Below are 106,742 nucleotides of genomic sequence, written 5' to 3'. Positions count from 1 at the left end.
TGCTGCAGGGGGAGACAGCGGGCTGAGAAGGTACATGATCTGCTGGCCGCTGTTTTCTCTTGGGCCCTCTTGTCGACCAGCTGAGCTTTATGGGCAGAACTTGTAGGTTGGCGTGCGGGCATTTTTATCATGTAAACGCTCAGGCGACTGATTGTGATGCTTGGACCTTTTCATTCCTGATTTTACAAACTTTGTTTAACTGTTTTCACGTCTTCAGCTCCCTGAGTCAGCTCTCTGCCTCCAGGGAGCTTTCGTTCAGCGCTCCCACCACGCTAACGCCATTGCCTGTCCTACTCCCGCCCCCACCACCCCACCCCAGCAGCGCTGAGCGTTTCAGCGCGCCTTTCACACTAGCTGCCCGTTAATTGGCCAACCAGCGTGAAATCGCAGTCGGGGGCCAATCACAGGTCAGCGGTCCACTCCTGGCCCGATCCCAGACCCGCCGATCACCCGCGTCCGCCCACCTAAAAATTCTGCTTTTTGTTTCTGTTCACCCCTTCCAACGTCCTTTCAGACAGTCAGCCTCCAGAGGCCACAGCCGTCAGTGACTGTGTCCCGGCCGTCAGCGTCAATGTCCGCCATCTTCATACCTCGCTCGCAGGTGTCCTTGTAGAGGAGCCACGGACGCCCAGGAGGTCGTGACCCAGTGACCAGTTCACCGTACAGAAGGTCTTTGGGTATGCGGCCATCATCTGTCTGATGAACATGGCTGAACCTGCGCAGACGCTGTTGGCCAAGCAATGAGTGAATGCTGATGGAATTGGCGCCCACCAGGGCCTCCGAGTTGGTGACCTCGGCACACAAAAGCGGAAAGCACGCTGGGTCTCTTCCTCCACACGCTGGACACATCACATCGACCTGTTGGGGCACATTTGCTAATTAAATCTCATTACAGATCGGTGCGTGTGGCAGTAAAAGCTGTGGGGAGTGGCTGACTGAAACAGGGAAGCATGCCAGGTACATTGTGTCTGCTCACTTTAACCCCTAAGCAACATCATCTGCCAAACTGTCCCCCCCGCCACACACCCCCGCCCCCATCATTGCCCCACACAAATTCAGGCTAATTGTTACCGACTCACAGCAGATTACTTTAACCCTTTCCCTCCCTCTTCGTCATCGCAGCGCTTCTGTCCAAAAAGTAACAGGTCAGGTCTCCTTAGCCTCCTCCTCCTCCTCCTCAGGTCTCCATTTCTCCTGAGCTCCCACCCTGTCCCTGACCTTCTATTTTGCTCCACCCCCTCTTAAACAGTATAAAACCCATCACATTTCTCCTTTTCTTTAGCTCTGAAGAAGCATCATACGGACTCGAAACGTTAACCCTGTTTCTCTCTCCACGGACCCTGCCAGACGTGCTGAGTTTTTCCAGCATTTTCTGTTTTTATTTGGATCGGGTGCCCTGGTGCTGCACTTAAAGGGGCACCTGGTTGCAGAATGTAACTCTTTCGAGTCAGAACCAAATAAACAAAATTAACAAAATCAGGGATAAAGTAAAAAACAGCCCCTTAAAGGGAAACTGCAAAAACAAAGACAAAATTCAAAGGAATCTTACCAACACTGGGTCAAAATGTGATCAAAGGGGCCTATGAAACACCCCAGTCTCCGCGGTGCCCACCGGGCAGGGAAGGCCTTGATGGTGCCGGCAGACACCACGTGCTCCCTCTCCAGGGACACCCGGCCGCGAACATAGCCGCGGAAGAGGGGCAGACGACCCCCTCGATCGCCCGCTGCCTGGACCTGTTAGTGGCCAACTTGGCCAGGCCCAGGAACAGGTTCACCAGGAGGTCCTACTCTCCTGCCCCCTCCACCTCCCTCCGCACCGGGTAATGGATGCAGAATGCAGAGGAAACGCCCTCCAAGGGGACGCACACGTGTAACAGAACCTGCCTGACTTTTGCTCCGTCACTTAGTTTAAGTCCTCTTGCCTTGAATCAGAAGGTTGTGGGTTCAAATCCCTCCCCAGAGACTCGTGCACATAACCCAGGCTGACTCTCCCCGGTGCCAGTACTGAGGGAGTTCTGCACTGTCAGATGAGCCATTAAACTGAGGCGCCATCTGCCCTCTCAGGTGGACATAAACGATCCCACAGCACTATCTGAAGAAGAGCAGGGGAGCTCTCCCCACTGTGGTCAATATTTATCCCTCAACTAACATCATTATATTTATTTAGTGTGTGCATGGTCACAGGGCAATAGCCTCGTCAGGGGCTAGATGGAGTTCTTTAAGCCGACCTTCAAGTTTAGTCAGTAGACACTCTTTGACAATGAGAGTCATAGTTTGGACTGCACCGCATCTGCAGCCTGGATGGTCCCGTTGACCTCACCGATCTTGGGTGGCCTTGGCCGGAAGCGGTTTCTAAAGGCTCACTGTCGCCGTGGGAAATCAAAACCGGGTGGACGAGCAATCAGGCCTGTGATGAGAATGGTTTTCTGGTCATTGTCACATTGTTTTTTTTTGTGGGAGCTTGCTGTGCACAAATTGGCTGCTGCTTTTCTTACATTACCACAGCGACTGCTCTTCCATAAGTGCAAAATTAACTGCAAAACGCTTTGGGACATCCTGAGGTTGCGAAAGGCGCAATAGAAATGCAGGTCTGACTGCGTTTAAACGGTGCCCGGCATAGAAAGGATGCAGAAGTGTCACCCGCTGACCTTGCTTCAGCTGATGTCCTTTGTCGCTTGGTCTGACCAGGGTAGATGTGGGTCCCAGGTAAGATGGAAGAGAACCTGTGAATGGCTGTTCCTCGAGGAGGCAGTGGTGAGCCACCTTCACACCACCCTCCACCTCCTACCACCCTCACCTCCATTGCCTGTGCCTTACAGCAGCTCTCGCAAAGCCTAGAACTCCACTACTCGCACCCCAGGAGCCCCAATGCTTGACCACCTCTGATGTCTCCCCATCCCCAGTGCATTGTTATCAAGACTGTCACATACACAAATCCCCCGGCGGCCTCCATTAACCCTGAGGCCCCTTCCAGCACTAGCTCCCAGTTCAAAGTCTCTGTTCCATTGAATTTGGCCTCCCATAATTTCATCAGTGCCTGAGCCTCGGCCTACAATCACTAAAATTCCCTAAAACCATCTCACCCCACCTTCAGAAATCCACCACTCTCTACCTCACTTTCTATCATTCTTTTTATTCGTTTACAGGATGTGGGCTTCACTGGCTGGACCAGCATTTATTGCCCATCCCTAATTGCCCTTGAGAAGGTGATGGTGAGCTGCCTTGGTGAACCGCTGCAGTCCATGTGGTGTAGGTACACCCACAGTGCTGTTAGGGAGGGAGTTCCAGGGTTTTGACCCAGCGACAGTGAAGTAACGGCAAAATATTTCCAAGTCAGGATGGTGAGTGACTTGGAGGGGAACTTCCAGGTGGTGGTGTTCCCATCTATCTGCTGCCCTTGACCTTCTAGATAGTGGTCATGAGTTTGGAAGGTGCTGTTGAAGGAGCCTTGGTGAGTTCCTGCAGTGCATCTTGTAGATGGTAATCACACTGCTGCTACTGTGCGTCGGTGGCAGAGGAAGTGAATGTTTGTGGATGTGGTGTCAATCAAGTGGACTGCTCTGTCCTGATGGTGTCGAGCTTCTTGAGTGTTGTAGGAGCTGCACTCACCCAGGCAAGTGGAGAGTATTCCATCACACTCCTGACTTGCGTCTTGTAGATGGTGGACAGGTTTTGGGGAGTCAGGACGTGAGTTACTCATCACAGGATTCCCAGCCTCTGACCTGCTCTTGTAGCCACTGTATTTATATGGCTGGTCCAGTTCAGTTTCTGGTCAATGGTAACCCCCAGGATGTTGATAGTGGGGGATTCAGTGATAGTAATATCATTGAATGTCAAGGGGTGATGGTTAGGTTTGCTCTTGTTGGAGATGGTCATTGCCTGGCACTTGTGTGGCGTACATGTTACTTGCCACATGTCAGCCCAAGCCTGGATATTGTCCAGGTCTTGCTGCATTTGGACATGGACTGCTTCAGTATCTGAGGAGTCGTGAATGGTGCTGAACATTGTGCAATCATCAGCAAACATCCCCACTTCTGACCTTATGATGGAAGGAAGGTCATTGATGAAGCAGTTGAAGATGGTTGGGCCGAGGACACTACCCTGAGGAACTCCTGCAGTGATGTCCTGGAGCTGAGATGATTGACCTCCAACAACTACAACCATCTTCCTTTGTGCTAGGTATGACTCCAACCAGTGGAGAGTTTTCCCTGGATTCCCATTGACCCCAGTTTTGTTAGGGCTCCTTGATGCCACACTTAGTTAAATGCAGCCTTGATGTAAAGGGCAGTCACTCTCACCTCACCTCGGGAGTTCAGCTCTTTTGTCCATGTTTGAACCAAGGCTGTAATGAGGTCAGGAGCTGAGTGTCCCTGGCGGAACCCAAACTAGGAGTCAGTGAACAGGTTATTGCTAAGCAGGTGCCGCTTGATAACACTGTTGATGACCCCTTCCATTACTTTACTGATGATCAAGAGTAGACTGATGGGGCGGTAATTAGCCGGGTTGGATTCCTGCTGCTTTTTGTGGGTACAGAACATACCTGGGCAATTTTCCACATAGCTGTGTAGATGCCAGTGTTGTAGCTGTACTGGAACAGCTTGGCTAGGGGTGCAGCAAGTTCTGGAGCACAAGTCTTCAGGACTATTGCCGAAATATTGTAAGGACCCATAGCCTTTGCAGTATCCAGTGCCTTCAACCGTTTCTTGATATCATGTGGAGTGAATCGAATTGGCTGAAGACTGGCATCTGTGATGCTGGTGACCTCCTGAGGAGGCCGAGATGGATCATCCACTTGGCACTTCTGGCTGAAGATTGTTGCAAATGCTTCAGCCTTATCTTTTGCACTGATGTGCTGGGTTCCTCCATCATTGAGGATGGGGATATTTGTGGAGCCTCCTCATCCAGTGAGTTGTTTAATTGTCCACCACCATTCATGATTGGATGTGGCAGGACTGCAGAGCTTAGATCTGATCTGTTGGTTGTGGAATCGCTTAGCTCTGTCTATCACTTGCCTCTTATGCTGTTTGGCACACAAATAGTCCTGTGTTGTAGCTTCACCAGGTTGACATCTCATTTTTAGGTATTCTGGTGCTGCTCCTGGCATGCCCTCCTGCACTCTTCATTGAACCAGGGCTTGATGGAAATGGTAGAGTGGGGGATATGCCGGGCCATGAGGTTACGGATTGTGTTCGAGCACAATTCTGCTGCTGCTGATGGCCCACAGCGCTGTCCAGTCTTGAGTTGCTAGATCTGTTCGAAATCTATTAAATCCATTTAGCACGGTGGTAGTGCCCCACAACACAATGGAGGGTATCCTCAATATGAAGACGGGACCTCGTCTCCACAAGGACTGTGTGGTGGCCACTCCTACCGTTACTGTCATGGACAGATGCATCTGCGGCAGGCAGGTTGGTGAGGTTGAGGTTATGTATGTTCTTCCCTCTTGTTGGTTCCCTCACCGCCTGCCGCAGACCCAGTCTAGCAGCTATGTCCTTTAGGACTCGGCCAGCTCGGTCAGTCATGGTGCTACTGAGCCACTCTTGGTGATGGACATTGAAGTCCCCCACCCAGAGGAGATTCTGTGCCCTTGCCACCCTCAGTGCTTCCTCCAAGTGGCGTTCAACATGGAGGAGCACTGATTCACCAGCTGAGGGAGGGTGGTATGTGGTAACCAGCAGGAGGTTTCCTTGCCCATGTTTGACCTGATGCCATGAGACTTCATGGGGTCCGGAGTCGATGTTGAGGATTCCCAGGGTAACTCCCTCCTGACTGTATACCACTGTGCCACCACCTCTACTGGGACTATCCTGCCAGTGGGACAGGACATACCCAGGGATGGTGATGGTGGTGTCTGGGACATTGTCTGTAAATTATGATTCCGCAGGTATGACTATGTCAGGCTGTTGCTTGACTAGTCTGTGAGACAGCTCTCCCAATTTTGGCACAAGCCTCCAGATGTTAGTAAGGAGGACTCTGCAGGGTCGACAGGGCTGAAATTGCCGTTGTCGTTTCCGGTGCCTAATTCGATGCTGGATGGTCCACCAAGTTTTATTGCTTGTAGACGTCGTAATGGTTTGATACAACTGAGTGGTTTACTCGGGCCATTTCAGGGGCATTTTTAAGAGTCAACCAGATTGCTGTGGGTCTGGAGTCACATGTAGGTCAGACCGGGTAAGGACGGCAGATTTCCTTCCCTAAAGGGCATTAGTGACAGTCGACATGGTCATCATTAGACTTTTAATTCTAGATTTTTATTGAATTGAAATTCCACCATGGCAGATGCATTGCTCTGGGTCTCTGGATCACTAATGGCAATACCACAGCACCACTGCCTCCTTGTTCCTGCTGTTAGCTGTCCAATCTGCCCATGAGGCTTTGGGGGATGTAACATTAAATTGTCCACTTGTCATACTCTCCTTCTGACACCAGGTGTCAGCCTTGGCTCAGTGATCACACACACACGCCTCAGACAGGAATATAAAAGCCAAAAACTGCGGATGCTGGAAATCTAAAACAAAAACAAAAATAAAAATACCTGGAAAAACTCAGCAGGCCTGGCAGCATCTGCGGAGAGAGACACAGTTAACGTTTCGAGTCCCTGTGACTCTTCAACGAAACTGGGTTTAAGCCACACTCCAGGGACCTGGGTGAACACTTCAGCTCAGTCCTGGGGGACAGGGAGAAGCATAGAGTTATTACACCACAGAAGGAGGCCATTCAGCCCATCAAGTCTATGCCGGCTCTCAAAGCAATCCAGTCAGTCCCATTTCTCCCGCTTTATCCCTGTATCCCTGCAAGTTTATTTCCCTCAAGTGCCCAACCAATTTCCCTTTGGAATCATTGCTTGTCTCCACCTCCACCCACCTCATGGGCAGTACAATTGCTCTGTAGAAAAGTTCCTCCCCACCTGCCGCACCCCCCACCGACCCCCACCCGAACCCACCATATCTCTTGCCCAAAACCTTAAATCTGCACCCTCCCCCCCACCACCCCCACCCCCACCAGTCCTTGTGCCATCAGCCAATGGGAACCTCCCTACCTTATTTAAACTTGTACACCCCAATCAAACCTCTCTTCAATCTCCTTTTCTCCAAGGAGAAACTGAGCAGAATGGCCGAGTATTCGCAGAAAGGTGCAGACGGGCGTCGAGTGGAGGGGCGTCGAGTGGAGGGGCGTCGAGTGGAGGGGCGTCGAGTGGAGGGGCGTCGAGTGGAGGGGCGTCGAGTGGAGGGGTGTCGAGCGGAGGGGCATTGAGTGCAGGGGCATTGAGTGGAGGGGCATCGAGTGGAGGGGCATCGGGCGGAGGGGCATTGAGTGCAGGGGCATTGAGTGGAGGGGCATTGGGCGGAGGGGTGTTGAGCAGAGGGGCATTGAATGGAGGGGCATCGAGTGGAGGGGCATTGAGTGGAGGGGCATCGAGTGGAGGGGCATCGAACGGAGGGGTGTTGAGCAGAGGGGCATTGAATGGAGGGGCATCGAGTGGAGGGGCATTGAGTGGAGGGGCATCAAGTAGAGGGGCATCGAGTGGAGGGGCATCAAGTGGAGGGGCATCGAGTGGAGGGATGTCGGGCGGAGGGATGTCGGGCAGAGGGGTGTTGAGCAGAGGGGTTTTCAGGCACAATAGGACATAGGTTGTGTGGAAATAGGACACGCACACACACACACACACACCTCAGAGGTATCAGTCCTCTAAACAAATTGTATCTTTAAACAAGAGACAATTTACAACAAATATACTTATTCTTTATTGCTTTGTACAATTATAAACTAGAAGAGAGCAAATGTGGATCCAGCCACTCACAGCCCAATAGAGCGGGATGCGGTTAATGTGGAGTTTCAGACTATAAAAGATACAGTCACCCGTGTGAAACTACACCTCTCATCTTCCAAATGCATTTCAGTCAATAAAATATCAGAATAATACAAAAGGTTTACAATTATTACATGCAACACGTGGAACATTGGCACGTGTCAGGTGGGTGTCGTTCTGGTGAAATGGTTGGAATTCACAGGTGTGACGATGAATTGGTTGGAACTTATCCAGGGCCCCGGGAGGAGTCTCTTGGTCAGGAGGCCTTTTATGAAAGGGAATTGTTCACACTATCGGAATTATTTGTAAAAATCCAAACGGTAAGAGGTACAGCAACTGGGATTTCGGGCAGCGCGTGAGGGGCAGTGAACATTCTAACTCACTCCCTAACTCAGGTAGGCACCTCCCATTGCCCCAGGTGATAAGGTTTCCGTTTCCCACTCTAGACACCACGGCCCTTCTCCGAGCCAGACTTACAGCATCAGTTTAAAAGCAGAAACCTGACCCGGGGTTAGAACCCAGTGAAGGAACCCGGAGTGGGGGGGTCGGTCGGGGGTTGGGTGGTAATTTTCACCATAGGCTTGCACTGCGAAACAGCGAATCAGGAGCCAGTTTTACAACGTGCCCAATTTTGTAGGCACTGAACTCAGAGGGTGGCAGAGTCATTACAGCACAGGAGGCCATTCAGCCCATCGATTCCATGCCTACTCCCTGTAGAGCAACCCAGTCAGTCCCGTTCTATCTCTGAAGCCTCCTGCGGGTTAATTTCCCTCATGTGCCCATCGACTTTACTCGTGAAATCAGTGGTGGTCTCCGCTTTCACTGCCCTGGGTACTCAGTGAGGTCCAGGTCATTACCATTCACTATGTAAACAAATTCTTCCTCACCTTCCCCCTGCCCCCCTGCCTGCACATCACCCCCCTCCCTCCCTCCCTCCTCTCACCCATTATCTCCTGCCCAACCTGTGTTGGGGTTGGGGGGAGGTATAAAGTTTGTGGCTTATTTGCTAACATCCATTTGCTATACCAAGACAAATTTCACCCCCCCACCCCCCCCACTCCCCCCCCCACCCCCGCCAAGTGCTACTAAAGCCTCTGTTGCATTATTCATTTTAGTTTCCTAATATTAAGGTCATCCTCGCCTCGAGGGGGTTCTCAGGGTAATGCCCTTTGTTTATTTAACTTCTAAACCCCCTCCCTCCAATCCATCACACCTTCCTACACTCCACTCGGTCCAACACTGACCCTTCCCCTTTTACCGCTCTCTCTCCAACCAGGGGGCCTGGCTTCCTCACTGAGGATGAAGAAGAATGGTTTGGGGGTGAAGAAGAATGGTTTGGGGATGAAGAAGAATGGTTTGGGGATGAAGAAGAATGGTTTGGGGGTGAAGAAGAATGGTTTGGGGGTGAAGAAGAATGGTTTGGGGGTGAAGAAGAATGGTTTGGGGGTGAAGAAGAATGGTTTGGGGATGAAGAAGAATGGTTTGGGGGTGAAGAAGAATGGTTTGGGGGTGAAGAAGAATGGTTTGGGGGTGAAGAAGAATGGTTTGGGGGTGATGAAGAATGGTTTGGGGGTGAAGAAGAATGGTTTGGGGATGAAGAAAAATGGTTTGGGGGTGAAGAAGAATGGTTTGGGGGTGAAGAAGAATGGTTTGGGGGTGAAGAAGAATGGTTTGGGGGTGAAGAAGAATGGTTTGGGGGTGATGAAGAATGGTTTGGGGGTGAAGAAGAATGGTTTGGGGGGGGAAGAAGAATGGTTTGGGGATGAAGAAGAATGGTTTGGGGGTGATGAAGAATGGTTTGGGGGTGAAGAAGAATGGTTTGGGGGTGAAGAAGAATGGTTTGGGGGTGAAGAAGAATGGTTTGGGGGTGATGAAGAATGGTTTGGGGGTGAAGAAGAATGGTTTGGGGGGGAAGAAGAATGGTTTGGGGATGAAGAAGAATGGTTTGGGGGTGAAGAAGAATGGTTTGGGGGTGATGAAGAGTGGTTTGGGGGTGATGAAGAATGGTTTGGGGATGAAGAAGAATGGTTTGGGGATGAAGAAGAATGGTTTGGGGGTGAAGAAGAATGGTTTGGGGGTGAAGAAGAATGGTTTGGGGATGAAGAAGAATGGTTTGGGGATGAAGAAGAATGGTTTGGGGATGAAGAAGAATGGTTTGGGGTGAAGAAGAATGGTTTGGGGGTGATGAAGAATGGTTTGGGGGTGAAGAAGAATGGTTTGGGGGTGACGAAGAATGGTTTGGGGGTGATGAAGAATGGTTTGGGGGTGAAGAAGAATGGTTTGGGGGTGATGAAGAATGGTTTGGGGGTGATGAAGAGTGGTTTGGGGGTGATGAAGAATGGTTTGGGGATGAAGAAGAATGGTTTGGGGATGAAGAAGAATGGTTTGGGGGTGAAGAAGAATGGTTTGGGGGTGAAGAAGAATGGTTTGGGGGTGATGAAGAATGGTTTGGGGGTGATGAAGAGTGGTTTGGGGGTGATGAAGAATGGTTTGGGGATGAAGAAGAATGGTTTGGGGATGAAGAAGAATGGTTTGGGGGTGAAGAAGAATGGTTTGGGGGTGAAGAAGAATGGTTTGGGGATGAAGAAGAATGGTTTGGGGGTGAAGAAGAATGGTTTGGGGATGAAGAAGAATGGTTTGGGGGTGAAGAAGAATGGTTTGGGGGGGAAGAAGAATGGTTTGGGGATGAAGAAGAATGGTTTGGGGGTGAAGAAGAATGGTTTGGGGGTGATGAAGAATGGTTTGGGGGTGATGAAGAATGGTTTGGGGGTGATGAAGAATGGTTTGGGGATGAAGAAGAATGGTTTGAGGATGAAGAAGAATGGTTTGGGGGTGATGAAGAATGGTTTGGGGGTGATGAAGAATGGTTTGGGGGTGATTCTGTGCCTGGAGCCTCTGGAGTGAATCTCAGGGCCGTTCACAAAGACTCTGTCATCCCGGTGAAGCGATGTGAAGTGCAATCGTGAAACTCGGGAGGCTGCTCCTCGGTGGGAGGCTGGAGCTGGAGTCCCTCCGGCAGAACCTCTTCACAAAAGGAAACCTTTTGGAAGGTGTGGAAGAGAAATGTGGATCAGCGGGCACAGCGGGAGCACTGAGAGGCAGTGGGACATGCGGAGTCAGGGCGGGACACACAGGGAGACTGTTGGACGCACGGGGAGACTTTCGGACGCACGAGGAGACTGTCGGACTCACGGGGAGACTGTGGGACACACAGGGAGACTGTGGGACGCACGGGGAGACTGTTGGACGCACGGGGAGACTGTCGGACTCACGGGGAGACTGTCGGACTCACGGGGAGACTGTTGGACTCACGGGGAGACTGTCGGACACACGGGGAGACTGTCGGACACAGGCAGAATTCACGTACGGTGAGATGGAGACATTTTGACATAAAGACATAAATAGTGACAGGGACTGATGAAGCCTCAGTGACCACAGGAGCTTCCACAGGAGATGATGCTGACACTGGATTCAGCTTTTGACAGACCGAGTGTGTGGGGTGCAGAATAAAGGCACACATACAGTTAGAGACATATTCCATCTCAGGACTATTGCAACACAGCAAGGAACGGTACTGGAACTAACTAACGGCAATGTCTCTCAGCAGCATTGATGGCACTAATGTTCTCATAGATAAGATCCTGCTGCTTCTGGAGATCCTGTTGATTCTGGTAGATGGCCTCTTGGGGCTGCTTCGATTGGACTGTATCCAACATGCACTGATGCAGGAAGACATATTGAGGCTAGAAAGCAGTAAATGGAAAACAGAAATGGTAAAATGACAAATATCCTTATGGAAAGCAATCTCGTGGTTATTTAAATAAGGAATTGTTTGGCACCATTGTCAACAAACACTCCCAGGACAGGTACAGCACGGGGTTAGATACAGAGTAAAGCTCCCTCTACACTGTCCCCATCAAACACTCCCAGGACAGGGACAGCACGGGGTTAGATACAGAGTAAAGCTCCCTCTACACTGTCCCCATCAAACACTCCCAGGGCAGGTACAGCATGCGGTTAGATACAGAGTAAAGCTCCCTCTACACTGTCCCCATCAAACACTCCCAGGGCAGGTACAGCATGGGGTTAGATACAGAGTAAAGCTCCCTCTACACTGTCCCCATCAAACACTCCCAGGGCAGGTACGGCACGGGGTTAGATACAGAGTAAAGCTCCCTCTACACTGTCCCCATCAAACACTCCCAGGACAGGTACAGCATGCGGTTAGATACAGAGTAAAGCTCCCTCTACACTGTCCCCATCAAACACTCCCAGGGCAGGTACAGCATGCGGTTAGATACAGAGTAAAGCTCCCTCTACACTGTCCCCATCAAACACTCCCAGGGCAGGTACAGCACGGGGTTAGATACAGAGTAAAGCTCCCTCTACACTGTCCTCATCAAACACTCCCAGGACAGGTACAGCATGGGGTTAGATACAGAGTAAAGCTCCCTCTACACTGTCCCCATCAAACACTCCCAGGACAGGTACAGCATGGGGTTAGATACAGAGTAAAGCTCCCTCTACACTGTCCCCATCAAACACTCCCAGGACAGGTACAGCATGGGGTTAGATACAGAGTAAAGCTCCCTCTACACTGTCCTCATCAAACACTCCCAGGACAGGTACAGCATGGGGTTAGATACAGAGTAAAGCTCCCTCTACACTATCCCCATCAAACTCTCCCAGGGCAGGTACAGCACGGGGTTAGATACAGAGTAAAGCTCCCTCTACACTGTCCCCATCAAACACTCCCAGGACAGGTACAGCACGGGGTTAGATACAGAGTAAAGCTCCCTCTACACTGTCCCCATCAAACACTCCCAGGACAGGCACAGCACGGGGTTAGATACAGATTAAAGCTCCCTCTACACTGTCCTCATCAAACACTCCCAGGTCAGGTACAGCACGGGGTTAGATACAGATTAAAGCTCCCTCTACACTGTCCTCATCAAACACTCCCAGGACAGGTACAGCACGGGGTTAGATACAGAGTAAAGCTTTCTCTAACCTCAGAATGCCTCAGAATGTTTGCTAATACACCATGAAATTTCTATTTTCCACACTACCTAAGCCTCCAGATATCTATGATAATTTAATGCTGCATTCTCTGCCTGTGTGCATTCGGGACTAAAAGGTCAACAGGAACTAAGCTGAGATATCCAACCTCATTTCATACAGGGATTGTTAGAGGCAGCAGAGAGGAGAGGCGCACTGCATCAGTCAGCGCTGGGTCTGAATCCAACCCTAAAGGTGAAAGCTCCATGCCTGGAATGTCTCTATTCACATTGCTTTGTACATCTGACTTTGAGCAGTCAATTTTGTGATGGGAGTACTTTCCAATTGCCCATGGTACTTGAACAAATGAGGAAGAATGATGGATGTGTGGCTGGGTTCTTCTCCATTCTTCTAGAGAAGCTCAAAGCCAATGAAAAAGACTTCCTCATGGACTAGCCTACTTCCCTCTCTAAGACAGCTCAAGCTCTGGCACCTATGTCTGTGGCACCTGCCTCCTGACACCATGGCTGATCCTCTAACTCAACGCCGTACTCCCGCTCTCTCCCCTTATCCCTTGAAGCCTTTAGAGTCCAGAAATCTATCCATTTCCTTCTTAAATATATTCAGTGACTTGGCCTCCACAGCCTCTGTGGTAAAGAATTCCACAGGCTCACTAACCTCTGAGTGAAGTTTCTCCTCATCTCAGTCCTAAAAGGTCTACCCCGTATCCTGAGACTTTGACCCCTTGTCCTAGACACCCCCCAAGCCAGGGGAAATATCATCCCTGCATCCAGTCTGTCCACCCCTGTCAGAATTTTATATGTTTCAATGAGATCCCCTCTCATTCTTCTAAACTCCAGTGATTACAGGCCTAGTCGGCACAATCTCTCCTCATATGACAATCCTGCCATCCCAGGAATCAGTCTGGTGAACCTTCGCTGCACTCCCTCAATGGCAAGTGTATCCTTTCTTAAATAAGGAGACCAAAACTGCACACAATACTCCAGCTGTGGTCTCGTCAAAGCTCTGTACAGCTGCAGTAAGACATCCTTGCTCTCACAATGAAGGCCAACATACCACTTGCCGTCGTAACTGCTTGCTGCACCTGCGCAATGATTGATGTTCAAGGACACCCAGGTCCCTTTGTACATCAACATTTCCCAATCTATCACCATTTAAATAATACTCTGCCATTCTGTTTTTCCTACTAAAGTGAATAACTTTATCCACTTATCCACATTATACTGCATCTGCCATGTATTTGCCCACTCACTCAACCTGTCTAAATCACCTTGAAGCCTCTTAACACTCTCCTCATTGCTCACATTCCCACCAAGTTTCGTGTCGTCAGCAAACTTGGAAATATTACACTTGGTTCCTTCATCCAAATCATTGATATGTATTGTGAATAGCTGGGGCCCAAGCACTGATCCTGCTGTACCCCACTAGTCACCACCTGCCACTCAGAAAAAGACCTCATTATTCCTTCTCTCTGTTTATAGAGAATCATAGAGATTTATAGCACAGAAAGAGGCCCTTTGGCCCATCATGTCCTCACCGGCCATCAAGCCCCTATATATTTTAATCCCATTTTCCAGCACTTGGCCCGTGGCTCTGTATGCGATGGTGTTTCAAGTGTTCATCTAAATACTTCTTAAATGTTGTGAGGGTTCCCGCCTCAACCACCCTTTCAGGCAGTGAGTTCCAGATACCCCCTTACCCTCTGGCTGAAAATATTTTCCCTCAAATCCCCCCTAAATCTCCTGCCCCTTATCTTATATCCATGTCCCCTGGCTAATGATCCCTCCACTAAGGGGAAAAGTTCCTTCCTATCTACCCTATATGTGCCCCTCATAATTTTGTACACCTCAATCAGGTCCCCCCTCAGCCTTCTCTGCTCTAAGGAAAACAATCCCACCTTTCTAGTCTCATTTCATAGCTGAAATTCTCCAGCCCAGGCAACATCCTGGTGAATCTCCTCTGCACCCTCTCCAGTGCAATCACATCCTTCCTATAATGTGGCGACCAGAACTGCACACAGTACTCCAGCTGTGGCCTAACTAATGTTTTATACAGCTCCATCATAACCACCCTGCTCTTGTATTCAATGCCTCGACTAACAAAGGCAAGTATCCCATATGCCTTCTTAACCACCTTATCTATCTGTGCTGCTGCCTTCAAGGATCTATGGACATGCACACCAAGGTCCCTCTGATCCTCTGTACTTCCTAGGGTCCTACCATTCATCATGTACTCCCTTGTCTTGTTAGTCCTCCCAAAATGCATCACCTCACACTTTTCAATATTAAATTCCATTTGCCACTGTTCTGCTCATCTGACCAGCCCGTCTATATCATCCTGTAGGCTAAGGCTTTCCTCCTCCCTATTTACCACACCACCAATTTTCATGTCATCTGCAAACTTACTGATCATACCTCCTACATTCATGTCTAGATCATTAATGTACAGTACAAACAGCATGGGACCCAGCACCAAACCCTACGGTACACCACTGGACACAGGCTTCCAGTCACAAAAACAACCTTCAACCATCACCCTCTGCCTCCTGACACTAAGCCAATTTTGGATCCAATTTGCCAAATTCTCCTGGATCCCATGGGCTCTTACCTTCTTGACCAGTCTCCCATGCGGGACCTTGTCAAAAGCCTTACTGAACTCCATGTAGACTACATCAACTGCACTACCCTCATCTACACACCTAGACACTTCCTCAAAAAATTCAATCAAATTTGTTAGACATGATCTCACCCTGACAAAGCCTTGACTAACCCTTGCCTCTCCAAGTGGAGATTAATTCTGTCCCTCAGAATTTTTTCCAAAAATTTCCCTACCACTGATGTTAGACTCACTGGCCTGTTGTTCCCTGGTTTATTCCTACCACCCTTCTTGAATAATGGTACCACATTAGCTGCCCTCCAGTCCCCTGGCACCTCTCCTGTGGCCAGGGAGGATTTGAAAATAAATGTCAGGGCCCCTGCAGTCTCCTCCCTTGCCTCCCACAGATACATCTCATCTGGGCCTGGGGATTTATCCTCTTTTAAGCCCGTTAAAACCATTAATACCTCCTCCCTCTCATTGCTAATTTGTTCAAGTATATCACAGTCCCCATCACTGAATTCTATACCTACATCATCCTTCTCTATAGTAAATACAGATGCAAAGTACTCATTCCAAACCTCACCTACGTCTTCTGGTTCCTCACATAGATTGCTACTTTGGTCCCTAATGGGCCCTACTCTTTCCTTGATTATCCTCTTGTCCCTAACATACTTATAAAATGCCTTTGGATTTTCCTTTATTTTACCCACCAGTGCTTTTTCATGCCCCCTCTTCACTCTCCTCATTTCTTTTTTAAGTAACCCTCTGCACTTTCTATACTCCATTAGGGCTTCTGCTGTTTTGAGCCCTTGGTATCTACCATAAGCTTCTCTTTTTTTCCTTTCCAATCCTGTACATTCCTTGACATCCAGGGTTCTCTGGACTTGTTGGTTCCTCCCTCCCCCTGTGCAGGGACATGCTGGGCCTGATCTCTCACTATTTCCTTTTTGAATGATTTCCATTGCTCTGATGTAGATTTTCCTACAAGTAGCTGCTCCTAGTCCACTTTGGCCAGATCCTGTCTTATCATATTAAAATCGGCCTTCCCCCAATTCAGACCCTTTACTTCTGGTCCATCCTTGTCCTTTTCCATAACTACCTTAAATCTTACTGAGTTATGGTCACTATCACTGAAATGTTTCCCCACTGACACTTCTACCACTTGCCTGGCTTCGTTCCCTGAAACTAGGTCCAGCACCGACCCCTCTCTTGTAGGACTTTCTATGTGCTGGCTTATAAAGCTCCCCTGGATACATTTTAAGAATTCTGTCCCCTCTAAACCTTTCACACTTTGTCTATCCCAGTTAATATTGGGGAAGTTGAAATCTCCTACTATTATTTTTATACTTCTCTGAGATTTGTCTACATATCTGCCCTTCTATCTTTCCCTGACTGTTCGGGGGTCTATGGTACACTGCCAGCAATGTGATTGCCCCCTTTTTGTTTTTAAGTTCTACCCATATGGCTTCATTTGAGGAACCTTCTAAGATATCATCACTCCTTATTGCAGTAATTGGCTCCTTGATCAATATTGCAACACCACCTCCTCTTTTACACCCCCCCACCTGTCTCACCAGAATATTGAGCTGCCAGCCCTGCCCCTCGCTCAACCAGGTCTCTATGATAGCAATGTTATCATATCCCCATTTGTAATCAATGCCCTCAACTCGTCTGCCCTACACGCAAGACTCCTTGCATTAAAATAAATGTCATCCAGCCTTGCCATGCTCCCTTGTGCCTTAAATATACTATATACGCTCTGCCTTCCAGGCTGACTTGGTTTTTCTTCTATAGTTGGCTGCACATCACCCCCTACTATACTTCCTCTCGTATCTCATCCCCTTGCCAAATTAGTTTAAACTCCCACCAACATCACTAGCAATCTTCCCACAAGGATGTTGGTCCCGTTTCGGTTCAGGTTCAACCCTTCGGACTTATACAGGTCCCACCTTCCCCAGAAACAGACCCAGTGATCCAGGAATCTAAAGCCCTCCCTCCCGCACCAACTCTTCAGCCACACATTCATCTGCTCTATCCGCCTATTCCTATATTCGCTATCATGTGGCACTGGGAGTAATCCAGAGATTACAACCTTTGAGGTCCTACTTTTCAATTTGCTACCTAGCTCCCTAAATTCTTGTTGTAGGACCTCATCCCTCTTTTTACCTCCTGTTTCCTGTCTGCTAACCAATTCTCAATCAATGCCAATATATTACCCCCAATCCCATGTCCTTTAATTTTACACACTAACTTCTTATGTGGGACTTTATCAAAATCTTTCTGAAAATCTAACTACACCACATCCACTGGTTCTCCCTTATCTATTCTGTTAGTTATGTCCTCAAGGAACTCCAGTAGGTTTGTCAAACATGATTTCCTTTTCATAAACCCATGTTGACTTTGTCTAATCCCGTTGATATTTTTTAAGTGTCCTGTTATCCCATCCTTTATAATAGACTCTAGCATTTTCTACCAATGAGGTTAGGTTAACCGATCTGAAATTTGCTGCTTTCTCCCTCCCTCCTTTTTTAAATAGTGGGGTTACATTTGCCGCCCTCCAATCTGCCGGGACTGTTCCAGAATCTACAGAATCTTGGAAGATGATTCCCAACGCATCCACTATTTCCATGGTCACCTCCTTTTGTACCCTGGGATGTAGATTATCGGGCCCTGGGGTTTTATCGGCTTTCAGTCCCATTAATTTCTTCAGCACCTTTGTTTTAGTAATACTAATTTCCTTCAATCCCTCCTTCTCACTAGACCCTTGGTTCTCTAGTATTTCTGAGAAGTTATTTGTTCCTTCCTCCGTGAAGACAGAACTAAAGTCGTTGTTTAATTTCTCTGCCATTTGCTTGTTTTCTATTATAAATTCTCCTGTTTCAGACTGTAAGGGACCTGCATTTATCTTCACTAATCTTTTTCTTTTTACATACTTATAGAAGCTTTTACAGCCTGCTTTTATGTTCCTTGCAAGTTAATTTATACTCTATTTTTCCCCTCTTAATCAACCTCTTGGCCCTCCTTTGCTGAATTCTAAACTGCTCCCAATCTCCAGGCTTGCTATTTTTTCTAGCGACTCCTCTTTGGATCTAATACTATACTTAATTTCTTTTGTTAAACATGGTTGGGCTGCTTTTCCTGTTGTGGTTCTGCCCCAGAAAGGAGTGTATAACTGTTGCAATGCAATACATTCGTTCCTTAAATATTAACCATTGGATTGTGGTGGATTGGGGTGCTAATCAAACGGGCTGTTTTGACTTGATGGGTCAAGCTTCTTGAGTGTTGTGGGAGCTGCACTCATCCAGGCAAGTAGAGGGTATTCCATCACACTCCTGACTTGTGCCTTGTAGATGGCGGACAGGCTTTGGGGAGTCAGGAGGTGAGTTACTCCCTGCAGGATTCCCAGCCTCTGACCTGCTCTTGTAGCCACTGTATTTATAAGGCTGGTCCAGTTCAGTTTCTGGTCAATGGTAACGCCCAGGATACCCTACGTTTGACATAAATCATTCAATCTTTGCTGTCAGTCCCATGTCAGCTCAGTGAATAGGAATGAAATTGTTTTTCTATAGCATCTTTTGAGGCCTCAGGATGTATCAAGGCATCTGCACAGCCATTGAAATACAGTCACTATTGGAAGTGTGATCACAGTTGCAATGTAGGAACAGTAACATATTTACACATGATAAGCTTCCACAAAGTGCAATTGATTGTGGTCAGGTAGTTTGTTTTTAGCGATGCTGGTTGAGAGATATACATCGATCAGGACACCAGGAAGAACTCCCATGCTCTTCAAATAGCGATGTGGCACCTTTTGCGGTCACCTGAGAGAGCAGATGGAGCCATGACTTGACATGACATCCAAAAGACATAATTCACCTCTGAGACAGCAGCACTTTCTCAACACTGTACTGAGAATGTCAGCTGGTGTTGTGGGCTCAAATCTCTGGAGTGGGACTTGAACCCATGACCTTCTGACTCCCGAGGCCAGAGTGTTAGCCACTGAGGAATGGTTGACAGCCCGAACTGTTCAGGCACGTGTTGAAATAAAGGAACTGTCTTTAGAGAATGGTTTTTCCCAGGATTTGGGAAGATATAGTGCTGGAAATTTCAGTTGTAGGAGGTTAGAGCCAAGTAGTGAAGAGCAGGAACAGGGCTTGGGAGTTGATTATAGAGACACCTTCCTGAAATGGATCAGAGACTGAAGGGTTCTGACCAGGAGACAAAGTCACTCACAGACAAAACTCCTCACCTCAGTCTGGACCATCAGTGGCCGGTTCAGTCTCATTTTATGGACAATCCCATAAACATCGATTACACCTTCCTCTTCTATCTGTTGCAGTAGGTAATCCAAGGCTATTAAAGTACCCGTCCGTCCTACTCCGGCACTGCGATTAAAACAGAGGGTGAGGGTCTTTAAACAGATTGCACAGGAATTTTCCTCTCACCTTCCCCACAACACAGATTGTTACAAAGAATTTTGATCAAAGTCTTCTGGGTCTTTATACTAATCAGCTCCCTCACACTGTCCCTCAGTAACCCTCTCCCTCCAGCGTCCAGTGATACTGACTGTATCTTTATTGATGTTAATCCAGCTCCCTCACACTATCATTCAGTAACCCCCCTCCCCCTAGCACCCTGTGTTACTGACTGTATCTCTACTGATCTTAATCCAGCTCCCTCACACCTTCACTCAGTAACTCTCTCTCTCCCCAGAGCCCTGTGTTGCTGACTTTACCTGTATTGATGTTAATCCAGCTCCATCACATTGTCACTCAGTAACCCCTCTCCCCCTAGCACCCTACATTACAGACTGTATCTCTACTGTTGTTAATCCAGCTCCCTCACACTATCAATCAGTAACTCTCTCCCCCAGCGCCCTGTGTTACTGACTGTATCTTCTACTGATGTGGACCTAATGGGTTGCATCCTAGGATATTAAAGGAAGTAGCTACAGAGATAGTAGCTGCACTGGTAGTAATCTTCCAAGAATCGTTAGATTTTGGGAAAGTCCCAGAGGATTGGAGACAGCCAATGTAACACCCTTATTCAAAAAGGGAGGGAGACAAAAAACAGGTAACTATAGGCCAGTTAGCTTAACATCTGTCATTGGGAAAATTCTGGAGTCTATTATAAAGGAATGATAATAATAGCAGAGCACTTAGAAATACTCAATCTGATCAAGCAGCATTAGCATGGCTTCATGAAGGGGAAATCATGCCAAACAAATTTATTAGAAGTCTTTGAGGAGGTGACAAACAGGATAGATAAAGGGGAACCAGTGATGTAATATATTTGGATTTCCAAAAGGTGTTTGATAAGCTACCGCCGATAAGGCTACTTAATAAGATAAGAGCCCAAGGTGGATAGAGGATTGGCTAACTAGTAGAAGACAGAGAGTTGGGATAAGGGGGGCACTTTCAGTGCGGCAACCTATAATTAGTGGAGTGCCACAGGGATCAGTGCTGAGGCCACAATTATTTACAATATATATTAATGGCTTAGATGAGGGAAGTGAATGTACTATTGTCAAGTTTGCAGGTGACACAAAAATAGGTGGGAAGGCAAGTGGTGAGGATGACACAAAGAGTCTACAGAGGGATATAGTCAGGTTAAGTGAGAGGGCAAAAACTTGGCAGATTGAATGTAATGTGGGAAAATGTGAGGTTATGCACTTTGGCAGGAAGATTAGAGGAGCTGAATATTATTTAAATGAAGAAAGACTGCAGAAAGCTGCAGCACAGAGGGATTTGGGGGTCCTCGTGCATGAATCCCAAAAACCTGACATACAAGTTCAACAGGTAATAGGGAAGGCAAATAGAATGTTGGCCTTTATTTCAAAGGGACTGGAATATAAAAATAAGGAAGTCTTGCTAAAACTATACACGGTACTAGTTTGACCACACGTAGAATACTGTGAACAATTCTGGTCCCCTTACCTAATGAAAGATATATTGATATTGGAGGCAGTCCAGAGAAGATTCACTAAGTTGATCCTGGGTATGGAGAGATTTTCTTATGAGGAGAGGTTGAGTCGGTTGGACCTGTACTCATTGGAGTGTAGAAGAATGAGAGGCGACCTTATTGTAACATATAAGGTTTTTAGGGGGCTTGACAGGGTAGATGCTGAGAGGTTGTTTCCCCTTGTGGGAGAGTCTAGGACCAGAGGGCATAATCTCAGAGTAAGGGGTGCCCATTTAAAACAGAGGTGAGGAGGAATTTCTTCCCTTTGAGGGTAGTCAACCTGTGGAATTATTTACCGCAGAGGACTGTAGAGGCTGGGTCGTTAAGTATATTCAAGGCTGAGACAGACAGGTTTTTAATCAGTAAGGGAACCAAGGGTTATGGAGGAAAGACAGGAAAGTGGAGTTGAGGATTATCAGATCAGCCATGATCTCACTGAATGGCGGAGCAGACTCGATGGGCCGAATGGCCTACTTCTGCTTCTACGTCTTATGGTCTTCCTCACACTGTCACTCAGTAACCTCTCTCCTCACAGCTCCCTGTGTTACTGACTGTATCTCTACTGATGTTAATCCAGCTCCCTCACACTGTCAGTCAGTAACCGTCTCTCCCCAGCAGCATGTGTTACTGACTGTATCTCTATTGATGTTAATCCAGCTCCATCACACTGTCACTCAGTAACCCCTCTCCCCCCAGTACCCTGTATTACTGACTGTATCTCTGTTGATGTTAATCCAGCTCCCTCCCACTGTCACTCAGTAACTCTCTACCCCCAGCGCCCTGTGTTACTGACTGTATCTCTATTGACGTTAATCCAGCTCCCTCATGCTGTCACTCAGTAACTCTCTCCCCAGCATTCCTTGTGTTTTTAAGAAGTTGGGAGCTTACAGTCACATGATGAACCAGAGCAGACAGGCGCAGTCACAATGGGTCCTTACCTGCAGTGTATGACAGCTGGGCAATGCTGACTCCTGTTCAGGTGTTGCTGAATTAGTTTGTGGAATGCTATCAGTTTCTCTGTGTTGTTGGGTACGCCATGATCTGGCCAGGCAGTGAATTGAAAGTGTGAGATTGAACGTTTCTCCGAGGACCCATCCTATCCAGAGAAGGCAGAGGTTTAGTCTCCTTTCCCTTTAATTCTCATCCTTCCTCTCCGGAAGGCACTCCCCCCACAATGTAACAAGCTCCACCGGGACTCCCTTACCTCGCTCAAACACCCATCTCACACGTGTACCCAGACTAGGAAAGTCTGATGGGATTTTCCATCACAGGTGGGGCCCGGCAAGGCCCAATCTCAATCCCTGTTCCAACATTCAATGATATCATGGCCTGACCTGTGACCTAACTCCATATATCCCTCCTCTTTTCCCCATATACTTTCATACCATCTCTCAATCTGAGATTTTGGTTAAGAATTTACAACTGACCTAGCATCAATTGTTATTTGCGGAAGAGAGTCCCAAACTTCTCCCAACCCTTGTGTGGAGAAGTGTTTCTGAATTTCACTCCTGAAAGATTGGAGTCTAATTTATCCCACTACCCCTACACTCCCCAGACAGGGCAAATAGCTCCTCTCTGTACTCTTACAAACTTCAGTCAAATCACTTAATCTTCTAAATTCTAGGGAATAAGACCTTAGTTTCAGAAGTCTCCGCTGGTAATTTGACCCTTGGAGATCATGTGTCATTTTAGTAAATCTATGCTTCTGTTAGGGAGGGAGTTCCAGGATTTTGACCCAGCGACAGTGAAGGAACGGCGATATAATTCCAAGTCAGGATGGCAAGTGGCTTGGAGGGGGACTTCCAGGTGGTGGTGTTCCCATGTATCAGCTGCCCTTGTCCTTCTAGACATTGTGGGGCTGGAATGTGCAGTCAAAGGAGCCTTGGTAAGTTCCTACAGTGCATCTTGTAGATGGTACACACTGCTGCTACTGTGCATCAGTGGTGGAGGGAGTGAATGTTGAAGGTGATGGGGTGTCAATCAAGTGGGTTGCTTTGTTCTGGATGGTGTTGAGCTTCTTCAGTCTTGTTGGAGCTGCACTCATCCAGGCAAGTGGAGAGTATCCCATCACACTCCTGATTTGAGCCTTGTAGATGGTTGTCAGGCTTTGGGGAGTCAGGAGGTGAGTTACTCTCTGTAGAATTCCCAGCACTTTCCCTGCTCTTGTAGCCACAGTATTTATATGGCTGGTTCAGTTAAGTCTCTGGTCAATGGAAATCCCCAGGATGTTGATGGTGGGTAATTCAGTGATGATAATATCATTGAATGTCAAGGGGAGATGGTTAGATTCTCTCCTGTTCCTATTTCTTATGTTCTTATAGACAAGGGAATCAAAGGTTATCGGGGTTAGATGGGAATGTGGAAATCGAAACACAAGAAGATCAGCCATGATCTTATTGAATGGCAGGGCAGGTTCAAGGGTCTGAATGGTCTACTCCTGTTCCTATTTCTTATGTTCTTATGGTCTCTTTTTTGGAGATGGCTATTGTCTGGCACTTGTATGCTGTGCCTGGTGCTATTGCACAAGCATAAGTCAACAACATTATCATATTATGCAACCACCTGGATGGTGGTACTGGATGGATCATGATCTTTCTAGCACATCCTAAGACCTCCCACCTTTTTGATACTGAATTTTCGGACGGTCCACTCGCTTTGGATGGTTTCTGATGTGACTGTCACTGTGATGTCTCCATAGGTACAGGGCGTGTAATCCAGCGGCCAATAGTGTTCGCATTTGACCTGGAACCAGAATATGTTTAAGAGGGCTTCATCCAAAATAATCACATAAGGTTACATAAGATATACGGCACAGAAACAGGCCATTCGGCCCAACCAGTCCCTGCTGGTGTTTAAGCTCCACTCGAGCCTCCTCCCATCTTTCCTCATCCAACTCTATCATCGTAACCCTCTATTCCCTTCTCCCTCATTTTCTTGTCTAGCTACCCCTTAAATATATCTATACTATTCACTTCAAACACTCCCTAGCCAGGATTTTCCGGTCCCGCAAACCTTTTGCTGATCCGTCAAATTTTTCATCCCAACTGCAACAATTCCCGCTGAAGGTGGGACCAGAAAACCCCGGCTCATGTGGCAGCGAGTTCCACTCTCTGGGTAAAGAAGTTTCTTCTGAATTCCCCATTGGATTTCTTGCTGACTACCCTATATTTACGGCCTCTAGCTTTGCTCTTCCCCACAAGGGGGAAACATTCTCTCTGTATCCACTCGATCAAAACCCTTCATAATCTTAATTTTTAAATATTATTTTAATTTAAGCCTTTTTTTCCCCCAAGAGTAGAGAGACCCGGCCCTGTCAACCCTTTCCTGATATGTATACCCATGCATTTTCAATGGTATCCATATAAATTTCTTTGTAAATGCTGTAATAGTGTGACACACAAGGCTTCTGGAACATAAGGACAAGGTGTCATCTTTGGGATCCTCCACTCAGCAAATCCCTGATAGTAACTGCGACCTGAGTGGTACACTTCTTGTCCCTGAGTCAGAAGGTACAGTGTTTGACTTCTACTCCAGGTGTCCGAGTGGGTGGAGACATAAGGCTCCGCCTCTGAACTCTGGGTTGACATCCAATGGGATCCTCAAACCTGGTGGGTCTGGTTTAATCCCCGCCTCACTGTAGGGATTGTAGGAGCCCATAAATTCCTCCTACCTGTAGTGCTCAATGGTTCAATTGCTTTGTGTTTGATTGTGTGATCCTGGCAACAGATCTATGCTCCCTGCATTTGATTGGTTAAGCCTGGGTGGGGACTCAGAGCAAAGTAGACAGACACCACAGAAGTTACTAGAAGCCAGAGCTGGGATAAGCATGACATTTTGTGATTGCAGAGATATTTTAAAACTCTTGTAAATAAACCTGTTGCACACTTAGAAACTAGTGCCAACTGTGTATTTCTCTGAGATATTTAAAATATAAAACACTGCTCTCTTGGACTAATGCTCCTCTTGACTGGTATGATGTAGGGTCGCCAACTGTGATTAAATGTATTCCTAGAGGTTTCATTGCATGACTCGCCTCCACGCTCCAGCCATTAGTCGGCCAACACAACTATCCTTGTGGCGTACGGCCTTCCTACGCCAATTGGAAAGTAAAAAGACTCATTACCCAATCGGATGATGCTTGACTGTCAGCCGAACAGCCCTTTTTCTCCCCCATTTTCAATATTTTTATATCTGATAAAGTAAAATATTCAAAGAAAATGGCTAAGGACAATCTTTTTTCATATCCCGATGATTTTTCTCCAGGATTGCGCACAGCCGAGGCCTGGAGATTGATCTTCAATTCCTGGAGACTCCAGGCCAATCTCGTTTGAAGATGGTTGTGACCATGGGAGGAATATTCATTTTGTGTTCTGTCAGACTGTTAGTCAGATTAGGAATCCCTCGAGTACTTAACACAATTTTTGCTAGACAAAGTGCGAAGATACGAAGCAGCAACTGAGAGAGGCCTGGAGCTTCTCAGAGAAGGGTGGATGATTCACTCCATCCCCTTGCCCTCAGCATATGAGTCAGGGTTTTGTACACTTGGAGAGACCTGGGAGATGGGAAGACGGAGAGGATACCTTAAAAATTGAGAGTCCCTCCCTGTTTTGCGGGCTTGCTCCTCACAACGGGCACATTGAGAGTGTCTTCATTCAGTGTGCAGGCTCAAATCTCAGCTGAACTCCACGCCATTTACAACAACAACGGCTCTCAAGTGCAACCCCGGTTTAAGACCAGTGACTTCGCTGTTCAAGACCGAGCTATGTGCAACTGACATAGCAACCCTGGCCAATGACCCTGGCTGTTTAATACCTCTTGCCCATGCAAACAGACAGAGACAGGATGGTTATTCTCACGAGCTGGAATGGACTCTACGAGCAGGTGAAAAACCAGAGTTCCGATCCCTGCGCTGGCTAGACAGCTGGTTTCAGTTTGTGACTAGACCGGTTCAAACTGAGAATCGGGGACTCACCCGAGTTACTTCCACACAGTTTGTCAGCATCACAATGACCTTCGAACGCTGCTCCCAAATCATTCGCCAGAAATCGGCCACTGTGTTCGGCAGGGGTCCCTGGGCAGCGATGAACTCCTTGTTGGACCAGTAACCCTACAAATAACCCACGGGAAAGAGAATTATAAACAGGAACCTTTGGAACAAAACAAAAAATCACTGAGGGCCAGGGTATCATCCTGGCTGGAATCTGGCGGGATGGATATTTAGAAAGGGAGGGGAAGAGGGGAGAGGGTAGGGAGTACCCATAATGTTCACCCACCATACCCATACACACCAGTGCCCATTATGTCCCATCCAAAAACTCTGCAAAACCAACACCAGCTACCCTGGGTAAGGCAGTAAACAGAGCTGAGTCAATGGTGGAAATTGTCATTGCTCTCTAATGCCAACTAATATGTGACTGGCAGAGACCAACTGGTGTGTGACGAATAATGCTCTTGGATGAGCAAGAAAGTGCATTCAATGCATGGGAATTAAGCAAAATAAGGACATCAAAATAGAGACCCCTAAATAATAGCCTCTAAAATTCAGTTTCTGTTTCACTAAGGCTAGGATGATTCTTTTGAATGCATCCTTAGGGTGTGGCCCTCACTGGCAAAGCTGGCATTTATTGCCCATTCTGATTTACAGCTAAGGTGGTGGTAGATTGTCTTCTTGAACCGTTGAATTCCATGTGGTTTAGGTACACCCACAGTGCTGCTAGGGAAGGAGTTCCAGGATTTTGACCCAGCGACAGTGAAGGAACGGCGATATAGTTCCAAGTCAAGATGGTGTGTGGCTTGGAGGGGAACTTGTATGTGGGTGTTCCCATGCATGTTGCCTTTGTCCTTCTAGGTGGCAGCGGTCACAGGTTGGAGAGGAACCTTGGCTAGTTACTGCAGTGCATCTTGCACATGGAACACACTGCTGCCACTGTGTGATGGAGGGAGTTGATGTTTAAGGTAGTGGATGGGGTGCCAATCAAGCGGGCTGCTTTGCCCTGTATGATGTCAAGCTTCTTGGGTGTTGTGGGAGCTGCACTCATCTAAGTAAATGGGGAGTATTCCATCACACTCCTGACTTGTGCCTTGTAGATGGTGGACAGGCTTTGGGGAGTCAGGAAGTGAGTTATTCAATGCAGAATTCCCAGCCTCTGACTTGTTCTTGTAACCACAGTATTTATATGGCTGGTCCAGTTCAGATTCTGGTCAATGGTAACCTCCAGGAAGTTGATAGTGTGGGATTCAGTGATGGTAATGCCATTGAATGACAAGGAGAGATGGTTAGATTCTAGTTAAATTTGTGCGCTCAATGAAAGACCTGATATCTTTCCTCATTCTGGCGTCCATTAGGTTTAGTAACAAGCCCTTTAAATTCACAGTAAGTTCTCCGATATCTTCCTTATGTGACTGTTTGGGGTCAGGGTTGCCATGGCTACAGAAGCAGATCCCTTCTTAATCTTTAGTATGCAACACTTACAGGCATGTAATTTGCATTGATGTAATCGGATGTGCTGCTCTCTAGCTGAGGAATGAGTTTAATTCTGGATGCATCATCTGAAAGAACCAAGGCGGGGAAAATAATGTCAATGAAATGATTGTCTATCCGCATGACAGCAGGAAACTCCGTCTGTAACATAGCAACAAAATTCAGGCCCAGGCTGCCTCTCGCTCATATTCATCTGTTGTGTTTTATTAACATATGAAAATGTTGGACAGAGAGAGAAAGAGCCACAAAGACCTTCCCATTCAGCCATCATGCAACTAAGTAGCCTGACCTTCCCCCCGCAGTATTCCCCATCCACATGTTTCTGAGGAGGGGGCAAAAAAAACCCAGAATTTTAAGTTGGCTATTGAGTTGGATGATCAGCCATGATCATGATGAATGGCGGAGCAGGCTTGAAGGGCTGAATGGCCTACTCCTGCTCCTATTTTCTATGCTTCTCTGTTTAAAAAGCCTAAGAATGAAAAGTTCAGGGAAATTCCTCTCCGACCCCAAAAGTGAATAAAAACATGATCCAGGAGGTAAGCATGACCACAATGGTACATTACCCAACATCCCATGGACCACCTGTACAGAGTAATATCAGCTTAGAGTCACAGAGCCATTATGGCACAGAAGGAGGCCATTCAGTCCATCAACTCCATACCAGGTCTCTGTAGAGCAACCCAGTCAGTCCCATTTCCCTGCTCTATCCCTGTAGCCCTGCAAGTTTGTTTCCCTCAAGTGTCCATCCAATTTCCTTTTGAAATCATTGATCATTTCCACCTCCACCTCCCTCCTGGGCAGCGAGTACCAGGTCATTACCACTCGCTCTGTGAAAAAGTTGTTCCTCACATCCCCCCTGCACCTCTTAGCCAAAATCTTAAACCTGTGTCCTTTGTATCATCAGCCAACAGGAACAGCTTTTCTTTGTCCAACTTATCCAAACCTGTCATAATCTTCTACGCCTCGATCAAATCTCCCCTCAATCTCCTTTGGCCCAAGGAGAACAATTCCAGCTTCCCCAACCTAAACGTGTAGCTAAAATCCCTCATCCCTGGAACCATTCTGGCACATCTCCCCTGCACTCTCCCAAGGACCTTCAGATCCTTCTGGAGTGTATGTACCCATTTCATGAGCCACAGACCAGTTCCAAAGGTCAAAAACCCAGAAAAGTTAACTCTGTTTCTCTCTCCACAGATGCTGCCTGACCTGCTGAGTATTTCCAGCAGTTTTGGTTTTTATTTCTGGTTTCTAACATCCATGCATGCCTTGGTTACTTACATGGTAGGACATTAGTGTATCGATTCTTTCCTTTGTTGTCCACAAGCAGGGCAGCTTCCACCGACTGTTTTGCCCCCACCATACTCAGATTCTGTGGTTCATGAATAGGAGAGCGGTTATTGATCAGTCTCTGGCTGAAGGATCTACATGTACTGCACTCCAATTCTAATTCTACACCGCACTCACCAGGGCCTCACTTTACTGGGAGGGCGAACCCAGCAGTATGTTCTTCACACACCATTGGTACATCAAACTCATCAAGATGGAGAACTGATTGTAACACAGGGGACACAGCACATTTTCCAGTGCCAAGATTGAACATTCCAATATAAAGTACAAACCCAGTCCTCTGGCTCTCTCCGTACCTGGTATTCCTCGGCAAAGCCAAAATCTGTGTCAGCGTGCTTTCTCTGAAAGTAATCCTCATATTCACTAACTGGAACAGGCCTGGTGAACAAAACAAAGTGAGGGTGAAAACTGCTTAATAGAGACACTACAGAAGTCATTTGGTAGTACAGAACTTGTGTAGCGCTGAAAAATATGTTGAAGCTTTTCATTTTGCACTCATCAGGACACTCGCAAGAATACCAAACGTAAAGGGAACAACAATTTATACTTCATGAGAAGAGAGTGCTGATCGGTTGGCAAGTGGACTTGTAGAGGTGCTGCCAAGGGGGATGCACCAGTTGACTGATGGCTCACTGTCAACTATAATGTTTTGTTTAAATTCAAACCAGGCAGGCTGGCTGATTGGTTTGACATGTGTCTTTTTTCAGCGATACAGAGACGGTCTTAATGGGGAGCTTTACTGGTGAGGGACACCTGCTACCAAGTGGCTCAGGTGGAGTATTGTATGCACAAGGTTTGATCCCTGCTCTGGGCCAAGTTCAACTGATGTCAACCAGTGAGGCAATTGATTAGCCTTAGCTTCCCTGGGCTATTAAGGGGAGCCAGTGAATTCACCTGGTATAGACACGCGCCGAGGTCACAGAACAGGTTTGGAGTTGGCTGCAATGTCAACCACATTGACATTCCCTGATGACATTTGGGGCAGGATTTTCCCACAGGCTTCAGCATTAATGGTATGTTAACTATGCTGTCATGATACACAGGTGAAGGGCATTGTTTAACTCAGTGCTTAGAGCACTTACAAAGAGTGACTGCTGGCACCCTGTGTAACAGGGTAGGAAGCAGACTTATGTGACGCTGCATTCTGTGAATAAACCTATTATCGCGAAAAGTATTAGTGTCTACATTCATACGTTGCCAACTGGCTTGGAATCGAAATAACATTCGGGACCCCAACATCCAGACAGGGGGGGGGTCCCAAGTCTGCACTTGGCAGCAGTGGGACCAGCTCAGTGATTTCACTATTTAAGAATGGAGGTTTGTGGGTGGGGGGGGGCGGGAGGGGAAGGGGGATGTCGATGCTGCTGGCTCAATCACTGGGATGGCAGCGCTGAAGCCATGGCCACGAGGTAGGTGCTGCTGAGGCAGTGCAGGAATCGATAGGGCACTTCCATTTTGCGGTGGCCTGGAACAGGTAAATCGAAAATGAAAAACCAGAGGGGCCCGGATGGCTCATTGGTGGAATGCGGGGGGGGTGACCTTCCCTATCCCTCAGGCTGCAGTGGCCTCCTGCCCCATCGGATGACGTAGAGGGGCCACCTTGGTGAAGCTGGTGGCCTGCCCCCTGGTAGGGGTGGGGGTGGGGGCGCGGGTGCTGCTCTGCTCCCTGTGAAATTCCAGCCGCCCGGAAAGATCGCCTCTGTGTTTCAGCCTGCCGCTGGCAAATTTCCTGACACTTTCCCAGCCTCTCCCACTTCCCATCTCAGCCTCCTGGGCCCCGGATAATCTTGCCTTTTACTCTCTGGGTGGACACAGATGCAGGAGATTCATTTAGAGGGGGTGGATGGCAAGTTTCGTGAAACCAGACTGTAGGGTAGGAGTGTGAAAAGGAGGACAAGGGAGAGATTCCCCAACCTCTACACGTGATGGCATTATAGCTTGTATACTGGCTTGTGTTTGCATCTGGCTGTCTGCCTACTGGATGGATGGGTTGGGTCAGATTCCTGGATTTGTTTTATGTCAGGACCAGTGGATATGCTTTGAGGGAAGCGTCAGAGCGTTCAATCTCAGTTTGTATATTGGGAGCGGCAGGGGCTGCATTGAGGAAACGTGTCCGGGCACTGGTTGTGGGGAGTGCTGTAACTCTTAATATCCCCAGTTGGCACAATATACCTCCCTAACAGCACTGTGGGTGCACCTATAACCACAGGGACTGCAGCGGTACAAGAAGGCAGCTCACCGCCACCTTCTCAAGGGGCAATTAGGGATGGGCAATAAATGCTGGGCCCAGCCAGCGACACCCACATCCCGTGAAAGAATAATAAAAAGAGAGCATTTCATCAATATCATATTCTCAGAAACAGAATCCGTTAATGGGCTCACGGCACTTTGGTGAGTCACCTAAATCAATAAACAGAAACCAGGGTCTGACCGGGACATTTTTTTAACTTATTGATGGGGGGCAAGAGCCTCCTTCACCAAGAGCAACAGCACAAGGAAGGAACTTTCACCAGTCACTCGCTGGAACTTGGCTCCTTTGAAACGGCCTCAGATTTGGTTGAGACTAGGCTGCATTTGCTGTGGAGAGGAAATGCTGATGGGCCTTCTCTTGCAACTCACTGCCTCCAGAGAGGGCTGTAAGAACCAAATAGGGGTTGGGCAGACCTGAAGGAACCACTGGAGCAAAATGTCAGGTCACTAAGGTGGGATTTGAACTCATGATCTTTGCGTTACTAGTCCGGTACACAATGAACGCTTGCTGAGGTAGCTACACCCTTAGCAAAAAGCTGTATGAGTTTTCGATTTCTCAGTAGAACAATGGCAAAACCCACACTGACGACACGCCACACTGTAGAACAGCAGGTGAGAGACTGAAGAGCCTCGTCTCACCTCCCTGCCCCCTTCACAAAAACTAAAACGGGGAGGATTCCTCCTTTGAATGAATCCAGCCATCGACCTGGACATAATATGTCCAGCTGAGACTGAAGGCATTTGGACGTTACTTACACTGGTTTTGGAGAAGCAGCGTTTTGCCACTTTGTGAGATTGCTCAGGCTGCGATCCATTCTCTCCCTGGGTGATTGAGAATCCATGTGGGTGTTTTTTTTTCTCTCTGCGAGAGGTAAAGCTGCCTGAAAGCAGTCGGTGTCAGGGTGGAGGGGGGTTGATATCAGCTGCAGTTTTACACATTTGAAATAGCTTAATGAGAGCACGGGGAGGGGGGTGGTGGTCTGGGGTGGAGGGAAGGGAAGCTGTGAGCTGGGGAGGGGGACGGGTAATAGTCCGAACCATCAGGAATTAATTCCACTTACTTGATATCTCTAGGAATTATGGTCATTGGTGAAAAGTCTGAATCTTGTTGTTTCCTGGAACAAAATAAAAGCATTTACTAATAAAAGATAACCGCTGAACTTAACTGCTAGCATCTGATGGAATTCAAGCTTCACCTTTCAAAGATCTGCCTGTCAATATGAATATCTCCCACATCGAGGGGCTGAATGGCCTACTCCTGCTCCTGCTCTTCATTACTCATTATTCCCAGGCCCGACAAGCCTTAATCCACCCATGACAATATTGTATGGAATGTAAAGCTCCCTCTACTCTGTTCCATCAAATACTCCCAGGACAGGTACAGCACGGGGTTAGATACAGAGTAAAGCTCCCTCTACACTGTCCCCATCAAACACTCCCAGGACAGGTACAGCATGGGGTTAGATACAGAGTAAAGCTCCCTCTACACTGTCCCCATCAAACACTCCCCGGACAGGTACAGCACGGGGTTAGATACAGAGTAAAGCTCCCTCTACACTGTCCCCATCAAACACTCCCAGGGCAGGTACAGCACGGGGTTAGATACAGAGTAAAGCTCCCTCTACACTGTCCCCATCAAACACTCCCTGGACAGGTACAGCATGGGGTTAGATTCAGAGTAAAGCTCCCTCTACACTGTCCCCATCAAACACTCCCAGGACAGGTACAGCACGGGGTTAGATACAGAGTAAAGCTCCCTCTACACTGTCCCCATCAAACACTCCCCGGACAGGTACAGCACTCTCCTGGTGTTTGACAAGGTGTTTACCAAAACTCACTTTCATAGCCATATTTCCTCTTTCTAACCTTAATGTCACGATTAGCACATTCCTTAGCTAATATCACCACCGTCAACACCCCTTTGTCCTTTTGTCTATGATATCTTTGGCAATCTCTTCGTTGCCTCTGCCTATCACTGGCCCTCTATCCAGCTCTACCTGTCCCACCCCCCTTAACCAGCTTATGTTTCACCTCTCTTCTATATTTCCTCAGTTCTGATGAAGAGTCATATGGACTCGAAACGTTATCTGTATTCGTCTCTGCAGATGCTGTCAGACCTGCTGAGTTTTTCCAGCTATTTTTATTTTGGTACAGCACAGGTTGGGTACAGAGTAAAGCTCCCTACACATTGTCCAGCAATTAATCCTAAATCCATTTTAAAACAGCACCTCCTCCTCTACCAACAGGATATCATTCAGTGACCCTGCAGCATCACTTTTGAACTCAGTTGACAACTTATTTCAATTTGGAAGGGATTTTGGATAGTATTGCACTATAATAGTTCTACACCCACTAAAAACTGGATGGAAAATGCTCCAAACTCCCATTTCGCTCAAGAATGATCCAATCAGCTGAGAGAGGAGACCTTCAGTCATCAGCCTGGAATCCAAGATCCGGAGGCCAATCAATTGCATGACCCAGTCTGCTCAATGTTATTAATCAGTGGAAGGATGGATGAGTTTGGCTCTGATTCTGTGTCTTCTATCCTCACATCACTAAGTCCTTAGTCAGTGTCCATTAAACAGAAACACCTACCTCCATGGCACTCTTTTGGTGATGATGAAAAACAACAACAAACCAATAAGAATCAGACACAGCAGAGAGCCTATGACCGCTCCGATGATAATGGCTGCACAGAACAAAAGATGGACAGTTAGCCTAAGGAACATACCCAGCAATTGCTTATCAGATAAACATAGGTGAAGAATGCCAATGGTGACTAAATATTGGTTAGGACACAGGGGAAAACTCCCCTTCTCATCTTTGAAGTAGTGCCCGTGGGATCTTCTAAGTCCACCTGAGAGATACTGGTCGAAATTCTCGTCCGAAAGATAGCACCAGCAACAACGGCAGGAATACAGTGCGACAGTCAAGTGAGTGAGCTGGGGCGACCTGGATTGAATATAAATTCTTTTTATTTTTATTTTTTTTTTATATTAGTTCACGGGATGTGGGCATCGCTGGCTAGACCAGCATTTATTGGCCATCCCTAATTGCCCTTGAGAACTGAGTGACTTGCTAGAACATTTCAGAGGGTAGTTGAGAGTCAACCACATTGCTGTGAATCTGGAGTCACATGTAGGGCAGACCAGGCCAGGATGGCAGATTTCCTTCCCTAAAGGGCATTAGAGAGGCAGGTAGGTTTTTATGACAATTGTCATGCTCTAGATTGTCCTTAGATTTTTATTTTAACTAATTAATTTTTTTTTTTAATTGAATTTAAATTCCATCAATGACCCCATATCCCCAGAGCATTAGCCTGGACCACTAGATGCCTAATCCAGTGACATTACTGCTGCACCATCATCTCCCCTTGCAAAAGTGAATGAAATTCTTGCCCCTGTTACAGTTAGATCTGTGGCCCCATTGGTCTAAAGAGAAACCCTGCAGCCCACTGGTTCTCCTTTTCCTCTTCAATTTACTCTTCACCTTCCCCGGAGATGTTGTCTCTTCTTGGGATACGCGGACAGTCACCACCTGGCTGGGCCACTCGGCAAGAACAGGCTACCAGGACCCAGTAAAGAGACACACGTCTGTAACGGGGGAGAAACGTTTAGATCCAGAATACTCACGTGATGCTTCAGTCCGACATTGCAAATGCACCATCTCGCTGTAAGCCTGGCCAGCTTGTGTGTAGATGTGGACTGTGTATCTACGCGCAGGCTGCAAGTTTCCAATTGGCAGGGAAGTCTTGTTCCTACCGACGGTCTGAGCTTTCAGCAGCTGGTCTCCATCGTACAAAGAGATGTTAAATCCGGTGTAGTTGCCCACTGGTTTGATCCATCGCACTGTAATCATGTAGCCCGTGGACCAATCACAGTGACTTTTGGTGACGCTCGCAGGAACTGTAAAAGGGACAGAGAGAGATGATGCTGAGTGAGGTCCTCCCTTCAGTGATATGGGTTAAATATTACAAGCGAGGTACAGTGAGGCTGTGTCAGAGACAATGGGAGCAATGAAAAACAGATCATTAAAATCAAATCGAGGAAGAAAGAATAAAATTTGTACAATAGACAGAAGAGAGCACAGAGGGAAAGAGAGAGCGGGACGGCGAGAGATGGGGACGGTGAGAGGGTAGGGGTGGTGGGAGATGGGGGCGGTGAGAGATGCGGACAGCAAGGGGGGTGTGGTGAGAGGGGGGCACAAGAGAGGGGGGCAGCGAGAGAAGGGGGGCAGTGAGAGAGAGGGAGGCTGTGAGAGAAGGGGCGGCAAGGGGGGTCACAAGAGAGGGGCGGGGGGGGCAACAAGAGAAGGGGCAGTGAGAGAGGGGGCAGGGGGGCGGCGAGAGAGGAGACGGCGAGAGAGGGGTCGGTGAGAGAGGTGGTGGTGAGAGAGGGGCGGTGAGAGGGGTGGTGAGAGAGGGGGTGGTGAGAGAGGTGGTGGTGAGAGAGGGGGCGGTGAGAGAGGGGGCAGTGAGAGAGGGGGATGAGAGAAGGGGGAAGGGGGGCGGCGAGAGAGGAGACAGGGAGAGAAGGGGGCAGTGAGAGAAGGGGGCGGCGAGAGAGGGGGCAGTGAGAGAGGGGGTGGTGAGAGAGGGGGTGGTGAGAGAGGTGGTGGTGAGAGAGAGGGCGGTGAGAGAGGGGGCAGTGAGAGAGGGGGATGAGAGAAGGGGGAAGGGGGGCGGCGAGAGAGGAGACAGGGAGAGAAGGGGGCAGTGAGAGAAGGGGGCGGCGAGAGAGGGGGCGGTGAGAGAGGGGGTGGTGAGAGAGGGGGTGGTGAGAGAGGGGGCGGTGAGAGAGGTGGTGGTGAGAGAGGTGGTGGTGAGAGAGGGGGCGGTGAGAGAGGGGGATAAGAGAAGGGGAGTGAGGGGGATTGACAGAGGGGGGGGGTCACAGGTGGGGGAGATGTCGGGAGGCGATGGGGGGGCAGGGGAGGCAGAGGGCGGGTGGAGAGAGGGAGAGATGGCTTGGTCTCTATCAGTCTCTGCCTAATAGGGTGGTAGAAGCTAATTCAATATTAACTTTCAAAAAGGAATTAAATACATAAATGAAAATAAAAAATCTTCAGGGCAGTGGAGAAGGAGTTGGCGATCGGGAATAATCGGATAGTTCTTTCAGGGAGCTGACAAACTGATGGGATAATTGGTCGTCTTCTGTGTTATATGATTGCAATAATTAAACACTCTCCTTGCAGACCACTGGGCAAACCCATGGACTGTTTCTGTTCTAATCTCTATGTAATTTACTGTATCCCGGGAGAGTATCGATACGCTGTCCAAGATACTGTCCCTTTAAGGAATGTCTTGGGTAACATTCTCAGGTACACTCAGCGCCCTCTCAGTCATCACCGATACCAGTCCCGTGTTAAATCGTGCCCTAGATTATTCGCATATAGAAGGCCGCTAACCCTCCAGGATTGGACTGGGGTCTCCAGGAATTGGAGATCCATCTCCAGGACACTGCTGTATGCCACACTGGAGAGAAATCATCGGGACGTTAAGAAAGATTTTTATTTTCATTTTCTTTCAACATTTCACTTTACCAGCTATAAAAATATTGAAAACGGGTTATAAAAAGGCCATTTGGCTTATAGTCAAGCTTCATCCAATTGGGTAATGAGTCTTTTTGCTTTCCAATTGGTGTAGGAAGGCCGCACGTCACAAGGATGGACGTGTTGGCCGACTAATGGCTGGAGCATGGGGGCAAGTCATGTCATGAGGACTCCGGGAACACATTTAATCACAGTTAACAACTCCAGGCCTATCACTGGGAACACAGTCACTCCTAGCTCTGTGAGGGAGAGAGAATGAGGGGGACTTGCATTTATATAGTGACCTCAGGATATCCCAGAGCACTTCTCAGCACTGTCCGGTGACTGTTGCGAGAACGTGCGTGTCCTTGGGTGTTAGTTGAGAACAGAATTAAATACTGTGCTTCCCCACCCCCGCCCCACCCCCCGCCCCACCATAGTTGGCTAGTCCACTGATATACCATGCCCAGAAAGGATTCCCCAAGCTGGGTGTGAAACAGTATACCCAACGAGAGTCAGCGCCTTCAGGATAGGAAGGATGAAAACTAGTGGGTGGGAGGTTTAAGAACGCAACAACACCAAATGATTAAATAAGCACCTGAACTGTTGCCACCCCATGGCCGTAGTCACTTTAAGAGTTGCAGTGTGTTACTTACTTGTGGCGTCCCTCAAACTCACGGCTGTGCTGTTTGTGTTCTCGGGAGTGACGGACTGCACGCTCAGCTTATATTGCACCCCAGGTTGGAGGTGTTCCACTTGGTATTCAGTCGTACCCGGTAACGTGTGATAGGTTTTACTGGAGTTCGAGGACTCAGCTTTGACCCTGTATGTGTAGTTCGAGGCTCTCATATCACTGGATGCGTTCCACTGCAATGCCAGAGAGTTTGTTGTCCTGTTAGTCACAGACAAAACAGTGACTGGAGAAGGGTCTGTCAACAGATAGGTAGAGGCGGAGAGTTAATTAGTGTAAAGTCACCTCCGCACTGGAGATTTCATGGGAGACTTTCATTGCTGCAATGAATGATGGGACAATACAGTCTCCATAGCATCATCTTGGTCTCCAACTTGACAGTAAGAACACAGCATGCAAATCTCTAGCTGAATGTGGGAGATAAGAAGCCGGCCAATAATTGGTCAGTTTTTTAAAAAAAATATTCTTTCGCGAGATGTGGGCACCAGCATTTGTTGCCCATTCCTAATTATCCTTGAACTGAGTGGCCGGCTAGGCTATTTCAGAGGACAGTTAAGAGTCAGCTGCATTGCTGCGGGTCTGGAGTCACGTGTAGGCCAGACAGGGTAAGGATGGCAGATTTCCCATCCCTAAATGCACATTAGTGAACCAGATGGGGTTTTACAACAATTAATGATAGTTGTGTCATGAAACTATAATATTTTTCACAATATTATCGTCGGCTTATGGGTATAATTGTGGATGGTTGAATTAAATTCAAACTGATTTAATTGAATTGGAGTCAGATAGACTGAAAGGTTGAAATTATCAAAAGAGTTAGGTGTAAAGCAGACTTTTGAAATGGAGATGGATAAGCTAGGATGAAGGTTCCACAGATAAGGTGTGAATGAAATTTGCATTTTTAGGTAAGTGAAGGGATTGTTTGATTTTCAACGGGATGGTAGGATGCTTACAACTAACAATAACCTTACCCCATTGATCTTATGCTTATTTTTCCCAAAAGGAAAGAGGCCATATTGACAACATGAAAGATTTTTATATGACGGGAAAAGTAAACTTCCGAAGACATGTAGAACAATGGGATTTTACACATTAAAGAGAGAGAATCGTATATTAAGAAGGATGGAAGGTTATGTGGGGTGTGGCCGTGTAACATCTTGAAAGGTACACCAGCCTTGGGGAAAAGCCTCTCGCCACTTTTGTAGAAGTTTGCTTTGTCCAATAACTAAAGTTGTCTTAAAAATCCTTTAGGATTCCACTGTCGAGTGGGTGCATATGGTAACCTTGCTGGGTTGGCTTTTTAAATTTAAAATCTGACCCTTGTTCTGCTATTAATACATTATGCTAACTGACCTTTATGCCACTATTAACATCTGCCTTAGTCTTTAACACTATCATTGCCACTCCCTTTGTCTTTTGTCCATGACACCTTTGTCAAATCTTTCCTGAGCTCCCACCTATCCCTGGCCTTCTAGTTTGCTCCACCTGCTCCACCCCCTCTTCAACAGTATTAAATCCATCACATTTCTACCTCTCTTCAGCTCTGAAAAAGAGTCAGACGGACTCGAAACGTTAACTCTGTTCCTCTCTCCACAGACACTGCCAGGCCTGCTGAGCTTTTCCAGCATCTTCTGTTCTTATTCCAATTCTCTCCTCACTTGGCACCCACATTCGCACCTTCCAGTGACGGTCATTGGACAGTCAACAAGTGCAGGCACTCTGCCTCATTTTCTCCTCCATTTCACTACCGAGGCACTGAGGCTTATCACAACTAGTGTTCTGGCTGAGATGGGGCAGAGTCAACATGGGCCAGTTTGAGGCTGGTCCCTTCAGGTTTGCCTGACTCAGCCTGATACAGGCTTCACTCACTGTGTCACAGGGGGAGCGACTGACCCATTAAGAGATGGAGCGCAACTTACTTGTGGTGCCATTGACATTCGCAGGACATTGTGTTCACAGGAGTGACTGACTTCAGCGTCAGGTTATATTTGACCCCAGGTTTCAGGTCTGTTACTTGGAACATGTTCTCTCCTCTCCCTGTGGAGTTGGTCCTAAAGCAAGCTCCAGTGTCAATTGTGACTGTAATATCATATGTGTAATCTAAGGCTCTTATATCAGTAGGCGCTGTCCATTTTATTACCAGTGACTCTGTTGTCCTGTTCAGCACAGACAGACCAGTGTCCAGAGAAGGATCAGTGAACAGAAAGGCAAAGAAAGAGTTAATTATTGGGAGACACCTTCTGCTCTGTGTGTCCTGTGACCAAGACAAAGTGTGTGCCATTCTTTGGCTTCTGCCTGTGGGGTTCACAATGGAGATTCCCCAGGTGTGAGATTTTCTGTAAAAAGTCATGACTGAGGCACAAGGTCACATGCCTATCACATGGGGTAATGCCCCTATCTCAGGGCCGTACCAAGGGAGGGCTGCACTGCAGGTATGATGTGGTGGGCATTGTGGAGACATGGTTGCAGGGGCATCAGGACTGGGAGCTAAATATCCAAGGATATACATCCTATCGAAAAGATAGGCAGGTTGGCAGAGGGGGTGGGGTTGCTTTGTTAGTAAGAAATGAAATTAAATCGATAGCAAGAAATGATGTAGGGTCAGATGACGTAGGGTCAGATGATGTAGAATCTGTGTAGGTAGAGTTGAGGAACCGCAAAGGTAAAAAAACCATTATGGGAGTTATGTACAGGCCTCCGAACAGTAGTCAGGATGTGGGGCACAAGATACACCAGGAGATAGAAAAGGCGTGCAGGAAAGGCAAGGTTACAGTGATCATGGGGGATTTCAATATGCAGGTAGACTGGGAAAATCAGGTTGGTAGTGGATCCCAAGAAAAGAAATTTGTGGAATGTCTACGAGATGACTTTTTGGAGCAGCTTGTGGTGGAACCCACTAGGGAACAGGCAATTCTAGATTTAGTGATGTGTAATGAGGCAGATTTGATAAGGGAGCTTAAGGTGAAGGAACCCTTAGGAGGAAGTGACCATAATATGATAGCATTTACCCTGCAATTTGAGAGGAAAAAGCTGGAATCAGATGTAACGGTATTACAGTTGAATAAAGGCAACTACAGAGGCATGAGGGAGGAGCTGGCCAGAATTGACTGGGAGATGAGCCTAGCAGGAAAGATAGTGGAACAGCAATGGCAGGAGTTTCTGGGAGTAATTTGGGAGACACAGCAAAAATTCATCCCTAGGAAGAAGAAGCATACTAAAGGGAGGACGAGGCAACCATGGCTGACAAGGGAAGTCAGGGACAGCATAAAAGCTAAAGAGAAAGCATACAATGCGGCGAAGAGCAGTGGGAAGCCAGGGGATTGGGAAGCCTACAAAGACCAACAGAGGACAACTAAAAAAGAAATAAGAAGATTAAATATGAGGGTAAACTAGCCAGTAATATAAAAGAAGATTGCAAGAGTTTTTTTAGATATATAAAGGGTAAGAGAGAAGCAAAAGTGGACATTGGGCCACTGGAAAATGACGCTGGAGAAGTAGTAGTGGGGAACAAAGAAATGGCGGAGGAACTGAATAGGTACTTTGCGTCAGTCTTCACGGTGGAAGACATGAGTAACATCCCCAAAATTCAAGAGAGTCGGGGGGCAGAGGTGAGTATGGTGGCCATTACCAAGGACAAGGTGCTAGGAAAACTGAAAGGTCTGAAGGTGGATAAATCACCTGGACCAGATGGATTACACCCCAGAGTTCTGAAGGAGATAGCTGAAGAGATAGTGGAGGCATTAGTGGTGATCTTTCAGGAATCTCTGGAGTCAGGGAGGGACCCAGAGGACTGGAAAATCGCTAATGTAACCCCCATGTTTAAGAAGGGAGTGAGGCAAAAGACGGCAAATTACAGGCTGATTGGCCTGACCTCGGTCGTTGGTAAGATTTTAGAGTCCATTATTAAGGATGAGATTTCAGAATACTTGGAAGTGCATGGTAAAATAGGGCAAAGTCAGCATGGTTTCATCAAGGGGAGGTCATGCCTGACAAATCTGTTAGAATTCTTTGAGGAGGTAACGAGCAGGTTAGACATAGGGGAGCCAATGAATGTTATCTACTTGGACTTCCAGAAGGCCTTTGACAAAGTGACGCACAGGAGGCTGCTCAGTAAGATAAGAGCCCATGGTATTAGAGGCAAGGTACTAGCATGGATAGAAGATTGACTGTCTGGCAGGAGGCAGAGAGTGGGGATAAGGGGGTCCTTCTCAGGATGGTGGCCGGTGACTAGTGGAGTTCCGCAAGGGTCAGTGTTGGGACCACAACATTTCACTTTATACATTAATGATCTAGATGAAGGAACTGAGGGAATTCTGGCTAAGTTTGCAGATGATACAAAGATAGGTGGAGGGACAGGTAGTATTGAGGAGGCGGGGAGGCTGCAGAAGGATTTAGACAGGCTAGGAGAATGGGCAAAGAAGTGGCAGATGGAATACAACATGGGGAAGTGTGAGGTCATGCACTTTGGTAGGAAGAATAGAGGCATAGTCTATTTTCTAAATGGGGAGAGAATTCAGAAATCTGGAGTGCAAAGGGACTTGGGAGTCCTAGTCCAGGATTCTCTTAAGGTTAACTTGCAGGTTGACGCGGTAGTTAGGAAGGCAAATGCAACGTTGGCATTTATTTCAAGAGGACTAGAATATAAAAGTAGGGATGTGCTGCTGAGGCTTTATAAGGCTCTGGTCAGACCACATTTAGAATATTGTGAGCAATTTTGGGCCCTGTATCTCAGGAAGGATGTGCTGGCACTGGAGAGGGTCCAGAGGAGGTTCACGAGAATGATCGCAGGAATGAAAGGCTTAACATATGAGGAACGTTTGAGGACTCTGGGTCTATACTCGATGGAGTTTAGAAGGATGAGGGAGGATCTGATTGAAACTTACAGAATACTGAAAGGCCTGGATAGAGTGGACATGGGGAAGATGTTTCCATTAGTAGGAGAGACTAGGACTCGAGGGCACAGAGATGAGGAGATGAGGAGAAACTTCTTTAGCTAGAGAGTGGTGAATCTATGGAATTCAATGCCACAGAAGGCTTTGGAGGCCAGGTCATTGAGTGTATTTAAGACCGAGATAGATAGGTTCTTGATTGGTAAGGGGATCAAAGGTTACAGGGAGAAGGTGGGAGAATGGGGCTGAGAAACTTATCAGCCATGATTGAATGGTGGAGCAGACTCCATGGGCCGAATGGCCTAATTTCTGCTCCTATGTCTTATGGTTTTATGGTCAGGTGAAACATTAACCCAAGACATAGTTCAAAGATTCAAGTGCACATAAAAGATCGTGTGTCCCTTTCAAATCCGCTGTACAACATTACCTCTAAGATTTCACTTTTAATAAACACTTCCAAGTTCATTCCAGTCATTTCTGTTGGTGGGATCTTACTGTGTCCAGTGGCTGTTGCGTTTAGCTATATTAGAGCAGCAATTACCTTCTGAGTGTAATTCATTAGCTATGAAGTTCTTTAGGAAACCCTAACGAGATGAAACACACCTTCTACACACAAGATTCTGTCCTTCCCCAGATACTGTAGATTTAACAGATTGTCACAATGGCCACCCACTCAGTCCAGCAATCTAACTCATTAACTTGCGGTATTTACCGGGGATTAACCGCAAAATCCATCCACATGGGAGGTGATGATAATCGCACGCAGATCTCCCACTGAGTGTAAGACAGGTCATGAGCTAGCCCATAATATATCAGATATAGAAAAAAGGGCTTCCATGAGTTGTACTGTCAATTTCTCTCCAAACCCTCACCTACTTTCTCATGTGTGACAGCGGACAGTGGTGGGCTATGTGGCTTTGAGGGGCCACACAACCCACTTCTGCATTCACTTGGCATCCACACTTGCGTTTCCAGCCACAGTCACTGGAGAGTTGACCTGTGCAGGGAGCCGGGCTGACGCTTTCCCTCCTTTCCATTAAGCAGTGGCACTGAGGCCAACTTCACGGGCCCAATGGATGCCTGGCTGACATCAGCAATCTCGGCACAAGCCCAGTGTTTGAGTCCAGTGCCTTCATGGCTTGCACGATTCTGAGCCTTCAATGGAGTGACTGTCCCTTTAAGAGATGGAGGGTAACTTACTTGTGGTGCCTTTCACAATCTCAGGAGTACTCAGTGTGTTCTCAGGAGTGACTGACTTCACCGTCAGGTTATATTGGACCCCAGGTTTCAGGCCTGTCACATTAAACGTGCTCCCTCCTTTCTCTGTGGAGTGGGTCTGAGTGAAACTTCCAGCATTACTACTGACTGTGATGTTGTACGTGTATTCTGAGACTCTTGTATCACTGGGAACTGTCCATTTTATTTTCAATGATTCTGTTGTTCTGCTTACCACAGACAGACCAGTGACCGGAGATGGATCTGTGAACAGAAAGGCAAAGAGAGAGTTAGTGCGAGAGGTTCATCACCCTGTGTGTCCCTTGACACTATGACCCGCTATAGGACAGCACTATGGCTGCTGCCTGTGGTTTTGCAGTGCCCCTTTGAGGGGACAATGAATGGACTCACATCTGAGACACGTTCACATTAGAGGTGGAAACATTCTTCAAACAGCGCAGTATTTCCCATGTGAGGCGAAGGCAATATCAGTGCAGTATCTGCAGCAGTGTCGGAGGTTCCACCTTACAGATCAGGCTTGAAACCGGGGCTCCATCTGGTGGTTCAAGTGGATGTGAAACAAAACCCCTTTTCAGAGAAAAACGCGGGGAAATCTCCTAAAATTCCAGGTGTGCTTTTCTCGAACTACCATCTGTTTATGGGATCTTCCTGTGTCCAAATTAACTAGGGCCGGGAATTGACAGTCAGCGTGTGGGGGCAGGCCCGACATGTAACATGACGTGTGATGACAATGGGCGTGCGTCCCAACATCATCGCGATGTCTGGCGATGTTTCGTTCGGTGGGCGCGCGCTGGAGGAGGCTGTGCGCCCGCCAATAATGAAAAGGCCTATTAATTTCAGGCTAACGGTCGGCGGGCAGGTGAAAAGGCCAAGCGGTGTGTCACATTCGATACTGTCATAGCTGATCTGTGGTCCAACCCCACATCCCTTGATCCATTCAGTCAACAAAATTCAGCAACCCCAGCTTTAAATTAACAAGTGATCTAGCATCATTTGCCATTTGGAGTGAGTTAAAAACTTCTACCCTTCCCGCCCTACCACCACCATGTGTAGAAATGTTTCCTTATCTCATTCCTGAAACTTTTAGATCATCCCCCACAGTCCTAGATTCCCTAACCAGCCAAAATAGTTCCCTCCTATTTAGCCCCAGCAGTCTCCCCTAATGTCTTCAAAATTTTGATCAAATCACCTCTAAACCTTCCATATATCTAGTTTGCGTAATCTCTCCTTGTAATTTAAGTTTTGGAGTCCAGTTATCGCTCCGGTAAATCTACACTGTGCTCCCTCCAAGGCCAATGTGCCCTTCAAAGCGACAGCATTTTACTGCAAAATTGTCACAACAATTCGAGGCTAATTCATTGGTTGTGAAGTGTTTTGGGATCACTCGAGAATATGAAATGGTCTTCATATATGCGAGTTTGTCTTTCTTCATACAGTCGGTACTAATGTGACCTTTGGTCGAACTCCCTTGTCTCTGTCACTCTCGCTCTGCACCCTTTAACCCTTCAGATCTGAGATCTACGAGTGTGTTTTCTCCTGTGACTATAGGTGTCATGAAGCTATTAATGTATATAATGTTATCGGATATTACTTTCTTTAACATAGACGTTTAGTCTGTGGAGGTGTCTGTGTGTGCCTTAATTGGATTAAAGCCAGCTAGTCTGGGTGTTTTGATGTATAGTAGGTTTGATGTGTAAGCGGAGGTAGAGGTACATTTGCATTTTGTTGATCAGGGCATTCAAGAGTGGGAGTGAAATCTTGCACCTAGCTTGGAAATACCAAGCAATGTTTATATTAATAATAAAATTGGTACTTTGAAAGCTGTTCAAAGGGTCAGGTGATACAATGAGAACTTACATTCAAAGGGGAGTGCTGGGTATAATAGAAGGGAGCTTGTGTGTGTAGAGCAGAGGAATGTAACATCAAAGCAGCTGTAAGCCTACAACTGTCTGCAAAGGAATCAAATTGAAAGGGACCTCATTTTGAATTCGTAAAGTGAAAATGCTTTGCCTGGTGTCTGGTTAAGTCTATTGGTTATTGTTGACTTCGTGGAAAATAATTTGGGAAGTTATTAAAAAAGTATGATAGTAGTAATTTGTAGCCATGTGCATATATTTAACTTTTTGTAAATTAATAAATGTCTCATGTAGTTTGATGTAAAAACTGCTTGAGAACTGGTGGTCTTATTCCTGAATTTAGAGCTGCAACTCAAAACATACTAATTGAAAATATAGGTTATGACAGTTGTTTGAAGTTTCCTTCTCAGATTTTAAATAACTCAGCCTTTACCACCTTCTGTGTCACAACAATGCAGTTGGAGTTAACCTAGCACCTAAATCTGTAATGAACTCTGTATAAAACCTATAGGCACTGTAGCTTTAATAAAGGTGTTCCCGTTGATATGCATAGTGGATTCTCTCTAAAGAGCTGTTTTCTATGACGATCTCTTGCATTCTAACTCTCATCTAAGCCACACACCATCCTGACTTGGAACTATATCACCGTTCCTTCTCTGCTCCTGGGTCAAAATCGTAGAGCTCCCTCCCAAACAGCGCTGTGGGTGTACCTGCACCACATAGACTGCAGCGGTTCAAGATGGCGGCTCACCACCACCTTCTCAAGGGCAGTTAGGGGTGGGCAATATAACAAGATGCTCGCCTAGTCAGCAATGCTCATGTCCTGTGAAAGAATTTTTAAAAACTCTACAGACTGCAGGTAAATGTCAGTTATAACTGCAAAACCCATATACACTGAGCCTTCAATGGAGTGACTGTCCCTTTAAGAGATGGAGGGTAACTTACTTGTGGTGCCTTTCACAATCTCAGGAGTACTCAGTGTGTTCTCAGGAGTGACTGACTTCACCGTCAGGTTATATTGGACCCCAGGTTTCAGGCCTGTCACATTAAACGTGCTCCCTCCTTTCTCTGTGGAGTGGGTCTGAGTGAAACTTCCAGTATTACTACTGACTGTGATGTTGTACATGTATTCTGAGACTCTTGTATCATTGGGAACTGTCCATTTTATTTTCAAAGATTCTGTTGTTCTGCTTACCACAGACAGACCAGTGACCGGAGATGGATCTGTGAACAGAAAGGCAAAGAGAGAGTTAGTGCGAGAGGTTCATCACCCTGTGTGTCCCTTGACACTATGACCCGCTATAGGACAGCACTATGGCTGCTGCCTGTGGTTTTGCAGTGCCCCTTTGAGGGGACAATGAATGGACTCACATCTGAGACACGTTCACATCAGAGGTGGAACCATTCTTCAAACAGCGCAGTATTTCCCATGTGAGGCGAAGGCAATATCAGTGCAGTATCTGCGGCAGTGTCGGAGGTTCCACCTTACAGATCAGGCTTGAAACCGGGGCTCCATCTGGTGGTTCAAGTGGATGTGAAACAAAGCCCCTCTTCAGAGAAAAACTCGGGGAAATCTCCTAAAATTCCAGCTGTGCTTTTCTCGAACTATGATGGGCTGGATTTTCTGGCTGATGTGCGAGTGGCGGTCCCCACACGTCAGCGCTTAAGACGTCCTGATATTTAGCGTTCCGAGGTCAGCGCGCGGCATTGCAATATTTCGGTCGGCGGGCACGCTGTGCAGTGTGATGCTCGCCCGTCAATAATTAAAGGCTTTGTTAAGGCCCTTAACTTGGCAATTGACGAAGATTTTGAGGAGCCCGTGCGATCTTCGGCTCGGCGCACGGGCCCAACAGGCAAGCGGGTGAGCGATTTTATAACAAACCTCATCCACTGGCGGGATGAGGTTTCATGTCGGCTTTAAAAAAGTTTATTAAAGTTTTTGTGCACTTTATTAACATGTCCCATCTCGTGTGACATTGTCACAGTCACATGAGGGGACATGTTTCATGACATTTTTATTGCATTTAATTATTCCATGCCTCACGGAGATCGATGCGCTCTCTCGCACGCTCTGGACCCGACTCTCCCTCCTCCCCCCGCCCGCATGGTTAGCGCTGAGCGCTACCGCCTGTGTATGACGCTGACCGGGCCTTCATTGGCCTGGCCGTGTAAAATGGCGGTGAGGAGCCGATCGCGGGTGGCAGTCAGCTCCACGGCCGCCACCACCCACCCGTGCCCGAAGAGGGAAAAATTCAGGCCCAGGAATATAGAAACTGGAGGAGGCCATTCAGCCCCTTGAGCCTGTGTCACATTCGATGCTGTCATAGCTGATCTGTGGTCCAACCCCACATCCCTTGATCCATTCAGTCAACAAAATTCAGCAACCCCAGCTTTAAATTAACAAGTGATCTAGCATCAATTGCCATTTGGAGTGAGTTAAAAACTTCTACCCCACCATCTATTCCCTATGTCGATCTCTTGCATTCTAACTCTCCTCCAAGCCACACACCATCCTGACTTGGAACCAAATTGCCGTCCTTTCTCTGTCGCTGGGTCAAAATCCTAAAGCTCCCTCCCAAACAGCGCTGTGGGTGTACCTGCACCACATAGACTGCAGCGGTTCAAGATGGCAGCTCAACACCATCTTCTCAATGGCAATTAGGGGTGGGCAATGTAAAAAAAATGCTGGCCTAGCCAGCAACGCCCACGTCCTGTGAATGAATTTGAAAATCTCTACATGCTGCAGTTAAATGTATGTTATATTTGCAAAATCCATACATGCTGAGCCCTCAGTGAAGTAACTGTCCCTTTAAGAGATGGAGGGTAACTTACTTGTGGTGCCTTTCACAATCTCAGGAGCACTCAGTGTGTTCTCAGGAGTGACAGACGTCACCGTCAGGTTATATTGGACCCCAGGTTTCAGGCCTGTCACGTTGAACCCTTCTTTCTTTGTGGAGTAGATCTGAGTGAAATTTAAAGTATCACTTCTGACTGTGATGTTGTACGTGTATTTTGTGACTCTTGAATCATTGGGAACTGTCCAGTTTATTTTCAATGATTCTGTTGTTCTGCTTACCACATACAGACCAGTGACAGGAGATGGATCTGTGAACAGAAAGACAAAGAGAGAGTTAGTGCAAGAAGAGTTCATACTTGTTAAAAGGTCTCCACTCTGTGTGGCCATCTAAAGGGGTGTACTATTATTTGCTTGCTGGATGTGGATCATCGATGAAGTAGTGATCAGTAATTGAAAGTGTCCAGGTACGAGATTTATGGCAGCAAATCATGTAGCATAAGGCTATCTGGCATAGCAAGGGTTAATGTGGGACTGGGAAACAGTGCTGCCCACAGTGTGATGTAAAGAGACACATGACCTGAGACTAGAGCTCCATGTTGTGGACTGGACAGAGACCTGTGCTGAAGCAAGCATGGAGTTAGCTCATAGGTTGTGCTATGCTCTCTATGTATGTACACAGTTACGTGTCATCAATAAACACTTAATGTTCAACCATGGAAGACTCAGAACCTCTGTGAGACCTGCTGAACATACAACACACGACAAATCATGTATGAAGTAAGCTCACATCACAGCAGTCTCACATGGGAAAAAAGGTGATCTTCCCATACAGCAGTGAGGGAGTGCTACATTGTTGGAGGTGCTACCTCTGTCAGATGAGGCTTTAAGCCTATATCATGGTTAGAGGGGATGCAAGATAAAGCCCCCATTCAGAGAAAAAGCAACATCCAGGCACATATTCCTCCCAACATTACTACAACAGCAAAAAACAAGGTGATCTGTTAATGGGATCTTGCTCGGTGCAAATGCACTTAGCTACATAACAACAGTGGCCACACTGGAGAGGGTGAGGGGGGAGTGGTCGCTGGTGGGGTGTGGGGGTGGAGGGGAGCTGTGTGATGTCAGATTCATGCCAGTTTAACATGGTCAGGCACCTGGAGGGGACGCAGCCATGTCAATGAGGAAAGCTGCATGGGACATCCCATGGGGAAGGCATTTAGGCCTTCGTAGCATGACTACGCAATTCAATTTCTCACCCTTTATCTATTGCTATGAATTCTGGGGTAGCCCAGCCTCCAGAATGTATTTCCCCCCTTTCTAACACAGCAGCAGGAGTTAGTAGCATAGTGATAATGCTACTGGATTAGTAACCCAGAGGCCCAGACTAATGCTCCAAGTAGTAAATCTGGAATAAAATATTAGGTTCATTGATGATAACCATGAAACGACTGGGTTTTCATAATCTGGTTCACAAATTGCCCTCCCGGAGGAGGAAATCTCTCACCCTGACCTGGTCTGGTCTCCCTGTGACTCCAGGTCCAGGTTAGCAAGCCATTCAGTTGTAGGTGGCTCATCACCGTCTTCTCAAGGGAGTTTAGGGATGGATAATCAATGGCAGCAATGCTCACGTCCCAAGAACAAAAAAGCCTGGAAATCCATAGACATGGGATCACGGTAATCGTGCACACATCTCGTGCTGTTTGTAGCAAAGTTGCTTGGTCAGCCCTTGCTACGGTCTTGAGTCACTCCCTAAGATCGCAGCCACGTTTGCATGTGTAAGTTAAGAAAATGAGTGCCTAGTCAACAGGAGCATGTCACAACTCACTCCTGTCCTCACTGCGCACCTATACTACCACTTTCCAGCAGGAGTCACTGGGCACAAGACCCCAATTGATTACTCCCCACCCCACCCCCACACTCCATTGGCAGGAGATACTAAGGCCAACTGTCCTGTCCCAATTACTGACCCTGACTGACATCAGCGATCACGGTGCAGGCTGCGTTTGAGTCCAGTATCTTCTGGTTCGCACGTCTCAGCCCGTATGTGACTTTACCACTTGAGCCCTCAGTGTCAGGTCCCTTTAAAAGGAGGGGGTAACTTACTTGTGGTGCCTTCCACAATCTCAGGAGTACTCCGTGTGTTCTCAGGAGTGACAGACGTCACCGTCAGGTTATATTGGACCCCAGGTTTCAGGCCTGTCACGTTGAACGTGCTCCCTCCTTTCTCTGTGGAGTTGGTCTGAGTGAAATTTCCAGTATCACTTATGACTGTAATGTTGTACGTGTATTCTGAGAATCTTGTATCATTGGGAACTGTCCAGTTTATTTCCAATGATTCTGTTGTTCTGCTTACCACATACAGACCAGTGACAGGAGATGGATCTGTGAACAGAAAGACAAAGAGAGAGTTAGTGCAAGAAGAGTTCATACTTGTTAAAAGGTCTCCACTCTGTGTGGCCATCTAAAGGAGCGTACTATTATTTGCTTGCTGGATGTGGATCATCGATGAAGTAGTGATCAGTAATTGAAAGTGTCCAGGTACGAGATTTATGGCAGCAAATCATGTAGCATAAGGCTATCTGGCATAGCAAGGGTTAATGTGGGACTGGGAAACAGTGCTACCCACAGTGTGATGTAAAGAGACACATGACCTGAGACTAGAGCTCCATGTTGTGGACTGGACAGAGACCTGTGCTGAAGCAAGCATGGAGTTAGCTCATAGGTTGTGCTATACTCTCTATGTATGTACACAGTTACGTGTCATCAATAAACACTTAATGTTCAACCATGGAAGACTCAGAACCTTTGTGAGACCTGCTGAACATACAACACACGACAAATCATGTATGAAGTAAGCTCACATCACAGCAGTCTCACATGGGAAAAAAGGTGATCTTCCCATACAGCAGTGAGGGAGTGCTACATTGTTGGAGGTGCTACCTCTGTCAGATGAGGCTTTAAGCCTATATCATGGTTAGAGGGGATGCAAGATAAAGCCCCCATTCAGAGAAAAAGCAACATCCAGGCACATATTCCTCCCAACATTACTACAACAGCAAAAAACAAGGTGATCTGTTAATGGGATCTTGCTCGGTGCAAATGCACTTAGCTACATAACAACAGTGGCCACACTGGAGAGGGTGAGGGGGGAGTGGTCGCTGGTGGGGTGTGGGGGTGGAGGGGAGCTGTGTGATGTCAGATTCATGCCAGTTTAACATGGTCAGGCACCTGGAGGGGACGCAGCCATGTCAATGAGGAAAGCTGCATGGGACATCCCATGGGGAAGGCATTTAGGCCTTCGTAGCATGACTACGCAATTCAATTTCTCACCCTTTATCTATTGCTATGAATTCTGGGGTAGCCCAGCCTCCAGAATGTATTTCCCCCCTTTCTAACACAGCAGCAGGAGTTAGTAGCATAGTGATAATGCTACTGGATTAGTAACCCAGAGGCCCAGACTAATGCTCCAAGTAGTAAATCTGGAATAAAATATTAGGTTCATTGATGATAACCATGAAACGACTGGGTTTTCATAATCTGGTTCACGAATTGCCCTCCCGGAGGAGGAAATCTCTCACCCTGACCTGGTCTGGTCTCCCTGTGACTCCAGGTCCAGGTTAGCAAGCCATTCAGTTGTAGGTGGCTCATCACCGTCTTCTCAAGGGAGTTTAGGGATGGATAATCAATGGCAGCAATGCTCACGTCCCAAGAACAAAAAAGCCTGGAAATCCATAGACATGGGATCACGGTAATCGTGCACACATCTCGTGCTGTTTGTAGCAAAGTTGCTTGGTCAGCCCTTGCTACGGTCTTGAGTCACTCCCTAAGATCGCAGCCACGTTTGCATGTGTAAGTTAAGAAAATGAGTGCCTAGTCAACAGGAGCATGTCACAACTCACTCCTGTCCTCACTGCGCACCTATACTACCACTTTCCAGCAGGAGTCACTGGGCACAAGACCCCAATTGATTACTCCCCACCCCACCCCCACACTCCATTGGCAGGAGATACTAAGGCCAACTGTCCTGTCCCAATTACTGACCCTGACTGACATCAGCGATCACGGTGCAGGCTGCGTTTGAGTCCAGTATCTTCTGGTTCGCACGTCTCAGCCCGTATGTGACTTTACCACTTGAGCCCTCAGTGTCAGGTCCCTTTAAAAGGAGGGGGTAACTTACTTGTGGTGCCTTCCACAATCTCAGGAGTACTCCGTGTGTTCTCAGGAGTGACAGACGTCACCGTCAGGTTATATTGGACCCCAGGTTTCAGGCCTGTCACGTTGAACGTGCTCCCTCCTTTCTCTGTGGAGTTGGTCTGAGTGAAATTTCCAGTATCACTTATGACTGTAATGTTGTACGTGTATTCTGAGAATCTTGTATCATTGGGAACTGTCCAGTTTATTTCCAATGATTCTGTTGTTCTGCTTACCACATACAGACCAGTGACAGGAGATGGATCTGTGAACAGAAAGACAAAGAGAGAGTTAGTGCAAGAAGAGTTCATACTTGTTAAAAGGTCTCCACTCTGTGTGGCCATCTAAAGGAGCGTACTATTATTTGCTTGCTGGATGTGGATCATCGATGAAGTAGTGATCAGTAATTGAAAGTGTCCAGGTACGAGATTTATGGCAGCAAATCATGTAGCATAAGGCTATCTGGCATAGCAAGGGTTAATGTGGGACTGGGAAACAGTGCTACCCACAGTGTGATGTAAAGAGACACATGACCTGAGACTAGAGCTCCATGTTGTGGACTGGACAGAGACCTGTGCTGAAGCAAGCATGGAGTTAGCTCATAGGTTGTGCTATACTCTCTATGTATGTACACAGTTACGTGTCATCAATAAACACTTAATGTTCAACCATGGAAGACTCAGAACCTCTGTGAGACCTGCTGAACATACAACACACGACAAATCATGTATGAAGTAAGCTCACATCACAGCAGTCTCACATGGGAAAAAAGGTGATCTTCCCATACAGCAGTGAGGGAGTGCTACATTGTTGGAGGTGCTACCTCTGTCAGATGAGGCTTTAAGCCTATATCATGGTTAGAGGGGATGCAAGATAAAGCCCCCATTCAGAGAAAAAGCAACATCCAGGCACATATTCCTCCCAACATTACTACAACAGCAAAAAACAAGGTGATCTGTTAATGGGATCTTGCTCGGTGCAAATGCACTTAGCTACATAACAACAGTGGCCACACTGGAGAGGGTGAGGGGGGAGTGGTCGCTGGTGGGGTGTGGGGGTGGAGGGGAGCTGTGTGATGTCAGATTCATGCCAGTTTAACATGGTCAGGCACCTGGAGGGGACGCAGCCATGTCAATGAGGAAAGCTGCATGGGACATCCCATGGGGAAGGCATTTAGGCCTTCGTAGCATGACTACGCAATTCAATTTCTCACCCTTTATCTATTGCTATGAATTCTGGGGTAGCCCAGCCTCCAGAATGTATTTCCCCCCTTTCTAACACAGCAGCAGGAGTTAGTAGCATAGTGATAATGCTACTGGATTAGTAACCCAGAGGCCCAGACTAATGCTCCAAGTAGTAAATCTGGAATAAAATATTAGGTTCATTGATGATAACCATGAAACGACTGGGTTTTCATAATCTGGTTCACGAATTGCCCTCCCGGAGGAGGAAATCTCTCACCCTGACCTGGTCTGGCCTCCCTGTGACTCCAGGTCCAGGTTAGCAAGCCATTCAGTTGTAGGTGGCTCATCACCGTCTTCTCAAGGGAGTTTAGGGATGGATAATCAATGGCAGCAATGCTCACGTCCCAAGAACAAAAAAGCCTGGAAATCCATAGACATGGGATCACGGTAATCGTGCACACATCTCGTGCTGTTTGTAGCAAAGTTGCTTGGTCAGCCCTTGCTACGGTCTTGAGTCACTCCCTAAGATCGCAGCCACGTTTGCATGTGTAAGTTAAGAAAATGAGTGCCTAGTCAACAGGAGCATGTCACAACTCACTCCTGTCCTCACTGCGCACCTATACTACCACTTTCCAGCAGGAGTCACTGGGCACAAGACCCCAATTGATTACTCCCCACCCCACCCCCACACTCCATTGGCAGGAGATACTAAGGCCAACTGTCCTGTCCCAATTACTGACCCTGACTGACATCAGCGATCACGGTGCAGGCTGCGTTTGAGTCCAGTATCTTCTGGTTCGCACGTCTCAGCCCGTATGTGACTTTACCACTTGAGCCCTCAGTGTCAGGTCCCTTTAAAAGGAGGGGGTAACTTACTTGTGGTGCCTTCCACAATCTCAGGAGTACTCCGTGTGTTCTCAGGAGTGACAGACGTCACCGTCAGGTTATATTGGACCCCAGGTTTCAGGCCTGTCACGTTGAACGTGCTCCCTCCTTTCTCTGTGGAGTTGGTCTGAGTGAAATTTCCAGTATCACTTATGACTGTAATGTTGTACGTGTATTCTGAGAATCTTGTATCATTGGGAACTGTCCAGTTTATTTTCAATGATTCTGTTGTTCTGCTTACCACATACAGACCAGTGACAGGAGATGGATCTGTGAACAGAAAGACAAAGAGAGAGTTAGTGCAAGAAGAGTTCATACTTGTTAAAAGGTCTCCACTCTGTGTGGCCATCTAAAGGAGTGTACTATTATTTGCTTGCTGGATGTGGATCATCGATGAAGTAGTGATCAGTAATTGAAAGTGTCCAGGTACGAGATTTATGGCAGCAAATCATGTAGCATAAGGCTATCTGGCATAGCAAGGGTTAATGTGGGACTGGGAAACAGTGCTACCCACAGTGTGATGTAAAGAGACACATGACCTGAGACTAGAGCTCCATGTTGTGGACTGGACAGAGACCTGTGCTGAAGCAAGCATGGAGTTAGCTCATAGGTTGTGCTATACTCTCTATGTATGTACACAGTTACGTGTCATCAATAAACACTTAATGTTCAACCATGGAAGACTCAGAACCTCTGTGAGACCTGCTGAACATACAACACACGACAAATCATGTATGAAGTAAGCTCACATCACAGCAGTCTCACATGGGAAAAAAGGTGATCTTCCCATACAGCAGTGAGGGAGTGCTACATTGTTGGAGGTGCTACCTCTGTCAGATGAGGCTTTAAGCCTATATCATGGTTAGAGGGGATGCAAGATAAAGCCCCCATTCAGAGAAAAAGCAACATCCAGGCACATATTCCTCCCAACATTACTACAACAGCAAAAAACAAGGTGATCTGTTAATGGGATCTTGCTCGGTGCAAATGCACTTAGCTACATAACAACAGTGGCCACACTGGAGAGGGTGAGGGGGGAGTGGTTGCTGGTGGGGTGTGGGGGTGGAGGGGAGCTGTGTGATGTCAGATTCATGCCAGTTTAACATGGTCAGGCACCTGGAGGGGACGCAGCCATGTCAATGAGGAAAGCTGCATGGGACATCCCATGGGGAAGGCATTTAGGCCTTCGTAGCATGACTACGCAATTCAATTTCTCACCCTTTATCTATTGCTATGAATTCTGGGGTAGCCCAGCCTCCAGAATGTATTTCCCCCCTTTCTAACACAGCAGCAGGAGTTAGTAGCATAGTGATAATGCTACTGGATTAGTAACCCAGTGGCCCAGACTAATGCTCCAAGTAGTAAATCTGGAATAAAATATTAGGTTCATTGATGATAACCATGAAACGACTGGGTTTTCATAATCTGGTTCACGAATTGCCCTCCCGGAGGAGGAAATCTCTCACCCTGACCTGGTCTGGCCTCCCTGTGACTCCAGGTCCAGGTTAGCAAGCCATTCAGTTGTAGGTGGCTCATCACCGTCTTCTCAAGGGAGTTTAGGGATGGATAATCAATGGCAGCAATGCTCACGTCCCAAGAACAAAAAAGCCTGGAAATCCATAGACATGGGATCACGGTAATCGTGCACACATCTCGTGCTGTTTGTAGCAAAGTTGCTTGGTCAGCCCTTGCTACGGTCTTGAGTCACTCCCTAAGATCGCAGCCACGTTTGCATGTGTAAGTTAAGAAAATGAGTGCCTAGTCAACAGGAGCATGTCACAACTCACTCCTGTCCTCACTGCGCACCTATACTACCACTTTCCAGCAGGAGTCACTGGGCACAAGACCCCAGTTGATTACTCCCCACCCCACCCCCACACTCCATTGGCAGGAGATACTAAGGCCAACTGTCCTGTCCCAATTACTGACCCTGACTGACATCAGCGATCACGGTGCAGGCTGCGTTTGAGTCCAGTATCTTCTGGTTCGCACGTCTCAGCCCGTATGTGACTTTACCACTTGAGCCCTCAGTGTCAGGTCCCTTTAAAAGGAGGGGGTAACTTACTTGTGGTGCCTTCCACAATCTCAGGAGTACTCCGTGTGTTCTCAGGAGTGACAGACGTCACCGTCAGGTTATATTGGACCCCAGGTTTCAGGCCTGTCACGTTGAACGTGCTCCCTCCTTTCTCTGTGGAGTTGGTCTGAGTGAAATTTCCAGTATCACTTATGACTGTAATGTTGTACGTGTATTCTGAGAATCTTGTATCATTGGGAACTGTCCAGTTTATTTCCAATGATTCTGTTGTTCTGCTTACCACATACAGACCAGTGACAGGAGATGGATCTGTGAACAGAAAGACAAAGAGAGAGTTAGTGCAAGAAGAGTTCATACTTGTTAAAAGGTCTCCACTCTGTGTGGCCATCTAAAGGAGTGTACTATTATTTGCTTGCTGGATGTGGATCATCGATGAAGTAGTGATCAGTAACTGAAAGTGTCCAGGTACGAGATTTATGGCAGCAAATCATGTAGCATAAGGCTATCTGGCATAGCAAGGGTTAATGTGGGACTGGGAAACAGTGCTGCCCACAGTTTGATGTAAAGAGACACATGACCTGAGACTAGAGCTCCATGTTGTGGACTGGACAGAGACCTGTGCTGAAGCAAGCATGGAGTTAGCTCATAGGTTGTGCTATACTCTCTATGTATGTACACAGTTACGTGTCATCAATAAACACTTAATGTTCAACCATGGAAGACTCAGAACCTCTGTGAGACCTGCTGAACATACAACACACGACAAATCATGTATGAAGTAAGCTCACATTACAGCAGTCTCACATGGGAAAAAAGGTGATCTTCCCATACAGCAGTGAGGGAGTGCTACATTGTTGGAGGTGCTACCTCTGTCAGATGAGGCTTTAAGCCTATATCATGGTTAGAGGGGATGCAAGATAAAGCCCCCATTCAGAGAAAAAGCAACATCCAGGCACATATTCCTCCCAACATTACTACAACAGCAAAAAACAAGGTGATCTGTTAATGGGATCTTGCTCGGTGCAAATGCACTTAGCTACATAACAACAGTGGCCACACTGGAGAGGGTGAGGGGGGAGTGGTTGCTGGTGGGGTGTGGGGGTGGAGGGGAGCTGTGTGATGTCAGATTCATGCCAGTTTAACATGGTCAGGCACCTGGAGGGGACGCAGCCATGTCAATGAGGAAAGCTGCATGGGACATCCCATGGGGAAGGCATTTAGGCCTTCGTAGCATGACTACGCAATTCAATTTCTCACCCTTTATCTATTGCTATGAATTCTGGGGTAGCCCAGCCTCCAGAATGTATTTCCCCCCTTTCTAACACAGCAGCAGGAGTTAGTAGCATAGTGATAATGCTACTGGATTAGTAACCCAGAGGCCCAGACTAATGCTCCAAGTAGTAAATCTGGAATAAAATATTAGGTTCATTGATGATAACCATGAAACGACTGGGTTTTCATAATCTGGTTCACGAATTGCCCTCCCGGAGGAGGAAATCTCTCACCCTGACCTGGTCCGGTCTCCCTGTGACTCCAGGTCCAGGTTAGCAAGCCATTCAGTTGTAGGTGGCTCATCACCGTCTTCTCAAGGGAGTTTAGGGATGGATAATCAATGGCAGCAATGCTCACGTCCCAAGAACAAAAAAGCCTGGAAATCCATAGACATGGGATCACGGTAATCGTGCACAAATCTCGTGCTGTTTGTAGCAAAGTTGCTTGGTCAGCCCTTGCTACGGTCTTGAGTCACTCCCTAAGATCGCAGCCACGTTTGCATGTGTAAGTTAAGAAAATGAGTGCCTAGTCAACAGGAGCATGTCACAACTCACTCCTGTCCTCACTGCGCACCTATACTACCACTTTCCAGCAGGAGTCACTGGGCACAAGACCCCAATTGATTACTCCCCACCCCACCCCCACACTCCATTGGCAGGAGATACTAAGGCCAACTGTCCTGTCCCAATTACTGACCCTGACTGACATCAGCGATCACGGTGCAGGCTGCGTTTGAGTCCAGTATCTTCTGGTTCGCACGTCTCAGCCCGTATGTGACTTTACCACTTGAGCCCTCAGTGTCAGGTCCCTTTAAAAGGAGGGGGTAACTTACTTGTGGTGCCTTCCACAATCTCAGGAGTACTCCGTGTGTTCTCAGGAGTGACAGACGTCACCGTCAGGTTATATTGGACCCCAGGTTTCAGGCCTGTCACGTTGAACGTGCTCCCTCCTTTCTCTGTGGAGTTGGTCTGAGTGAAATTTCCAGTATCACTTATGACTGTAATGTTGTACGTGTATTCTGAGAATCTTGTATCATTGGGAACTGTCCAGTTTATTTCCAATGATTCTGTTGTTCTGCTTACCACATACAGACCAGTGACAGGAGATGGATCTGTGAACAGAAAGACAAAGAGAGAGTTAGTGCAAGAAGAGTTCATACTTGTTAAAAGGTCTCCACTCTGTGTGGCCATCTAAAGGAGTGTACTATTATTTGCTTGCTGGATGTGGATCATCGATGAAGTAGTGATCAGTAACTGAAAGTGTCCAGGTACGAGATTTATGGCAGCAAATCATGTAGCATAAGGCTATCTGGCATAGCAAGGGTTAATGTGGGACTGGGAAACAGTGCTGCCCACAGTTTGATGTAAAGAGACACATGACCTGAGACTAGAGCTCCATGTTGTGGACTGGACAGAGACCTGTGCTGAAGCAAGCATGGAGTTAGCTCATAGGTTGTGCTATACTCTCTATGTATGTACACAGTTACGTGTCATCAATAAACACTTAATGTTCAACCATGGAAGACTCAGAACCTCTGTGAGACCTGCTGAACATACAACACACGACAAATCATGTATGAAGTAAGCTCACATCACAGCAGTCTCACATGGGAAAAAAGGTGATCTTCCCATACAGCAGTGAGGGAGTGCTACATTGTTGGAGGTGCTACCTCTGTCAGATGAGGCTTTAAGCCTATATCATGGTTAGAGGGGATGCAAGATAAAGCCCCCATTCAGAGAAAAAGCAACATCCAGGCACATATTCCTCCCAACATTACTACAACAGCAAAAAACAAGGTGATCTGTTAATGGAATCTTGCTCGGTGCAAATGCACTTAGCTACATAACAACAGTGGCCACACTGGAGAGGGTGAGGGGGGAGTGGTCGCTGGTGGGGTGTGGGGGTGGAGGGGAGCTGTGTGATGTCAGATTCATGCCAGTTTAACATGGTCAGGCACCTGGAGGGGACGCAGCCATGTCAATGAGGAAAGCTGCATGGGACATCCCATGGGGAAGGCATTTAGGCCTTCGTAGCATGACTACGCAATTCAATTTCTCACCCTTTATCTATTGCTATGAATTCTGGGGTAGCCCAGCCTCCAGAATGTATTTCCCCCCTTTCTAACACAGCAGCAGGAGTTAGTAGCATAGTGATAATGCTACTGGATTAGTAACCCAGAGGCCCAGACTAATGCTCCAAGTAGTAAATCTGGAATAAAATATTAGGTTCATTGATGATAACCATGAAACGACTGGGTTTTCATAATCTGGTTCACAAATTGCCCTCCCGGAGGAGGAAATCTCTCACCCTGACCTGGTCTGGTCTCCCTGTGACTCCAGGTCCAGGTTAGCAAGCCATTCAGTTGTAGGTGGCTCATCACCGTCTTCTCAAGGGAGTTTAGGGATGGATAATCAATGGCAGCAATGCTCACGTCCCAAGAACAAAAAAGCCTGGAAATCCATAGACATGGGATCACGGTAATCGTGCACACATCTCGTGCTGTTTGTAGCAAAGTTGCTTGGTCAGCCCTTGCTACGGTCTTGAGTCACTCCCTAAGATCGCAGCCACGTTTGCATGTGTAAGTTAAGAAAATGAGTGCCTAGTCAACAGGAGCATGTCACAACTCACTCCTGTCCTCACTGCGCACCTATACTACCACTTTCCAGCAGGAGTCACTGGGCACAAGACCCCAATTGATTACTCCCCACCCCACCCCCACACTCCATTGGCAGGAGATACTAAGGCCAACTGTCCTGTCCCAATTACTGACCCTGACTGACATCAGCTATCACGGTGCATGCTGCATTGGAGTCCAGTATCTTCTGGTTCGCACGTCTCAGCCCGTATGTGACTTTACCACTTGAGCCCTCAGTGTCAGGTCCCTTTAAAAGGAGGGGGTAACTAACTTGTGGTGCCTTCCACAATCTCAGGAGTACTCCATGTGTTCTCAGGAGTGACAGACGTCACCGTCAGGTTATATTGGACCCCAGGTTTCAGGCCTGTCACATGGGACATATTCTGTCCTCTCCCTGTGGAGTGGGTCTTAGCGAAAGCTCCAGTGTCACTCGTGACTGTAATGTTGTACGTGTATTCTGACACTCTTGTATCATTGGGCACTGCCCAGCTTATTACCAGTCCCATGGTTGTTCTATTCACCAGAGACAGATTGGTGACCGGTGATGGATCTGTGAACAGAAATGCAGAGGCAGAGTTCATTAGAGTTAGTCTTTCTTTGTCCTGTGTGATTCTGGATTCTGTGGTTCAAAAAGGTTGCTACCCTATAGCTGTGTAGTAAGCTATCGCTGACCCTGTGGTCGAACATTGAAAGGGTCCGGGTGTGAGGTTTTCAGGAGCAAGTCACATCTGATACAAGCTCACTACATGGTGGTTAAGAACAGCACAATGTCTATCCCACAGGACAAAGTCGATATCTCTCAGAAGTGCCATCTACCAGGTGAAACTTTAAACTGAGGCTCCTTCAGATAGTTCCGGTCAATTAAAAAATAATCCCATGGCACTTCTCAAAGTGGAGCTGGCCGTTCCCTCAGTGTCCTGGCAAACATATCTGCCTCTAATAATCTCTCCATTCATCTCGTTATTGTGGGATTTTGCTGTGTACAAACTGGCCGCTGCAATTAGCTACATGACAGCAGTGGTTACCCTTCAAGTGTAGCACCTTGGCTGTTACGAGGAAATAAATGGTGGTCTTAAATGCAAATGTGTTCTTTACCTCGTCAACCAGTAAGGATCATCAGGCCACACGAATGCAGCACAGTCTCTTTCTGTATGTAGCAACGGAGTCCTCAGAGGAGTGACTGCCCCTTTAAGAGATGGAATGTCACTCACTTCCTGGGCCTTTCACGTTCTCAGAACCCCGGAATTCAGGACTGTCACTTGCAACACTCCAGCTCAGTGCAGTGGGGGGCATAATGAAAGCTCCCAGTGGCTGTAACTGTCACATAGCTCGAGGATCCTGTATCTCTGGCTCATGTGAGACCACACCTCCGCCCACTCCCCGCACTCTTGCGTGTCCCTCGGCTATGCAGCTGTCTTACGGTATTTGAGTTCCCAAACTTGTGGGTGCACAGATTCCAGGCTTTACGCTTTGCCTAATATCCCCACCGAACAGGACTCTGGAGATTCACTGGGGGCAGGGGGAACCTCGCTGTGTCCTTGCAGAGAAAAATAATACCATAGCAGAGCTACAGAGCACTGGTTTCGTGAAGTAGTCGCCGAACTTTAAGTACATCGTTGCACGGCGTCACAAGTTTTCAGACTCCCTTGGATATTATTTTTGGCAGAGCAGAGGCGCTCACTATTATCAGTGGTCTGATTACATTATGTTCAGGAGCGCACCCACACTGTTTACTATCCAATTGTACAATAGAGTAAGCCAGAGTGTTAGTTGTCATGGAGTGTCAAGACTTTAACTCATGTTCCTGTGTGCACTTCTCCAATATTTGAGTTTATTTCACAAAGAGCACGTTGTGACATTTTGGGTATGGCATGGGGTTTGGTCTGGAGAACAATACAGGGTGTGGTTGGTAGAAGCAGTGTGGGTCCCAGTATGGGATATGGAGGTGGAGTGGGACATGGTGTGGGGCTTACTGTGTAGCCTGGTATAGGGTGTGGGGCCCACTCTGAGGTGTGGGAAGAATTGCCGTGTCCGGTACCCAGCGTAAGATGTGAGGTCTGGTATGAGGTAATGATAAAAACTCATCCACTGTCTGCATGCTCCCTTTCATCTGCACGGTATGGCGCCTTTCGCTTTCTCTGTGTCATTTTCACAACCCAAAATGTTAAATATATATTTAAAAGGTAAGCTTTTCTCTTCTCACAACCCATTCGTTTTGGGAGTCTTGATGGTGCTGTGCACGGTTCCTAACTGAAGAGGAATGGTTGGTGCCTCTATCAATACCAAGGGCTAGGGTTATGCCAGGACAGCTCATTGACATAGTGCATTGTACCATTGACAGATAATTGGCCTCAGGCTTGACACTACCCTCGTTTGACTCTCACAAGGAGAGTCTTCACGAGTGAGACCTCTGACCGATCCCTTTCCTCCCGCAGGATCCCTGATGGTGAGATAGTTACTAATACCAATGTAGCAATCAGCTAAGCTCAGGCGAGGAACCAAGTGATCGTTATGGTGAGACCAAGTGATGTCTTTTTTCCACTAGCCATTGGAGGGATGGGAAGCAAGGAGGGAGTGTTATGTTCAGAGGGTTTCCTCAAGAAAAGTTTTATGTTGCACCTTATAGCAAACTTACTTGTTGTCCCTGATTGAGTAGTGTTGGAAGAGCAGTTCTGGTACTCAACCCCAATAGAAACATTATAGTTCATCCCTTGCTGAAGGCCACCGAATATCACACTGCTGCTGTTCTCATTTGTTGTGCTCGTGACATTCTCTAAAGTGAAAGTAATCTTGAAATCTTCACTCATATTTTCCCAAGAGACTTTTAGGGCTGTTGTGTTAACAGGAATGATGGAGACTTTTGCTGCTTGCAGAGAAAGGAAATAAATGTTGTTAAAAGCTATTAGAATATTCATGAACTTTTTTCTCAATAAAACATCTTGGGGGACTTTGCCCCCAAAAGGCCACAGACACACAACCAGTTAAGATGTTCAAAATGGAAAGAGATATTTACTTGGGTAGGCAGGGGTTGCCAGGCAACAGGGTTTAAAAAGATAAACCACCATGGCTAATAAAATGGCTGACCGGGAATGATGGGCTGAATGGCCTAATCCTGTTCCTATGTTCCTCATTGAACGTAACTATGTGTTGTCAGTTAACTTGTTTCCTCACATGCAGTAAGGGAGTCCTTCAGGTATATGTTTTTCTGCCTCTCTCCTCCCCGTGCTGTACACCATCCCAGGTTAGCGAGGGAGGGTGAGGTATCTGCAACTGTCTGCCAATATATTTACCAAGCCTCTTAAGAACGTTTCTGAACATCTCGTGGTGTCACTGCCACCTGATCATTAGTCTTTGCCTTTCTCACAACCCTAATCTTATTTCCTCTACGCAGACTTTCGTCTGGAGACTTTATTTGTTTCACTTTCCTCTGGCTAGTCAAGGAGACAGTGGGAAGGAGTCAAAAGCCCTTTTATTTGGTCAAGAGAGTATTGTGTTTTTATAATGATTTAAAGGCACCAATCACTTGTAAGGGATTGTGCAGCCACATTGTTGGTTCATTCATTGAAACTAGGCGCATGGGAGCATTCATACAGAGGCACAAAGTTTGAAGATATCAGAGCTGCAGAGCTGTGTGTGCGCGCTGCTGAAAGCAAAAACAAAACTAAAACTGGATCGCATGACACACTTCCTTCTAGTGATGGCATGCTGTTATCTCTTAAAGACATATTACAACACCCCCCTTTCTTTTTAAAGGAGCTTTCCCCCTCTTCCAAAGAAGTATAACTATTTACACTACATGTTCACGTTTAGTGACCATTGCGTAAGTGTAGAGAACTAATGAATCTATGAACGGAATTTTACAGCCCCCTGGCCAATTGTTCAAAAGTCCATTGACTTTGGCGGGACCATAAAATCCCGCCAATGCAAAATTCTGCCTTATGAGTCTCTAAAGTGTAAAGCTAATCTACTGGTACACCCAGGTCTTGTGGTGGTAACCTTGTCTGGAGGTGTCTTTAATTGCTCACAGTGATCTGTGGGATTGTCATTCTTGGATGTTGTTCCTGGTTTCATTTGGGATCTTGTCCTCGATGCAATAGGACTGCACGGTGGTTGAGGAGCGGGAATGGATCGGATTTGTCCTCAGTTACGCCTCACCATTGTGCCTTTGTGTGTAATGACTCATAGGACCTTGGTTCTGAACAAGTCCTTGTCACCTCGGCTGGTTGCCACGAACCTTCTGTGGGATCCTGGATGCGAACTTGTCCCAACTGTAAACTTGGTAACTCTGTACCTGCATTTTTACCGTGCACGTCGGTCATCTTCTCTTGTAGTTTTAAAAGTTGCCTTCTAGAATGGGTAAGAATAGGTAAATTGGAATGCACTGGTTCGCTAAACATGAGTCCTGTTAGTGATGGAATAGTTGCACTTAAAGGTGTCGCTCTCAGGTATAACATTGCAATGTGTAGATCTTCCTCAGTCAAATGTTGAAAAGACATGGTCTCACCATGCAAATCATTCGTTCAGCTAGACCGTTAGAGGTAGTATAATGAAGAGAAGTCATAGTGTGATTGATGTTCCACTTCTCACACATATCCTGAAATGATATACCAATAGATTGCAGACCATTATCCATAATGATCTCTTTAGGCACACCAAATAAACTGAAGAAAAGTACTTAAGAGTGTGTGCGACAGTTGTGCTTGACTTTTTGTCTTGAAGGATGGAGTACTTGGTAAAGTAGTTGATGATGACATTGAAGCCAGTACCATGGACATGGAAAAGGTCAGATGCGATTTTGGGCCAAGGATGGGGAGGAACGTCATGTGGAATCTATGGTTCCTTGTGTTGACGTGGAATATGCTCTTGACATGCCTCGCACTTCAAGACGACGACTTCATTGTCATTGTTCACACCCGGCCAACAAACCTCCTCTCTGGTGAGACTTCTTGTCCAATCTATGCCCATGTGTGAGTGGTGAAGTTGTTGAAGGATATCAGGTCACAAAGATTCTGCTTTTCCTTTAAAAACAACTCCCTGGGAGATGCCTAGTTCGTTCCGTTAAGGTCAAAATGGTCTCATGTGTTTGTGGACATGCTGAATTGAATCAGGTCATCCTTCAAAAGATGGTTTTCCACAGTTTCTGCAGTGTGGAATCCTTCACCATTTCCTCTTACAGTTGCTGGCATTTGTGTAGTGCCAAATGTACCAGATTAATTTGGAGAATATCTTCAAGTTTGAAGTCGTTGAAAACAATATCATCAGAATGCGGTACAAAATGTGGTAAGTCCTTGGGAATTTGCCGTGAGATGTACTGACCAGTACATCTGGCATCAAGCTTCAAGAAGAATTTTGCACCTGCAATCTTTGATCTAACTCTTCTAATATGGGTATTTTGTAAGGACAACATTTCAAAGCAGCGTTTAAACGCCATGGATAGAGGCATGCTCTCAATGACCCATCCTTCTTAATGCCACATGCAATTGAGCTGCACCAGTCTGTGCGCTCTTGTACTCTTCTAATGATTCCGTCTTTCTCCATTTTGTCCAATTTGACCTTCAGTTTTTCTTGTAAGTGGATGCTGCACTAATGCGGTGAATTAATTGACAGATTTGCATTCTCCTGCAATTGTAATGTTGCAGCTCCTTTGAAACGGCCAATTTGTCGAAACATTCTGGATATTTCGATGTTAGGTCATGAACTGAGGCGATAGGGAGTAGGTTCTGTGGTTGATCTGCCTTGTTAAGTCTGGCTAATTCTATGGATTGTCACTAGTGTGAGGTCACAGCGTGCTGGTAGACCAGTGATAACCGGGCCTTTAGTCTCCATGATGTAGAACATCTGACACCCAGAAGGATTGATTGTACTTGCACTCCAGGACTATGGAACCTGCCCTTGGAATGAGTGGACTGTTGTATGCTGCGAGTTGCACAGCAGTAGGTTTCGCCATGGCCCTCCATGTCTGTTGATGCATGTCTTTTAGAATTCGCAGGGGTAGTATGTTGGCACTTGACCATGTTAACCTTGGCCAATAATGAGTAGTTACCAACTTTCTTAAGGCAGATAATTTGAATCTTGGACAGTGAGATAGCGTCTATGTTCTCCATGAGCTCAGTGGTGTGAAACATGTGTTCACTGCTCTCTGTCTCATCATGCACATCATTGTCATTTTCTAGTTTGTTAGTGACCTCATGTATATGTTTCTGATGGGGTACCGGATGGTCATTCTTGTTTAAAGCTACCTGTTGTGTATGGTCTGTTGGGACCAGTACACGGCTCTCTGTAGCTGCATCAGCCTTTGTTCTAGTCACTGCCGCTTTCAATGGCCTTTTCTGCCACATGCTTTGCAGAATTGATTAAAACCTGGGCATTTCCTCGGCGCATCTTCCACATATTTTGCTAGGTTTAGGCATTCTAGTGAGCGCATCAACAATTGGGGTTGTGCTTAGGGTCTGTAAGCTTCATTGACCTACAAGTGTTTCTTCACACTTACATCCATCCCTGAGTAGTAGCTCTTCAATGCGATATGTTTTGGGCTTGTCTAGCAGATCTTTCTGGAATGCTTCCATGGGAGTGGATGCAATCACCAACTCAACAATTCCGTCTGCAGGCTCTGCATTGGAACAATCACAGTATGTACCCTTTCCTCTGCATCTGCTGATGTAGTGGTCTATGGATTCTGCAGGCTGTGGTTGAAATGACATGAACTCTAATTGATGAATGCAAAAGTTTAACCTGATTCTGAACTGGTCTTCCAATGTAGCCCATACCTTTTGCGGAGCTGTTAGCTCTTCTGCTGTTAATCCGGACGCATTCAGCCTATGTAAACCTTCCTTCCCAACCGCTAGGCAATTTTTTACAGCTTGCTTTTCTGGTTCAGCCACACCTGAATCAGGAAACTACCACTCTGTAAGCTGTTTCAACACTTTGAATCCAGATGTTAGGCCAGCTACATCCCAATTCAAACTGGGGAACCTTGTGGACATTAAAGGTGTAGATCATAGGTGTAACATTGTGATGTGTAGATCTTCCTTGGTCTTTCTACATTTGAGAATTAGGGATTTCACCGTGTAAATCATCCATTCAGCTAGGCCGTTAGATCTAGGGTAATGAGGAGAAGTGATAGCATGTCTTGTTGTGTCGCTGCCACCTGATCACTAGCCCCTGCCTATCTCACAACATTAATCTTAATTCCTCTACAATGACCTCCTTCTAGAGACTTTAGTCCATTTGTTCCACTTTCTTCTGAGCAGTAAGGGAGACAGTGGGAAGGATTCAATAGACCTTTTATAAGGACAAGAGAGTGTTGTGTTTTTATAATGATTTAAAGTCACTACTCACTCATAAGGGATTATGCAACACATTGTGGCTTCATTCATTGAGACTAGGCACATGGGAACATTTATGCAGAGACATAAGGCTTGAGGACATCAGAGCTGCAGAGCTGTGTGCGCACATTCTGGTGAAAGCAAAAATGAAGCTAAAACTAGATCGCATGACACACTTCCTTCTAGTGATGTCATGCTGCAAACCCTTAAAGGCACATTACAACAGAGAGGAGCTGGAGAACTGCAGGATGCCAGAAGGGACAGAAGCAGTGAAAGGGCATGTAGCTGCACTGGGGAAAAGGGGGTAACCTAGGGTTTGTGTGGGGGTAACTTGATCTGTTCAAGTGGCTTCAAGATGGTGGGGGCTGAGGAGGCAGTTTCCAGAGGAGATGAGGCCATGGGGATGTGAGGGTGTGTGTGAGAGAGTGAGTGGTGATGTCTCTTGATCTGGCAGTGAGTGAGATGCCAGTGAATGTGTGATGGGCTTGTGAGTGTGTGAGTTTAAAGTGATGAGATGGTTGCCTTACCCTGGCAGCATGGATGAGATCATTCATCCTCTATCTGCATTGGATGGCCAACCTCTTCTGTGCAGCATTGGCACTGACCACCACTGCTATCGCCTACCAAGCCGGAGTGGTGAGATTGCCGGACCTCCTGCGGCCAGAGCGGGGATGGAAGACATCACGGTGAGACCTCCAGGGACAGGTCACTGAACTATTCTTGGCTTTTAGGGCCATGTCTTCACTGGAGCAGTCCTGGGCTGTAAGCATTGAGAACTGTGTGTGTGTGTGTGTGTGTGTGTGTGTGTGGCTACAGTTTAGATATGGTGCCCGGAGTGTGGAAATGGTGAGGTAACGGTGTGGCGGGCGATTCAGAGGCTGCCCGCCAGCGAGACGACATGGTTCCTGTGGCCGTGCAATTAATGAGGTGGGGAGTGGCCGACACGGCACGAAAACCCGCCACTGCGGCCGGCGGGTAAAAGTCTCACGCCCGCTACCGCACTCAGGGCAAACCTGGAATGATGCCACCCAACCCAAGTCTTTCTCGAACCATTATCTGCTCTCAGGTGAACAAACCCAGCCATGACTAAAAATTTATTCAGTGTTTTGCATTATAAATAAAAAAGCTAACGATACAAGGAAACATTACTGAAGAGAAATAGAATGGGCACCAATTGGTTTTTTTCCCCCCCAACTTTCACTACAGTCATGTAATTGCTGTGGCAACAGAGCATGATAGATTAAGAACAATTAAAATAGTAAGATAAGCTGCCATTGTATTTTTTTCTGCATTGTTATGTCCCCAGTATCACAGCGTGGAGTCTGAGTGTGTTTAATTATGAGCTAAAATTTCATTTCATCAAACAGAGCTACATGATTGCAGATCAGTGCAGCATTCCATTGGTGACACTAAGTAAAAATGTCAAAGGTGACGCCGATGACATTGGCAACACTATTGATGCAAGGTTCATTTCTGCCCATGCCTACTGGGAGTTATTTGGAAGCCATCATTATTACTCACACTCATTTAATTGTGAAACTTGAAGCCCAAAAAGAATTCCTGTTAATAGCAGCTTTGATGCCATTAGGTTGGGTGTAACCTGGGCTGATGATGACATGCCAATTGTGTGTATATTCCCTTTCACATTACAATGCTATGATGCAGTGTTCCTCCTCAGGAATTACTTTTACAGAGACTGATGGGCTCGGTATTAGTGGGTGCAGGCACCCCCCCCATCAACGCTCCCACTCATCATGACAACCTGGGCACTTTGGCACTGTCTCTATGCCGCTCTGCACATCTATGTTTCTCTTTCATAGGTCTCAACAGCCACTGCAATCCAGGCACGAAGCCACTTTAATTGCTCATTTACCAAGCTCAACCGTGGTGACCCACTGAATGCCCACTGCTACTTCAGAGGTGAGCACAAATCATGGACAAACATGAACGCCCTCACAACTCAATTTATCCCACTTTCCTATTGGTTAATATGATCACACAGAGGGATTCCCAACCACTGGTTTGCTCTGCGGGTTGTCATGGTGATTCACCATGTCAGTGCCCATCAGTGATCAGTCCTAGTGTAACATTTTGGGACTTTAATTTATCTGACCTGGAGGGGATTTTCGTTTAATCCATGCAACACAATTGCTACAAGAAAAGCATTAAATGCCTAACATCCATCCACCATTTAATTAAATTGGGAGTGGGGGTGGTGCAGTGCAGTGCAGTGCAGTGCGATGCGATGTGATGTGGTGTGATAATGTCAATGGACTAGTAATAAGAAGGCCCAGGCTAATGCTCTGGGGACATGGGTTCAAATCCCACCACAGCATCTGGTGGAATTTATATTCAATTAATAAACCTGGAACGTAAAACTAGTCTCAGTGATAGTCACCACGAAACTATCAACCATTGTTGTAAAAACCCATCTGGTTCACTTATGTCCTTTGGGGAAGGAAATCTGCCGCCCTTACCTAGTCTGGCCTACATGTGACTCCAGACCCACAGCAATGTGGTTGACTCTTAAGGGCCCTCTGAAATGGCCCAGCAAGACGCTCAGTTCAAGGGCATTTAGGGATGGGCCTTGCCAGCAATTCCCATATCCCATGAAAGAATAATAATTAAAAAATAATGAGAATACCCCCTGGGTGAAGGTAGCAGATAGTTCAGTGTCATAAACTGCTTTACGTATCTTTATTGGCTGTAAGATGATGGGAGTCATTCAGCACATGGTCGTACAATTGAGGAAAATAAGCCACCAGTGTAGATGGTTTCTTTCGTTTCAGTTAGCATGGGAGGTAGGTTTGTTGGGAAATGAAATGAAAAAAAAGTCATCAGCCAGGGGGAATTGAGCATAAAAACATAAATAAGTCGTATTCCAGCTAGCTCAGGGACAGCTAACTTCTTTGTCAATTGAGCCTATAATGACATTAGGGAGCGACAAGCAGCAGATCAACGGAAAAATATATTCTGTTTACGTTCTATGCTTATGTGCTCTATGTAGGATAAACCTGTTGATCTCATCTCATTGGGAGCCCTTTCCAGTTCATTTCCCTGCAGGAGAACACGTGTGGAAGCATGTTCACGGTCATAGGATCCTGTACACGTCACAAAGGATCTCTATGGTCACCCTATGTATGGGAAAGTAGAGGCGCACACCAGGTCACTGCGAGCGCAAGGCCGATTTACAGAGTGATGAATGGGAGTGAACAAAGCAGCAATGACTTATATTTATGCAGTGACATAAAAGTAATAAAATATTCCAAGGTGCTTCACAGGAACACTATAAAACAAAATTTGACAGCAAGCCACATAAGCAGATATTAGGTCAGATGACCAAATCCTTGGTCAAATAGGGTCGGCTTTAAGGAGTGTCTTAAAGGAGGAAAGCGAGGTAGAGAGGTTTAGGGAGGGAATTCCAGAGCTTGGGGCCTAGGCAATTGAAGGTGGAGCAATTAAAATCAGGGATGCTCAAGAGGCCAGAATTAGAGGGGCACAGGGATCTTAGAAGTTGCAGAGGTTGTAGGGTTACAGAGTTAGGGAGGGATTTGAAAACAAGGATGAGAATTTTAAGATCACAATGTTGCTTGGTAGCCGATGTCATTCAACAAGTACAGGGAAGACGAGAGAATCTTCTAAGGTAGCATTGTGAAAATTTGTATTGCCTGATTAAGCCAATGTCACTTTGCTACCAGATTACTTTGGCCTGAAGTTTAGAATGTTAGTCTTACAAGAACTCAATTAACCTCAGACAGAACAAAAGAATATTCACCAGCTCAACCCAACAGAACTTTTATCATACCTTGGAATCTAAATAAAATTGTGGGACTTACCAGAACAATTTAGGGTCTCAACTACCTCCTGTTGAGAAAAAAAAAGTGCATTAGGGAAGGGATAGTATAACAGCCCTTAAACCTACCTTTCAAAAGCTTAATTCTTGAAATGATCTATTTTTCCCAAATTCCTGATCATTGGAAATCAGCACTTCTCCCACTCTCTTCTCCAGCCCCTCCTCCCCAATTTTCCCCTCCTTCATTCTCCCTCCCCATTCCATCCTTCCCTCTCATTCCCCCTCCCTCATTCCCCCGCCTCCCTCATTTCACCTCTTCTCTCATTCCGGACCTCTCCCTCCCTTATTCCACCCCCACTTTCCTCTCTTTCCCCCACTGCCCCCTCCGCCGCCCCCCCCACCCCCCAAACTCCCTCACACCCCTCCCACATTCTGGAATGTTCTGTCGGTGTTTGTGGGGCTGGAAAGTGGCATAGTGGTAATGTCACTAGGCTAGTAATCCAGAGGCCAGGCTAATGGTCTGGGGACACACCACAGCAACTGGTAGAATTTAGATTCAATTAATGAATCTGGAATTATCAAGCCAGTCTCAATGATGGTGATCATGATGACTATCATCAATTCTTGTAAAAACCCAGCTGGTTCACTAATGTCCTTTAGGGGAAAGAAATCTGCTGTCTTTACCCAGTCTGGCCTACTTGTGACTCCACAGCAGTGTGGTTGACTATTAACTGCCCTCAGTACAAGGGTAATTAGGGATGGGCAACAAATGCTAGCTGGCGTTCACAATACCTACATCCCATGAAAGAATAAAACAAAACCACAATGTATATCATAGGATAAACAATATATCACAGCATATATAATCTTAGCATCTATTACAACATATTATATATGTTGCATAACACATATATATAAATCACATACCACAGTCTCTATATATACATATCATATATCACAACATGTCATGACACATATTACCAAAACATATATAATAGAATAGATAACATATATCACACCTATCACACCACATCTAACTATGTACTACAATATTATGCAGCATATATCATAATGTCGCGTAAAATATATATCGCAACATATATCATATGAGCTGTTTCTAAACCAGCAGCCACTTTGTTCATAAACTTGGGCTGAAACTGTGCCAAGGCCAGTGCCATCCAGCTGCCAACATCTCCCCACATCCAGTCAACCTTCAACGCCTCCGTATTGTATTACAAAGCTCCTTGTGTCATAGAGTCACAGTCATAGAGGGTTTCTGCCTCTACCACCCTTTCAGGCAGTGAGTTCCAGATTATCACCACCCTGTGGGTGAATAAATTCTTCCTCACATTCCCTCTAAACCTCCTGCCTCTTACCTTAAATCTATTCCCTCTAGCTATTGATCCCTCCACCAAGGGGAAAAGTTCCTTCCTGTCTACCCTATCTAAGCCCCTCATAATTTTATACACCTCAATTATGCCCCCCTTCAATCTCCTCTGCTCCAGGGAAAATAACCCCAGTCTATCCAATCTCTCCTCATAACTAAAACTCTCCAACCCAGGCAACATCCTGGTAAATCTCCTCTGCACTCTCTCTAGTGCAATCACATCCTTCCTATAATGTGGATTCCAGAACTGCACGCAATACTCTAGCTGTGGTCTAACCAGCGTTTTATACAGTTCCAGCATAACCTCCCTGCTCTTTTTTCTATGCCTCGGCTAATAAAGGTAAGTATCCCATATGCCTTCTTAACCACCTTATCTACCTGTCCTGCTACCTTAAGGGACTGGTGGACATGTACACCAAGGTCCCTCTGATCCTTGGTACTTCCCAAGGTCCTACCATTCATCATGTATTCCTGTGCCTTGTTTGTCCTGCCCAAGTGCATCACCTCACACTTATCTGGATTAAATTCCATTTGCCACTGTGGTATGGGAAGGTGACCTTTAATGTCCTAATCTAATTAATTCACTCATAAATGGAAACCCCCTGTGGAGCCCAAAGTCAACAGACTTGGTTGAATTGAGAGTAGAATACTGGAAGTCTGCCATCTCAAACAGAGCTGGAAATATTCACCATCAGTGGAAAGGGAAACAGCTATGATCTAAAATTGCTGAATTCAGTGCTTAATAATTTCAGATCATAATCCCCGCTCCCATTCTCACAGACGGTTGGTGTTGGTAATGACTCTGCTGCAGCCAGTTACACTTCCTCAAGGGCCATCTTTTGATCCTTTACTTGCCTCATTAATATCTCCTTTTCCACCTTGCGCCATCGTTAATCTCTCCCGCCTACCACTCTGTGGCTGGAACCTTCCGTTCTGGAGGCAGACAGGAAGTTGCCCTCCCCGCCATTAGCTCACCACGTCGAACGTCTGGGCACCATATTTAAAGGGCACCCGGGCGGCCTGCACTGTCCCTTCCACCTTTGCCTGGCCACTGCTCCACCCTTCCCCGCTCACCCTCCCTCCCTCCCTTGGTCGTCCTCCACGCGACTTGCACTGGCCCCCTGCTCGATCCCCAAGCATGGGCAGACATTGACAGACGCTTCCCCAAAGAGGACAATGCCGCGGCAACTCACCGTTAATCATGGGAGAAGTGGAGCTCGCCAGGTGCACAACACTTACCTGCAGCCGTAAGCGTGAACGTTCTAATTTCTCGCTGGCGGGAACTTAATTTGGAGGGGGAAATAAATTCTGGCGGGGTGGCCTTTTAACCAGCCTGCCCGACTTGCTAATGGATGCGATAGGGCTTCCCGACACCGCTCGTGGGGATGCTCGACCCACTTGAGAACAGAATTCTGACAGCTCATCCCGCCACCGGGAAGCTGATGTTTGGCCTCGCGCCAAATAAATTCTCCCCAGCCGCCAAACTTCCCGCTGCTGGCGGCACAGGAAGATCCCGCCCTTTAAGACTTTCCCTTTTCTTCTCTCCTGCTCTCCTCTTTCCTTTTACTCCCCAGTGCCTCATTCCACCACCAACCCACCCCCTCCCCTCCCCCGCCACCTTCATTCCCTGGTTCTGCATTTGTTTAAAAGCCTGTTCAACCTGTAGTTTCTTTCCCCCCCAGTTCCGATGCAAGCTCATTGACCTGAAATTGTTTCTCTCGCCACGGACGCTGTGTGCTCCACTGAAGGGCTCCTCACATTTTTGATTCTTGAGGGAGACTGACCAAATTGCTCTACAGACCGCTGGCATGGACTTGACGGGTTGAATAGCCTCCTTTTGTGCCTGCAAATAGGGGGCATCTCGCTCGTTGGAGGTTCCACCCCCTCCCCACCCCAACCCCCGGGCAAAATGGGGCTGCCCTGAACACAAATCGCACCTCAGGAGGAAGAAACAGTTCAGACCAGCGTTCTTATTTCCCAGGTTTTACTGCTTTCTTTCTTCTGGGGCTGGTGCGATTTTGTTCAGCAATGCCAGGTCGTCACACAATCGCTGACCAGCGGCCCTTAAAGGGATCGCTTCGAGGCTATGGTCAGACATATGTTTTTAAAAAAATGCTTGGCTGAGTGTGAATATGCCTGTTGCACGGCGTTGGATGCAGTTCAGTAGGTCTTAATGAAGTCTTTGTAATGTTAAGTAGGTTAGCTTTATGTATTTATTAACAAGAACTATGTTCACAGTAAAGGCTACAAGCTAGGAACTCTCTCCATGCTTGCTGGGGCACACAGCTCTGTCCAAAACTAGACTGGCCCCTAGGTGCGGGTCATGTGTTCTCTTACATCACTGTGTGGGTGGTACTGTACTCAGACCCACATTAACCCTGTATGTGCCGGACCTTTATCTACAATGTCCACGTTAAAATCGTGGGATGGTGCAGACCCTCCTCTACCCGCCCTGCTCACCAACTGGTGCCCGCCTTGCCCACACCCCTCCCCGCCAAAATCATTCTCCTTTTTCTCTTTACGCGTTCCCTTGCAGATGCAGCTGCGGTGCAGCAACTTAAAACCTGAAGCCTCACCGCCAGAGAGTTGCCTATAGCAATGGGCAGCAAGTTTCTCCATTGAAATGGGGTCTGAGATCCAATATCAGGTGCCCCTCAGGCATACCAAGTCAGACGCAGGTACCGTTCCCAGCATCCAGTTGGCACCCAATGAATTTCTAGGCCAACTGACAGTGCAGCATTCCATCAGTACTGCAGGAAAAGTGTCCACTTTTCTACATTCCCCCCCAAACCAGAGGAAATAGTTTCTTTTTATCAACCCTATCGAACCATGTTAATCACTCCAATTAGGTCACTTTTGATCCTTACTCCACGTATTTTTTTTGCAGCATATTCCTGATTTTCCGAGGCTGTACTAAATGTGCATTTAGGGAAATCATGGAATCCAAGATTTCCATGGGGATGGAGGCAAGTGAGTTTCTGCCGGATTTCCCATCCACGTTCGCTCTCCATGAAGTTCGTCACTGGGGGGTGTAAATTCAGAAATTTAATCCTCTAATGGGTATTCCTAACCAATGTCCCATAAACTCTCCTAATAAAACAATGTACCGTACAGTCATTAAATGTCCCTCACCACTGGACCAAGATTCTAAGGCACAAAGGATTGGACACTCATCAACTGGTCCACAAGCAGTTTCTGACACACTTGAGGAAATTCTCTCTAAACCTTGAGAGAGAGAGCTGGCGGGGAGAGGGGTTAGGTGGAACTTTGTGCACCATGACATAGCCTAATGTTCTCTGAGACCCGAGGGACTAACCAAGTGACAGAAGAGGGATCCTGAAGGATCTCACATCCCCTCTCAGCTCCTCCAAAGGACCCCCCCCTCACAAAAAAGAAAGTGCCACTCTAAGCTCTTCCAAGCATCTCTCCAAACTGGCATCACGGAAAGTGTATTCCGTAGGGTGTAGGTTAGCAAATCCCTCCAAGACGTTTCTCCATGGAAACCTTCCTTTTTATTATTCAGTATTGGGATGTATACGTTGCTGGCTATTCCAGCATTAACAACACATCCCTAGCTGTTCTGAGAAAGTGGTTTGGAAAAAGAAAAAAGGAAAATTGGCATTCCTATAGCACCTTCCACGACCTCAGGACTTCCCAAAATGCATTCCAGTCAATGTCTACACTTTTTAAGTGTAGACTCAGTGATCATAGGACTGCTACAGCATCAAAAGGAGGCTTTTTGGCCCATTGCATCTGTGCCAGCTCTCTGCAAGAGCGACTTGTGTATAATGCAGGAAATGCAGCAGACAATTTGTGCACAGCAAGCTCCCACAAGAAGCAGCCTGGTAATCTGTTTTTGTGACGATACTGGGGATAATTCCCTTGCTCTTCTTTGAAATAGAGGCCTTTTGGAATATTTTTTACTGTGTACTGGAGAGGACAGGGGGGGCCTCGCTTTAAAGCCTTGTCCAAAAGAGGGAAGATCAATCGGCAGCTTCATCCAGGCTTCCTCCAGCTCCTGATCATGATCCCCATTTTTCCAATTCTGGCCCACAGTGCATCTCCCCCAATTCTTTCAGGACCCAGGCTTCCACCAACACCCTCCCATGTTCTAGAATTCTCTTCCTAACCACTTCTGCCTTGCTATCTATGTGTCCACTTATAAACACCTCCCCAAATCTCTTCAACCTCCTCTTTACTCTGGCTTGGTATCCAATCCACTATCCTTAGGATATCTTGCGGGCTAAGTTGTAGCTTGGTTTGCAACTATCCCTTGGTAAGCATCACATTCTGACCTCAAGCTGGGCACAGTTGGCAAACAGATAGAGTGTCGCCATTCTCCCTGTTGTACTGCCTACCCTAAGCTGCCACTTGCTACTCTCTCTCTCATCAAACCAACCAGTTGTACGACAGAGCTCCTCACAGTCTGCTGCACTGTTGTGACACGATTAAGGATGCGCCACAGTGACTATTGTACCCCCTCATCATGCAGCACTTTCTGAAAGCAGGAGGGTGAAGCAAAAAAAAAGAAAGACTTGCATTTATATAGCACCTTTCACGACCACAGGATGCCCTGAGGTGCTCAACAGCCAATAAAGTACTGGCAAAGTGTGGTCACCTTTCTAATACAGGAAACATGGCTCGCAATTCGCATTAACACAAAAGTAAAATATTGCAGATGCTGGAAATCTGAGATAAAAACAGAAAATGCTAGAAAAGCTCAGCAGATCTGGCAGCATCTGTGGAGAGAGAAACAGAGTTAATGACCTTTCATCAGAACTATTCTGATTCGACAGATAATTCTGATGAAAGGTCATCGACCTGAAGGACCTCAAGTTTAATCTCTCATCTGAAAAACAGCGCCTCCAGCAGGGCAGCACTACCCTCAGTGCTGCATTGGAGTATTAGCCTTGATTTCTGTTCTCAAGTACTGCAGTAGGACTTGAACCAACAACCTTTTGATGCAACAGCAACAGGTCTACCACTGAGCACGTGGGGCTCATGAAAAGGAATCATAATCTGCAGACCTGAGAGGGTCTATAGCATCTCACTGCACTGACTCTATCAGAGTCAGTTATCACCTTAATTTTTAAAAATTAATTCATGGGATGTGGGCTTCGCTGGCTGGGCCCAGCATTTATTGCCCATCTCTAACTGCCCTTGAGAAGGTGGTGGTGAGCTGCCTTTTTGAACCACTGCAGTCCATGTGGTGTAGGTACACCCACAGTGCTGTTAGGGAGGGGGGGGTTCCAGGATTTTGACCCAGCGACAGTGAAGGAACAGCCGATATATTTCCAAGTCAGGATGGTGAGCAGCTGGGAGGGGAACTTGCAGGTGGTGGTTTTCCCATGTGTCTGCTGCCCTTGTCCTTCTAGATGGTAGTGGTCATGGGCTTGGAAGGTTCTGTCAAAGGAGCCTTGGTGAATTCCTGCAGTGCATCTTGTAGATGGTAACATTGCAGTCACGGTGACTAGTGGGATATTGGGAGTGGATATAAATATAAATACTGCCATATAATGTAGCCATATAAATATTGTGGCTACAAGAGCAGGAATATGTTCACAGTTTACTCAAGCGAACTCTAAGGGGCAGGTTGAAGAAATGTTTAAAGATTTTGTATGTGAAGGGAAAGTCTTTCCATGTGTACAGGGTGGAATAGGTAAAGATGTTAAAAATTTAAGAGACACAGGAGCTAGTCAATCCTTAATGTTGTAGGATAATAATATTTGTTGTTCAAAGGGAGCGTGGCAGGAGAAGATAACAATAAGTGGAGTTCATGGAGATGCTAAATCTATTCCATTGTGGAAGGTAAATTTAAAGAGCAAATGGAATACGGGCAAAGTTTTAGCTGGAGTGGTGGAAAAATTGCCGCAGGGGTTCAATTTATTCTGGTTAATGATCGCATCTGGTTTGCAAATGTGGGTGATGCCTATGGAGTTGAGCAGCCTGTAGAAGTGTTTTCAACAGAAGTGTTACAGAAATAGCATCTGTTACAGAAGGAACATCCTGGATTGTTTCCTGTGTTAAAATGAGATCATGGGGAAGAACAAGATAAGCAGGCAGTTCAAAAGCAGGAAGAAGGTGTCAAAATCCAATTGGCTGGCACTGTATTTGATAACATTGTTCAGGAGGAAGGAATGCAGGGCAATTCAGCTGAAGTGTTTAACTCAAAGAGGTTAGTGGAGTTACAGAAAAATGATTTGCAATTAAAGCAGTTATATCAGAAAGTTTATTCAGGAACATAAGCAAAATAACCAGTATTGTTATTATCTTTGGGAAGGTATTTTAATGGTGGTCAGATTACCATCTGAGGTGCATCAGATTGTTATCCCATTAGGTTATAGAAATAGGATTCTGAGGATTGCTCATGAAATTCAAATGGGGAGACATTTAGGAATTAGGAAAACACAGGAAAAGGTACAGAGGTATTTTTTTGGCCAGGATTGCATAGGGATGTAGCCAAATTCTGTGCAACCTGTTCTACATGTCAAACAACTGGAAAAGCACAAACTGTGATTAAGCCGGAGCCTTTAATCCCAATACCAGCATTTGAAGAACCTTTTACCAGGGTCATGATTGACTGTGTAGGACCCCTCCCTAAGACTAAAAGTGGAAATCAGTATTTATTGACAATAATGGAAGTGTCTACCAGGTTTCCTGAAGCGATACCTTTAAGAAATATCACAACTAATTAGATTGCGGAGGAGTTAATTAAATTTTTTTTACAAGGTATGGGCCAAAATCTTCTGTTCAGCGTGCAGGGGTGGGCCCCGCACGCCGACACATAAAAATGACGCGTGCATCCCGACGTCACCGTGTGTCATTCCGAACTTCGGTTCGACGGGCGCGCACTGGAGTCGGCTGCACACCCGCTGAACTGTCAAAGGCCTGTTAAGGCCGTTAATAATCTAATTGAACTAATTGTCAGGGCTGCCCGTCCAACCTTAAGGTTGGCGGAGGGGCAGGCGAAGAGCCCAGGCGGCCGTCGCATTTTTCATGGAACCTCATCCACGGGCGGGGTGAGGTTTCATGAAGGGTTTATAAATCCAATAAAACGTTTCAAGAAAATTCATAAGCATGTCCCAGCTCATGTGACAATGTCTCAAGAGGGGACACGTCTGAATAATTTTGTTTATTCTTTCTTTCAGTTTTTGAGAGTGAAATTAATCTCCTTGAGGCAGCTCCGTGCCTCAGGGAGATTTCTGTGCTCTAAGAGCCCAGGCCCCGACTCACCCTCCTCCCCCTCACCCGCGCTGTTAGCGCTGAGCTAACGTAAAATGGTTGCACGCCCGACCCTGCCCGCTCCCGCCAAGCCCACCCGATGGGGAGAAAATCCTCCCCATGGTTTACCTAAGGAAATACAATCGGATCAGGGGTCAAATTTCATGTCACAGCTGTTTAAGGAAGTGATGAGCAGTTTGGGGATAAAACAATTTAAGTCAACAGCTTATCATCCGGAGTCACAAGGAGCTTAGGAAAGAAGGCATCAAACTTTAAAAACTATGATAAGAGCATACTGTCAGGATTATGCACGGGATTGTGTTACAGGAATTCCATTTTTGTTATTTGCTATTAACGAAGCTCCTAAAACCAACTGGTTTTAGCCCTTTTAACTAGTTTATGGTCATGAGGTAAGGGGACCACTGAAATTGATCCATGAGAAATTGGTGGGTCAAAATTCAGAAACTATTCCAAACAAAAACAAAAAGCGCTGGAAAAGCTCAGCAGGTCCGACAGCATCTGTGGAGAGAAAGACAGAGCTAAGAAGAAGAGTCATATGGACTCAAAACGTTAACTCTGTCTTTCTCTCCACAGATGCTGTCAGACCTGCTGAGCTTTTCCAGCATTTTTTGTTTTTGTTTCAGATTTCCAGCATCCGCAGTATTTTGCCTTTATTTCAGCAACTCTTCTTCTGGGTAATGTATCAAATTTCAGGGAAATATTGAACAGAGCTTGTGAATTGGCTAGGGAACATTTAAAGGCAGCACAGCGAATGATGAAAGTGAAAGCAGATAGGAAAGCTAAAAATCGCAGTTTTGTTTCTGGAGAAAAAGGTACTAGTTTTGTTATCAGTACTAGGTGATTCATTAAAGACAAGATTTAGTGGGCCTTACCGGATTGAAAAGAAGTTGAGTGAAGTGAATTATTTAATAAATACTCCAGATAGAAGAAAGAAGCAGAGGGTGTGTCGTGTAGATATGCTTAAAAAGTACTTTGACAGGGGAGAGGATCAAAAAGAGGTATCAGTGATGGTGGATGATGAGAAAGAGGTAGAAGTGCGGGACTCTGAAATTGATTTTCCTCTAATCAAATCAGATAATGAGGAGGCGCTTGAAAATTTAAATGAAACATTAAGTTATCTCCCAAGCAAGTGTCAAAGTGATTTGAAAAAGCTACTGCAGTCGCACAAACCTATTTGTGGAAGTAAGCTGGGAAAGACACATTTAGCTTTACATGGGGCAGGATTTCCCGCTCGCCAACGGCTAAAATGATGCGAGATGTCGTCGGGCGGAACTCCTGATGTCACCGCGCCCCTTTTAAACTTTCGGGTAGGCGGGGGCTCGGCAGAATCAGCTGTGCGCCCGCCGACCTGTCAATGGCCAATTGAGGCCACTGACAGAGTCATTACAGTAATGAATGGACCTGCCCGACCAAGCTTAAGGTTGGCGAGCAGGCCAGGAGCCCCGGCGGGCATTAGAAAAAGCATGAAACCTCATCCACGGGCGGGTTTTAAAAAATGTAGGTTTTAAAAAATGTAATTAAATTGTATTTAAATGTGGTGGACATGTCCCAACTCATGTGACACTGTCACATGGGGGGACATGTCAGGGAATTATATTTTCTCTATTTTTCAGATTTTTTACTGTGGAGCCGATCTCCCTGAGGCTGCACTTAGCCTCAGGGAGATGAGTGTGCTCTATCGTGTGCGTGTGTGAAAGAGCGCACTCCCGATTTTGGGATTCCCCACCCTGGCCTGCACAGGGAGCGCATAGCGCTTCCGTGCGGACGTCACGCTGGGCGGGCCTTAAATGGCCCGCCCACGTAAAATGGATGTGCGCCCCCGATTGGGGGTGCCGATCAGAGCTGAGTCTCCGCGCGCCCGCTCTTCAACTCTTCCCCCCCCCACCAACCGGGGGAAAATTCTGCCCATGGTGTGTGTATAGAAATGTCATCCTCAATAAGGCAACAACCTTATAGATTAAATCTGGCAAAGTTATCACAAGTACAAAAAGAAATTGATTCATGCTTCAAAATGTTATCATTGAGTCTAGTTGCAGTAACTGGAGTTTGCCTATTATACTGGTACTGAAACCGGATGGAACACAAAGACTGTGTGTGGACTATTGAAAGGTGAATGCGGTGACAGAAGTAGATTCATATCCTATACCACGGTTGGAAGATTGCATTGAGAAAGTGGGACAATCGAAATTTATCACAAAGATTGACTTACTTAAAGGATATTGGCAGGTACCATTGTTGGGCAGAGCAAAGGAGATATCAGCCTTTGTAGCGCCAAGTGGACTACATTAGTTTAAAGTCATGCCATTTGGTATGAAGAATGCACTTGCGACATTTCAAAAACTGACAAAAGTAATTGTGGGTCTAAGCAATTGTGCCGTTTATATTGATGATCTAATAGTTTTCAGTCAGACATGGGAGGAGCATTTACAGCATCTGGAAGAATTGTTTACTCGACTACAAGAAGCTAATTTGGTGATGAACTTGGCTAAAAGTGAATTTGCAAAAGTGCAAGTTACGTATCTAGGCCATACCATTGGGCATGGTAAGGTGGCTCCGAGAGATGCCAAAGTCAAGACTATCATAAATTTCCCAGTGCCTATAGCAAAACAAGAAGTTTTAAGATTTCTGGGCATGAGTGGGTTTTACAGGAAATTTGTACCTAATTTTAGCAGTGTGATTGCGCCACTGACTGAACTATTAATAAGAACAAGAAGTATCAATGGACACTAGGGTGTCAGAAGTCATTTAATAGTTTGAAAACTGTATTAACTATGACACCAGTTTTGGCAGTACCTAATTATGCCAAACAATTTAAGTTGGCTGTTGATGCAAGCGATATAAGCATTGGGGCTGTACTGTTACAAGAAGATGACACTGGAATTGAAAAACCAATAGAGTATTTTTCACGGAAGCTGAATATACAACAGAGAAGATATTCAACAATCAAATAAGAGACTTTGAGTTCGGTGTTAGCATTGCAGCATTTTGAAATTTATGTTGCAAACAATTCACCAGAAACAATTGTTTATACAGACCATAATCCTTTGAAGTTTTTCAAGACACATTTCGAGACAAAAGTGTAAGGCTTTTCAGATGGAGTCTATTATCACAACCATTTAATCTACAGATTATACATATCGCTGGAAGAGAAAATCTGTTCGCGGATGAGTTATCAAGAGTTTGAAGCTTAAAGGAAAATTGGACATTTTTAAAGACTGGACACCTGAACTGGAGTGGTTTCTGTTGATACCAAAGACTTATGTCTATATCTTGTTATGTTAATGCATGCATCTGGTAATGTAATAGTGTAATAAGTATAAGAGATAGTGTGAGATGGGTTATTAAAATGAAGCCGTCTTTTAGAATTAGGACGGTTCATTTTTCGGTGGGGGTGGGGGGTAATGTCATGAAGTTATTGATGTATATTATATTACTGGAAAATATTTCTGTTTTAAAATAGAAGTTTAGTCTGTGGGTGTGTCTCAATTGGATTAAAGCCAGCTGGTCTGGGTGCTTTGGTGCGTGCTAGTTTTGAGATGTAAGAGAGGTAGAGGGCATTTACATTTTATTGAATAGAGCATTCAAGAAGTGGAGTGAAATCTGACACTTTAGGAGCAGAGATCAAGCAATAGGTTTATGTTACTAATAAAATTGGTGCTGTGAAAGGGGTTTTATTGTTAGAAGAGTGATACAATGAAAATTTACATTCAGTGAGCTGTGCTAGGTATAAGGATAGCAGTTTTTGTGTGTGGGGCAGAGGCAATGTAAGATCAAAGCAGCTGTAAGCCTCCAACTGACCCCACAGGAACCAAAGTGAAAAGAACCTCATTTTGAATTTGTAAGGCGAAAATGCTTTGCCTGGTGTTTGGTTAAGTCTATGGGTTGTTGTTGCCTTAGGGGAGATTAGTTTAGGAATTTGTTAAAAGTTATGATAGTAGTAATTTTTAGCCATGTGTATGTGTTTAATATGTTGCAACTTAATAAAATGTTTCATGTAGTTTAATACAAAAACCTCTCAAGAACCTGTGGTCTGATTCCTGAATTTAGAGTTGCAACTCAAACGTACTACTTAAAAAATATAGCTTATGACAGTTATTTAAAGTTTCCCCTCTGGGATTTTTAAATAACTCAGCTTTATCGAAAGGCTGCCTCACAACGCTTTGAGAAATGTGCTAAGTCTTTCCATCAAGTACAGGCTGAAAAAAGTGATCAGCTGGGACCTTAAATCAACAGAGATGGATCAGTGACAATATGCAGAGCCTAGGGTGTGTTACAAGATGAGAATAGGTTGTGCTTTATCTAATCGTTTCTCTCTTATTTTACTACTTATTTACCTTTGAGGAAGAGGAGATTAAGAGGAGATTTGATAGAGATATTCAAAGCCATGAGGGGCCTGGACAGGGTAGGGAGAGAGACAGAAACTGTTCACATTGGTGAAAGGATCAGGAGCCAGAGGTCACCGATTGAAGGTGATCTTCAAAAGAAGCAATAACAACATGAGGGAAAACCTTTTTTTTTTATGCAGTGAAGGGTTAGGATCTGGAATGCACTGCTTGAGAGTGCATTGGTGGCAAATTCAATTGAGGTCTTCAAAGGGAATCAGATCATTAGCTGAGGAAATAAAAATTGCAGGACTATGGGAAAAAGGAGTGGGACTAGGTGAGTTTCTCTTGCAGAGAGCCGGCATGGACATAGTGGACCGAATGGCCTCCTTCAGCTCTGTAACCATTCTATGATCCCACACTCCCAGAATGGAAACAAGGAGCACGGCTTCAGAGTTGCACTGTACCCACTCTGATTCTGGACACTCCAGCACTATCGGGGACACAGGCACATCCCCTGTTGGATATCTCAGCGTCCTGTCAGCTTCTCAATGACCTTTTTGCCTTATCATACGACCTGCCGCCCAGCTTAACCTACCATCCCATTAAACCAAGGGTTTGCGTTAAACATTTATAACTTTGCCACATTTAAATTCCGTATTATAGTATTGTGCTTTCTGACAGGCTGTAACATTGCATTATTAGCAGGTCTCCGTTGGGGTTGCTCCTAATGGCATCCTATTTTACAATGAAAGAGGCATTATCAATAAAATGTGACAGTGAAAGTATGACAGGAAGTATGTATGACATTTGAAAAAGTGGAAGCTATTTGCATTACCTTTAATACATTTGATCAACAGGAGCATCTGGTGTTTTACAGGAGAGTCTTTGGTCAAAGATCTTTGACTGACAAGAAAGTATTTGATCAGGTGTAATCCAGCTGAATGGCTCAAGGGGCTGAATGGCCCACTCCTGTGTCAAGGGTTATGGGGAGCAGGCAGGAAAGTAGAGTTAAGGCCACAATCAGACCAGCCATGATCTTACTGAATGGCGGGGCAGATGCGATGGGCCGAGTGGCCTATTCCTGCTCCTATGTTCTTGTGCGTTCCCAATTGACCAAAGCATCTTTGACAGGCAAGAAGATCATTGATTGACAAGAAATCCTTGAAAGGGAATTTACACCCTATCCCAATGCTGACAATTATGAATCTACTCCCTTGGCTACTGATAGCCAAAATCCTCCTTTTAATGGTTCTCAGCCTCTAAGGCTAATTTTAGGTTTTATGCAACTGCTTTTTGCTTGAAGTTTCAGTTCCTCATAATTTTCGGTTTATTTCGTTTTTGCTAGGTAGCCCTGTTACGTTTGAGCAGACCATGCTGCTGCTGGTAACTTATTTGGTCCCTGTAACAACTGATAAGATGGGTGTGACCATTTCACATCGGCCCACGGCTGTCTCTGTCACTACCTGTGGAATCGGCTTTGACATGAGGGCGAAACGGGAGAGAATAGTGTCACGAAGTACGCGACGCTGATTTGGACACTGATCCCAGTACAGCCTGAGTAAATCCAGGTCACTTACATGCACAGTGCTTACCAAAGTCAGCACTAGAACAAACCTTTGCAACCCCAAAATGAGTTCCCCTTTCACATCAGGAAAATGCTTGGTCGGTAGTTTCAGTGCGGTTTTATTCTGAACTTTTTAAAAATAACTCCCATCCACATCCTGAAACAAAGGCAACATACTGTGGATGCTGGAACTCTGAAATAAAACCAGAAAGCGTTGGAAAAACTCAGCAGGTCCAGCAGCAGCAGCTGTCGAGAGAGAACAGGGTTAGGGTTTCAAGTCCAATGTGTCTCTTCTTTGGACTCTTCATCACCTTTCCAGACAGAAGTCTGCCACTCTTTAACCAGGAAGAGCCGACGCTTTCTAATCCTGGCTTCATCAGCATTCAGTGCCAGGTTTTGTACATTCTTCCTGTTCACAATGGCAAACCGACATCAGTTGTTCAATGTCTGTGGCATTTTCAGGAAGAGTCACACAGACTCGAAATGTTGACTCTGTTCCTCTCTCCGCAGATGTTGCCAGACCTGCTGAGCTTTTCCAGCATTTTCCACCTGTGTCCTGCTCTCTAGCTGTTAATTTTATGCAGTAAATCAGCAGCCTGTTGTAGATCCCAGCTGATGGTCCGAATCAGGCTCTCGAGGACAATTGGAACAGTTAATTGCGTGTTGTGATGGCAAAAGTAAAAGTGGCCACGCTGGTTCTCCAATGGTAAGAGGTGTCTCCACTCCCACAGCAACGCAGTCGACACCTCACTGCTCTCCCAGGTCAGCTGTATCAAACCACCACAAAGGCCAAATTCCCTACCCAACACTGGCTCAAGAAGAGGACCCAGTGCCGCCTTCTCAGGGCAACTAGAGTTGGGTATTCAATGCCAACCTTTGCCAACGACGTCTCTATCCCAAGAATCATACTTCTTAAAACTTGCTCAGCCTGCAGAACGGCTAACAATGAAATGTCCCACTCCACACCATCTGCACATGGATCAAACTGGCTAGTCGGTCATTGAGAGTAAATCTCTCAGTATTAATCACCACTTGTTACTTACTCTAATTTATCACCAGTCACAAAGGTACAAAGTGCCAACAGCCCTGTTAATGATTACACTTCCCTTTTACACCAAGAGTGATTTGACACAGAATGAACAGCAGGAGACCATTCAGCCCGTCACCTCTGCTCTCCAAATGAGCAATTCACTTAATGCCGTACTCCCACCTTCACCCTGTAATCTTGCTCATTCTTTCTTTTCAGATAACAGTCTAACTTGCTTCAATTGAAGCAGCTTCCCTCAGAAGCATGGCTGCTCCATGTCCCCTTTCAACTACTGCAGGGTTAGTGCATCATAGTAATCACCAAGTATTGAGCAGCTCAGATTTAGAAAAACCTGAGGAATTCCAATAGAGAAGTCTCCACAGAGCAAAAACATTTAACATAACACAAAAACCATGTCCTACACCACTCTCCCCCCTCACTCTCCCCTCTGTAACCCTCACTCTCTCCTCTGTAGCCCTCACTCTCCCCTCTGCAACCCTCACTCTCCCCACTCTCTCCCCCTGTAACCCTCAATCTCCCCTCTGTAACCCTCACTCTCCCCCTGTAACCCTCACTCTCCCCTCTGCAACCCTCACTCTCCCCACTCTCTCCCCCTGTAACCCTCACTCTCCCCACTCTCTCCCCCTGTAACCCTCACTCTCCCCTCTGTAACCCTCACTCTCCCCACTCTCTCCCCCTGTAACCCTCACTCTCCCCTCTGTAACCCTCACTCTCCCCTGTAACCCTCACTCTCCCCTCTGTAACCCTCACTCTCCCCTGTAAACCTCACTCTCCCCACTCTCTCCCCCTTTAACCCTCACTCTCTCCTCTGTAACCCTCACTCTCCCCATGTAACCCTCACTCTCCCTCTGTAACCCTCACTCTCCCCATGTAACCCTCACTCTCCCCTCTGTAACCCTCACTCTCCCCTGTAAACCTCACTCTCCCCACTCTCTCCCCCTTTAACCCTCACTTTCCCCTCTGTAACCCTCACTCTCCCTCTGTAACCCTCACTCTCCCCATGTAACCCTCACTCTCCCCTCTGTAACCCTCACTCTCCCCACTCTCTCCCCCTGTAACCCTCACTCTCCCCTCTGTAACCCTCACTCTCCCCACTCTCTCCCCCTGTAACCCTCACTCTCCCCTCTGTAACCCTCACTCTCCCCACTCTCTCCCCCGTAACCCTCACTCTCCCCTGTAACCCTCACTCTCCCCTCTGTAACCCTCACTCTCCCCTCTGTAACCCTCACTCTCCCCTGTAAACCTCACTCTCCCCACTCTCTCCCCCTTTAACCCTCACTCTCCCCTCTGTAACCCTCACTCTCCCCTCTGTAACCCTCACTCTCCCCTGTAACCCTCACTCTCCCCTCTGTAACCCTCACTCTCCCCTCTGTAACCCTCACTCTCCCCTCTGTAACCCTCACTCTCCCCTCTGTAACCCTCACTCTCCCCTCTGTAACCCTCACTCTCCCCTCTGTAACCCTCGCTCTCCCCTCTGTAACCCTCACTCTCCCCTCTGTAACCCTCACTCTCCCTCTGTAACCCTCACTCTCCCCTCTGTAACCCTCACTCTCCCTCTGTAACCCTCACTCTCCCCACTCTCTCCCTCTGTAACCCTCACTCTCCCCATGTAACCCTCACTCTCCCCTGTAACCCTCACTCTCCCCTCTGTAACCCTCACTCTCCTCTGTAACCCTCACTCTCCCCATGTAACCCTCACTCTCCCTCTGTAACCCTCACTCTGCCCTCAGTAACCCTCGCTCTCCCCTCTGTAACCCTCACTCTCCCTCTGTAACCCTCACTCTCCCCTCTGTAACCCTCGCTCTCCCCATGTAACCCTCACTCTGCCCTGTAACCCTCACTCTCCCTCTGTAACCCTCACTCTGCCCTCTGTAACCCTCACTCTCCCCTCTGTAACCCTCACTCTCCCCTCTGTAACCCTCACCTCTGAATATACCATTTCTCCTCCTCACCTTGAAATAAGTTGCAGCCAAACTTCACCCAATTCATCCCCTTCCCTAAAATAAACATTTTTTTAAGTGTCAAAAAGGGGGCAAAACTGGGAGCGCGGATCTGTCATTAAATGGGGAGCAATTGGGATTAAAGGGGTTGGAGGGGGGGAGAGAATATTTACTGGGAAGGAGATGTCTTACCCAGGCTGGAAGCAGTGTCAGGATGAGCAGTAGCCAGTGGCTGATATTGTCCCCCATTCCGGGACAGTCCGACAATCGCTGCTCCAGCTCAGGACCCTCTCTGCCGCTGAGCCCTGCCGGAGAATCCCTTCATTCCTGTCCGCCAGCAAAGATCGACCTTTTCCCCTGTGCTTTCATTACACAATTTTCGATGGCACGGTGTTAGACTTCGCTCTGTACCTATTAACAGAAACCCAGCCCAATGAGGAAGTAAAACAGCAGCCAGTGATTTCTGTTTTTTTTTGCAGACTGGCCCTCGGTTTATTGCACACAATCTAAACAGTTGTCTGGGGCGGGGCGGGGCGGGGGAATATTCTGTGGATAGAATGACTGCCCCCGGGTCTCGGGGGGGTGTGTGTGTGTGTTTTTGACACTGCTGCTTCCAGTTGTAGCTTTTGCTGAATCCCATGAGTGGATTTCCTTTTACTGTGTATGCCTGTGTGCATCTTTGTTTGTGTGTGCGTATGTATGTGTATATATATATATATATCTGTGTGTGCATGTCTGTGTCTGTATACATCTGTGTGGGTGTATATGCCTGTGTGTGTGTGTATGTCTGTCTGTATATATCTATGTCTGTGTGTATGCCTGTGTGTGTGTATATATCTGTGTATGTCTGTGTGTGTATACATGCGTATGTGCATGCCTGTGTGTGTGTTTTTGTGTGTATATGTCTGTATGTATGCCTGTGTGTGTGTATGTCTGTGTGTGTGTGTCCATGTGTCTGTGTGTATGTCTGTGTGTGTATACATGCATATGCGTATGCCTGCGTGTGTGTGTATGTGTATGCCTGTGTGTGTGTTTTTGTGTGTATATGTCTGTATGTATGCCTGTGTGTGTGTATGTCTGTGTGTGTGTATATGTCCATATGTGTGTATGTCTGTGTGTATATGTCTGTGTGTATGTCCGTGTGCATGTATATATCTGTGTGTGTATGCCTTTGTGCATGTATATGTCTATGTGTGTGTATGTCTGCATGCGTGTATATGTCTGTGTGTGTGTGTATGTCTGTGTGGGAAAAATGTGTGCGTGTGTGTGTATGTCTGTGTGTGTCTGTGTGTGTGTTTGTGTGTCTATGTCTGTGTGTGTGTCTGTGTTTGTGTGTGTATGTCTGTGTGTGTGTCTGTGTGTCTATGTGTGTTTGTCTGTGTTTGTGTGTTTATGTCTGTGTGTGTGTGTGTGTGTGTGTCTGTCTGTCTGTGTTATGTCCGTGTCTGTGTGTGTCTGTGTTATGTCCGTGTCTGTGTGTGTGTCCCTGTGTGTGTTTTTTTGGCTGTCGGTTTTGCTGAACCTGTTTCCACACAGATTTTAACAGAAAATTATTCCATCGATTTAAGAATCGTTGCCAGTGAGGGCTTTTTATTCAGATCTCTCTGAGGGAATACGCGTTCAATTAAGTGACAAAAGTTCAAAGGCTCTCAAATGCTTGGTGTCTGTCGCTAGGGATTTTGCCAGGTTGCCAGGTCTAAACACAGGTGTGTACTTGCAGATAGCATTGTCTCTCTTACACACTTGCTTCTGTTTGCAATTGGTCATGGGACACACAGGGCAAGAGATTTAACCCTTCAACCCACCTGTTCCCAGTGAAAATTTAACCCCAAAACAACCTGATTGCCAGAAGGAACCAACGCTTATTCCCACTTACTCCAATTTCTGTTAATGCACTGTACATCCAGTTTACCAGCAAAGATTTATTTTATTCTTTCACAAGATCTGGGCATCACTGGCTGGGCCAGCATTTATTGCCCCACCCTTAATTGCCCTTGAGAAGATGGTGCTGAGCCGCTGCCTTGAACCGCTGCAGTCCATGTGGTGTAGGTACACCCGCAGTGCTGTTAGCGTGTTTCAGGGTTTTGACCCGCTTGCAGGGGGTGGTGAGAAGAGCAAACACAGCCCTGTCGACCCTGCAAAGTCCTCCCAACTAAGATCTGGGGGCTTATGCCAAAATTGGGAGAGCTGTCTCACAGTCTAGTCAAGCAACAGCCTGACATAGTCATCCTCACAGAATCATACCTTACAGATAATGTCCCAGACACCACCATCACCGTCCCTGGGTATGTCCTGACCCGCCGGTAGGACAGGCCCAGTAGAGGTGGAGGCACAGTGGTATACTCAGGGAGTTGACCTGAGAGTCCTCAACCTCGACTCTGGGCCCCATGAAGTCTCATGGCTTCAGGCCAAACATGGGCAAGGAAACCTTCTGCTGATTACCACGTACCACCCTCAGCTGGTGAATCAGTGCTCCTCCATGTTGAACATCACTTGGAAGATGCGTTGAGGGCGGCAAGGGCACAGAATGTACTCTGGGTGGGGGACTTCAATGTCCATCACCAAGAGTGGCTCAGTGGCAGCACTACTGACCGAGCTGGCCAAGTACTAAAGGACATAGCTGCTAGACTGGGTCTGCAGCAGGTGGTGAGGGAACCAACAAGAGGGAAAAACATACTTGACCTCAACCTCACCAACCTGCCTGCCACAGATGCATCTGTCCATGACAATATTGGTGGGAGTGACCACCGCACAATACTTGTGGAGACCAAGTCCCATCTTGACATTGAGGATACATCGTGTTGTGTGGCACTACCAACATGCTCAATGGGATAAATTTTGAACAGATCTAGCAACTCTAAACTGGGCATTCATGAGGTGCTGTGGGCCATCAGCAGCAGCAGAATTGTATTTAACCACATTCTGTAACCTCATGGCCCAGAATATCCCCCACTCTACCATTGCCATCAAGCTGTGGGATCAACCCTGGTTCAATGAAGAGGCCATGCCAAAAGCAGCACTGGGCACACCTAAAAATGAGGTGTCAACTTGGGGAAGCTACAAATGCACGTTAAACAGTGGAAGCAACATGCGATTTATAGATAGCTAAGTGATCCCACAACCTACTGCCACATCCAGTCGTGAATGGTGGTGGACAATTAAACAGATACGGGAGGAGGAGACTCCACAAATATCCCCATCCTCAATGTCGCAGGAGCCCAGCACATCAGTGCAAAAGACAAGGCTGAAGTACTCGTAAGCATCTTCAGTCAGAAGTTTTTTTATTCATTCATGGGATGGGGGCTTCACTGGCTGGGCCAGCATTTATTTCCCATCCCTAGTTTCCCTTGAGAAGGTGGTGGTGAGCTGCCTTCTTGAACCACTACAGTCCATGTGGTGTAGGTACACCCACAGTGCTGTTGGGAAGAGAGTTCCAGGATTTTGACCCAGCGACAGTGAAGGAACAGCCGATATATTTCCAAGCCAGGAAGGTGAGTGACTTGGAGGGGAACTTCCAGGTGGTGGTGTTCCCATCAATCTGCTGCCCCTGTCCTTCTAGATGGTAGTGGTCGTGGGTTTGGAAGGTGCTGTCTAAGGAGCCTTGGTGAATTCCTGCAGTGCATCTTCTAAATGGTACACACTGCTGCTACTGTGCATCAATGGTGGAGGGAGTGAATGTTTGTGGATGCGATGCCAATCAAGTGGCCTGCTTTATCCTGGACGGCGTCCAGGTTCTTGAGTGTTGTAGGAGCTGCACTCATCCAGGCAAGTGGGGAGTATTCCATCACATTCCTGACTTGTGTCTTGTAGATGATGGACAAGCTTTGGGGAGTCAGGAGGCAAGTTACTCATTGCACGATTCCTAGCTTCTAAACCTGCTCTTGTAGCCACAGTATTTATATGGCTAGTCCAGTTCAGTTTCTGGTCAATGGTAACCCCCAAGATGTTGATAGCGGGGGATTCAGTGATGGTAATGCCATTGAACTTCAAGGGGCGATGGTTAGGTTCTCTTTTGTTGGAGATGGTCATTGCCTGACAATTGTGAGGCGTGAATGTTACTTTCCACTTGTCAGCCCAAGCCTGGATATTGTCCAGGTCTTGCTGCATTTGGACATGGACTGCTTCAGTATCTGAGGAGTTGTGAATGGTGCTGAACATTGTGCAATCATCAGCGAACAGGCCCACTTCTGACCTTATGATGGAAGGAAAGTCATTGAGGAAGCAGCTGATTGGGCCTAGGACACTACGCTGAGGAACTCCTGCAGTGATGTCCTGGAGCTGAGATGATTGATCACCAACAACCAGAACCATCTTCCTTTGTGCTAGGTAAGACTCCAACCAGTGGAGAGTTTTCCCCCGATTCCCATTGACCCTAGTTTTGTTCGGGGTCCTTGATGCCACACTCGGTCAAATGCTGCCTTGGTGTCAAGGGCAGTCACTCTCACCTCACCTCGGGAGTTCAACTCTTTTGTCCATGTTTGAACCAAGGCTGTAACGAGGTCAGGAGCTGAGTGGCCCTGGCGGAACCCTAACTGGGCATCTGTGAGCAGGTTATTGCTAAGCAAGTGCCGCTTGATAGCACTGTTGATGACCCCTTCCATTACTTTACTGATGATCCAGAGTAGACTGATGGGGCGGTAATTGGCCAGGTTGGATTTGTCCTGCTTTTTGTGTACAGGACATACCTGGGCAATTTTCCGCATAGCCGGGTAGATGCTGATGTTGTAGCTGTACAGGTACAGCTTGGCTAGGGGTGCAGCAAGTTCTGGAGCACAAGTCTTTACTACTATTGCCGGAATATTGTCAAGGCCCATAGCCTTTGCAGTATCCAGTGCCTTCAGCCGTTTCTTTATATCATGTAGAGTGAATCGAATTGGCTGAAGACTGGCATCTATGATGCTGGGGACCTCTGGAGGAGGCCAAGATGGATCATCCACTCGGCACTTCTGGCTGAAGATTGTTGCAAATGCTTCAGCCTTATCTCTTGCGCTGCTGTGCTGGGCTCTTCCATCATTGAGGATGGGGATATTTGTGGAGCCTCCTCCTCCAGTGAGTTGTTTAATTGTCCACCACCATTCACGACTTGATATTGCAGGACTGCAGAGCTTAGATCTGATCCATTGGTTGTGGGATTGCTTAGCTCTATCACTTGCTGCTTATGCTATTTGGCACGCAAGTAGTCCTGTTTTATAACTTCACCAGGTTGACACCTAATTTTTTAGGTATGTTTGGTGCTGCTCCTGGCATGCCCTCTTCATTGAACCAGGGTTGATCCCCTGGCTTGATGGTAATGGTAGAGTGGGGGTTATGCTGGGCCATGAGGTTACAGATTGTGTTTGAGTTCAATTCTGCTGCTGCTGCTGATGGCCCACAGCGCCTCATGGATGCCCAGTCTTGAGTTGCTAGATCTGTTCAAAATCTATCCCATTTAGCACGGTGGTAGTGCCACACAACACAATGGAGGGTATCCTCAATGTGAAGGCAGGACTTCATCTCCACAACGACTGTGCAGTGGTCACTCCTACCAATACTATCATGGGCAAATGCATCTGCAGCAGGCAGTTTGGTGAGGATGAAGTAAAGTATGTTTTTCCCTCTTGTTGGTTCCCTCAACACCTGCCGCAGACCCAGTCTAGCAGCTATGTCCTTTAGGACTCGGCCAGCTCGGTCAGTCATGGTGCTACCGAGCCACTCTTGGTGATGGACATTGAAGTCCCCCACCCAGAGTACATTCTGTGCCCTTGCCACCCTCAGTGCTTCTTCCAAGTGATGTTCAACATGGAGGAGCACTGATTCATCAGCTGAGGGAGGGTGGTATGTGGTAACCAGCAGGAAGTTTCCTTGCCTATGATGAGGCTTCATGGGGTCCGGAGTTGATGTTGAGGACTCCCAGGGCAACTCCTTCCTGGCTGAATACCACTGTGCCGCCACCTCAGCTGGGCCTGTCCTGCTGGTGGGACAGGACATACCCAGGGATGGTGATGGTGGGGTGTCTGGGACATTATCTGTAAGGTATGTTTACATGATGATGACTGTGTCAGGCTGTTGCTTGACTAGCCTGTGAGACAGCTCTCCCAACTTTGGCACTAGCCCCCAGATGTTAGTCTGCAGGGTCGACAGGGCTGTATTTGCCATTGTCATTTCCGGTGTCTAGGTTGATGCCGGATGGTCCATCCAGTTTCATTCCTTTTTTTGTGTCTTTGTAGCAGCTTGTTACAACTGAGTGGCTTGCTAGGGCCATTTAGGAGTCTGGAGTCACATGTAGGCCAAGCCAGGTAAGGATTTCCTTCTCTAAAGGTGAGCCAGATGGGTTTTTACAACAATGGTTTCATGGTCATCATTGGACTTTTAATTCCAAGTTTTTTTATTGAATTCAAATTCCACCATCAGCCATGGTGGGATTCGAACCCAGGTCCCCAGAGCACTACTTTGGGTCTCTGGAATACTAGTCCAGCGACAACACCACTACGCCATTGCCTCCCCGTTAAAGTGCTGAGTGGATGACCCATCTCGGCCTCCTCCAAAGGTTCCCGGCATCACAGATGCCAGTCTTCAGCTAATTTGATTCACTCCACATGATGTCAAGAAAAGGCTGAAGACACTGGATACTGCAAAAGTTATGGGCCCTGACAACATTCCGGCAATAGAACTGAAGACTTGTGCTCCAGAACTAGCTGTACCTGTAGCACACAGGAAGACACTTGTGGGTGTTGAAGGTCAATCATCTCAGTCCCAGAACATCGCTGCAGGAGTTCCTCAGGGTAGTGTCCTTGGCCCAACAATTTTCAGCTGCTTCATCAATGACCTTCCTTCCTTCATAAGGTCAGAAGTGAGGATGTTCGCTGATGATTGCACAATTTTCAGCACTATTCATGACTCCTTAGATACTGAAGCAGTCCATGTCCAAATGCAGCAAGGCCTGGACAATATCCAGATGTGGGCTAAGTGGCAAGTAACATTCATGCCACCCAAGTGTCAGGCAATGACCAGCTCCAACAAGAGTCTCTAACCATGTCCCCATGATATTCAATGGCATCACCATTGCTGAATCCCCCACTTTCAACATCTTGGGAGATACCATTGACCAGAAACTGTACTGGACCAGCCATATAAATACTGTGAGTCAGAGGTTAGGAATCTTGCAGAGAGTAACTCACCTCCTGACTCCCCAAAGCCTGTCCACCATCTACAAGGCACAAGTCAGGAATGTGATGGAATACTCCCCACTTGCCTGGATGAGTGCAGCTCCCACAACATTCAAGAAGCTTGACACCATCCAGGACAAAGCAGCCCCGCTTAATTGGTGCCCCATCCACAAACATTCATTCCCTCCATCACCGATGCACAGTGCCAGCAGTGTGTACCATCTACAGGATACACTGGAAAAACTTGTCAAGCCTCATTTGACAGCATCTTCAAAACCCATGACCTCTTCCACCTAGAATGACAAGGACAGGAAGGCACATGGAATCACCAGCACCTGGAAGTTCCCCTCCAAGCCACACGCCATCCTGACTTGGAAATATATCGGCCGTTCCTTCACTGTCGCTGGGTCAAAATCCTGGAACTCCCTCCCTAACAGCGGTGTGGGTGCACCTACACCACATGGACTAGAGCGGTTCAAGAAGGCAGCTCACCACTGCCTTCTCAGGGGTAATTAGGGGTGGGCAAAAAATGTTGGCCTTGCCAGCAACACCCACACCTCGTGAAAGAATTTAATAAAATCTCCGCTGGCAAACCGGCTGTTCAGTGTGTTATCAGTAATTGGAGGAAGTGAGAGTTGGGTCCCTCTCGTGATCAGGTTGACCTTGTTCAAACCCACATCCTGTGAAAGAATAAGTTTTTAAAAACTTCACATCAATGAACAATATGAATGGCGGTGTTTTGGGGTATGTCTGTTTATCCCAGGGCTGGCTGATCCTCATTATCCTTAGTATCAGGTGTAGCTTGAAGTGATCTCACAATTACAACATACGCAACAACAGGGAAAGAGGTGTGACAGGTGAGTCAATTGGTTCTCTTCCAATTGTCAAGAGAAACACACAGTGCAGCTATTGACCTATCCAATGCCTATCGAGCTCAGGCAGGCAGTAGGAAGTCATGATGGGTTGGACTGGGGACTATGGGGACAAAGAACATGCAAGGGTTGAAATTAAAGGTGGTATGACTGGCTGACAGGGAGTGGAGAGAGGTGGCTGAGAGAGCAAGCGGGGAGAAAATGGAGATAGAAGAAATGGGCGAGAATCCAGGGGTACCCAAAATGTGCACACAAGTCAGCACAGTTTGTTAGATACTGTAAAACATGCTGTACAAAGCTCCATTAGATACTGTCCAACTAAGCGCAATGTGGAATAAATACAGAGTAAAGCTCCCTCTGCACTGTCCAATCAAATATTCCCAGGGCAGGTACAGCACGGGGTTAGATACAGAGTAAAGCTCCCTCTACACTGTCCAATCAAACACTCCCATGGCAGGTACAGCACGGGGTTAGATACAGAGTAAATCTCCTTCTACGCTGTCCCCATCAAACACTCCCAGGACAGGTACAGCACGGGGTTAGATACAGAGTAAAGCTCCCTTTATACTGTCCCCATCAAACACTCCCAGGACAGGTACAGCACGGGGTTAGATACAGAGTAAAGCTCCCTCTACACTGTCCAATCAAACACTCCCAGGGCAGGTACAGCACAGGGTTAGATACAGAGTAAATCTCCTTCTACACTGTCCCCATCAAACACTCCCAGGACAGGTACAGCACGGGGTTAGATACAGAGTAAAGCTCCCTCTACACTGTCCAATCAAACACTCCCAGGGCAGGTACAGCACAGGGTTAGATACAGAGTAAATCTCCTTCTACACTGTCCCCATCAAACACTCCCAGGACAGGTACAGCACGGGGTTAGATACAGAGTAAAGCTCCCTCTACACTGTCCAATCAAACACTCCCAGGGCAGGTACAGCACGGGGTTAGATACAGAGTAAAGCTCCCTCTACACTGTCCAATCAAACACTCCCAGGACAGGTACAGCACGGGGTTAGATACAGAGTAAAGCTCCCTCTACACTGTCCCCATCAAACACTCCCAGGACAGGTACAGCACGGGGTTAGATACAGAGTAATGCTCCCTTTATTCAGTTATAGGAATGGCCAATACATGCTGGCCTAGCAAGGGATGTACAGATCCCGTAAACAAATAAATAAAGGGGACAATTTTCCCCATGTCGGGTGGGCCGAGTGGGAGCGGGCGCGGGCGGGTGTAGAGCTGATCGCCGCCCACCATCGGGTCCACACCGCCATTTTATGTGGGCAGGCCAGTTAAGGCATGACTGCCGAGGATAGTGGGAGTGGGCGGGCGGCAATGGGAGTGCACTGACTGTCGGGAGCAACGATGACCCGGTGGTTTGTTTAAATGAAGCACTGGCAGCCCTTGCAAGGCTCACAATGGCAGGTAGAGGGGCTCACCAGAGGACTTCAGGTGAGCAGGCCAGGCCGGAGAGTAGGGCAGTGGGACAGGCCAGGCCGGAGGGTGGGGCAGTGGGACAGGCCAGGCCGGAGGGTAGGGCAGTGGGACAGGCCAGGCCGGAGGGTAGGGCAGTGGCCAGGCCGGAGGGTAGGGCAGTGGGACAGGCCAGGCCGGAGGGTAGGGCAGTGGGTCAGGCCAGGCCGGAGGGTAGGGTAGGGGGACAGGCCAGGCCGGAGGGTAGGGCAGTGGGACAGGCCAGGCCGGAGGGTAGGGCAGTGGGTCAGGCCAGGCCGGAGGGTAGGGCAGGGGGACAGGCCAGGCCGGAGGGTAGGGCAGGGGGACAGGCCAGGCCGGAGGGTAGGGCAGGGGGACAGGCCAGTCCGGAGGGTAGGGCAGGGGGACAGGCCAGGCCGGAGGGTAGGCCAGCAGGCCAGTGTGCCTCTCGTTTTTCGGATGAGTGCCATGCTGCCCTCCTGGAGGAGGTGGCAGTGCAGTGGGAGCTGCTGCTTCCGAGGGATGGAAGGCGGAGGCTCCCTCACCTGACCAAACGTGCCTGGGAGGAGGCGGCCCAGACACTGAGCTCCCAGGATGTGGTGCAGTGTACGTGTTTCCAGTGCTGCAAGAGATTCAATGACCTCCTGCGCTCGGGAAGGGTGAGGGGTGAGTGCCATGTTGGCAGAGGTCACTTAATGCAGCCGTCACCCTTTCACCCCAAGCCGCCCATGCCCCCCTCACCCTCCAACAATCCTGAGTGCAGTTACTACATTGAATCCTTCACGGCATCACCTCGCTGTGTGGGCCAGCAGATATTGCCCATGCCTAGTTCACCCTGAGAGGGTTGAGCTAGGGTGGGTTCTGCACCCGCAGCATGTGTGACACTGAGACCCAGAGTATAGAATGTGGGTGAAACTCGAGGGTCTGCACCTAGGCGCAGTGCTGGAACTGGGGAGCATGTCAATGTCAGGGTGCTAAAATGCTGGGAGGGGAGCTTCCAATTGGCGGGGCACCAATCCATCTGCTGGTGTGGGCGCTCCATGTGCTTGTGCCTCCTCACTTAGCAAAGTAACACCTTGTGGTGCCGAATGTGAAGGAGGCAGCATTTGGGAAATGGGGGTGGGGTCAGCCCTGGCTTCTTGGTGTGAGTGTGCGGCAGCTGTGGGGTAACGAAGAACTGGAGATCTGCAATGTCCCACTCTGGCTGGGTTGGCAGGGATGCGATGGGAATCCAGGTACAGGCTGGACCAATCGATGCTCTTCTCTCCTTTTCAGGAGAAGACTGCACACAATTCCGCAGAGCGGATGTGGACTGGTGGAGGCCAGGCCCAATTGGCAATCCTGACTCCATTCGAGCAGCAGGCCATGGATCTGGAGAGGCACCATATGCCCAGGTCCACCAGTGTCGGTGAGGCTGGGGTGCCACGGGGAGGTATGTTTGGTGAGCTCTGAGGTCACCATGTGTGTCATGGCAGTGCTGAATGCTCAGTGATTGAAGTTTGCAACATGGGTTTACCATTGATTATGGAAGAATGAGCGCATAATGATCTGGGGGACAGGGATGCACATTGACACTGTCTGCACTGTAACTAATCAAATGTCCTTGTTCTTCCTTTCAGCATCACCGGAGCAGGGCCGGGAGGAGGAGGCAGAGGGGCCCCTTCTCACACCTGAGGGCCCAGAGGAAATCCATTCACAAGCGTCACACCATCTCTGTCAGGCAGGCACCAGCACAGATACTAGCACCTCGGTAGAAATTAGATCATCGGCTAGTGTCCCAGGGCACGGCGGTGAGGGCCCTTCACACTCGCTTGAGGTGCGGGCAGAGACAGAGAGTGCCCATGGTACCCGCACTCGGAGGACTTCTGGGGACCAGGCACATGCTCGGTCGGTGGCTGATGATGTGACTCTGGAGTTGTCCATGAGGCAGCGAATGCTGGAAGTGCAGCAGGGTATGTGGGAGGATCTGGCGGAGATACGTGAGGCAGTGCGTGGCATGGTGCCCGCGCTGGAGGAGTCCATGCATCCAGAGCAACTGCGCCTATGTCTTCCTCGTCCACTGCATCACCCCTTTCCAGCGCCAGATTGTGGAGAGCGCAGAATGCAACCACTATCAGCGACACACCAATGCATTGAGCCTCCATGGAGAGAGTGGCGACTCAGAACAATCAGGGCCTCCTGGGGTTGCGCTCGGACCTGCAAGCCCTCACATCGGCATTGATCTCAGCTGGTCATTGCCCGCGTGGGAGATGGTTTGGACACCAAGCTTCCCAGCTCGGTGCCCATCCATCTACGGTGAGCAGGGAGGTCCGAAGCGACCTCACGTTGGCGCAGCAGCTGCCTGTCGTCTCTGCGGGCTCCTCTCAGGGCGCTCCGGGTGAGGGCAGCAGCTCCTCTGCCCCTCTGTCAGTGATCGTGGCATCCAATGAGACTGTGGTGACTGGGGAGATGCCAGCTGTGGAACTGGCCACTCCCTCCCAGGCAGAGCCAGCACAGGCTCCATGGGCCAGAGGACGCCCGCCAAGGTCATAGAGGCCAACAGGACAGCAGTCAGCGGGCTGTCTCAGATACCAGTGCTAGCGAGGGGGGAGCACCTAGACATAGCACCCATAAGCATAAATTTAACGCACCTTAGGTACACCACAAGTTTCTCACTGGTGCCTTTATGTTGCCCTGCTATTAGTTCACGACCACTTGGTGTGATGTGCAACACCTTTGTATTTTTTTTCTGAACTTCATTTTGTTATATCTTTAAATTTTTATATGTAAGCATGCCTCAGGGTGACTCCTTACTTCTGCAAGTGGACGGGAACCCATGATGTTATGAGTGAGTTGTTTGACATTGAGCTTTATTGACAAGGGCCTTAGTTAATGTTCCTATCCAGGCAGATTTAGCACTCAGGTATTGAGTATGGAGCCTGCAGCCCTGGCGTGTGTTGGAGGTCCATCTATGGTGGGCTGGCTGAAGGTTCATTGGATTAAAGCCTCCCGGGTGTCCCTGCCTCCCTGGAGTATGCCCGGGTCAGCATCTACCCCTCAGCGTCCTACAGTGCGTGCTCATCCTCGGACTCGCTGCTGGACTCATCCTGTGCACCAGAGCAACTGCGTCTAAGTCTTCCTCGTCCACTGCATCGCCCCTTTCCAGCGCCAGATTGTGGAGAGCGCAGAATGCAACAACTATCAGCGACACACGATCTAAGGGGTATTGGAGTGCGCCCCCCGAGCGGTCCAGGCATCGGAAGCGCATCTTGAGAAGACCGATGGTTCTCTCCACACTTGTGGTGCCGTGGCTCCTATTGTACCGCTGCTCAGCTTCTGCTCTTGGGTGGCCGAGAGGCATCATGAGCCATCTTCTGAGGGGATAGCCCTTGTCACCCAGCTCCCATTCCCAGGGTAAGGGAAGGCTTCCTGAAAGCTGCAGGCCCCAAAAATGATCTTTCCTGTAGAGCCCTGACCTGAAGGCTGTTACTCCTGAGCAGCTGTGAAGAGCTTTGAAGTATTCCAGATCACACAGGCAAGTGTCAGTAACTTTCACAATTAAACATCTTAACAGATACCACTCGCGACCCCAATCACCCCTCTTATCCCGCCCGTGGATGAGGTTTATACAAGTGTCTGCTACCCGCCTGCCTGTTGGGCCCGTGCGACATCCTGAAGATTGCACGGGCCCCGAAAAATAGCAGCCAATTGATACCTCAAGGGCCTTAACTGGGTGATTAATTAATGGCGGGCGCGCATCGGAGAACATGGCGCGCCCGCCCGTCTAAATATCGCGATGACGCCGGGACGCTTGCCCGAACATCGCCGCCCGTAATTTTACGCTTTGTTGGCCCCACACGCCAACGAGAAAAGTCTGGCCTAAGTGTTTTGGCTTCACTGTGGCTGTGCTTTAAATTAGGCGCCTGTGGTTTTGAACCACGCTGCTGGATTTGAATATATTTTTTAAACAAATATCTAGTATCGGGGCTTGTGAAAAGGTTACATTGTCTTTGGAATGAATCAATGGTGCATAGATAATTTCCCGACGTATTATTTGACAAAGAGCAGCATTTCCCTCAGGCCAAAAATAAAACGAATGCTAATATACTTTTTGTATGTAAATTAGCGGCTGTGTTTGCCCACTTGACTGAAATCTAAAGTGACATCCAGGCACTTTTGAATGCCCTGAAAATGCATCGTAGATAGTCGCTTGGCACAGAGCTTGAGCAGTATTTCTGAAAAATGAGGCACGTTGTCGAAGATTTTCATCTTTCACTCATCAGGACAGAATTGCGAGAATACCAAATCTCAAAGGGAGCAACAATTTACATTGCAAGGGGGAGAAGGTGCTGATTGGTTGGCAAAGCGGGCTCAGATGCACGAGGGAATAGTTAAACTGATTAAATTCCCTGGGTGCAGTCTCCATGGCAACGCCTCTACCAATCAGAGCCCACTTGCCAATTAATCAGCACACCCCCTTCTCATGCAGGATAAGCTGCTGTTCCTGTTGAGGTTTGGTATTCTTGTGAACCTGTCCAGATGAGCGCAAGACCCAAAGTTTGGACAGCATTGCCTCCTTTTCTCATCGGCATGAGAGATGCTAGACTTCTCTTCTCCTTCTCCCATTAATGTGCCTTGAATCTAACCTGTGAAAAGGATAGAAAAAGACTCATTCTAAATAGTGACAAGCCCAAAACACTGGAGGCCCAAAGAGATTCGGGGGTGTCCAAGTACGTGGATAGTTAAAATGTCACGTACGAAAGAAATGATCTGAAAGGTTAATGGAATTAATGTGAACCAACCAGAGATCTGGAATTCAAAGGGATCTGGGTGTCCTAGTGCATCAGTCACAAAACGCTAGTATGCAGGTACAGCAAGTGATTAGGAAAGCGAATAGAATGTTATCGTTTATTGTGAAGGGAATTGAATACAAAAGTAGGGAGGTTATGCTTCAGCCATACAGGGCACAGGTGGGACCACATCTGCAGTGCTGTGTACAGCATTGGTCTCCTTATTAAGGAAGGGTGTAAATGCGTGGGAGGGGGTTGAGGAGTAGGTGGTTGACAGGCCCCTCAACCGTGTCCGGCCCATCTCCCGCGCATCCGCCCTCACACCTTCTCCTCCCTCCCAGAAACATGATAGGGTCTCCCTTGTCCTCACTTATCACTCCACCAGCCTCCGCATTCAAAGGATCATCCTCCGCCATTTCCGCCAACTCCAGCATGATGCCACCACCAAACACATCTTCCCTTCACCACCCCCCCCCGGTGGCATTCCGTAGAGATCGTTCCCTCCGTGACACCCTGGTCCACTCCTCCATCACCCTCTACTCCTCAACCCTCTCCCACGGCACCTTCCCATGCAATCGCAGAAGATGCAACACCTGCCCCTTCACTTCCCCTCTCCTCACCGTCCAAGGGCCCAAACACTCCTTTCAAGTGAAGCCGCTTTTCACTTGCACTTCCCTCATCTTAGTCTACTGCATTCGTTGCTCCCAATGCGGTCTCCTCTACATTGGAGAGACCAAACGCAGACTGGGTGACCGCTTTGCAGAACACCTTCGGTCTGTCCGCAAGCATTACCCAGGCCTCCCTGTCGCTTGCCATTTCAACACTCCACCCTGCTCTCATGCCCACATGTCTGTCCTTGGCTTGCTGCATTGTTCCAGTGAAGCTCAACGCAAACTGGAGGAACAGCACCTCATCTTCCGACTAGGCACTTTACAGCCTTCCGGACTGAATATTGAGTTCAACAATTTTAGATCATGAACTCCCTCCTCCATCCCCACCCTCTTTCCGTTTCTTCCCCCTCCTTTGTGTTTTTTCCAATAATTTATTTGGATTTTTCTTTTCCCACCTATTTCCATTATTTTTAAATGTATTCCCACCCATTGTTTATCTCTACCATATAGCCCTGTTAGTATTCCCCCACCCCCACTAGGGCTATCTGTACCTTGCTTGTCCTGCTTTCTACTCTTAATTAGCACATTCCTTTAGATAATATCACCACCTTCAACACCTCTTTGTCCTTTTGTCTGTGACATCTTTTGATTATCTCCACCTATCACTGGCTGCTTGTCCCAACAAACCACCCCCCCCCCCCCTTAAACCAGCTTATATTTCACCCCTTTTCTATTTTTACTTAGTTCTGTTGAAGGGTCATGAGGACTCGAAACGTCAACTGTGTTCCTCTCCGCCAATGCTGCCAGACCTGCTGAGTTTTTCCAGGTATTTCTGTTTCTGCCTTTCAGCATCTCAGATCCTCATCGTCCCTGGAAGGTTCCCCTGAGTATTGCAGCTCAGAGCTCCTTCATTTTCGAGGCACTGCCCCTCTGAATCCCATCTGAATGGGGGATAGTGTATCCCACTAGGTGGAACTTTCTCCTCTGAAGAGGGAGAGAGGGGCGGGAGGGAGAGGAGGCCAGGTGGGCATGGACAACCTCCCAGGGACCGACCTTTAAGAGGAGAGGCACGGGCTCAGTTGGCGCAGGGTCAGGAGGGAGGCCAAGGCGGGAGGGAATGCTAAAGACGCCAGCATCTAGGATGTACAGGCGGTGCTCCAACTACCTCCAGATGTCTGAGGTCCAGTACTGCAGGAGGCTCCACCTCTCCAGGGACACAGTGACAGCAACATGTCACATGATAGGACCAGGAATCGCCTCCAACTGCGTGGGTGGACATCCACTGCCAGTGGCTTTGAAGGTTAGAGTGACCTTCAACTTCTCTGCCTCTGGTTCTCTTCAGGGCTCAGTAGGTGGGGGGTCTGTGCAGCGTTTCTCAATCAGCTGCAGACAGTTGTATCACGCTCGTGACTGATGCTGTCTTTAGACACGTCCCCACTTTCATCCATTTCCGGACAGACGAGGTGAGCCAGGCAGAGAGAGCACGAGGCTTCATTGCGATGGCTGGGCTCCCCGATGTCCAGGGTGTAATGAATTGCACTCACATGGCCATCAAGGCACCAGAGGGAGCTTTCATAAACAGAAAGGGGTTCCAATCAATGAATGTTCAGACCGTCTGTGACCACAGGATTCTCCAAGTTTGCGCCCGTTACCCTGGGAGCTCACACGATGCTTCTTACATCGTGCGGCACTCACAGGTACCAAGGCTGTTCCTGGCTCCTGTACGAGTGGATGGATGGCTCCAGGGTGACGAGGGCTATCCCTTGAAGTGACCCCACTCTGTCACCCAAGAACCGAGGCCGAGGGGAGGTACAAGAGGAGTCATGCCTCCACAAGGGTGGTTGTGGAGAGGACCATCGGGCTGCTGAAGATGCCTGAACTGGTCAGGGGGAGCATTGCAGTGTCCAGCAGAGAGTGTCTCCCTCATAGTCGTCGCCTGCTGTGCCCTGCACAACCTGGCTCTGGCAAGGGGGGACCCACTGGAGGCTGAAGAAAGCGAGGCATCTCCACAGGCCATGGAGGGTGACTCAAGTGATGGCTCAGAGGAAGAGCCTGGGGAGGGGCAGGATGAGGACCTCGAGGCAGAGGACAGGAACCCTCATGGAGGCAGGGACTCCAGGGATGCTTTGATCCAGCGAACCTTCTGCTAGGCGTCCAAGGCATCGATGCCTCATCAAGCCAATGGCGCCGTCTCCTTTGCCAACAATCAAGAAATGAGAACCCAACCCAATACGCCAGCACCACACAACATCAGACTTTCACAAGCCTGTGCATCTGGCACCTAGTCAAACCATCCAGACAGCTCAGCCTATTTAAGTCAAATAAACGTTTATGTTACTTCACATGAACAAAGAACAAATTGTCCACCCCTAAGACAAGAGTCAAAATAATTAGCGCAAAAAATATCACCCGTGACACATCCCTACTGTGCTCAAGGTGCCTTCAACTTACATTTGTGGGCGTTGCATCTTGCTCTCGCTGACAGTGGCGCTGGGGGCAGCTGCTGACCCTCCCGTCCTGGTGACCCTGATGACCTTGGCGGTCGTCCTCTGGCCGCTGGGCCTGAGCAGGCTCCGCCTGGGATGGTGCGTCCAGCCCCCTGGGTGGACACTCCT

At 47.4% G+C, this 106,742-nt stretch overlaps 1 protein-coding gene across 1 annotated transcript; it reads right to left on the bottom strand.

Moving 5' to 3' along the window:
- Positions 1 to 10,686: 10,686 nt before the first annotated feature.
- On the bottom strand, positions 10,687 to 64,985 carry LOC144669349 (receptor-type tyrosine-protein phosphatase H-like). The gene is made up of 23 exons (XM_078531712.1): positions 64,958 to 64,985; positions 63,302 to 63,532; positions 60,938 to 61,216; positions 58,864 to 59,142; positions 56,790 to 57,068; positions 54,716 to 54,994; positions 52,642 to 52,920; positions 50,568 to 50,846; positions 48,500 to 48,772; positions 46,613 to 46,891; positions 43,776 to 44,054; positions 37,652 to 37,924; positions 35,099 to 35,371; positions 34,062 to 34,155; positions 32,528 to 32,581; positions 29,513 to 29,594; positions 29,148 to 29,238; positions 27,861 to 27,937; positions 26,361 to 26,495; positions 24,008 to 24,130; positions 22,327 to 22,484; positions 19,677 to 19,812; positions 10,687 to 11,553 (listed from the first exon to the last, which is right to left on the bottom strand). Exons 1-23 carry the CDS (start codon positions 64,983 to 64,985, stop codon positions 11,395 to 11,397), a joined length of 4,419 nt encoding a protein of 1,472 aa, XP_078387838.1. The 3' UTR covers positions 10,687 to 11,394.
- Between the last annotated feature and the right edge of the window lie 41,757 nt (positions 64,986 to 106,742).

The sequence above is a fragment of the Cetorhinus maximus genome, chromosome 29 (genome assembly GCF_964194155.1).
Source record: "Cetorhinus maximus chromosome 29, sCetMax3.hap1.1, whole genome shotgun sequence".
Taxonomy (NCBI): Eukaryota; Metazoa; Chordata; class Chondrichthyes; order Lamniformes; family Cetorhinidae; genus Cetorhinus; species Cetorhinus maximus.
This window is presented reverse-complemented; position numbering and strand designations above follow the sequence as displayed.

Bases quoted from the DNA above. Each gene is read 5' to 3' on its own strand.
- LOC144669349 (XM_078531712.1), bottom strand. From the start codon at position 64,985: ATGACCGACGTGCACGGTAAAAATGCAG. The intron at 57,069-58,863 runs GTAAGTTACCCC...TTCTGTTCACAG, and splicing joins GATTGTGGAAGGCACCACAA to ATCCATCTCCTGTCACTGGT. The intron at 11,554-19,676 runs GTGAGGAGTTTT...ACTGCTTTCTAG, and splicing joins CACTGATGGTCCAGACTGAG to CCTCAATATGTCTTCCTGCA.